The 135,000-nt window shown below is 45.6% G+C and overlaps 2 protein-coding genes across 2 annotated transcripts; one reads left to right on the top strand and one right to left on the bottom strand.

Annotated features, from left to right (window-relative positions):
• Positions 1 to 12,297: 12,297 nt before the first annotated feature.
• Positions 12,298 to 12,651, top strand: LOC138370471 (uncharacterized). Its single transcript, XM_069334839.1, has one exon. The coding sequence runs from the start codon at positions 12,298 to 12,300 to the stop codon at positions 12,649 to 12,651; it is 354 nt and encodes a 117-aa protein (XP_069190940.1).
• Positions 12,652 to 58,881: 46,230 nt separating this feature from the next.
• LOC138370470 (putative surface protein bspA-like) lies at positions 58,882 to 128,378 on the bottom strand. The gene is made up of 2 exons (XM_069334838.1): positions 128,266 to 128,378; positions 58,882 to 59,305 (listed from the first exon to the last, which is right to left on the bottom strand). The coding sequence occupies exons 1-2, from the start codon at positions 128,376 to 128,378 to the stop codon at positions 58,882 to 58,884; spliced, it is 537 nt and encodes a 178-aa protein (XP_069190939.1).
• Positions 128,379 to 135,000: the final 6,622 nt, after the last annotated feature.

Genomic DNA, 135,000 nt, shown 5'->3' with positions numbered 1-135,000 from the left:
TATATATATATATATATATATATATATATATATATATAATATATATATATATGTCGTACCTAGTAGCCAGAACTCACTTCTCAGCCTACTATGCAATTTGCCTAATAAGCCAAGTTTTCATGAATTATTTGTTTTTCGACTTCCTAACCTACCTAACCTAACCTAACCTAACTTTTTTGGCTACTTAACCTAACGTAACCTATAAAGATAGATTAGGTTAGGTTAGGTAGGGTTGGTTAGGTTCGGTCATATATCTATGTTAATTTTAACCCCAATAAAAAAAAAATTCAGGGGGTAGGGAAAGTATTCAAAAGAATTTAGCCTATAAAGATAGATTAGGTTAGGTTAGGTAGGGTTGGTTAGGTTCGGTCACATATCTATGTTAATTTTAACCCCAATAAAAAAAAATTCAGGGGGTAGGGAAAGTATTCAAAAGAATTTAGCCTAGCCAGCCGGCCCAACCGTTAGCACTCTTCTCTAAAACAATGTTCATTAATACATAGTTATACAATGATACAAGTATAATATAATATAATATAACACAACATGATCTATGAGTATATATCCTCACAATACAAAGTATCACAATATCAATCAACCAACAGCAGCCTAATTCACTTGACATCACACTAATAGAGATATTATAATACATATGATAGTAATACACAGTAATACACAAGACACATAGTACAGTAATACATAGAACCTATACATAATAGTTTATCAAAGATATAGCAAAATCAATTTATAATAGTGAACGAAAGTTATACTGTATTATATCATATTAAGGTAAAATCAGAGCGTATACCAGCGTATACTGGTGTATGATGGATCATTAAATGGTGGTGAAGGGCAAGGTGGTGCGGGGGGGGGGTGGTGGTGGGCCAAGTGGTGGGGATGTGTGGTGGTAGTGGGCCTGGTGGTGGGGATGTGTGATGGTGGTGGGGATGTGTGGTGGTGGTGGGCCAGGTGGTGGGGATGTGTGGTGGTGGTGGGCCTGGTGGTGGGGATGTGTGGTGGTGGTGGGGATATGTGGTGGTGGTGGGCCTGGTGGTGGGGATGTGTGGTGGTGGTGGGGATGTGTGGTGGTGGTGGGCCTGGTGGTGGGGATGTGTGGTGGTGGTGGGCCTGGTGGTGGGGATGTGTGGTGGTGGTGGGCCTGGTGGTGGGGATGTGTGGTGGTGGTGGCCCTGGTGGTGGGGATGTGTTGTGGTGGTGGGCCAGGTGGTAGGGATGTGTGGTGGTGGTGGTGGGCCTGGTGGTGGTGGTGGGGATGTGTGGTGGTGGTGGGCCTGGTGGTGGGGATGTGTGGTGGTGGTGGGCCTGGTGGTGGGGATGTGTGGTGGTGGTGGGCCTGGTGGTGGGGATGTGTGGTGGTGGTGGGCCTGGTGGTGGGGATGTGTGGTGGTGGTGGCCCTGGTGGTGGGGATGTGTGGTGGTGGTGGGCCAGGTGGTGGGGATGTGTGGTGGTGGTGGGCCTGGTGGTGGGGATGTGTGGTGGTGGTGGGCCTGGTGGTGGGCCTGGTGGTGGGGATGTGTGGTGGTGGTGGGCCTGGTGGTGAGGATGTGTGGTGGTGGTGGGCCTGGTGGTGGGGATGTGTGGTGGTGGTGGGCCTGGTGGTGGGGATGTGTGGTGGTGGTGGGGATGTGTGGTGGTGGTGGGCCTGGTGGTGGGGATGTGTGGTGGTGGTGGGCCTGGTGGTGGGGATGTGTGGTGGTGGTGGGCCTGGTGGTGGGGATGTGTGGTGGTGGTGGGCCTGGTGGTGAGGATGTGTGGTGGTGGTGGGCCTGGTGGTGGGGATGTGTGGTGGTGGTGGGCCTGGTGGTGGGGATGTGTGGTGGTGGTGGGGATGTGTGGTGGTGGTGGGGATGTGTGGTGGTGGTGGGCCTGGTGGTGGGGATGTGTGGTGGTGGTGGGGATGTGTGGTGGTGGTGGGCCTGGTGGTGGGGATGTGTGGTGGTGGTGGGCCTGGTGGTGGGGATGTGTGGTGGTGGTGGGCCTGGTGGTGGGGATGTGTGGTGGTGGTGGCCCTGGTGGTGGGGATGTGTGGTGGTGGTGGGCCAGGTGGTGGGGATGTGTGGTGGTGGTGGGCCTGGTGGTGGTGGTGGGCCTGGTGGTGGGGATGTGTGGTGGTGGTGGCCCTGGTGGTGGGGATGTGTGGTGGTGGTGGGCCAGGTGGTGGGGATGTGTGGTGGTGGTGGGCCTGGTGGTGGTGGTGGGCCTGGTGGTGGGGATGTGTGGTGGTGGTGGGGATGTGTGGTGGTGGTGGGCCTGGTGGTGGGGATGTGTGGTGGTGGTGGGCCTGGTGGTGGGGATGTGTGGTGGTGGTGGGCCTGGTGGTGGGGATGTGTGGTGGTGGTGGGCCTGGTGGTGGGGATGTGTGGTGGTGGTGGGCCTGGTGGTGGTGGAGGGCCTGGTGGTGGGGATGTGTGGTGGTGGTGGGCCTGGTGGTGGGGATGTGTGGTGGTGGTGGGCCTGGTTGTGGTGGTGGGCCTGGTGGTGGGGATGTGTGGTGGTGGTGGGCCTGGTGGTGGTGGTGGGCCTGGTGGTGAGGATGTGTGGTGGTGGGCCTGGTGGTGGGGATGTGTGGTGGTGGTGGGCCTGGTGGTGGGGATGTGTGGTGGTGGTGGGGATGTGTGGTAGTGGTGGGCCTGGTGGTGGGGATGTGTGGTGGTGGTGGGCCTGGTGGTGGTGGTGGGCCTGGTGGTGGGGATGTGTGGTGGTGGTGGGCCTGGTGGTGGGGATGTGTGGTGGTGGTGGGCCTGGTGGTGGGGATGTGTGGTGGTGGTGGGCCTGGTGGTGGGGATGTGTGGTAGTGGTGGGCCTGGTGGTGGGGATGTGTGGTGGTGGTGGGCCTGGTGGTGGGGATGTGTGGTGGTGGTGGGCCTGGTGGTGGGGATGTGTGGTGGTGGTGGGCCTGGTGGTGGGGATGTGTGGTGGTGGTGGGCCTGGTGGCCAGGTAGTGTACTCACCTAGTTGTGCTTGCGTGGGTTCAGCTTCGGCTCTTTGGTCCCCACTTCTCAACTGTCAATCAACAGGTGTACATATTCCTGAGCCTATTGGGCTCTAGAATATCTACATTGGAAACTGTGAATGAAGTCAGCCTCCACCACATCACTTTGTAATGTATTCCATTTAGTACTACTACTCTGATTCCTTAAAAAAAATCTTTCTAATGACTTTATGCTCATTTGTGCACTCAGTTTCCACCTGTGTCCTCTAGCCGTGTGCCCCTTGTGTTAAATAAACTGACTTTGTCTACCCTATCAATCCCTTTGAGAGTCTTTTATGGTGATCATGTCTCTCCTAACTATCCTGTCTTCCACCGACGGGAGGATTAATTCCTGTAGTCTCTCCTCATAGTTCATACCCCTCATTTCGGGCCCTAGTCTGGTGGCAAACCTCTGAACCTTCTCTAATTTAGTTTTATGCTTGACGAGATATTGGCCCAATGCTGGAGCTGCATACTCCAGGATTGGTCTGACATGCGTGGTATACAAGGTTCTGAATGATTCCTTACACAAGTTTCTAAAGACCATTCTTATGTTGACCAACCTGGCATTTGCCGCTGGTGTTATCCTCTTGATGTTATCCTCATTGTTATTCTATGTGTACTGTCCTCACCCATTTTAAGTTTCATCACCTGTTCTTTCACTGGTGTTTTCCTCCTGATGTGACTGTGGAGCAGTTTTGGTTTGGTCTTGGCTTCGTTTGCCATATTATGTTCACACTGTCTCTCTGCTTCTCTTCTCACACTGACATACTCATTCCTGGCTCTCTGTTATCTCTCTTGGCTTTCTGCTGTTCTGTAATTTCGGAAGTTCATCCACGCCCTTTTGTTCCTATCCTTTGCTTCCATGCATGCCTTACTAAACCATGGATTCCTCTTTCGCTTCTCATTTTTTTCTTTTGGGACGGGATAATCTTGTTTACTGCCTCCTGACACTTTGGGTGACATAGTCCATCATGTCTTGTACGATTTTAATTCTGAGATCTGTGTCCCCATGGTATTTCTCTTAGAAATTTTCTTATCTCCTCATAATTTCTCTTTCGATATGCCAGCCTCTTCTTTTCTAGTTCTTTTTTGGGGGAGATTATTGCTTTCTCTACCGGGTACGCATATATCAATACACTGTGATCGCTCATTCCCAATGGGGCTTCCAACTTAACTTCCATTATATCCGAGTCATTCAGTGTGAATATCAGTGTGAGGTTGATGTTGGGCGTGGTGGTGGGGATGTGGAGTGGTGGTGTGTTAGGAGGTGGGGGATGTGTGGTGCTGGTGATGGTGGTGGTGAAGGGTCTAGTGGTTGGGATGTGTAGGTGTGGTGAACAGCTAAGTTATGGGGATGTGTGGTGTGGTGAAGGGCCTTTTGATGGTGGTGTGAGGTGGTGGAGAGCCTAGTGGTGGAATTGTGTGGTGGTGGTTAAATGCCTGGTGGTTGGGTTGTGTACTCACCTAATTGTACTCACCTAATTGTGCTTGCGGGGGTTGAGCTTTGGCTCTTTGGTCCCGCCACTCAACTGTCAATCAACTGGTGTACAGATTCCTGAGCCTACTGGCCACTATCATATCTACATTTGAAACTGTGTATGGAGTCAGCCTCCAGTACATCACTGCCTAATGCATTCCACTTGTTAACTACTCTGACACTTAAAAAGTTCTTTCTAACGTTCCTGTGGCTCATTTGGGTACTCAGTTTCCACCTGTGTCCCCTTGTTTGCGTACAACCCGTGTTAAAAAGTGTTTCCTTATCTACCCTGTCATTTCCTCTGAGAATTTTGTAGGTAGTAATTATGTCTCCTCTTACTCTTATGTCTTCCAGTGTCGTGAGGTGCATTTCACGCAGCCTTTTCTCGTAACTCATGCCTCTTAGTTCTGGGACTAGCCTAGTGGTATACCTCTAAACTTTTTCCAGCTTCGTCTTGTGCTTGACAAGGTGCGGGCTCCATGCTGGGGCCGCCTCCTGTGTCCACCGCCTAGTTTCATGACCTAGCATTTACTCAGGTTGAATTTTAGTAGCCATTTGTTGGACCATTCATTCAGTCTGTCTAGGTCATCTTGTAGCCTCCTACTATCATCCTCTGTTTTAATCCTCCTCATAATTTTTGCATCATTAACAAACAATGAGAGGAACGCTTCTATACCCTCTGGGATATAATTTACATATATCAGAAACAGTATAGGTCCAAGCCCCTGCGGGACTCCTCTGGTGACGTCTCGCCAATGTGAGGCCTCACCCCTCACACTGACTCGCTGTCTTCTGTTGCTTAGTGTCTCCTTTATCCAATAGAATACCTTCCCTCTCACTCCTGCCTGCATTTCCAGCGTTTTCACTAGCCTCTTGTGTGGTACTGTGTCAAAGGCTTTCTGGCAATCCAAAAATATGCAGTCTGCCCACCTCACTCTTTCTTACCTGATTTTTGTTGCCTGGTCATAGAATTCAATTAATCTTGAGAGGCAGGACTTCCCATCCCTGAACCTATGTTGATGATGTGTTACAAAGTTCTTTCACTCCAGATGTTCCACAAGCTTTTTTCGCACAATCTTCTCCTTCAGCTTGCATGGTATGCAAGTTAGGGACACTGGCCTGTAGTTTAGTGCCTCTTGTCTATCCCCTTTGTATATCAGGATATAGTTGATTTTTGGAAGCAATTACCGCGTAACGTGGTGGAAGTGTGGTCCTTCGATTGTTTCAAGCGTGGATTGAATATGTATATGTGTGGGATTGGGTGGTTATAGATAGGAGCTGCCTCGTATGGGCCAATAGGCCTTCTGCAGTTGTATTTGTTCTTATGTTCATCCCATCCCACCCTAACCTCTATTACCTGAGGGGTAATAGAAAATGTGTTACTAATGTCGGAAAACCCGACACCATTTAATAATATTACATACAATATGCAGATAATAGTGCTGCTGTTGTATACACAAGTTACCCATAGAAAATGTAGCTTGTAGTGGAATTTTCTATTAATAGAAAACGGGATATCATTGCCACATCTTACTATAAATTCACCAGCTATTCTGTTGGGAATTATTCATAAATACATTAGTCTTTGGACTTTTAATATCATAAAAACATCTCATTTGAATTAACTTAATTATCAGTATCAAAATAAAGTAAATGTGACCCTTCTATCACTTATTGACATTGGACAAGGAGAGCCAAGGCGTCTGTGGTGGTGAAGTGGTCAGCCATTGTTTGTTAAGACCAGAGTTGCTGGAGCGAGTTCAGCTCCTATAATTTCTGTTGGACGAAGTGTTATGGAGATCAAAGTGTTCTACCATCATCAACATGCTGTCAACAACCACAAGGGAAGTGTCTTTCCGAAACTCGTTTATCTAATAATTTCTGGCCAGTTAATGTTAGGTAGATATTGGGTGTACCGGTTAGAACACAAACAATCGACTCAATCCAGGTAATTAAGCCTTGGTCCTTATCTTATCTAATATACAGTGTTTTCTCTGATATAGCTGTCATATATTAGGATTCCGGCTTTACAGCTAGCACCCTTTGACAGGATCAAGAAGAGGAAGCAAGACTTGGTACATCAGTTACTATGGGTTATGGAAGCTAGCCTCACATGAGAGGATAATTTAGTGTCTACATTCTAGTTATATCTGGTGGACTAAGCCTGCTGTACAATAAGATAAGGAACCTCCTCCAATTTATTTACTAATATATGTAGTTAATACTGTAGTTTGATTGGCTGCATATATATAAATTTAATATAAATCCCCCCTAATGAGTAAGGATCGATCTGTGAGAAATATTGCAGAAATACAGTCCACTTAACATCTTACCAATTGCTATCGAAGTATATAAATTAACGTAAATAAAAATTCTATAAATTCATATAAATTAAATAAATATAAATCTCACAGGTCGGTTCCCACAACTAATAGGTATTTTCTCTGCATCAGTTCAACGCAACCATCCTTAACTTAACCTTATACACCTAGATCTGAACTCCATTTTACAAATTTTTTTCAGAAAGGAATATGATTCACTATATCTAAACAATTATCATAACCCAATTTTTCCTATCCTAACCAATAACTAAGGGGTTTAGACCCCCTCTTACCTCTAAATTATACTACATATTTAAGGTAGGAATACATTTTCACATAATAATCTAACATATCCTTAATTAACCCTAATTTCCCCTATCATTTATAATTACTCCCTGTAGTATAATTTCGAGGTAAGGGGGGTCTAAACCCTTTAGTTATGGGTTAGGATAAGGAAAATTGGGTTATGGTAATTGCTTAGATATAGTGAACCCTTTCTGAAAAATATCATGCAAAATGGAGTTCTGATCCAGATATATAAGGTAAAGTTAAGGATGGCTGAGTTGAACTGATGCAGAGAAAATACCCATTAGTAACACGAATGGGTATTTTGTGTAATGTGTAATGCCATTAGTAATACATTTTCCATTAATCCCTAGGTAATAGAGGTTAGGGTGGGATGGGATGGTAGTACTGATGTGAAAACAAACAAAAAAAACAAACATTGCTAAGAATATGATGCAATATTGAACTAAGATCCAAGTATCAGAGGTTAAGTCCAGGGCAGTTGGGTTGATGCATAAACAATACTTTGCTTCCCCCAAAATATGATGCATTTGAAGTTAGGTAAAAGGTGGTTAGGTGCAGGGTGGCTGGGTTGATGTGTAAAACAATCACTTTCCTACCCAATACTCCCCAGTTTATCCATATGAATAGTATGTAGGTGGGGTATTTACTCATGTAATTACAATATTCGAAGTGTTTGAATATAATAGGGTATTTAATAATATTTTGGAGTTGCTTATATAATATGGTTACCTTGCTGATTGGTATGCATTAATATGAATTAACGGTACAAAAAATTAAGATTACTTGAGGTGAATGAACTGTGGGGTTGCTGATATCATGTTCTTAATACATTTTAGGGATTAATATTGTATAAATTACATCTGATTAATGGGGCAATGGTGGCAAAAACAGGCTATTCGCTATGCATGAATAGGTTATGGAGTATGTGTAAGTATATATGTATGTATTTGGGACTGTTGGTTTAGAAACAAATTAGCTGATTTGTGTAGCAAGTTTAAGATTTTTGAAGACTAGAAATTATTAATCTACGAATATAGTGGCTAGCATCCATATGAGTCGCCGGATGGATGAATTGCTGTGCAACACTTGAACAGCTATTTGATGAATGTGAGGACAATTGACTGACCTATGATCACAGGTACTAATCCGCTAAGCTGCCAGATGTGCGATAAGTGCCTTTGTAATATAGTGAACCATTTATCTGCAATGTTACATAAATGCCGCCACTGTGCAGGAGTTGCCCAGGTTTTAAAATGGTAGAGGAAACGCTGTACATATTCCCTGATATCTATAGATATTACCTATATCCCATGATATAGCTATCCCAATATAAATATCCCCTATATTCCCTGTAGATAATCCAGTACTGCGATTACAGAGATTGCCATCTGAAATATCGAGTTTTCCCACTGTATTTTTCGTTAAAACTAGAATGCAAACAAATATAAGAATAAAAATTATAAAATCTATAAATGTATATTATTAAACCCTTGATGAAGTTAGGTTAGGTTGGTCTAGCCATTTTGAATATTATTATTATTATTATTATTATTATTATTACTACTAGCTGTACCCGGCCACGCGTTGCTGTGGCTTAGCAATGCATGTGCGTTGCTGAGCCACAGCAACCGTCGCCTGTCTCCCAGTCCTCCCCACCATTTCCCTCTCCCCTGCCCCCCTCGTCCTCCCAATTATTCCTCACTACACCGTCCCTTTGCCCTTCCAACCATTCCCCACTCTCCCGTCCCCTCGTCATGCCTACCATTCCCTCCTCAGCTGTTCCCCACCATCCCCCACTCCCCTGTCCCCTTGTCCTCCCCACCATTCTCCATTCCCCTGTTCCCTTGTCCCCACCATCCCCAACTCCCTCGTTCCCTCGTCCACCCCACCATTAAGCCCTCCCCTGGAGGTCCGTAGCAATTCTGACGTGCAAATCGATCGTCAGAGCTGGGTATAGGGGCGAAAGACTAATCGAATTATGCTTGACTAGATATGGACTCCATGCTGGGGCTGCATACTCCAGGATTGGTCTGACATATGTGGTATATAATGTTCTGAATGATTCCTTACACAAGTTTCTGAATGCCGTTCTTATGTTGGGCAGCCTAGCATATGCCGCTGATGTTATCCTCTTGATATGAGCTGCAGGAGACAGGTCTGGCATGATATCAACCCCCAGGTCTTTCTCTCTCTCTGACTCCTGAAGTATATCGTGTGTGTGTGTGTGTGTGTGTGTGTGTGTGTGTGTGTGTGTGTGTGTGTGTGTGTGTGTGTGTGTGTGTGTGTGTGTGTGTGTGTGTAAATTATGAAAATTAACACGTGATGAAAAATGTGACGATGTGAATAATGTCCCCCTCGTCCTCCCCACTATCCTCCACTTCCGTCCCCTCGTCCTCCCCACTATCCTCCACTTCCGTCCCCTCGTCCTCCCCACTATCCTCCACTTCCGTCCCCTCGTCCTCCCCACTATCCTCCACTTCCGTCCCCTCGTCCTCCCAATATCCGCTACTTCTTGCCCCCTCGTCCTCCTCACCATTCCCCACTCCCTCGTTCAATGCATTCCCCAAATGATCTGATGTTCACATCAGAAAATTTGGAATATCAAATGATCTGATGTTCCATCACTGAAATATAAGGAAAACAGTAAAAATAAGAAATAAAAAAAAAAAATAAAAAAAAAATCAACTTTACTCACGAAATGAACAGAACAAAATGGTAAACAACACAGCTCAATTCCAACACAATGTTACACAAAATAATTAAATCAAAATGAAAATAATTCAAAATCAATGAAAATTCAATTTGTCAATGCAATCGGAAACATTGAAATGGAATTGCAACATATTTAGTATTGTGTGTATTGCTCTTACGTGCAACAGATGGCGTTGTTTCTCACAAAATGAATGTTTTTACCTGTCATAATGTGTAGCATGTATACTTATACTTACGAAATGAACAGTACGGTAAACAACACAGCTCAATTCCAATGCAAAGCCACAAAATAATTAAATCAAAATAAAAAAATGTAAATCTATGAAAATTCTATTTATTAATGCAATCGGAAACATTGAAATGGAATCAAAACATATTTACTATAGCATATGTTGCTCTTACATGCAACAGATTGCGCTGTTTAAAAAAAAAATTACCTGTCATAGGTGTGGCATATATATAGTAGATATATAAAAACACACGTATTCGAATGGAACGTTGTGTCAAAATTTCAAAGCAATCGGTGAAGAACTTTCGGAGATTACAGAGTGTGTTGCACTTACATCCACAGATTGCACTGTTTTTAAGAAACAGTGTTTTTTCCTATCACAGGTGAGGCATGTATATAGTAGGTATATAAAAACTCGCGCCTATTCGAATGCAACGTCGTGTCAAAATTTCAAAGCAATCGGTAAAGATGTTTCGAAGATTTCCCTCACATGAAAAAACTTGAAAAAAAAGTTTAAAAAATATACATGTTTTTTCCCGTCACATACGTGACATCTATCTTGTATGTATATAAAAACTCGCTCGGATGAGAATGGAACGTTGTGTCAAAATTTCCAAGCAATCGGTGAAAAACTTTCAGAGATTAGCGATTTTGAACGAACGAACATTTACATTTTTATTTATTTAGATTATTATTATTATTATTATCAACGGTTCCAATTGTTGGAACTATACGTCTTAAAGCTGGTGGCGTGGGTATTAGGAACATATGAACAAAAGAATGAAGGTAACTGCAGAAGGCCTATTTTACCCATACGAGGCAGCTCCTATTTATATCTACCCCAACCTCATTCATATATGTATGTATTCTGAATGAGTACTTTAATTGGGTATAGATTGGGTTATGCTACAGTGAGGTATTTTTGAGCGTTAATGAGGCATATGCGGGATTGGCAGTGTGGGAGTAATAAATAAAAATGTCTGAGTGCAGGTGTAGCTTGATTATTAAAAAATTATATAATAACACATATTTGCATGTCTTTGGAGAGTCCAACAGGAGGTTCAGTAGTGTTCCGATACACGGTGTCAAAATTATTCCCCGAAATTAGAAACCTGTCATATGAAGAAAGATTGACAAAGCTTAAATATCATTCTCTAGAAAGGTGAAGCATTAGGGATGGGGGGGTGACATGATCGAGATGTACAAGTGGAGGAATGGACATAACAAAGAAGATATTAATAGGATATTAAAAACATCAACACAAGACAGAAAACGAAAGAATTGGTATAAATTGGATAAGTTTAGATTTAGGAAAAGTCCTGGGTAAATACTGGCTCAGTAACAGGGTTGAATGCGGACGTAAGTGAACCTGTTTGTTCATGCTTTGTGTTGCCCCCCCCCCCTCTTGTTTCATACGAATGGGAGATAGTGGATTTCATCCATTTTTATGCTCGATAAACGATCCTTGGCTGGATACTATACATATAGAGCTTCCAGATAAATAAGGGCGACAAATAGATCCTTCTAAATATTAATGGAGTGTCATGATTGAAGTGTATAAATATAGATGAAGGCGGGTATTAATTTAATAGGGAATAGACCTACCGCAGTTCATCTAATAGTGGCAGATGATGTTTTGGTTAACAAAGATTGGAAGTAAATGGGAGATCCTGCAAAATGCCTTCTGCAATTTCATTTCTTATGTTCAATATGCAATCTTAGCTAGAAAGTGATCTTTGAAAATGGGAAACAGTATGGAAATACGTCATTAAGGAAAATGGCTTAATGTGGGAAGATGAATGCACCTCTGCTGATAGCTTAGGTAACGAAAACAGACCAGACGGGTGCCGGCCTTTTAATCCCATTGAATGAAATTTGAAGAGACTAGAAGGCCAGCAATCACTTGCTGGGGTATTGAAAATTGACCCACACGGAAAACGGATTTCTAGTCCCCCTTGAGCGAAATGACCGGACCTAGGAGGGAAACCTTTGCATTCCAATGGAAAAAATTTCCCGACACTAAGACCGTGCGTCGCTGTTTAACGGAAAAAACCACTGCACATAGACCGGCTGTCGCTGTTTCATGGAAGAAAATCACGACACATAGACCGGCTGACGCTGTTCCACAGACAAAAATCAAGACACATAGACCCCCCTCCCCCCCACACACACACACAACCCAACCACCAGGTTGTGTGGGTAGGTATTCCTTAGCTAACCTGGATGACATAATCATCTACTCTAGGTCGTTTGATGAGCACCTCCGGGACTTTGAAACTTTCATTGTTAGACAAGCCAGATTTAGAATTAAGTGTTCAGAAAGGCACCCCTGGCATTGAATTTCTGGGGTTCCAGAAGAGCACAGATAACATGCGACCTGACCTGGACTCATGCCGTGCCATAGCTGAGATGCCCAGGTCAGGTCAGCAAAGAATGTACGCAGGTTTCTTGGGGAAACCGGATACTTCCGCTGTCATATTGAGGATTTTGCCAGTACATCAAGCTCCCTTGACTTACCTTACAAAGAAGAATGCTAAATTTGTGTGGAACCTGGAACATAATGAAGCTTACACTAAACCTAAAAATAAATTATCACTCCGGTACTAGCTATGCTTAATCATCGTTGATAAGGATTGAGAGGTGTATACAGATGTTAGTGGAATCGTCACAGGCGGCTGCTTATTGCAGCGGTATTCTGAGAACCTTCCTCACCCTGTCGCGAATTTCAGTAGAAAATTAAAGGGACCAGAGGTTCGATACTCAGCAACAGACAAGGAAGTGCTTACCGTGGTTGAAAGCGTTTGTTATTTTGAGCCCCATCTATTCCAACGTCATTTTTGTTATTTTCACAGATCACAGAGCTCTCACACACATATTCAAAAAAGAAAACAAGGTGTCCCCGGATGTCACGCTGGTCTCATGAACTGTCGGCTCACTTATTTCAGATCTTTTATAAACCTGGTCCGTCTCACGTTGTGCCAGGCACGTTGAGTAGGAACGTCGCGTCAGTTAACTTAAATGTCAGCATTGAAACTACTGCGAGGGATAAAATAAAAGAATTAGAAATGAAAGAACAGTGATGGAAGGAAATAATTTAATATTTGGAAGGTGGTAAATACACTTCGAAGACAGGTAACTCTCCTATGAACGACTTTGAACTTAAAGATGTAGTCCTGTATTATGTTAGCAACATGAAAAATCGTGCAGTTTACCGGTTAGTCATCCCCGACGCATTAAGATAATCAGCCTTGTTACTTGCATATGCGTCTAAGATCGTTGGTCACTCTTGTGTTTATAAAACCTATATAAGAGCAAAGTCATTTTTTCCCCTAGTATATCTTACATCATCAGGAATGTTAAATCATGTCCCAACTGTCAAAGAAGGAAAGGTATCCCTAATGTACAGGAATTTCCTGAAACTTATGAGCCTTTAGATCGTGTGGAAGCCGATTTGATTTATGTATATAATAGTCATTCAGGTAATCGTCACGTTTCGGGCTATTCATGCCCGTGCCATCTTTTGGGTGGCTTAATCTTTATCAATCAATCAATCGCTACGTGTGGTTGGGTTGCTCCTGGGTTGCTCTTTCTCCAAAGGACTCGCAGACCTTTGCAGACGCTTTCTTAAGTAGTGTTGTCACTGTGTTTAGGCCACCTAAAATGTTAGTGTCTGACCGAGGTCAAGAACTCGTGGGTAACATTTTTGAAGAAGTTTGTACAATTTTAGAGGCCACCACAGCCCTTACGACAGCTTACCATCCGTAAGCAAACGGTATGACTGAAAGAACCAATCATACCATTAAGGACATGCTAGCAATTCTTGTAGAGAAAGACGCTGCCATCTGGGACGAACAACTTTCGTATGTACAACTAGCCTTGAATACTGTTAATAATAATTTAATACACAGCCATCGCTGCTTTTCACAGGGAACTCATGTAATTTCTCTTCAGGTCTGCTTTAAAGGTGCGAGGTTGTGTATGGTGAGGATTATCCTTCGGAAATCCTCTCCAAAAGGAGAAATGCTTGGAGGATTGCAGCTGAGGCGTCTAAGACAGCACTGAGCCTTTATGCACACTACTATGATAAGAAGGTTCAGCCATTGACACTTAAAGAGTGAAGTTTAGTAATGAGGTTAAATAAAAAGGCGCCTGCCAATCAAAGTAGGAAGTTAGCACCTCGATGGCATGGACTGTATAGAGTAATTAAGAAGCTTAGCTCAGTTATTTTTCTGATCAGAGGGAATCTTTGATGACCAGGGTCAAACAATTATTCATGTCAACAAATTGAAGAGTTATATTGCCAGGGAGGAACTCGAACTGCCTTCAGTAATTCCCATTCCAGATCCTACTGAAGGGAACGATACATCCGAGGTTGCCCAGCAGGGGAAAGGAAGATCTTCTGTCAACTTACATTAGTACTCAGAGTCAGCCTTGTCACCCCATATTAACGAGGTCAACGACGAGGCAGGGGAAGTTTCGGTAACTAGCTGTCTCGTTCCCTAGTAGTTTTCATTATTTTATAACTGGCAAATGGTTTGGAACTTTGAATGGATTGTATTCACAGAGTATGCCTTACCTGCCCTTGGGCTGTATTCTTTTACCAACGCCTAGGGAAGAGTCCATGCTTCCACCAGTCGGAGGGCATTTCTGTCTTCCCCAGGTCTGATTGTCCACACCGACCCGTCCACGGTCCCAGCTACTCGTGAACCAACATTGAGGCTAGTGGCATGATCCCAGTCACCTCTTCGGTATAATGGAGAGAGGGTTACGTTACATCCCACCCCTCCCCCAAATCCCTGTAACCCCACCAATTAGTTACCTGGGAGGGTTATAGTAACACCAATCACCCGACCGACATCTCCCCACAAACGAGGTCTGGACCAGAGTTCCCGCCAGCAAAGAACAGATGTTAACATATCAATCAGTATGGTGGGCTGCTGTCTTGCAGTCGTCATCAGATGCACCCACCCGCCTGCATCACAGACTATGGAGGAACACCGGAAGTGGAGGCAAGAGGTCAACGAAGCAGGTAAGCCGGCAGCAGTAACCTACCAGTTCCCCCTCGACTTTGTGGAGGCCACTTCACTGATTCCAACAAGATGAGCAACGAGGTGGTCACTTTTCAACGGCACATCACTACAGAGTGTGCTTCACTCGCCAATAGGGTGCACGTTTTGCACCATCGGCCAAAGGTCAAGCACATTAGGGCATGCGCGATAAGGCGTACCGGCTTGGTACTTCAAACAACGCCTGTTCAATGATGGGGCCCAGGAGCTGAAGTCGGGATCCACTTGGTCTGCCGCCACGCCTCAACACCTATACCTGCTTACTTCTTATGCAAGACATCGTTGACGTCACCCTCTCTGTCCTGCTGTCAAGACTCGTACTCTGTGGCAGCCGTCACTCATCGACCTCGGTTCTCAAGCACCTGGTTGTGAGATGTGCTTGCACGCACCTCCCCCAACACCGTTCACCTGTGGCCAAGTTCCTGACCGCTGTCACTCACCGATGCTCTCCCTACCACCTAATTCGAGCGGTTGGGCTGGTTGGCGAGAAGTCTCTGTCACCAACAGACTCACTCTGTCACCAGAAGTACACCGGAGCTGTTCCAAGAACATTCCAGGGGATATGTAGGTATTATCGACGGGCAGACGCTGGACCAGTCACCATCATAAGGTCACCACACAAGAGTACACAGGATACGTGATAGAAAATGCGTATATCAACATAAACAATTAGTGGAAAGGTTCATAAATGCTGCTTAAGAGAAAATACTTTATTTTAAGGTGTCTAATGAATATTTCTAATTGGTTGAGTCATTAAAACAACTATGGGGGACGTAAATAACTATATATATAGAAAAGTGGTTTCTAGACATTTAATAAGTAAATATCTTGAGCATTTTAGGGAGTATCTAGGACATAATGATTGTAAAAGTCTAGAAAAGTGCCTAGTAAACAATACAAGGGAAATTCCCTCGACCTGATCATAGCTAGTAGACTTGTGTCTACTAACAAAATTTATCTAGAATTTTATTATTATTTTGTTTCATTCATATTTTAATGTAGTAGATTTGTTCCTGGTGAGTGGGTCCAGAAGCTCCATTTTGTACCACTGTATGGGTACATCTATTTTTATTGTCTGTCTTTATGTATCAAGATATTAAGAAAGTTTAAGGAATTTTCCCTTATGTGACAGGTCTTACTGTCAGTATTTGCAGAGTGAATGGAGATGACCCAGGTATTATAATGTGGCATAGATGGAATGGCTCACAAGTATTGTTCGTGCTTACATTTTTAGTTTAAATGTTCTCTCTTATCAATTATTTTTTATATATTCTACCATGTTTATAATACTATGAATTATAGCACGAGTATGGGTCATGCAGTACCCGGCAGATGATTGAGTATGTCCCACTTCAATTTATACATTTTATTATTTTTAGTTAGTTGTACTTTACTGTTAAATTAGGACTATTATGTTTTTATATATCATGTTAGCTTTTAGATTTTTTTTCTATTTTTATTCTTCCAGCCTTCTGGGGAAGACTTGCTGGACTGCCTAATATGCAGTCGGAATGTAATTTTTACACATGGTGTACTTTGTTATCATGCCATGTTCCTCAGGGTAGTATCAATTATGATTGTATCATTACTTTGAATTTTTGCAAGCAGATCTTTTTAATGTTCTATTGTTACTTTCAATGTACTCTTGTCTATCTTTCATTTTGAAATGAACCTGTATGATATACTTTGGATTATACTAATTTAGTTAGATTAGTTCTTTTAATTAATGCACTGACATACTGTTTCATAAATACTGTATGGGGTTGTATTGTTGACAAGTTAGAATAAGACAAAACCAGGCATAACTGACATACACCCAGTTGTTGTCTGGCGGTCAACTGCCTCACCATTTGTTATGAGTCTAGTGTCTAAACATGTGAAGTAGTAGTCCGTCACCCCTTTTAGTTACGAGATCAGCCCTGATAAACACAAGTCAAACAAGTTTTAATGAAAACTCTTGGAAGGTGAGTGTTAGCAGACTACCCTAACAAACTATTCCCTTTGTAGTTGAACCAACAGAAAAACAACCAGCTGACATCAGTTGGTGTAGTTTTGGTGTATAAATACCACTTGTGGGGGGGGGGGGATAAAAATTCAGAGTGCTGGGTGTTAGGGGAACAGAGTGGACCGCAAGTCACCACGCGGCCATAGGCAGAGACAGTGAACCTCCCTGGGTCAGATGGCAGTATTCAGAAGGTAGTGTGTGTGATCTCTGATATTATTATTCCATGTCAAAATTAATTTAACATTTGCTAGTGTTAGTATAGGGACTTAGGGTTTTTATTAATATAATTTATCTTACCTAAATAAACTCTTGTTAAATTTGCAATCTGTATGTGTCACTCGCCTGTCTTCTTCTGTGTGGATTCGTCATCAGAGATATTAAGTCTACCAATCCTCTGGGTTCAGATTGTTAACATACGGAAAGTAGGTAATTACATCAATACGAGAACTCTCCCACTTCAGTAATGTTTCCTGTCTCATTGCTATATATGAATTATTCTCAGTAAGACAGGATGGCGGAAGCGTTAGTTAAGTTTTCCTCTGTTAGCATTTCCTTGGAAAGGTACTATTGGTTCAGGGTGTAAATCATCAGTGGTACTCAACATTTCAGCTCATATTACTTATAACATTTTAACAGTGCTATGATTGTTACCCGGTGTTACCTAGTGTTTCAATATATCAGGCTTATCAAGGGGTTACAGTTTAATCCAATGTTACAACTAGGCCCTTCACCACCAACCCACATCCTAACCAACAGGCCCTTCACCACCAACACAAAATCTCACCTGTTGATTGATGGTTGAGAGGCGGGACCAAAGAGCCAGAGCTCAACCCCCACAAGCACAATTAGGTGAGTACAATTAGGTGAGTACAATCCAAACACAAAGTCCTTCACCCCCATAACACAACACCCCCAATAGGTCCATCAACAGGCCCTAAACCTCCACTACACATACTTATCACCATGCACTTCACCACCACCACCACACAACCCTTCCAATAGGCCCTTTACCGCAACCACACATCCCAGCTACCAGGTACTTCACCACAAACACACATCACGACCACCAGGCCCTTCACCACAACCCCACATCCCCACCAATAGGCCCTTCATCACCACCACACATCTCCAACTCCAGGCCCTTCACCACCACCACATATTTTCCATCACCAGGCCCTTCACCACAACCACACATCCCCATCACCAGGCCCTTCACCACAACCATACATCCCCATCACCAGGCCCTTCACCACAACCACACATTCCATCACCAGGCCCTTCACCACAACCACACATCCACACCACCACAACACCGCCCCAACAGGCCCTTCACCTCCCCCCACATATCCCCACCACCTTGCCCTTCACCTAACTTCACAACCCCACTACTAGACCCCTTACCACCTCAACACCACCCCAATCACCAAGCCCTTCACCACCACCAGGCCCTTCAAGACCACCACACAACCCCCCCCTGCAACACCTGGCCCTTCACTACAACAACACAACACAACTCCACCAAAAGATCATGCACCACCACCACACATCCCCACCACCATTCAACCATACCACCATAAAACCCCATGACTACACAACCCCCACTGCTAGGCCCTCCACCACCACAGCACATCCCCACCACTAGGTCTTTTAATTACCACCACACATACCCACCACCAGCCATTCAACCCCACCACACAACCCCCTCCACAGCCAAACAGCCCCGCCAACAGGCCCTTCATCACCATAACACCTTCCCACAACGAGGCCCTTCACAACCACCACACATCTCCACTACCATTCTCTTCACCATTACCTTATTCCTACCACAACACAACCCCAACACCAGGTCCTTCACCACCACCACACAGCCCCACAACCAGGCCCTTCACCACCACCACACAACCCAACCACCAGGTCCATCACTACCATAACACATTCCTATCACCACACAACACCACCACCAGGCCTTTCACCATCACAAAACCTCCCCACCACCACATAACCCTACCACCAGGCCTTTCACCACCACAAAACATCCCCACCACGACAATGTTCTTCAACTCCACTACACAACCCCATCACCAGGCTCTTCACCATCACCACACATTCCCACTATGAAACAATGGTGAAGTAAAAGGTCTTTCACCACCACCACACAACCCCACGACCATACAACCCCACCACCACACCTTTCACCACTACAAAACATCCCCACCACCACACATCCCAACCACAAGGCCCTTCACCACCACCACACAACTCCACCACCAGTCGCTTCACCACCAAAACACAAACCCACCACCACATTTCCCTAAGCCCTCCCTTCTTCGTCACCCCCTTACCCTCCCCCTCTCCCCCACCCGCCAAGCCTTCTCTTCTCTTCCTCCAAGCCCTCCCTCCTCCACCACTCTACCCATACCAGATTCTCCCAGCCCTCTCACGCCACAGATCCTGCAGGTCCTCCTTCCTAGGCCCTCCCATCTCGGACCCTCCCTGTTTCCCTGCTTCAGGGGAATTGACATAAACTGAGGAAGGACAGAAGAGAGTCAGTTTCAAGGTTATGTACTCGAACATAGATGGGATTACAAGCAAGGCAAGTGAATTAAGGGAAATTACCCTGATGTAATTGGACTCACAGAAACAAAACTCTCAGGAATCATAATGAATGTGGTGTTTCCCCAGGACTACACTGCAATAAAGAAAGAGAAGAAAGGAAGGGGAGGATGCGGAGTGACCCTACTAATGAAAAAGGAATAGAGGGTTGCAAGGGATTCAGAGACTACATAACATGCACCATGATGGTGGGAGGACCAAGAGTAGTAGTAGCAGTGATATATAACCCTCCACCAAACGACATAAGACCGAGGCAAGAATATGACAACAAGAACAACATGGCAGTTAACACGATAATTGAGGGGGCAGCCGCTGCTGCCTGTAGAAACAGATCTCATCTGCTCATCATGGGAGACTTCAGTCACGGAAGGGTAGATTGGGTGAACAAGGAACCGCATGGAGGTGAGGATACATGGAAAGCTAGACTATTGGAGGTGGGGACAAAAAACGTTTTAAGGCAACATGTCAGGGACCGACATGAATGAGAGGAAACGTTGACCTAGAGAGACTGGACCGAGTCTTCACTGAATGACTCCGATATAAGGGAAATCGGTTTCAAGGCCCCAGTAGGAATGATCGACCACAGTGTACTGACGTTTGAGTATCTGGTCGAAGAAGGGTTAAGGAACTCGAGGAGGGGAACTGAAACAAAAGGCTGACATTACGAAAGGAGGAGGATTAGGAAATTCCTAACAGATATAGCATGGGAAACAGAGCTCAGAGGAAAGACGGCACAAAACATGATGGACTACATCACGCAGAAGTGTAAGGAGGCAGCAAACAAGTTTGTCCCGGTCCAAAAGGAAAACAACAAAATGCAGATGAGAAACCCATGGTTTAACCAGAGATGTAGGTTAGTTATACAGCAAAGTAAAAGAGCGTGGAGAGCCTATAGAAATAACAGGACATGCGTGAGCATAGAAAGATACCAGAATGCCAGGAATGAGTATGTCAGGTTGAGAAGAGAGGCAGAAGGGCAATACGAAAATGATATCACAAGCGAGGCAAAGACTCAACATAAATTGCTGCATAGTCACATCAGGAGAAAATAACAGTAAAGGAACAGGTAATGAAATTTAACATAGAGGCAGAGAGATTCACAACAAACAACAAGGAAGTGTGCGAGGAACTGAATAAGAAATTCCAGGAGGTCTTCACATTAAAACAAGGGGAAATTCCAGAAATAAGAGAGGGAATAGTTAATCAGGAACCACTAGAAGAGTTTAAAATTACCAGTGGGGATGTAAGGAAGCTCTTGCTAGAATTGGATGTGACAACGGCTAATGGCCCGGATGGAATCTCCCCCGTGGATACTAAAGGAAGGAGCAGAAGCACTGTGCTTGCCACTCTCCATAATGTATAACAAATCACTGGTAACAGGGGAATTGCCAAAAATTTGGAAGACTGCTAATGTAGTCCTGATATACAAAGGGAATAGACAAGAGGCACTAAACTACAGGCCAGTGTCCCTAACCTGCATACCATGCAAGCTGAAGGAGAAGATTGTGCGAAAAAAGCTTGTGGAACATCTGGAGTGAAAGAACTTTGTAACACATCATCAACATAGGTTCAGGGATGGGAAGTCCTGCCTCACAAGATTAATTGAATTCTATGACCAGGTAACAAAAATCAGGTAAGAAAGAGTGAGGTGGGCAGACTGTATATTTTTGGATTGCCAGAAAGCCTTTGTCACAGTACCACACAAGAGGCTAGTGAAAACGCTGGAAATGCAGGCAGGAGTGAGAGGGAAGGTATTCTATTGGATAAAGGAGACACTAAGCAACAGAAGACAGCGAGTCAGTGTGAGGGGTGAGGCCTCACATTGGCGAGACGTCACCAGAGGAGTCCCGCAGGGGCTTGGACCTATACTGTTTCTGATATATGTAAATTATATCCCAGAGGGTATAGAAGCGTTCCTCTCATTGTTTGTTAATGATGCAAAAATTATGAGGAGGATTAAAACAGAGGATGATAGTAGGAGGCTACAAGATGACCTAGACAGACTGAATGAATGGTCCAACAAATGGCTACTAAAATTCAACCTGAGTAAATGTCATGAAACTAGGCGGTGGACACAGGAGGCCAGACACAGGATACCGAATGGGAAATGAAGTACTTCATGAAACGGACAGAGAAAAAGATATCACATCACACCAAACCTGTCTCCTGAAGCCCACATAAACAGAATTACATGTGAGACATACGCGAGGCTGGCTAACATCAGAATAGCCTTCAGGAATCTGAGTAAGGAATTATTCAGAACCTTGTACACAGCATATGTAAGACCAATCCTGGAGTATGCGGCCCCAGCATGGAGCCCGCACCTTGTCAAGCACAAGACGAAGCTGGAAAAAGTTTAGAGGTATACCACTAGGCTAGTCCCAGAACTAAGAGGCATGAGTTACGAGAAAAGGCTGCGTAAAATGCACCTCACGACACTGGAAGACATAAGAGTAAGAGGAGACATAATCACTACCTACAAAATTCTCAGAGGAAATGACAGGGTAGATAAGGAAACACTTTTTAACACGGGTTGTACGCAAACAAGGGGACACAGGTGGAAACTGAGTACCCAAATGAGCCACAGGAACGTTAGAAAGAACTTTTTAAGTGTCAGAGTAGTTAACAAGTGGAATGCATTAGGCAGTGATGTACTGGAGGCTGACTCCATACACGGTTTCAAATGTAGATATGATAGTGGCCAGTAGGCTCAGGAATCTGTACATCAGTAGATTGACGGTTGAGAGGCGGGACCAAAGAGCCAGAGCTCATCCCCCGCAAGCAGAACTAGGTAAGTACAACTAGGTGAGTACATCCCCACCATCACACATCCCTACCCCCAGGCCCTTTACAACCACCACACATAGTGGTTGCTCGATGGAGCCCGGGGACACATGATCACAACATACAAAATTCTCAGGGTAATTGACAGGGTAGATAAGGGTGGATTATTTAATACGGGTGGTACACACATAAGGGGACAGAGGTGGAAGCTGAGTACCCAAATGAGCCACAGAGACTTTAGAAAGAACTTTATCAGAGTCAGAGTAGTTAGTGTGTGGAATGCACTAGGAAATGTTGTGGTGGAGGCTGACTCCATACACAGTTTGAAATGTATCTATGATGGAGCTGGAGAAGCTCAGGAATCTGTACATCAGTAGATTGACAGTTGAGAGGCGGGACAATAGAGCCTAAGCTCAACCCCCGCAAGCACAACTAGGTGAGAACAACTAGGTGAGTACATCACCGCCACCACCACCACACACCACCAACATACGTCCCCTCCACCAGGCTATTCACCACTAAAACACGTCGATCTCCACCACCACACATCCTAACCACCACAAAACCCCACCACTACCACACAACCCGACCAACAGGCCCTTCACCACCATACCCTTCATTATCACCACACATTCCCACCACAAGACCCCATCACCACCACCAAACAACCCCAACAACAGGCCATTCACCACAACCACACAACCCCACCACAAGGTCCTTCATCACCACCCATTCCCATCACTACTCCACCAGGACCTTCACTAACACTAAACATCCCCACCACCACACAACACCACGAAACATCCCCACCACCAGGCCCTTCACCACCACAACACATCCTTCAACTGGCCCTTCAACACCTCGCAATCGCTCTAGCAGGCACCACAACCACACATCCCTACCGTAAGGCCCTTCACCACCACCACCACCAGGCCCTTTACCACCTTCATACAACCCCACCAACAGGAACGTGACCACCACCACAAAATCCCACTAACAGGCCCTTCACCACCACCAGGCCCTTCACCACCACCACATAACCCACCCCCCAGGCTCTTAACCACCACCACACATCCCTACTACCAGGCCGGTAACAACAACCACACACACACCAAAACTAGACCCTTCACCAACATAACACATCCCCACCACTACACAACCTTCATCACTGTTATGAGTTCATATGCTTGATTCTAACATTTCTCATGATAAACTTGCATGCTCATTATTTCTTTCCTCAGTTATTTACAATTAACCGTACATTCATTTGTTATATATGTTTGAGTTATATGTAGCATGCTGTAGTGTGCCTGTCTGTAATGTTATGTTAATGCTATTGCATGTTCATTCCTGTGGGAGGAGACCGTGGAAGACCTTAGAAGTGACCTACACCTTAGAAGTGTTATATACTTTTATATAAGTTATATATTAGTGTAGTTATAATTATGTACTTAAGTATTACTCTCTGATAGCAGAGTATCTAGAGATTTATTTCATGTGGTTTTTAGCTGGTAACTTGTAGACACCATGCCGTAAGCAGGCGATGAGTCACAATAACGTGGCTGAAGTATGTTGACCAGACCACACACTAGAAGTTGAAGGGACGACGACGTTTCGGTCCGTCCTGGACCATTCTCAAGTCGATTGTGATGAGGACAGGTAGGGGCAGGCAATAAATAGGCAAGAGAGAGCTGAGGAGGAAAGTAAGGTGTAGGGGATAGTAGTAATAATGAGAACTGCAGCAGGCCTATTGGCCCATACGAGGCAGCTCCCATTATAACTACCGAAGGAGATAGTAATAGGAAAAAGAAGAGGATAGCAAGGGAGCGAGATTTATTGCCTGCCCCTACCTGTCCTCATCACAATCGACTTGAGAATGGTCCAGGACGGACCGAAACGTCGTCGTCCCTTCAACTTCTAGTGTGTGGTCTGGTCAACCATGCCGTAAGTTAGTCATGTGGGTGAAGCTGGCTGGGGTGGACATGTTATGCGATAAGTCTTTGGTACCTGGTTATTGTTTAGTAACATAGCTAATTGTCTGGTATGACCATTATTTGCATACCCATCTATTCATTTACGTTTTCAAATAGAGATCAGTACGTATATAATATTGTGTTATTTCCTTCTGGTGCAATAATATTTCTGGCTGCCTGTATTTTCATTTATATGTTTGTATGTTTCTTTGTTACCCTTACTTAAAGTATATTGCTTTGCGGATTAAGCAGTTGAATTTTTTACCCCTAGACATTTGTAGTAGACAAGGCTGCATATTTATATATTTTGATTACTGCCAAAGCAGAGGAACCATACCAAGAGGTCAAGGGTTGTCACAATCACCACCACACATCCCCACGACCAGGCTCCTAACCACCACAACACCTAGAGGGTAGGGCAACTCCACAACCCTCCTCTGCACAGAATTCCCTCTACCCCGGTCGGAGGGAGCCGGTCGGCCGAGTGGACAGCATGCTGGACTTGTGATCCTGTGGTCCTGGGTTCGATCCCAGGCGCCGGCGAGAAACAATGGGCAGAGTTTCTTTCACCCTATGCCCCTGTTACCTAGCAGTAAAATAGGTACCTTGGTGTTAGTCAGCTGTCACGGGCTGCTTCCTGGGGGTGGAGGCCTGGTCGAGGACCGGGCCGCGGGGACACTAAAAAGCCCCGAAATCATCTCAAGATAACCTCAAGATAATAACCCAAAACCCTCCCGGTCCCCACTCAAATGATCAGCCAACTCTTCCTCCCTCTTCATCCCATGCACTCCCTGTCCCCCTTCCACTTGACCCCCCACCCCACACCCTCTGAGACCCTGTTATCTACCTCACAAATCCTCACACCCATGGAACAGCTTCCCCCATCGGCAGAACGCTCACTATGAAAGAGATATGAGAAGGGACAAAAGAAAGTGAGTCTCAAGACAATGTACACTAACATAGATGGGATTACAAATAAAGTAAATGAACTTGGACAATGGGTACTAGAAGAAAACTCAGACATAAGCACTCACAGAAACAAAGCTAACGAAAACCATAACAAATGCAGTGTTCACACAGGACTACTTTGTTATGAGGAAAGAGAGAGAAGGAAGAGGAGGTGGTAGTGTAGCTCTTCTGGTAAGAAAAGGCTGGGGTTTTGAGGAGATGGTTATTCAGGGCTGTGAAGGTTTCAGTGACTACATAACAGGTACCATAGCAACAAAAGGACAAAAAATTATAGTCGTAGTCATATATAACCCACCACCAAATGACAGAAGACCCGTACAGGAATATGATAGAAACAACATGGCCACCATTAACATAATAGAGAGAGCAGCTTCTGTCGCTAGCAGGAATAGATCTGGACTACTAATCATGGGATATTTCAACCACGGGAAGATAGATTGGGAGAACAGAGACCCACATGGAGGACCCGATACATGGAGAGCTAAGCTGCTGGACGTGGCAACAAGAAACTTTCTAAGCCAGCACATCAAGGGACCAACAAGAATGAGAGGGGAAGATGAACCAGCCTTGCTTGATCTGGTATTTACCCTAAATGACTGGGATATAAGGGAAGTTAAGTTGGAAGCACCCTCGGGAATGAGTGATCACAGTGTATTAATTTTTGAGTACCTGGTAGAGCTAGGATTTATCACCTCCCGAAAAGAACTAGGAAACAAAAGGCTAACATACCGAAAGGAAAATTATGAGGAGATGAGAAGTTTCCTAAGGGATATACCATGGGACACAGACCTCAGAGCTAAATCTGTACAAGACATGATGGACTATGTCACCCAAAAGTGTCAGGAGGCAGTAAACAAGTTCATCCCGGCCCAAAAGGAAAAAAATTCGAGAAGCATAAGAAGAATCCATGGTTTAATAAGACATGTATGGAAGCAAAGGAACTGAACAAACGGGAGAAGAGAAACTTCCAAAAAAACAAAACACCAGAAAGCAAAGAGAGATTCCAGAGAACCAGGAATGAGTATGTTAGCGTGAGAAGAGAAGCAGAGAAAAATTATGAAAATTATATAGAAGCAAAGCAAAGACCGAACCAAAGCTACTCCACAGTCACATCAGGAGGAAAACAACAGTGAAAGAACAGGTAATGAAACTTAGAACAGGCGAGGATAGGTATACAGAGAATGACAAAGAGGTGTGTGAAAAATTCAACAAGAGGTTCCAGGAGGTCTTCACAATAGAATAAGGTGAGGTCACTGCGCTAGGAGAGGGGGCAGAAAACCAAGTGGCCTTGGAAGGGTTCGAAATTACAAGAGATGAGGTCAAGAGACACCTGTTGGACCTGGATGTGAGAAAAGCTGTTGGCTGGATCTCACCATGAGCATTGAAAGAGTGTGCAGAGGGACTTTGCATGCCACTCTCCATAGTGTATAGTAGGTTACTGGAGACGGGAGACCTACCAGAAATATTGAAGACAGCTAATGTACTCCTAATATACAAAAAAGGGTGACAGACAGGAGGCACTGAACTACAGGCCCGTGTCCTTGACTTGTATACTATGCAAGGTGATGGAGAAGATCGTGAGAAAAACCTAGTAACACATCTGGAGAGAAGGGAGTTCGTGACAAATCGCCAACATGGGTTCAGGGAAGGTAAATCTTGCTTTACAGGCTTAAGAGAATTCGACGACCAGGTGACATAGATTAAGCAAGAAAGAGAAGGCTAGGCAGAGTGCATTTTCTTGGACTGTTGGAAAGCCTTTGACACAGTACCCTATAAGAGGCTGGTTCATAACCTGGAGAAACAGGCAGGAGTGACTGGTAAGGTGCTCCAGTGGATAAATGAGTACCTAAGCAATAGGAAGCAGAGTGTTACAGTGGGAAGCGTGAAGTGAGACCTCAGATTGGCGTGAAGTCACCAGTGGAGTCCCACAGGGCTCAGTACTCGGATCTATCCTGTTTCTGATATACGTAAATGATCTCCTGGAGGGTGATTCCTCTAAATGTTTGCTGACGATGCCAAAATTATGAGAAGGATTAAAACAGAGGAGGACTGCTTGAGGCTTCAAGAAGACCTAGACAAACTGAAGGAATGGTTGAACAAATGGTTCTTAGAGTTTAACCCAAGCAAATGTAATGTAATGAAGATAGGTGTAGGGAGCTGGAGAAAAAATACAAGGTATCATTTGGGAGATGAAATTCTTAAAGAGTAGAGAGAGAGAGAGAAGGACTTGGGGTTGATATCACGCCAGATCTGTCCCCTGAAGTCCATATCAAGAGGATAACATCAGGGGCATACGCCAGCTTGGCCAACATAAGAACGGCATTTAGAAACTTGTATAAGGAATCATTCAGAACTTTTATATTTTCTTTAACTTTATTATTTTTCAGGGCATAGATACAATGGGAAAAAGTCAATTTTTTCTTCAATGTATCTAAGATCTCTTCGAGTTGTGAGTCCAGAATTCTTAGATGAAGAGTTTAAGAATATTGATTCGATTGGTCTCAAGCTTTGTTACCCACTGAATTTTTTGGAAGTTTGCCGTAGCAAAGCACGTCGTACATATTATAATAATCTATGCAGTGAAAAAATTCGCCCAAAGAATGTGTTATGTTTACCATATTTCTCTGGATTTGAGAATATTGTCAAGGCCTTGAAACGTTTTAATATACATCTATTGTTTATATTGTTGGTAAGCTATTAGTTAGAAACAGCCCTCGTAGTGGTAATTATGTCATTTATAAAATACCTTGAAAAGACTGTAATAAGTTCTATGTTGGGCAAACATCTAAAGATTTGAAATGTAGAATTTCGCAACATAAATAAGCAACGCATCTGATGTACAGGATCCCTTAACCACTCGACCAACACGACCGGAAAAAGAGGATGGTAGCGAGTTGCATACATTCCTGGAGTCCGTTCCTCACGTGTGCTTCAAAGAATGAGGTGATTTGATAAAATACCATGCCCAAGATTACCAACAGAGTGCCGGCAGGGGGATGGGAATTAGCCTCGGCTACCATCCTCTTTTTCCGGTCGTGTTGGTCGAGTGGTTAAGGGATCCTGTACATCAGCTGCATTGCTTCTGGCAGTATGGGTTCGAGTCAAATCTGGGGTGTGAGTTTTCAGTTATACACACACACATATATATATATATATATATATATATATATATATATATATATATATATATATATATATATATATATATATATATATATATATATATGTCGTACCTAGTAGCCAGAACGCACTTCTCAGCCTACTATGCAAGGCCCGATTTGCCTAATAAGCCAAGTTTTCCTGAATTAATATATTTTCTCGAATTTTTTTCTTATGAAATGATAAAGCTACCCATTTCATTATGTATGAGGTCAATTTTGTTTTATTGTAGTTAAAATTAACGTAGATATATGACCGAACCTAACCAACCCTACCTAACCTAACCTAACCTATCTCTATAGGTTAGGTTTGGTTAGGTAACCGAAAAAGGTAGGTTAGGTTAGGTTAGGTAGGTTAGGTCGTCGAAAAAACATTAATTCATGAAAACTTGGCTTATTAGGCAAATCGGGCCTTGAATAGTAGGCTGAGAAGTGAGTTCTGGCTACTAGGTACGACATATATATATATATATATATATATATATATATATATATATATATATATATATATATATATATATATATATATATATATATATATATATATTGTGACGGAGTTCCCCCCCTTATAATTCTCCCACGCCTGCAGTAAGAGTCATGTCTACTTTTCCCAAGCGTTCTCTACGTAGCAGGCTTCAATTTGATATATGGGAGAGAGTGGAGTGTTCTCGGAGAGCCGAGAAATTTGTGAAATAGCAATATTTTGGCCTGTGGAATAGGCCCTTTAGGGAGCCAAGATGGCGCTTGCCTCCCTGATTTCCTGCCAAAACCGTGTGACGTCAGTGGCACCGGATTGGTCACCGACAGCAATGTGGCACCGGGAGCCAATGAAAACTTCCCGTGGCGAAAGTGACGTCACGAAGGAAGGGGGTCCGGCCAGCGCGCCGAGCTGGCGCCAGCAGTCAGACACAACACGTCAAAGAGGTCGGACGTGCGACGATTGGTCCTGTCAGTTTGACAGTTGTTTCCCGCTCCCGTGGATTTACGCGTCACCTGAAGTCTGCCAGTACTCTGTGAGGTCTTCCCTAGTTCATGTGTTGAACCAGAGAGGGAATCGACGGTTATTTGAGCAACAAGTGCTCCAGTCAGGTACTGTGCAAGAAGCAGTGAAGCCGTGCAGTGACGTATGTGACGTCTGTGGCAGTTCACCAGTTCGTGACAGCGTAGTGGCTGACAGAGCCACTGGGTAGCTGAGGAAGGAGAGGACTATTTGGGGAATCCGGACGACTGTTGCTGAGACGTAGGCGGCAGCCGTTGCTGGGAGAAGACGACGGCCAGGAGACCGACTCCAGCCCTTCAAGAAGTCAAGAAGGAGGACGGACCTGCAGTGAAGAGGGCACGGAGACGACGCGCTAAACGGTGGGACGACGAGAGGCTCTGGTAGGACACGACGAAGTGTCGTGTGGGGGCGTTCCCGACACGAGGACCATCTCTACATCTCAACTCTCATCGGAGGACAGGTTGAAGTAGGTGTTTCTAGTTCCCTCTCCATTCCCCTTTAGTTAGCTATGTTATTCGGCTATATTATCTTGCCTGAGGATTTTATATGTCGTGAGCAAGTCTCACCAATGTCACAGTGAGGCACCAGTTTGCCGTGTAGTACTATCAAGAGTACATATAATACTTATGTTGATTATTGGTGTGTACAGGCACCAGGAACAAGTGATAAATTTACTGTGTTGTGTATATCTTTCTAGAGATTTTGATGTAAACATATAATGATAAATTATATAATATTATGCCAGTATTTGGAAGTTAGGCTATGTGCCCAGAAACTATTTATTTTACCAGTTACTGATGTCTGATCTATATGCATTATTATGTCTGTGTTCGTGCAGTGATTAATCATTTGTGAGTACAGTGAATTATTGCGTTTTCGCCCTCGAGAGAAAGTACTGAAAACTCAAGTGTTAATACTTCATAATATGTCATTGAATGAAGGGCAGTGAAAGCCATTACAGTGAGTCATTGTAGCATTGATTGTGGAAAAGACTGTTTGAGCCTGAGTACAGTGTAACTAAGTAGTACGTGCTATTTGTGCCAATATCGAGTGTGTGAGTTTCTAGTAATATTGGAGAATTTAAAGAAACAGCGCGCGTGAATCTGAAAACAAGCAATAAGCTTTCGCGCGGGGGCCAGGCGATCAGCTGTTCTTGACACTTGATGAGGAGGGGAGGTGTTGCCACTTAGTGAGTGCATACTATTCGTGGGAACTACCGGCCGCTGCCAGGATCAGTTGATTTATTTATTATTGTTTGGCCTTGTGACATCTTTCATGCATTTTAAGTAAAATACAAAACTATCTTTGTGTTTATATCATTCCCTCCATTGATCTTGTGGCTATATTATACTGAAAGCATAGAGTGATAACAGTAAGTACCTGCCTGATTCCTGATCTTGTGACTGTGACCTTGCCAAGGCTACCACTAATTCCACCAGTTCACTGAGGTGTTACTGGCCACCTGAAACACCAGTTGGCGACCTTGTGGTTTACCGTAGAGCCCGATTGTTGGGGAGGGCACACGACAGTCAAGTGAACGAGTCGTGTTCCCACTCTTTCTTAATCAGAGGCCGTTGAGATTGACTGGGAGACTCTCCTGGCGTGCAGTGGCGCCGTGAGGATCGAGTGAAGACTCGCAGGGCTACGGTGAGTGACCTTGAGCATAACTATTGCTCACCCCAGAGTAAGGATAGAGAAGTGAAACCCCAACAATATATATATATATATATATATATATATATATATATATATATATATATATATATATATATATATATATATATATATATATATATATATATATATATATTAGTATATTTTGGTAGCAGTCTTTCCTGTAGACATATATTATTAAATATGACCGAAAAAGTAAGATTAATTATTCTAACACGAATTTTCTCTGTCTTTTGTACATTTCTTTTCACTGTTGGTGGTAAATCAAAAATCAATTCTCCAAAATTCATTTTTATTTCTAGTCTGACGCGATACTTGAGAGCGTTTCGTAAAACTTATTACATTTTCAAAGACTTTAGCTTACACATACACAACTGAATAGAACTTACACATCTCCGATTTGTTTATATCTACATTTTGAGTGAGGTGGATGGGGTGAGGTGGCATTAATAGGGTATTAATTTCATCAACACAAAACAGAACACGAAACAATGGGTATTGAATAGAAGTGATTGTAGAAAGCCTATTGGTCCATATTTCTTGATGCTTCTATATTGGAGCGGAGTCTTGAGGTGGGTAGAATATAGTTGTGCATTAATTGGCTGTTGATGGCTGGTTTTAACTTTTTAATGTGTAGTGCCTCGCAAACGTCAAGCCGCCTGCTATCGCTGTATCTATCGATGATTTCTGTGTTGTTTACTAGGATGTCTCTGGCGATGGTTTGGTTGTGGGAAGAGATTATATGTTCCTTAATGGAGCCCTGTTGCTTATGCATCGTTAAACGCCTAGAAAAAGATGTTGTTGTCTTGCCTATATACTGGGTTTTTTGGAGCTTACAGTCCCCAAGAGGGCATTTGAAGGCATAGACGACGTTGGTCTCTTTTAAAGCGTTCTGCTTTGTGTCTGGAGAGTTTCTCATGAGTAGGCTGGCCGTTTTTCTGGTTTTATAGTAAATCGTCAGTTGTATCCTCTGATTTTTGTCTGTAGGGATAACGTTTCTATTAACAATATCTTTCAGGATCCTTTCCTCCGTTTTATGAGCTGTGGAAAAGAAGTTCCTGTAAAATAGTCTAATAGGGGGTATAGGTGTTGTGTTAGTTGTCTCTTCAGAGGTTGCATGGCGTTTCACTTTCCTTCTTATGATGTCTTCGACGAAAGACTAGAAAAGTCTTCAATGACTTCGGCGTCAGACTAGAAATAAAAATGAATTTTGGAGAATTGATTTTTGAATTACCACCAACAGTGAAAAGAAATGTACGAAAGATAGAGAAAATTCGTGTTAGAATTATTAATCTTACTTTTTCGGTCATATTTAATATATATATATATATATATATATATATATATATATATATATATATATATATATATATATATATATATATATATATATATATATATATATATATATATATATATATATATATATATATATATATATATATATATATATATATATATATATATATATATATAGACATATGTCGTACCTAGTAGCCAGAACGCACTTCTCTGCCTACTTTGCAAGGCCCGATTTGCCTAATAAGCCAAGTTTTCATGAATTAATTGTTTTTCGACTACCTAACCTACCTAACCTAACCTAACCTAACTTTTTCGGCTACCTAACCTAACCTAACCTATAAAGATAGGTTAGGTTAGGTTAGGTAGGGTTGGTTAGGTTCGGTCATATATCTTCGTTAATTTTAACTCCAATACAAAAAAAATTACCTCATACATTATGAAACGGGTAGCTTTAACATTTCGTAAGAAAAAAATTAGAGAAAATATAATAATTCAGGAAAACTTGGCTTATTAGGCAAATCGGGCCTTGCATAGTAGGCTGAGAAGTGCGTTCTGGCTACTAGGTACGACATATATATATATATATATATGCCTTAATCATCACGACCGGACAAAATGAGGTGATAGCCGAGGCTATTTGAACCACCCCACCGCCGGCACTCGGATAGTAATCTTGGGCATAGCATTTTACCAAATCACCTCATTCTTTGGGGCACACGTGAGGAACACAAATGCGAACAAGCCTGAATGGTCCCCAGGACAATATGTAACTGAAAACTCACACCCCAGAAGTGACTCGAACCCATACTCCCAGAAGCAACGCAACTGGTATGTACAAGACGCCTTAATCATATACCAATCATACATATATAATCAACTGGTACATACCAGTTGCGTTGCTTCTGGGAGTATGGGTTCGAGGGATATATATATATATATATATATATATATATATATATATATATATATATATATATATATATATATATATATATATATATATATATGTCGTACCTAATAGCCAGAACGCACTTCTCAGCCTACTATTCAAGGCCCGATTTGCCTAATAGGCCAAGTTTTCATGAATTAATGTTTTTTCGTCTACCTAACCTAACCTAGCTTTTTTTGGCTACCTAACCTTACCTTATCTATAAATATAGGTTAGGTTAGGTTAGGTAGGGTTGGTTAGGTTCGGTCATATATCTACGTTAATTTTAACTCCAATAAAAAAAAATTGACCTCATACATAGAGAAAAGGGTTGCTTTATCATTTCAAAATAAAAAAATTATAGTAAATATATTAATTCAGGAAAACTTGGCTTATTAGGCAAATCGGGCCTTGAATAGTAGGCTGAGAAGTGAGTTCTGGCTACTAGGTACGACATATATATATATATATATATATATATATATATATATATATATATATATATATATATATATATATATATATATATATATATATATATATATATATATATATATATATATATATATATATATATATATATATATATATATATATGAGTGTGGTTTGCTCAACAATAAATTATTGTGATATCCATATTTAATTATTGTTTAGCTTCAGAACAATTGCCAAAGTGATTGAGTAAAATATTCATAAAAATTATTATATTTTCTGAGCAGTAAAGTAGCGTAAATCTAATGAATTTCTGTTAATATCGTAACTTATTGAAATTCCTGTCAGTGTTAATGACATTTTTTCAGTGAGGTTTTCCATATTATATTCGATCATTTAGTTATTTGGTAAACGTATTTGTACGAGCAATTATTTTTTCTCTCCTCTACACCTCTGACAAATATTTGAACAAAATAGACCTGATTGTACACATTGCAAATACACTGTAGGAATGTTGTGGTCGGAGGCTATCAACTTGGATGAGTTACGACTGACGCCTGGCTTCTGTCTCCGGTGAATGTGCATCAACTAACGATAAGCCAGTCCCAGAGCTTAGCTGAGAGCTACACCGCCATACTGACGTCTCACTCAATTCAAGAGGACACAGCATGTTGCTGGCAAGCCAATAGGGGTAAATTGTCTCCCTTTGATCCGTTGGGTACCTGGAAGCTCCGTTTGTGTCCAGGTGTGAGTGTAAAGCCATCACTGGCGGGGTAACCTGTACCTCAATTTATTATATATGTTTGTTGGTGTTCGACTGCGGTCTACAGCTCTGCTGAAGACGGGAGTCTTCGTGTACGTACTGGGGTCGGAGTGCTGGGTAGCCAGGGGCGGGGACGAGACACGAGCAACAGACAGTCTGGACACACTACGCCTGAAACACACTTGATGTTCCTTCTGCATTTTATTAAAAAAGTTCAACGTAACTTATCAGGCAGCGAGGGTGCATTACTCAAGACGTTAGCATTGCTACGTGCTTCCTTTGGTCGGCAGCCAAAAGAGTGAGCAAAGCCTGAATATTTTGAGGGCGAGCATAACCTGAAGATGCTGAGGGCGAGCATAGCCTGAAGATGTTGAGGGCGAGCATAGCCTGAAGATGCCGAGGGCAATCATAGCCTGAAGATGATGAGGGAAAGTATAGCCTGATGATGCTGAGGGCGAGCATAGCCTGAAGATGCTATTAACGAGCATAGTCTGATGATGCTGAGGATGAGCATAGCTTATCTTCAGGCTATGCTCGCCCTCAGCATCCTCAGGCTATGCTCGCTCGTAATATTACTAACTCATAACGTAGGGATGCCAAAACCTTCCTACTATCCATGACCGCTGTTGTGTTAGCCGTCCCAGCTCCCATTAGAACAAACTCTTTATTCAAATTTAATTAAACCCAGCCTAACCTCTGCTTAATTTGCACGGTAATTTAGATTGAAAATTGATTTAATTCATTAAAATAAATTATACCTCCATCTTAAGGTGGAAATTTCCACAGGCGTGAAGTAGTGTAAAGTACGACTACGGCGACGCGCACCAGCTGCCCCAGGTGGCACTCTTGAGTGCCATCTGAGCAGGTGAGGCGCGACGTCGTAGTCGCAGCGCGTCGTAGTCGTCACACAGGGTTTTGGGGGATTTTCGGGGAAGTTTTGGCGTGTTTCGGACGCGTGTGAGCGTGTTGTGTTTGGGTAAGTGGTCATGAAAGAGAGTAAGTTATGTTGATGAGTGCCAGGTGGTGCGCGACGTCGTAGTCGCAGCGCGGGTGTCTAGTCACAGGGGCTATGGGAAGTTTGGCGCGTGTCGGTCTTGAGTGGCGTGTGAGCAGGTGCAGCCCCCCCTCCGCCGCGCGGGTCTAGTCCTCGGGGTTTATGGTAAGTGGTCAGGAAAGATGAGAGTAGTGTGAGAGTAAGTGGTAGAGTAAGTGATAGAGTAAGAAAATAGAAGGAAGAGGGAGGAAGGAGTAAAAGAATATGTATGTGTGTTTGTCATAGACTTAATCCTGTGTGATGATGATCGTGAGTAGAGGAAGAGAGGGGAACCATCATAGTGGTTATGTTGTTTGGGAAGGGGGTGAGGGAGAGGAGAACCCCCATACCTGAGAGGAAGGCCTAGACGTCCATTAGCTTCCTCCTACAGGAAGTCGTAAGTGCGAGAGGAGGGTATGAGAGAGCACCCTCCTGCGGAAGTGTCCCATTTCGTCTTAAAGGGTTTTCAATGTTCATCCCACGGCGGGTCCCCTTACACTGTGGATTCTGGTAAGGAGGGGGCGAGGTACTTACTCCTGCCGACAGACAGACCAACACCTGTCAGCCATCAATCAATCACTCCCACCCCCCATCCCCACCCGCTCCCTTACCATCAACCATTGTTCTGTGCAAAACCTTTTAGTATGTGTAAGCTATATCGCAACGTGATACATGGTGAGAGCAATAACGAGGGAAAAGTAAACACATTATATAAATTTATTCCGCGACGGGGTAAGCGTACTGGTCGCAGGTTGGAGCCCGACTGATCAACTTTCCAACTAGTCCGGGTATTTCTCCTCCGACACCGGAAGTGGTGGGGCACCCATTACCATTGCGTTTCGCCAGGGTCCGCGACTCTCTCTCTATCTGTCTCTGTCTCTCTGTCTCTCTCTGTCTCTCTATCTCTCTCTCTCTCTCTCTGTCTCCCTCTCTCGCTCTGTCTCCCTGTCTCTCTCTCTCTCTATCTGTCTCTGTCTCTGTCTCTCTGTCTCTCTCTCTCTGTCTCCCTGTCTCTCTATCTCTCTCTCTCTCTCTATCTCTCTCTCTCTCTCTCTCTCCCTGTCTCTCTCTCTCTCTATCTGTCTCTGTCTCTGTCTCTCTGTCTCTCTCTCTCTGTCTCCCTGTCTCTCTATCTCTCTCTCTCTCTGTCTCCATGTCTCTCTCTCTCTATCGGTCTATGTCTCTGTCTCCCTGTCTCTCTCTCTGTCTCTCTCTATCTCTCTGTCTGTCTCTCTCTCTCTCTCTCTCTGTCTCCATGTGTCTCTCTCTCTCTCTATCTGTCTATGTCTCTGTCTCTCTGTCTCTCTCTATCTCTCTCTCTCTCTCTCTCTGTCTCTCTCTCTCTCTCTCTCTCTCTCTGTCTCCATGTCTCTCTCTCTCTATCTGTCTATGTCTCTGTCTCTCTGTCTCTCTGTCTCTCTGTCTCTCTCTCTATCTCTCTCTCTCTCTCTCTCCTTCATATTGTTCATTCATTCATGGTTCCTTTCATTAAAACTATTTCAGTTTTACTTATATAAACAAAGCCAGGGACTAGTTTTTACTAATACATCTTCTCTAGTATCCAATGATTTTCTTCGAGATTTAAAACACAGCTATTTCAAACATATTAAAATACAATAATTTGGTATCGAGCTTCAGCTCCTATCCTGCCTTAGTCCCCTGCCCTATAATGAATACTAACAGTCCTATCCCTCTAAAATTAGAAAATAATCATATTTCAAACGTAGTTCAATACAGTAATTTAGTTACCGAGCTCCAGCTCCTGGCCCCCACCTTACTTCCCTCACACATCTTCGTTAATACTTATTCGAATTCCGGGAAATTTCTACCCTCTGTATTTCAGACTTAGTTTAGTAAATCCAAACAATTATCAAACTCCAGCTCTTGTCCCCGGCTAAGTTCATTTGTACAAGATCGTTAGTAATAGATCAATTTTCCGAAATTTAAAGCAGTCATACTTCAAAGTTAGTAAATAATATCAAGTCAGTTACTGAGCTCTAGCTCTCGTCCCCCAACTTAGTTCTCTCTCGTATATTTGTAAATAACCCATCAATTTCACTTAAATTTCTACCCTCTATATTTCAGACTTAGTTTAGTAAATCCAAACAATTATCAAACTCTAGCTCTTGTCCCCGGCTTAGTTCATTTGTACAAGATCGTTAGTAACAGATCAATTTTCCCGAAATTTAAAGCAGACATACTTCAAAGTTAGTAAATAATATCAAGTCAGTTACTGAGCTCTAGCCCTCGTCCCCCAAATTAGTTCTCTCTCGTATATTTGTAAATAACCCAGCAATTTCACTGAAATTTAAAGCAGTCATACTTCAAAGATAGTAAATAAGATCAAGACAGTTACTGAGCTCTAGCTCTCGTCCCCCAACTTAGTTCTCTCTCGTATATTTGTAAATAACCCAGCAATTTCACTGTAATTTCTACCCTCTGTATTTCATAGTAAATATGATGTAAACAATTATAAAACTCTAGCTCCTGTCCTCTGTCCAAGTCCACTCCTATAAATTTATTACTATCAGTCCAATTCTCCTGAGATTTGAACACCAACTACATTTTCAGTCATAGTAAATAAAACCGGTTCAGTTATCAAGTTTCAACTCTTGCCCCCCCTCAGCTTAGTTCATTTTTTTGTACAAGTTCTTTATTTTCCAACTAAATCACCTTGAGATTTAAGATCGCTTTATTTCTAACGTAGTAAAATTAATCTGGACATTAACCAAGCTCCATTTCCTCAGTCTTAGATCATCGAACATAATTATATCCGTTCAAGCCCCTCTCCAGCCTAATTACCCCTCTGTAACACAATGTAACGCAACGTAGCGTAACGCAAATCAACTTTTTGCAGTCCGAAATGTCATTTTGAAACGAAAAGTGCGGGCTAGCCCATCTCCATTACATCTCTTACCATATAAATAATTGATGTCTATCAGTTTTAGCCCTCTGTAACACAATGTACCGTGACGTAACGTAACGCAAATCAACTTTTGCAGCCCGAAATGACATTTTTAAATAAAAAGTATGACTTAGCCCATCTCCATTACATCTCCTTCCATATGAATATTACGGTCTACCAGTTTTAGCCCTCTGTAACACAATGTAACGTAACGGGGAAAATCAACTTTCTCGGATGAGCAAATAACATTATTGAAAATGACATCAATGTTTTGCCTTTACATCCAAACACAAGAAAAATATTACCGCTTTTCTTGAGAAACTTATATGTGGAGATCATATCTCCAGAGTCCACACAATAAGCCACACATCACACATCTTCTGTTTTCATTTCGCAGCTCGCATCTAATTTAATGTTATTTTTTTTTGCAGAAACTATGTTTTTGAGATTATGCTCAATGTCGGCAATTACTATTCGTATCATCAAACTCCTTCAGTCAACAAATTCACATTTCATATCGTGTGTGTAGATTAGAGAAAGAAGGCAAACTTAGCGTGCAGCTAGTCAAAACTTATCATAACAGATATGATTTCACAGAGTTTTCAACCTTTGCCAGTTTTTTCAATGTTATCTCTTCACTCGTGCTAAGTGAGTCAGACAAAAATGTGACATTTCATTTCATTATTAGCCATGCAATATGCTATTAGCTAGGTAGTCAAAACATATAACAAGCATTATTTCACAGGAATTTTTTCTAGCAAATATGCTTCCTTTAAGCAGTTCAACACATCAAACACCAGCAGTCCGTGAAATTCCCTTTAGTCAATAATCATCCTTTACAGTATTTCTTGACTAGAATAGCACTCCAAAACATAAGTGGTCATTTTTATTCTCACTGTCACACTATAGTCAATAAGTTGTTTCGCAGAGTGACAAGTTATGCATATTGACGAGATTTCACGGTGTGCATAGTTTAAGAGAGTTCACACTGTATTAATTACGGCCATGGATATCTTATGTTATGTTTATGAAGATCATCACTTCTTATTTTTATCATTTTCTAGCCCCACAGCTTTACAGTCTTCTCTTATTCTTTTTCAAATAAAGTTTGCTTACTGTTTTCCATTGTTATATGATTTACTTCGTCGGAATCTCCGAGGTGGGTTCACCAGTGTAACGAGACAGTACACGAATGTGGAGAACAGGCACACAGGCTTAGATCTCATGTTTCATTGTCATTTCATAACTAAAATCATCCATCAATCAACAGAAAAAGTCATATTCATCATCATTGTTCCTAACTAAAATTATATGTCGTTAAGTAAGAAATATAGTCAAAGACACTCTTCGAGACATCAAGGACTTACTCAAAGACATCAAAGTTGATCTGCAAGATATCTTCGAGACATCAAAGTTACTCTTCATTACATCAAAGTCTCATTCAAATACTACTCATGTTCTCAGAAGTCATTCTCAAAGTCCTCACTGATTTTCTCAGAGTTAGCAAAGTTATTCTCGGAGTCACCTTCGTTCTTCAGAGAAACTTTCCAAAACATCTTTGTTCATCAAAGTTATTCTCGTAGTCATCAAAGGTATTCTCTAACTCACTTTTGGTCATTAAAGTTAATTTCTATGTTATAAAAGTTTGTCTCAGAGACATCTAAGTTCATCTTAGAGTCATCAAATGTAATCTCTAACTCACTTTTGTTCATCAAAGTTGATGTCAGAGTTAACAAAGGTAATCTCTAACTCACTCTCGTTCATCAAAGTTGTTTCAAAGACATCAAAGTTAATCTCAGAGTTATCCAAAGATATTCTCATGTCCACAAAGTTATTCCAAGAGACGTCAAAGTTGATCAAAGTTATTCTCAGAATCATCAAAGAGATCTCTAATTCACCTTCGTTCACCAAAAAGTTGTTCTCTAAGACACATTCGTTCATCAAAGAAACTCTCCGTCCATCATGTTATTCTTTAAGTCATCTTCAGTCATAAAATTTCTCTCCAAAATGTAACTAGTTCAGCTTTTCATACAATACCGACGCTTCTGTTAAAATATATTTTCTTAGTCACTTTACCCTAAAACTGTTCTCAGAACTACACTGTCCCAATCCTACGTATCCTATCCTCTCCACCCAATGTTGCTTAGTTAGCGTAACGTTCCTAAACCTGACTTTACCTATCCTAACTTAACTTACCATACCTTTACCTATCGTACATAACTTAACCAGCATAACATAACTTTACCTATCCTAACAGGACTTACCTTACATTACCTATCTTACTTAACTTAACCTGCACAACCTAACTTACATAACTTATCTTACCTATCCTAAAGTAACCTAACTTGCTTTACCTAACTTAATCTACATTCCCAAACTGCTGTATCCTAACTTATCTAGTCCAAACCAGCTATGATCTAACTTACATAATTATTCCTGCTTGTCTTTGTGTTTCGTCAATCATTGTCTCATATTCATTTACTCATTTCAAGGGTTAATTTCTCAAATGGGCATTTTGCATTTCAAGTGTTATTTGTTTAAGATTGGGAGTTTAACCATTTCAAAGGATTTTTGTTATATATATATGGGAATTTACTCGTTTCAAGGGCAAATTTCTCAAATGGACATTTTTGCAGATCAAGGGTTATTTGTTAAAGTTCATCAAGTTGCTCATAAGTTGTATTTATTATGTTTGTTATTATTTATTTATTCGTATTCCCCAACCCCATAACCTAACCTTCCAGATGTAGTTTATTGTGTTTTTGACGGATTTGTTGAATATATTATCCTTTTCCTAACCTTTCAGATGTAGTTTATTGTGTTTTTTGACGTATTTGTTGAATATATTATCCTTTACCTAACCTTTCAGATGTAGTTTTGTTTCTCCTTTGTATATTTTTACCCAAACCCATCACCCCACTTAACCTTCTTTCCTTCTTTTACTTTGTTTTCACATATAAGTTCATTCTTTATCTTAGTAATAATAAAAATTACAATAGTAAAGAATCAGATCTACTAAGAAAAAACAAGAGAGCAAGTGAGTGAGAGCATGAAACGAGGAGAAAAGAGTAAGAGAGAGGGGGGAGGAAGAGCATGGGAGCACGAGACTTGAATTTGAGAAAGAAGAGAGCATTTGAGCAAATGAGTGAGAGAGCGGGGGAGGAAGAGAGAGAGAATAAGGGAGATAGATAGGTCCCATGCTCTTCCTCCCCCCTCTCTCTTACTCTTTTCTCCTCGTTTCATGCTCTCACTCACTTGCTCTCTTGTTTTTTCTTAGTAGATCTGATTCTTTACTATTGTAATTTTTTACTATTGTAATGAACTATTTTTACTATTGTAATTACTATTGTAATGAACTTATGTGTGAAAACAAAGTAAAAGAAGGAAAGAAGGTTAAGTGGGGTGATGGGTTTGGGTAAAAATATACAAAGGAGAAACAAAACTACATCTGAAAGGTTAGGAAAAGGATAATATATTCAACAAATACGTCAAAAAACACAATAAACTACATCTGAAAGGTTAGGAAAAGGATAATATATTCAACAAATCCGTCAAAAACACAATAAACTACATCTGGAAGGTTAGGTTATGGGGTTGGGGAATACGAATAAATAAATAATAACAAACATAATAAATACAACTTATGAGCAACTTGATGAACTTTAACAAATAACCCTTGATCTGCAAAAATGTCCATTTGAGAAATTTGCCCTTGAAACGAGTAAATTCCCATATATATATAACAAAAATCCTTTGAAATGGTTAAACTCCCAATCTTAAACAAATAACACTTGAAATGCAAAATGCCCATTTGAGAAATTAACCCTTGAAATGAGTAAATGAATATGAGACAATGATTGACGAAACACAAAGACAAGCAGGAATAATTATGTAAGTTAGATCATGGCTGGTTTGGACTAGATAAGTTAGGATACAGCAGTTTGGGAATGTAGATTAAGTTAGGTAAAGCAAGTTAGGTTACTTTAGGATAGGTAAGATAAGTTATGTAAGTTAGGTTGTGCAGGTTAAGTTAAGTAAGATAGGTAATGTAAGGTAAGTCCTGTTAGGATAGGTAAAGTTATGTTATGCAGGTTAAGTTATGTATGATAGGTAAAGGTATGGTAAGTTAAGTTAGGATAGGTAAAGTCAGGTTCAGGAACGTTACGCTAACTAAGCAACATTGGGTGGAGAGGATAGGATACGTAGGATTGGGACAGTGTAGTTCTGAGAACAGTTTTAGGGTAAAGTGACTAAGAAAATATATTTTAACAGAAGCGTCGGTATTGTATGAAAAGCTGAACTAGTTACATTTTGGAGAGAAATTTTATGACTGAAGATGACTTAAAGAATAAAATGATGGACGGAGAGTTTCTTTGATGAACGAATTTGTCTTAGAGAACAACTTTTTGGTGAACGAAGGTGAATTAGAGATCTCTTTGATGATTCTGAGAATAACTTTGATCAACTTTGACGTCTCTTGGAATAACTTTGTGGACATGAGAATATCTTTGGATAACTCTGAGATTAACTTTGATATCTTTGAAACAACTTTGATGAACGAGAGTGAGTTAGAGATTACCTTTGTTAACTCTGACATCAACTTTGATGAACAAAAGTGAGTTAGAGATTACATTTGATGACTCTAAGATGAACTTAGATGTCTCTGAGACAAACTTTTATAACATAGAAATTAACTTTAATGACCAAAAGTGAGTTAGAGAATACCTTTGATGACTCCGAGAATAACTTTGATGAACAAAGATGTTTTGGAAAGTTTCTCTGAAGAACGAAGGTGACTCCGAGAATAACTTTGCTGACTCTGAGAAAATCAGTGAGGACTTTGAGAATGACTTCTGAGAACATGAGTAGTATTTGAATGAGACTTTGATGTAATGAAGAGTAACTTTGATGTCTCGAAGATATCTTGCAGATCAACTTTGATGTCTTTGAGTAAGTCCTTGATGTCTCGAAGAGTGTCTTTGACTATATTTCTTACTTAACGACATATAATTTTAGTTAGGAACAATGATGATGAATATGACTTTTTCTGTTGATTGATGGATGATTTTAGTTATGAAATGACAATGAAACATGAGATCTAAGCCTGTGTGCCTGTTCTCCACATTCGTGTACTGTCTCGTTACACTGGTGAACCCACCTCGGAGATTCCGACGAAGTAAATCATATAACAATGGAAAACAGTAAGCAAACTTTATTTGAAAAAGAATAAGAGAAGACTGTAAAGCTGTGGGGCTAGAAAATGATAAAAATAAGAAGTGATGATCTTCATAAACATAACATAAGATATCCATGGCCGTAATTAATACAGTGTGAACTCTCTTAAACTATGCACACCATGAAATCTCGTCAATATGCATAACTTGTCACTCTGCGAAACAACTTATTGACTATAGTGTGACAGTGAGAATAAAAATGACCACTTATGTTTTGGAGTGCTATTTTAGTCAAGAAATACTGTAAAGGATGATTATTGACTAAAGGGAATTTCACGGACTGCTGGTGTTTGATGTGTTGAACTGCTTAAAGGAAGCATATTTGCTAGAAAAAATTCCTGTGAAATAATGCTTGTTATATGTTTTGACTACCTAGCTAATAGCATATTGCATGGCTAATAATGAAATGAAATGTCACATTTTTGTCTGACTCACTTAGCACGAGTGAAGAGATAACATTGAAAAAACTGGCAAAGGTTGAAAACTCTGTGAAATCATATCTGTTATGATAAGTTTTGACTAGCTGCACGCTAAGTTTGCCTTCTTTCTCTAATCTACACACACGATATGAAATGTGAATTTGTTGACTGAAGGAGTTTGATGATACGAATAGTAATTGCCGACATTGAGCATAATCTCAAAAACATAGTTTCTGCAAAAAAAAATAACATTAAATTAGATGCGAGCTGCGAAATGAAAACAGAAGATGTGTGATGTGTGGCTTATTGTGTGGACTCTGGAGATATGATCTCCACATATAAGTTTCTCAAGAAAAGCGGTAATATTTTTCTTGTGTTTGGATGTAAAGGCAAAACATTGATGTCATTTTCAATAATGTTATTTGCTCATCCGAGAAAGTTGATTTTCCCCGTTACGTTACATTGTGTTACAGAGGGCTAAAACTGGTAGACCGTAATATTCATATGGAAGGAGATGTAATGGAGATGGGCTAAGTCATACTTTTTATTTAAAAATGTCATTTCGGACTGCAAAAGTTGATTTGCGTTACGTTACGTCACGGTACATTGTGTTACAGAGGGCTAAAACTGATAGACATCAATTATTTATATGGTAAGAGATGTAATGGAGATGGGCTAGCCCGCACTTTTCGTTTCAAAATGACATTTCGGACTGCAAAAAGTTGATTTGCGTTACGCTACGTTGCGTTACATTGTGTTACAGAGGGGTAATTAGGCTGGAGAGGGGCTTGAACGGATATAATTATGTTCGATGATCTAAGACTGAGGAAATGGAGCTTGGTTAATGTCCAGATTAATTTTACTACGTTAGAAATAAAGCGATCTTAAATCTCAAGGTGATTTAGTTGGAAAATAAAGAACTTGTAAAAAAAAATGAACTAAGCTGAGGGGGGGCAAGAGTTGAAACTTGATAACTGAACCGGTTTTATTTACTATGACTGAAAATGTAGTTGGTGTTCAAATCTCAGGAGAATTGGACTGATAGTAATAAATATATAGGAGTGGACTTGGACAGAGGACAGGAGCTAGAGTTTTATAATTGTTTACATCATATTTACTATGAAATACAGAGGGTAGAAATTACAGTGAAATTGCTGGGTTATTTACAAATATACGAGAGAGAACTAAGTTGGGGGACGAGAGCTAGAGCTCAGTAACTGTCTTGATCTTATTTACTATCTTTGAAGTATGACTGCTTTAGGAGCTGAAGCTCGATACCAAATTATTGTATTTTAATATGTTTGAAATAGCTGTGTTTTAAATCTCGAAGAAAATCATTGGATACTAGAGAAGATGTATTAGTAAAAACTAGTCCCTGGCTTTGTTTATATAAGTAAAACTGAAATAGTTTTAATGAAAGGAACTATGAATGAATGAACAATATGAAGGAGAGAGAGAGAGAGAGAGATAGAGAGAGAGACAGAGAGACAGAGAGACAGAGACATAGACAGATAGAGAGAGAGAGAGAGAGAGAGAGAGAGAGAGAGAGAGAGAGAGAGACAGAGAGAGAGAGAGACAGAGAGAGAGATAGAGAGAGACAGAGAGAGACAGAGAGACAGAGACATAGACAGATAGAGAGAGAGAGAGACATGGAGACAGAGAGAGAGAGAGAGAGACAGACAGAGAGATAGTGAGAGACAGAGAGAGAGACAGGGAGACAGAGAGACAGAGAGACAGAGAGACAGAGACATAGACCGATAGAGAGAGAGAGACATGGAGACAGAGAGAGAGAGAGAGATAGAGAGACAGGGAGACAGAGAGAGAGAGACAGAGAGACAGAGAGACAGAGACAGAGACAGATAGAGAGAGAGAGAGACAGGGAGACAGAGATAGAGAGAGAGAGAGAGATAGAGAGACAGGGAGACAGAGAGAGAGAGACAGAGAGACAGAGAGACTGAGACAGATAGAGAGAGAGAGAGACAGGGAGACAGAGCGAGAGAGAGACAGAGAGAGAGAGAGAGAGAGAGAGAGAGAGAGAGAGAGAGAGAGAGAGAGAGAGAGAGACAGGGAGACAGAGCGAGAGAGAGAGAGAGACAGAGAGAGAGAGAGATAGAGAGACAGAGAGAGACAGAGAGACAGAGACAGGGAGACAGAGCGAGAGAGAGAGAGAGACAGAGAGAGAGAGAGAGAGAGATAGAGAGACAGAGAGAGAAAGAGAGACATAGACAGATAGAGAGAGAGTCGCGGACCCTGGCGAAACGCAATGGTAATGGGTGCCCCACCACTTCCGGTGTCGGAGGAGAAATACCCGGACTAGTTGGAAAGTTGATCAGTCGGGCTCCAACCTGCGACCAGTACGCTTACCCCGTCGCGGACATTGAAAAACGCTTAAGGTAATGGTACACACCCCTCCTGCAGGAGACTTTGCCCCCATCCTCACACACTTAGCACTTCCTGTAGGGACGTTAATGATTTGTCTAACCACATAATGGCCCGCTGCCATTATGTGGTCTCACAACGAGAGTGACTTAACTCTTTCTTGACCCGAACACAGAAAAAGCCAGGTGCAGTCCCGTGTCTTTTCCATGCATTTCTTACAACACCACTTAGCACTTCCTGTAGGGGAGTCAATGGGTTTGTCTAACCACATAATGGCCCAGAGCACTCTCTCCCGACGAGGGGAAGCTCCATCCAGCCCCCACCCAAAACAACTTTTACTCCTACCTCTCTCTTCCTTCTATTTTCTTACTCTATCACTTACTCTACCACTTACTCTCACACTACTCTCATCTTTCCTGACCACTTACCATAAACCCCGAGGACTAGACCCGCGCGGCGGAGGGGGGGGCTGCACCTGCTCACACGCCACTCAAGACCGACACGCGCCAAACTTCCCATACCCCCTGTGACTAGACACCCGCGCTGCGACTACGACGTCGCGCACCACCTGGCACTCATCAACATAACTTACTCTCTTTCATGACCACTTACCCAAACACAACACGCTCACACGCGTCCGAAACACGCCAAAACTTCCCCGAAAATCCCCCAAAACCCTGTGTGACGACGACGACGCGCTGCGACTACGACGTCGCGCCTCACCTGCTCAGATGGCACTCAAGAGTGCCACCTGGGGCAGCTGGTGTGCGTCGCCGTAGTCGTACTTTACACTGGTTGGATATAAGTCATGACATGCTTAGTATTAACGTATATGTGGTTTTATCTACTGACACTTCGGTTCAATAATATAAACAGCGGAAAATTGTCTGCTGAGATCTGAAGTGTAATACTAAGGCGTAAAACGACGTCGGTAATGTCTTGTTAGATAATAGGACAAAGTAGAATATCGTGACTTATATTCCGAGGTCCATGTGCTGAGAGGTGAGGTTGAGGGCGTGAAACACTCTCAGAGAACCATAATGACAACATCCCCTTGAAGTCAGGAAATTAGCATCGCGTTAATTTGGGAACATCCGTCCAATTACGAGCCCCAGGCGCTGCTGCTTGCTACATCCAACACTCAGGATACCATGTCCGGTCAGTAAAGTGATTAGCTATTGTTTTTATAGCCATATTAACAAATTAGATAGCCCGGCCGTTATGACGTAGGACCACCAAAATAACCCGTGTAAGTATATTAAGCAAGTTATATTAAGTATAATAAGCAGTCCCTGTGGTGTAGCGGCTAAGACGCTCGCCTAGCGTTTCGCAAACGCTTTGTCCTGGGTTCGTATCCTGGCCGGGGAGTATTTACTAGGAGCAAATCCTTAACTGTAGCCTATGTTTAACTCAATAGTAAAATGGATACCTGGTAGTTAAACCAGGTTTAACAACTTGGGGTCGTATTCCAGGGAACATCGGATTAAGGACTTACTCGAAACGCTACGCGTACTATTGGCGGTACAAGAATGTATGAATTCTTGTATATATAAATAAATAAATAAAAATAAGAAATAAATAAAAAAGTTTAATTGCTTAAAACGGTTAATCCCTTTAATGGAGATTAGCTGAAATTATTATAACTCTATAGAAGTTACACTGTATATTCTCCACAGCATGGAGGGATACCATCTGGAGCTTGTCCTCTCAACTTGAGCATCACGTGGAAATGACTGATTTCGGGAGACTGTCAGACTCACTTTTAATTACCTGGTCGACAGCCTAGCTTTATAACATTTACTTATGATACTGTAGTCAGTTTACTAACTCCATAACAAGTATTTGCTTATAAAATTTTACCATTGAATCATTCAAACATATTTAATTTACAAGGTGGATTTAACATTATTAATTCTACCCCCCAAAATTTTGTGGAAGTGGAAACATCCAACTAATTATTAAATCTCATACAGTTCAATCATATAATTTATTCATACATTCCATTTAATTATCTATATAAATAAAAATTTAAATGTTCGTTAGTTCAAAATCGCTAATCTTTGAAAGTTCTTCACTGATTGCTTTGAGTTTTTCACACAAAGTTCTATTTGCATCTGAGCGGGTTTTTATACATTCTATATAGATGTCATATCTGTGATGGGAAAAAAACATGTTGTTTTGAAAAGCTGTGTTTTTCATCAGTTTTTCATGGGAGAGAAATCTTAGAAACCTCTTTACCAATTGCTTTGATAATTTGACACAACGTTGCAATTGATAGGCGCGTGTTTTTATATACCTACTATATACATGCCTCACCTGTCGGAGGAAAAAACATGTTTTTTTTTTTAAAACGGTACCAACTGTTGGACGTAAGAGCAACACAAGCTGTAATCTCCGAAAATTCTTCACCGATTGCTTTTAAATTTTTACACAACGTTCCAATTGAATACACAAGTGTTTTTATATGCGTACTATATTGATGCCATACCTGTGACAGGTAAAAACATGTTTATTGTTTTAAAGAGCGCTATCTGTTTAAGTAAGAACAACACTCGTTATACTAAATATGTTGCGATTCCATTTCAATGTTTCCGATTTCATTGAAAAATTTAATTTTCATAGATTTTGATTTATTTTCATTTTGATTTAATTATTTTCTGTCACATTGCGTTGGAATTGAGTTGTATTGTTCACCCTACCGTTCTATTCATGCATAGTTTATTTTTTTTTATTTTTTTTTCGTTTTTAATTCAGTTTCGTTTTTTAACAGTTTTTCTTATATTTCAGTGATGGGAACATCAGATCATTTGATGTTCCCAAATTTCTGATGGGAACATTAGATCATTTGGGAATGCATCAGACGAGGTAGTGGGGAATGGTGGGGAGGACGAAGGGATGGGGGGTATTGGGGATGGTGGGGATGAGGAGACAGGGGAATGGAGAATGGTGAGGAGGACGAGGGGACGGGGGAGGGGGGAATGGTAGGGAGGACTAGGGGATGGGGGAGTGGGAGATAGTGGATAGCACGAGGGGACAGTGGAGAGGAGAATGATTAGGAGGACGAGGGGACGCTGGAGTGAAGGATGGTGGCGAGGACAAAGGTACGGGGAAGAGAGGTGGAATGGTGGGGAAGACGAGGGGACGGGGGCGGGGGGGAATGGTGGGGAGGTCTGGGAGACAGGGGAAGGTTACTGTGGCTCAGCAAACTTCATGTGTTGCTGAGCCACAAAAGCGCGTGGCCGGGTACGGCTAGTTTTATTATAAAAAAAAACAATTGTTGGAAAAGCTTCCCAAATATAGCCTCAAGATGCAGAGGGCAAGCATAGCCTCAGCATGCTGAGGGCAAGCATAGCCTCAGCATGCTGAGGGCAAGCATAGCCTCAGCATGCTGAGGGCGAGCATAACCTCAGGATGCTTAGGGCAAGCATAGCCTCAGGATGCTGATGGTGAGAATAGCCCCAGGATGCTGAAGGCGAGCATAGCCTCAGGATGCTGAGTGCTAGCATACCCTTAGGACGCTGAGGGCAGAATAGCCTCCGGATGCTGAGGGCGAACGTAGCCTCAGGATGATGAGTATGAGCATTGCCTCAGGATGCTGAGAGCGAACATAGCCTTAGGATGCTAAGGGCGAGCATAGCCTCAAGGGTGCTGAGGGCGAGCATACCTTCAGGATGCTTAGGGCAAGCATAGCCTCCGAATGCTGAGGGCGAGCGTAGCCTCAGGATGATGAGTGTGAGCATTGGCTCAGGATGCTGAGAGCGAACATAGCTTCAGGATGCTGAGAGCGAACATAGCTTCAGGATGCTGAGAGCGAACATAGCCTCAGGATGTTCAGAGCGAGCATAGCCTTAGTATGCTGAGGGCAAGCTTAACCTCAGGATGTTGAGGACGAGCATAGTCTGAGGATGCTGAGAGCGAGCATAGCCTGAGAATGCTCAGGCCGATCATAGCCTTAGGATGCTGAGGGCGAGCATAGCCTCAGAATAAAGAGGGGCGAGCATAGCCTGAGGATGCTGAGGGCGAGCATAGCCTCAAGATGTTGAAGGCGAACATTGCCTCAGGATGCTGAAGGCGAGCATAGCCTCAGGATGCTAAGGGTGATCATAACCTCAGAATAATGAGGGTGAGCATAGCCTGAGAAAGTTAAGGGCAAGCATATGTTGAGAATGCTGAGGGCGAGCATAGAATAAGGATGCTAAGGGTGAGCATATCCTGAGAATGCTGAGGGCGAGCATAGCCTGAGGATGCTGAAGGCGAGCATAGCCTTAAGATGCTGAGGGCGAGCATAGCTGAAGGATGTTGAAGGTGATCATAGCCTAAGGATGCTGAGGGCGAGCATAGCCTAAAGATGCTGAGGGTAAGCATAGCCTCATGATGCTGAGGGCGAGTATAGACTGAGGTTGCTCAGGGCGAGCATAACCTGAGGATGCTGAGGGCGAGCATAGCCTGACGATGCTGAGGGCGAGCATAACCTGACGATGCTGAGGGCGAGCATAGCCTGATGATGCTGAGGGCGAGCATAACCATAGGATGCCGAGGTGAGCATATCCTGTGGATGCTGAGGACGATCATTGCCCCAGCATGCTGAGGGCAAGCATAGCCTCAGAATGCTGAGGGCAAGCATAGACTCAGGACGCTGAGGGCAGCATAGCCTCCGGATGCTTGAGGCGAACGTAGCCTCAGGATGATGAGTATGAGCATTGCCTCAGGATGCTGAGAGCGAACATAGCCTTAGGATGCTAAGGGCGAGCATAGCCTCAAGGGTGCTGAGGGCGAGCATACCTTCAGGATGCTTAGGGCAAGCATAGCCTCCGGATGCTGAGGGCGAGCGTAGCCTCAGGATGATGAGTGTGAGCATTGCCTCAGGATGCTGAGAGCGAACACAGCTTCAGGATGCTGAGGGCGAGCATAGCCTGATGAGGCTGAGGTTGAATCTTGCCTGAGGATGCTGACGGCGAGCATAGACTGAGGATGCTGAGGGCAAGCATATCCTCATTATGGTGAGGAAGAGCATGGCCACAGGATGCTGAGAGCGAGCATAGCCCCAGTATGCTGAGGGCGAGTTTAGCCCCAGGATGCTGATGGCGAGCATAGCCAAAGGATGCTGAGGGCGAGCATAGCCAAAGGATGCTGAGGGCGAGCAAAGCCTGTTGAAGCTGTGGGCGAGTGAAGCCTGACAATGCTGTGGGCGAGTATAGCCTGATGATGTTGAGGGCGAGCATAGCCTGATGATGCTGAGGGCGAGCATAGCCTGTTTATGCTGAGAGCGAGCATAGCCTGATGATGCTGAGGGCTAGCATAGCCTGATGATGATGAGGGCGAGCATAGCCTGATGATGATGAGGGCGAGCATAGCCTGATGATGCTGAGGGCGAGCATAGTCCCAGAATGCTGGTTATGAGCATAACCTCAAGATGCTGAATGCGAGCATAGCCCCAGGATGCTGAGGGTGAGCATAGCCTAAGGATGCTGAGGGCGAGCATAGCCTGAGGATGTTGTGAGCGAACATAGTCTGAGGATGCTGAGGGCGAGCATAACCTCAAGATGCTAAAGGCGAGCATAGTATGAAGATGCTAAGGGCGAGCACAGAATCAGGATGCTGATGGCGAGCATAGTCTATGATGCTGAGGACGAACATAGACTGTCGATGCTGAGGGCGAGCATAACCTCAGCATGCTGAGGACGAGCATAGCCTCAGGATGCTGTGGGCGATCATAGCCTGAGGATGCTGAGGGCGAGCATAGCCTGAGGATGCTGAGGGCGAGCATAACCTCAAGATGCTGAAGGCGAGCATAGGCTCAGGATGCTGAGGGCGAGCATAGCCTGAGGATGCTGAGGGCGAGCATTGCTTGAGGATGCTGACGGCGAGCATAGCCCCAGGATGCTGAGGGAGAGCATAGCCTCAGCATACTGAGGACGAGCATAGCCAAAGGATGCTGAATTCGAGCATAGCCTGAGGATGCTGAGGGCGAGCATAGCCTATGAATCCTGAGTGCGAGCATAGTCTGAGGATGCTGAGGGCGAGCATAGCCACAAGGTGCTGAGGGCGAGCATAGCCACAAGGTGCTGAGGGCGAGCATAGCCTGAGGACGCTGAGGCCGAGCTTAGGCTCAGGATGCTGAGGGCGAGCATAGCCTGAGGATGCTGAGGGCAAGCATAGCCCCAGGATGCTGAGGGCGATCATAACCCCAGGATGCCTAGGACGTGCATAGCCCCAGGATGCCTAGGACGAGCATAGCCTCAGCATGCTTTGGGCGAGCATAGCCTAAAGATGCTGAGGGCGAGCATAACCTGAGGAGGCTGAGGTTGAATCTTGCCTGAGGATGCTGACGGCGAGCATAGACTGAGGATGCTGAGGGCAAGCATATCCTCAGAATGGTGAGAGCGAGCAGAGCCTCAGTATGCTGAGGCTGAGATTAGCCCCAGGATGGTGATGGCGAGTATAGCCTGAGGATGCTGAGGGCTAGCATAGGAAAAGGATGCCGAGGGCGAGCATAGCCTGATGATGATGAGTTCAAACATAGCCTGATGATGCTGAGAGCGAGCATAACCTGTTGATGTTGAGAGCGAGCATAGCCTGATGATGCTGAGAGCGAGCATAGCCTGATGATGCTGAGAGCGAGCATAGCCTGTTGATGCTGAGGGCGAATGTAGTCTGATGATGCTGAGGGCGAGCATGGACTGTTGATACTTAGGGCAAGCATAGCCTTATGATGCGAAAGGCGAGCATTGCCTGATGATGCTGAGAGCGAGCATAGCCTGATGATGCTGAGTCCGAGCATAGCGTGATGATGCTGAGAGCGAGCATAGCCAGATGATGCAGAAGGCCAGCATAGCCTGTTGATGCTGAGGGCAAATGTAGCCTTATGATGCTGAGGCCGAGCATGGCCTGTTGATGCTGAAGGCAAGCATAGCCTGATGATGCTAAGGGCGAGCATAGCCTGATGATGCTGAGGGTGAGCATAGCCTGGTGATGCTGAGGGCGAGCATAGCCTGATGATGCTGAGGGTGAGCATAGTCTGATGATGCTGAGAACAATAATAGCCTGATGATGCTGAGAGCAAGTATAGCAAGATGATGCAGAGGTCGAGCATAGCCTGATGATGCTGAGAGCAATAATAGCCTGATGACGCTGAGAGCAAGTATAGCCTGATGATGCTGAGGGCGAGCATAGCCTGATGATGCTGAGAACAATAATAGCCTGATGATGCTGAGAGCAAGTATAGCCAGATGATGCTGAGGGCGAGCATAGCCTGATGATGCTGAAGGCAAGCATAGCCAGATGATGCTGAGGTCGAGCATAGCCTGATGATTCTGAGAGCAAGTATAGCCTGATGATGCTGAGGTCGAGCATAGCCTGATGATTCTGAGAGCAAGTATAGCCTGATGATGCTGAGGGCGAGCATAGCCTGATGATGCTGAGGGCGAGCATAGCCTGATGATGCTGTGGTCGAGCATAACCTGATGATGCTGAGGGCGAGCATAGCCTGATGATGCTGAGGGCGACTATAGCCAGATGATGCTGAGGGCGAGCATAGCCTGATGATGCTGAAGGCGAGCATAGCCTGATGATGCTGAGGGTGAGCATAGCCTGATGATTCTGAGAGCAAGTATAGCCTGATGATGCTGAAGGCGAGCATAGCCTGATGATGCTGAGGGTGAGCATAGTCTGATGATGCTGAGAACAATAATAGCCTGATGATGCTGAGAGCAAGTATAGCCAGATGATGCTGAGGTCGAGCATAGCCTGATGATGCTGAGAGCAATTATAGCCTGATGATGCTGAGAGCAAGTATAGCCTGATGATGATGAGGGCGAGCATAGCCTGATGATGCTGAGAACAATAATAGCCTGATGATGCTGAGAGCAAGTATAGCCAGATGATGCTGAGGGCGAGCATAGCCTGATGATGCTGAAGGCGAGCATAGCCTGATGATGCTGAGGTCGAGCATAGCCTGATGATTCTGAGAGCAAGTATAGCCTGATGATGCTGAGGTCGAGCATAGCCTGAAGATTCTGAGAGCAAGTATAGCCTGATGATGCTGAGGGCGAGCATAGCCTGATGATGCTGAGGGCGAGCATAGCCTGATGATGCTGTGGTCGAGCATAACCTGATGATGCTGAGGGCGAGCATGGCCTGATGATGCTGAGGGCGAGCATAGCCAGATGATGCTGAGGGCGAGCATAGCCTGAGATGCTGAAGGCGAGCATAGCCTGATGATGCTGAGGTCGAGCATAGCCTGATGATTCTGAGAGCAAGTATAGCCTGATGATGCTGAGGTCGAGCATAGCCTGATGATTCTGAGAGCAAGTATAGCCTGATGATGCTGAGAGCAAGTATAGCCTGATGATGCTGAGGGCGAGCATAGCCTGATGATGCTGAGGTCGAGCATAGCCTGATGATTCTGAGAGCAAGTATAGCCTGATGATGCTGAGGGCGAGCATAGCCTGATGATGCTGAGGGCGAGCATAGCCTGATGATGCTGAGGTCGAGCATAGCCTGATGATTCTGAGAGCAAGTATAGCCTGATGATGCTGAGGGCGAGCATAGCCTGATGATAGACAATAACACCCTACTCGTCCAAGCGGCGGCCAATACCAAAGGCACTTGCACCGGTTTTTCTGTATTGAGTAATCATAGACAGTAATTATTTATATAAATTATTATATATTATAATTTTATTTTAGGTAGGCCAAGATTAGGTTAGGTGTTTTGGTTCTGTAGGTAATTATTTGTATTTTCAGTACATGGAGAGTGGGTGAAATCATTTTGAAAGGCGCTAAAGAGCTTTTTAATCCAGACCTTCCTCATAAACAATGAGGTCCTCATTAACGCTGTTAATCCAGCCGCCAAACGCAGCTAAAATGAAAATGGTTAGCACACAACCCATCCTCAGGCAATATCGTCCATCCGGCGTTCAACCCTACAGACGTATTCATTAATTTTAACGCAATGTGCCTTTAAAATATAAATTAATAATATTGTATTTTAGCATATTGTGTATATTTAAGCGTAGGATAATATAGGCTGGGAGTTTAGGTTCTGTTGTCGATTATTGATATTTTACTTGATATGTGGGTGCGAATCCCAAGATTTACAGTGCTGGAATTCAAACAGAGGTGGTCAGTGAAGCACTGTTCGAGCAACGTTCGAACGACTTTATTTAAAGGTTTCTACACAGACTAGTCTCTTCAATGTAGGCTACAATACCACCTGGACCACGCCATGTAGAGTGTATTTGTTTTGAACACCTTGTAAATCCTCTAAGGTTCCCGCTGTTAACTCCTCGCTTGTTACTCTCCCAAATGCTTCCATTGTTGACATTTTTGCTCACGTGAACACGTTTGTTTAAGATCTCCGTCACCCGAAGATTTATTCTTTATATTGAATCTCTGTATTTGTTCAGATATTTCTTCCACACTTAGTACGGCAGCGGTCTCTTGGCGGTGTGGGCGTCTGGCCAGTGTTGGTGGGCGTCTGGCCAGTGTTGGTGGGCGTCTGGCCAGTGTTGCTGGGCGTCTGGCCAGTGTTGGTGGGCGTCTGGCCAGTGTTGGTGGCCGTCTGGCCAGTGATGGTGGGCGTCTGGCCAGTGTTGGTGGGCGTCTGGCCAGTGTTGGTGGGGGTCTGGCCAGTGTTGGTGGGCGTTTGGCCAGTGTTGGTAGGGGTCTGGCCAGTGTTGGTGGCCGTCTGGCCAGTGTTGGTGGGCGTCTGGCCAGTGCTGGTGGGCGTCTGGCCAGTGTTGGTGGGGTCTGGCCAGTGTTGGTGGGCGTCTGGCAGTGTTGGTGGGGGTCTGGCCAGTGTTGGTGGGCGTCTGGCCAGTGTTGGTGGGGGTCTGACCAGTGTTGGTGGGCGTCTGGCCAGTGTTGGTGGGCGTCTGGCCAGTGCTGGTGGGCGTCTGGCCAGTGTTGGTGCCGGTCTGGCCAGTGTAGGTGCCGGTCTGGCCAGTGTTGGTGGGGGTCTGGCCAGTGTCGGTGGGCGTCTGGCCAGTGCTGGTGGGCGTCTGGCCAGTGTTGGTGGGGTCTGGCCAGTGTTGGTGGGCGTATGGCCAGTGTTGGTGGGCGTCTGGCCAGTGTTGGTGGGCGTCTGGCCAGTGTTGGTGGGCGTCTGGCCAGTGCTGGTAAGCGTCTGGCCAGTGTTGGTGGGGTCTGGCCAGTGTTGGTGGGCGTCTGGCCAGTGTTGGTGGGCGTCTGGCCAGTGTTGGTGGGTGTCTGGCCAGTGTTGGTGGGGGTCTGGCCAGTGTTGGTGGGCGTCTGGCCAGTGTTGGTGGGGGTCTGGCCAGTGTTGGTGGGCGTCTGGCCAGTGTTGGTGGACGTCTGGCCAGTGCTGGTGGGCGTCTGGCCAGTGTTGGTGGGGTCTGGCCAGTGTTGGTGGGCGTATGGCCAGTGTTGGTGGGCGTCTTGCCAGTGTTGGTGGGCGTCTGGCCAGTGTTGGTGGGGGTCTGGCCAGTGTTGGTGTGGGTCTGGCTAGTGTTGGAGCCGGTATGGCCAGTGTTGGTGCCGGTCTTGCCAGTGTTGGTGCCGGTCTGGCCAGTGTTGGTGCCGGTCTGGCCAGTGTTGGTGGGGGTCTGGTCATTGTTGGTGGGGGTCTGGCCAGTGATGATGGGGGTCTGGCTAGTGTTGGTGGGGGTCTGGTCATTGTTGGTGGGGGTCTAGCCAGTGTAGGTAGGGGTCTGGCCAGTGTTGGTGGGGGTCTGGCCAGTGTTGGTGGGGGTCTGACCAGTGTTGGTGGGGGTCTGGCCAGTTTTGGCGGTGGTCTGTCCAGTGTTGGTGGGGGTCTGCCCAGTGTTGGTAGGGGGTCTGGCCCGTGTTGTTGGGGGTCTGGCCAGTGTTTGCGGGTGTCTGGCCCGTGTTGGCGGGAGTCTGGCCGGTGTTGGTGGGGGTCTGGCCAGTGTTGTTGGGGTCTGGCCAGTGTGGGCGGGGGTCTGGCCATTGGTGATGAAGGTCTGGCCAGTGTTGATGGGGGTTTGGCCAGTGTAGGTGGGGTCTGGCTAGTGTTGGTGGGGGTCTGACCAGCGTTGGTGGGGGTCTGGCCAGTGTTGGTAGGGGTCTGACCAGTGTTGGTGGGGGTCTGGCCAGTGTTGGAGGGGGTCTAGCCAGTGTTGGTAAGGGTCTTGCCATTGTTGGTGGGGGTCTAGCCAGTGTTGGTGGGGGTCAGGCTAGTGTGGGTGGGGGTCTGGCCAGAGTTGGTGGGGGTCTGGCCAATGTTGGTGGGGGTCTTGCCAGTGTTGGTGGGGGTCTGGCCAGTGTTGGTGGGCGTCTGGCCAGTGTTGGTGGGCGTCTGGCCAGTGTTGGTGGGGGTCTGGCCAGTGTTGGTGGGCGTCTGGCCAGTGTTGGTGGGGGTCTGGCCAGTGTTGGTGGGCGTCTGGCCAGTGTTGGTGGACGTCTGGCCAGTGCTGGTGGGCGTCTGGCCAGTGTTGGTGGGGTCTGGCCAGTGTTGGTGGGCGTATGGCCAGTGTTGGTGGGCGTCTTGCCAGTGTTGGTGGGCGTCTGGCCAGTGTTGGTGGGGGTCTGGCCAGTGTTGGTGTGGGTCTGGCTAGTGTTGGAGCCGGTATGGCCAGTGTTGGTGCCGGTCTTGCCAGTGTTGGTGCCGGTCTGGCCAGTGTTGGTGCCGGTCTGGCCAGTGTTGGTGGGGGTCTGGTCATTGTTGGTGGGGGTCTGGCCAGTGATGATGGGGGTCTGGCTAGTGTTGGTGGGGGTCTGGTCATTGTTGGTGGGGGTCTAGCCAGTGTAGGTAGGGGTCTGGCCAGTGTTGGTGGGGGTCTGGCCAGTGTTGGTGGGGGTCTGACCAGTGTTGGTGGGGGTCTGGCCAGTTTTGGCGGTGGTCTGTCCAGTGTTGGTGGGGGTCTGCCCAGTGTTGGTAGGGGGTCTGGTCCGTGTTGTTGGGGGTCTGGCCAGTGTTTGCGGGTGTCTGGCCCGTGTTGGCGGGAGTCTGGCCGGTGTTGGTGGGGGTCTGGCCAGTGTTGTTGGGGTCTGGCCAGTGTGGGCGGGGGTCTGGCCATTGGTGATGAAGGTCTGGCCAGTGTTGATGGGGGTTTGGCCAGTGTAGGTGGGGGTCTGGCTAGTGTTGGTGGGGGTCTGACCAGCGTTGGTGGGGGTCTGGCCAGTGTTGGTAGGGGTCTGACCAGTGTTGGTGGGGGTCTGGCCAGTGTTGGAGGGGGTCTAGCCAGTGTTGGTAAGGGTCTTGCCATTGTTGGTGGGGGTCTAGCCAGTGTTGGTGGGGGTCAGGCTAGTGTGGGTGGGGGTCTGGCCAGAGTTGGTGGGGGTCTGGCCAATGTTGGTGGGGGTCTTGCCAGTGTTGGTGGGGGTCTGGCCAGTGTTGGTGGGGGTATGGCTATTGTTGGTGGGGTTCTGGCCAGTGTTGGTGTGGGTCTGGCCAGTGTTGTTGGGGGTCTGCCCAGTGTCGGTGGGCGTGTGGCCAGTGTTGGTGGAGGTCTGGCCAGTGTTGGTGGGGGTGAGACCAGTGTTGGTGGGGGTGTGGCCAGTGTTGGTAGGGTTGTGGCCAGTGTTGGTGGGGGTATGGCCAGTGTTGGTGAGGGGCTGGCCAGTGTTGGTAGGGGTGTGGCTAGAGTTGGTGGGAGTGTGGCCAGTGTTGGTGGGGGTGTTTACGCACTTGGCCGCCAGGAAACTGTAATAATTAGCATCTATTGTACACAATCTTGTGTAAAGGAATTGTATAGAACATTGTCTAACAAGATTGTATATTTAAACAAATTATAATTGTCTTGTCAGTCTCTCGGTGTATTATGAGCCTGTTGTATTATGAGAATGTTGTATTATGAGAATGTTGTATTATGAGAATGTTGTATTATGAACCTGTTGTATTATGAGAATGTTGTATTATGACTGTTGTATTATGAGCCTGTTGTATTATGAGCCTGTTGTATTATGAGACCATTGTATTATGAGACTGTTGTATTATGAGACTGTTGTATTATGAACCTGTTGTATTATGAGACTGTTGTATTATGAGACCATTGTATTATGAGACTGTTGTATTATGAGACTGTTGTATTATGAGCCAGTTGTATTATGAATGTTGTATTATGAGCCTGTTGTATTAAGAGACTGTTGTATTATGACTGTTGTATTATGAGACTGTAGTATTATGAGACCATTGTATTATGAGACTGTTGTATTATGAGCCTGTTGTATTATGAGACCATTGTATTAAGAGACTGTTGTATTATGACTGTTGTATTAAGAGACTGTTGTATTATGAGCCTGTTGTATTATGAGACCGTTGTATTATGAGACTTAGATTATGAGCCTGTTGTATTAAGAGACTTTTGTATTATGAGACTGTTGTATTATGAGACCGTTGTATTATGAGACCGTTGTATTATGAGACTGTTGTATTATGAGCCTGTTGTATTATGAGACTGTTGTATTTTGAGACTATTGTATTATGAGACTTGTATTAAGAGACTGTTGTATTATGAGACTGTTGCATTATGAGCCTGTTGCATTATGAGACTATTGTATTATGAGACTTGTATTAAGAGACTGTTGTATTATGAGCCTGTTGCATTATGAGCCTGTTGCATTATGAGACTATTGTATTATGAGACTGTTGTATTATGAGACTGTTGTATTATGAGACTTGTATTAAGAGACTGTTGTATTATGAGACTGTTGTATTATGAGACTGTTGTATTATGAGACTTGTATTAAGAGACTGTTGTATTATGAGACTGTTGCATTATGAGCCTGTTGTATTATGAGACTGTTGTATTATGAGCATGTTGTATTATGAGATGGTTGTATTATGAGACTGTTGTATTATAAGCCTGTTGGATTATGAGACTGTTGTATTATGAGACCGTTGTATTATAAGACCGTTGTATTATGAGACCGTTGTATTATGAGCTTGTTTTATTATGAGCCTGGGTGTATTATGAGCCGGGTGTATTATAAGCCTGTTGAATTATGAACCTGGGTGTATAATGAGCCTGGGTGTATTATGGGCCAGGGTGTATTATGAGCCAGGGTGTATTATTAGCCAGGGTGTATTATGAGCCTGAGTGTATAATGAGCCTAGGTGTATTATGAGCCTGGGTGTATTATGATCCTGGGTGTATTATGAGTCAGGGTATATTATGAGCCTGGTTGTATTATGATCCTGGGGTGTATTATGAGCCTGTTGTATTATGAGCCTGGGTGTATTATGAGCCTGGGTGTATTATGAGGCTGTTGTATTATGAGACCATTGTATTATGAGCCTGTTGTATTATGAACCTGGGTATATTATGAGCCTGTTGTATTATGAGACCATTGTATTATGAGCCTGTTGTATTATGAGCCTGGGTGTATTGTGAGCCAGGGTGTATTATGAGCCTGGGTGTATTAAAAGCCTGGGTGTATTATGAGCCTGGGTGTATTATGAGCCTGTTGTATTATGAGCCTGTTGTATTATGAGCCTGGGTGTATTATGAGCCTGGGTGTATTATGAGCCTGGGTGTATTATGAGCCTGTTGTATTATGAGCCTGGGTTTATTATGAGCCCGGGTGTATTATGAGCCTGGGTTTATTATGAGCCCGGGTGTATTATGAGCCTGGGTGTATTATGAGCCTGTTGTATTATGAGCCTGGGTGTATTATGAGCCTGTTGTGTTATGAGCCTGGGTGTATTATGAGCCTGGGTGTATTATGAGCCTGGGTGCATTATGAATCTGGGTGTATTATGAGCCTGTTGTATTATGAGCCTGGGTGTATTATGAGCCTGGTTGTATTATGAGCCTGGGTGTATTATGAGCCTGGGTGTATTATGAACCCGGGTGTATTAAAAGCCTGTTGTGTTATGAGGCTGGGTGTATTATGAGCCTGGGTGTATTATGAGCCTGGGTGTATTATGAGCCTGGGTGTATTATGAGCCTGTTGTATTAAGAGCCTGGGTGTATTATGAGCCAGGGTGTATTATGAGCCTGGATGCATTATGAGCCTGGGTGTATGATGAGACTTGGTGTATTATGAGCCTGTTGTATTATGAGCCTGGGTGTATTAAGAGACTGTTGTATTATGAGCCGGGTGTATTATGAGCCTGTTGTATTAAGAGCCTGGGTGTATTATGAGCCTGGTGTATTATGAGCCTGTTGTATTATGAGCCTGGGTGTATTATGAGACTTGGTGTATTATGAGCCTGTTGTATTATGAGCCTGGGTGTATTAAGAGACTGTTATATTATGAGCCGGGTGTATTATGAGACTGTTGTATTATGAGCCTGGGTGTATTATGAGCCTGTTGTATTATGAGCCTGGGTGTATTAAGAGACTGTTGTATTATGAGCTTGGGAGTATTATGAGTCCGGGTGTATTATGAGCCTGGGTGTATTATGAGCCTGAGTGTATTATGATCCTGGGTGTATTATGAGTCTGGGTGTATTATGAGACTGTTGTATTATGAGCATGGGTGTATTATGAGCCTGGGTGTATTATGAGACTGTTGTATTATGAGCCTGGGTGTATTTTGAGCCTGGGTGTATAAAGAGACTGTTGTATTATGAGCCTGGGTGTATTATGTGCCTGGGTGTATTATGAGCCTGTTGTATTATGTGCCTGGGTGTATAAAGAGACTGTTGTATCATGAGCCTGGGTGTATTATAACACAGGTCCGCCATCACGCTGGGAGTGATGTCCTTGTCTCCCTTCTTTACAGTCTCCGTGGTGTAGTTGTAAGACACTCGCCTGGCGTTCCGCGAGCGCTATGTCATGGGTTCGTATCCTGGCCGGGGAGGATTTACTGGGCGCAATTCCTTAACTGTGGCCTCTGTTTAACGCAACAGTAAAATGTGTACTTGGATGAAAAAACGATTCTTCGCGGCAGGGGATCGTATTCCAGGGACCTGCCCGAAACGCTACGCGTACTAGTGGCTGTACAAAAATGTAACAACTCTTGTATATATCTCAAAAAAAAAAAAAAAAATCAACATGCGTGCTAAAACGCAGTTCGACGCATTTACAGAAAACGGATTCTTCCCACCTGTGTGAGAATGGGATTATTCCCAGACTAAAGTAGAAGATGATGAGCCATATAAGCCGGCGGAGCTGGGAGGAGGAGGCCGTCGGCAGGCTGTTGACGGGGGAGCTGTTGCTGCCTCTCAGGGTTATGGGGGTGATAATGAGGCCCACCACACTGTTCACCACCTGTTAATGGTGGCAGGGTACGTGGCCCACCACACTGTTCACCACCTGTTAATGGTGGCAGAGTACACGGCCCTCACTTACTGTTGCACCCGCCCTCACTTACTGTTGCCCCAGCCCTCACTTACTGTTGCACCAGCCCTCACTGTTGCACCAGCCCTCACTTACTGTTGCACCACCCCTCACAAACTGTTGCACCAACCCCCACTTACTGTTGCCCCAGCCCTCACTTACTGTTGCACCAGCCCTCACTTACTGTTGCACCAGCCCTCACAAACTGTTGTACCAGCTCTCACTTACTGTTGCACCAGCCCTCACTTACTGATGCCCCAGCCCTCACTTACTGTTGCACCAGCCCTCACTTACTGTTGCACCAGCCCTCACAAACTGTTGTACCAGCTCACACTTACTGTTGCACCAGCCCTCACTTACTGATGCCCCAGCCCTCACTTACTGTTGCACCAGCCCTCACTGTTGCACCAGTCCTCACTTACTGTTGCACCAGCCCTCACTTACTGTTGCCCCAGCCCTCACTGTTGCTCCAGCCCTCACTTACTGTTGCACCAGCCCTCACTTACTGTTACACCAGCCCTCACTTACTGTTGCACCAGCCCTCACTTACTGTTGCACCAGCCCTCACTGTTGCACCAGCCCTCACTTACTGTTGCACCAGCCCTCACTTACTGTTGCCCCAGCCCTCACTGTTGCACCAGCCCTCACTTACTGTTGCACCAGCCCTCACTTACTGTTACACCAGCCCTCACTTACTGTTGCACCAGCCCTCACTTACTGTTGCACCAGCCCTCACTTACTGTTGCCGCAGCCCTCACTGTTGCTCCAGCCCTCACTTACTGTTGCCCTAACCCTCACTTACTGTTGCACCATCCGTCACTTACTGTTGCACCAGCCCTCACTTACTGTTGCACCAGCCCTCACTTACTGTTGCACCAGCCCTCACTTACTGTTGCTCCAGCCCTCACTTACTGTTGCACCAGCCCTCACTTACTGTTGCACCAGCCCTCACTTACTGTTGCCCAAGCCCTCACTGTTGCACCAGCCCTCACTGTTGCACCAGCCCTTACTTACTGTTGCCCCAGCCCTCACTCACTGTTGCCTCAGCTCTCACTGTTGCACCAGCCCTCACTGTTGCACCAGCCCTCACTTACTGTTGCCCCAGCCCTTACTTACTGTTGCCCCAGCCCTCACTCACTATTGCCTCAGCCCTCACTGTTGCACCAGCCCTCACTGTTGCCCCAGCCCTCACTGTTGCACCAGCCCTCACTTACTGTTGCACCAGCCCTCACTGTTGCACCAGCCCTCACTGTTGCACCAGCCCTCACTTTTGCCCCAGCCCTCACTTACTGTTGCACCAGCCCTCACTTACTGTTGCACCAGCCCTCACCTACTGTTGCACCAGCCATCACTGTTGCCCCAGACCTCACTTACTGTTGCACCAGCCCTCACTTACTGTTGCCCCAGCCCTCACTTACTGTTGCACCAGCCCTCACTTACTGTTGCACCAGCCCTCACGTACTGTTGCACCAGCCCTCACTTACTGTTGCCTCAGCCCTCACTTACTGTTGCACCAGCCCTCACTTACTGTTGCACCAGCCCTCACTGTTGCACCAGCCCTAACTTACTGTTGCCCCAGCCCTCACTCACTTTTGCACCAGCCCTCACTTACTGTTGCACCAGCCCTCACTTACTGTTGCACCAGCACTCACTGTTGCCCCAGCCCTAACTTACTGTTGCCCCAGCCCTCACTTACTGTTGCACCAGCCCTCACTTACTGTTGCACCAGCCCTCACTTACTGTTGCCCCAGCCCTCACTCACTTTTGCACCAGCCCTCACTTACTGTTGCACCAGCCCTCACTTACTGTTGCACCAGCACTCACTGTTGCCCCAGCCCTAACTTACTGTTGCCCCAGCCCTCACTTACTGTTTCACCACCCCTCACTTACTGTTGTCCCAGCCCTCACTTACTGTTGCACCAGCCCTCACTTACTGTTGCACCAGCCCTCACTTACTGTTGCACCAGCCCTCACTTACTGTTACACCAGCCCTCACTGTTGCCCCAGCCCTCACTTACTGTTGCCCCAGCCCTCACTTACTGTTGCACCAGCCCTCACTTACTGTTGCACCAGCCCTCACTTACTGTTGCACCAGCCCTCACTGTTGCACCAGCCCTCACTTACTGTTGCACCGGCCCTCACTGTTGCCCCAGCCCTCACTTACTGTTGCACCAGCCCTCACCCACTGTTGCACCAGCCCTCACTGTTGCCCCAGCCCTCACTTACTGTTGCACCAGCCCTCACTTACTGTTGCACCAGCCCTCACTTACTGTTGCCCAAGCCCTCACTGTTGCACCAGCCCTCACTTACTGTTGCACCAGCCCTCACTGTTGCACCAGCCCTCACTTACTGTTGCACCAGCCCTCACTTACTGTTGCACCAGCCCTCACTGTTGTACCAGCCCTCACTTACTGTTGCACCAGCCCTCACTTACTGTTGCACCAGCCCTCACTTACTGTTGCCCAGCCCTCACTTACTGTTGCACCAGCCCTTGTAACGGGGGGTGGGGGAAATAGCTCTATCTTGTCCATTATTCCACCCCCCAGTTAACTAACGAGGCCGGGGGAAACAGCTCTCTCTAGTCCGTTATCCCGTCCTCAGTTAGCTAACTATTCTAGAGCACTCCCAGAGTTCCTAAGGCAACCTCTCTCGTTCAACACCTTGTAACCTAGGTATTTGACTACCTAGGTGCTAAGACTACAAGGCGCCGTAACTGGATCAGCTACCCGGAACTCTAGAGAGAACTCTAGAATACAGAATCATTGCCACAAACGTATAAGAGGAAACGAAAGGAAAGAAATGAATAGTGAAGTAATTAGTGAGGGTTTGGGGTGAGAGGGAGAGAGGTGGGAGGAGCGAGGAGGGTCATTAGTTGAAAGTGAGAGTTTAGAGAGGGGTGGAGGGAGAGGTGTAGATAGGTAGAAGGAGAAGAGTAGATAGTAGAAGTAGAAGAGTAGATAGTAGAAGACGAACTGCTGCCACCATCCATTCATGATCATTACATACAAGACAAGGAATGGAACGTGTCTGTATCACAATATTCACCAAAGATGTCATCAAGAGATCATTATTAGTATGGTCCCATCTTTATCATGTACTCATTCTAAACCATGAAACCAGTAACCACAGAGGCTTTCTCACCTAAACTCAAAATCTCTAGGGAACAAAATAAAGTCCATTTAAATAATAAATTCAACAATTATATTTTCCATGATAAGTATCATAACTTAAGCACTCCAATTAACATGTTAAAGATTAATATTCAAAGTGAGTCATCCTCCAAGAATCTGAGAACCCTACAACTGACTGCCCCTGATCATCACACAACACCTGTAAAACACGACCAAGTCACCTTAATGCTCAACTCACCAAGTGTGTGCCTATAGCTGGATAGAGAGGGAGGGGGGGGTCTGTAGTTGACGGAGACTCCCGCCCTGCCGGCCGAAAGCCTCCCTGCTAGGGCTGTCTTCTCTGCTCTGCTGACTGCCGTTCTTCTCTGTCTGTTAATGCTCTCGAATCGATATTTCTCCGAGTATTTATTGGGGAACCTAGTAGCTAACTCCGCCCACAAGTAGATAGCCTCCAGCACTCTACCAAGCCACTCCTTAAACGTCGGCCTGTTTGAAGGCTACCAGGCTACAATTATCAGATTATCAGAAGCAAGGTGAAATTCGCATGAGCTGACCTTAGGTCACTTGGGGTCATTAACGCTTAGAGGTGTGAGTTCTCCGGCAGACAACTGGCGCCTTCCCAAATCCCTGTCTCTGACTCATATTCTATATATATTTTAAATAAACTAAACCAAACACCTTACAGTGTTACACCCTCACTTACTGTTGCCCCAGCCCTCACTTACTGTTGCCCCAGCCCTCACTTACTGTTGCACCAGCCCTCACTTACTGTTGCCTCAACCCTCACTTACTGTTGCCCCAGCCCTCACTGTTGCACCACCCCTCACTTACTGTTGCACCAACCCTCACTTACTGTTGCACCAGCCCTCACTTACAGTTGCCCCAGTCCTCACTTACTGTTGCCCCAGCCCTCACTTACTGTTGCCCCAGCCCTCACTTACTGTTGCCCCAGCCCTCACTTACTGTTGCACCATCCCTCACTTACTGTTGCACCAGCCCTCACTTACTGTTGCTCTAGCCCTCACTTACTGTTGCACCAGCCCTCACTTACTGTTGCACCAGCCCTCACATACTGTTGCACCAGCCCTCACTTACTGTTGCACCAGCCCTCACTTACTGTTGCCCCAGCCCTCACTTACTGTTGCACCAGCCCTCACTTACTGTTGCACCAGCCCTCACTTACTGTTCCACCAGCACTCACTTACTGTTGCCCCAGCCCTCACTGTTGCACCAGCCCTCAGTGTTGCACCAGCCCTCACTTACTGTTGCTCCAGCCCTCACTTACTGTTGCACCAGCCCTCACTGTGGCTCCAGCCCTCACTTACTGTTGCACCAGTCCTCACTTACTGTTGCACCAGAACTCACTTACTGTTGCCCTAGCCCTTACTTACTGTTGCACCAGCCCTCAGTTACTGTTGCACCAGCCCTCACCGTTGCCCCAGCCCTCACTTACTGTTGCCCCAACCCTCACTTACTGTTGCCCCAGCCCTCACTGTTGCTCCAGACCTCACTTACTGTTGCCCCAGCCCTCACTTACTGTTGCACCAGCCCTCACTTACTGTTGCACCAGCCCTCACTTACTGTTGCACCAGCCCTCACTTACTGTTGCCCAGCCCTCACTTACTGTTGCACCAGCCCTCACTTACTGTTGCACCAGCCCTCACTTACTGTTGCACCAGCCCTCACTTACTGTTGCACCAGCCCTCACTTACTGTTGCACCACCCCTCACTTACTGTTGCCCCAGCCCTCACTGTTGCCCCAGCTCTCACTGTTGCCCCAGCCCTCACTTACTGTTGCTCCAGCCCTCACTTACTGTTGCACCAGCCGTCACTTACTGTTGCACCAGCCCTCACCTTCTGTTGCACCAGCCCTCACTTACTGTTGCACCAGCCCTCTCTTACTGTTGCACCAGCCCTCATTTACTGTTGCACCAGCCCTCACTTACTGTTGCACCAGCCCTCACTTACAGTGGCACCAGTCCTCACTTACTGTTGCCCCAGCCCTCACTGTTGCCCCAGCCCTCACTGTTGCCCCAGCTCTCACTGTTGCCCCAGCCCTCACTCACTGTTGCTTCAGCCCTCACTTACTGTTGCACCAGCCCTCACTTACTGTTGCCCCAGCCCTCACTGTTGCTCCAGCCCTCACTTGCTGTTGCACCAGCCCTCACTAACTGTTGCACCAGCCCTCACTTACTGTTGCCGCAGCCCTCACTGTTGCTCCAGCCCTCACTTACTGTTGCCCCAACCCTCACTTACTGTTGCACCATCCGTCACTTACTGTTGCACCAGCCCTCACTTACTGTTGCACCAGCCCTCACTTACTGTTGCCCCAGCCCTCACTTACTGTTGCTCCAGCCCTCACTTACTGTTGCACCAGCCCTCACTTACTGTTGCACCAGCCCTCACTTACTGTTGCCCAAGCCCTCACTGTTGCACCAGCCCTCACTTACTGTTGCCCCAGCCCTTACTTACTGTTGCCCCAGCCCTCACTCACTATTGCCTCAGCCCTCACTGTTGCACCAGCCCTCACTGTTGCCCCAGCCCTCACTGTTGCACCAGCCCTCACTTACTGTTGCACCAGCCCTCACTGTTGCACCAGCCCTCACTGTTGCACCAGCCCTCACTTTTGCCCCAGCCCTCACTTACTGTTGCACCAGCCCTCACTTACTGTTGCACCAGCCCTCACCTACTGTTGCACCAGCCATCACTGTTGCCCCAGACCTCACTTACTGTTGCACCAGCCCTCACTTACTGTTGCCCCAGCCCTCACTTACTGTTGCACCAGCCCTCACTTACTGTTGCACCAGCCCTCACTTACTGTTGCACCAGCCCTCACTTACTGTTGCCTCAGCCCTCACTTACTGTTGCACCAGCCCTCACTTACTGTTGCACCAGCCCTCACTGTTGCACCAGCCCTAACTTACTGTTGCCCCAGCCCTCACTCACTTTTGCACCAGCCCTCACTTACTGTTGCACCAGCCCTCACTTACTGTTGCACCAGCACTCACTGTTGCCCCAGCCCTAACTTACTGTTGCCCCAGCCCTCACTTACTGTTGCACCAGCCCTCACTTACTGTTGCACCAGCCCTCACTTACTGTTGCCCCAGCCCTCACTCACTTTTGCACCAGCCCTCACTTACTGTTGCACCAGCCCTCACTTACAGTTGCACCAGCACTCACTGTTGCCCCAGCCCTAACTTACTGTTGCCCCAGCCCTCACTTACTGTTTCACCACCCCTCACTTACTGTTGTCCCAGCCCTCACTTACTGTTGCACCAGCCCTCACTTACTGTTGCACCAGCCCTCACTTACTGTTGCACCAGCCCTCACTTACTGTTGCACCAGCCCTCACTGTTGCCCCAGCCCTCACTTACTGTTGCCCCAGCCCTCACTTACTGTTGCACCAGCCCTCACTTACTGTTGCACCAGCCCTCACTTACTGTTGCACCAGCCCTCACTGTTGCACCAGCCCTCACTTACTGTTGCACCGGCCCTCACTGTTGCCCCAGCCCTCACCCACTATTGCACCAGCCCTCACCCACTGTTGCACCAGCCCTCACTGTTGCCCCAGCCCTCACTGTTGCCCCAGCCCTCACTTACTGTTGCACCAGCCCTCACTTACTGTTGCACCAGCCCTCACTTACTGTTGCCCAAGCCCTCACTGTTGCACCAGCCCTCACTTACTGTTGCACCAGCCCTCACTTACTGTTGCACCAGCCCTCACTGTTGTACCAGCCCTCACTTACTGTTGCACCAGCCCTCACTTACTGTTGCACCAGCCCTCACTTACTGTTGCCCAGCCCTCACTTACTGTTGCACCAGCCCTTGTAACGGGGGGTGGGGGAAATAGCTCTATCTTGTCCATTATTCCACCCCCCAGTTAACTAACGAGGCCGGGAGAAACAGCTCTCTCTAGTCCGTTATCCCGTCCTCAGTTAGCTAACTATTCTAGAGCACTCCCAGAGTTCCTAAGGCAACCTCTCTCGTTCAACACCTTGTAACCTAGGTATTTGACTACCTAGGTGCTAAGACTACAAGGCGCCGTAACTGGATCAGCTACCCGGAACTCTAGAGAGAACTCTAGAATACAGAATCATTGCCACAAACGTATAAGAGGAAACGAAAGGAAAGAAATGAATAGTGAAGTAATTAGTGAGGGTTTGGGGTGAGAGGGAGAGAGGTGGGAGGAGCGAGGAGGGTCATTAGTTGAAAGTGAGAGTTTAGAGAGGGGTGGAGGGAGAGGTGTAGATAGGTAGAAGGAGAAGAGTAGATAGTAGAAGTAGAAGAGTAGATAGTAGAAGACGAAATGCTGCCACCATCCATTCATGATCATTACATACAAGACAAGGAATGGAACGTGTCTGTATCACAATATTCACCAAAGATGTCATCAAGAGATCATTATTAGTATGGTCCCATCTTTATCATGTACTCATTCTAAACCATGAAACCAGTAACCACAGAGGCTTTCTCACCTAAACTCAAAATCTCTAGGGAACAAAATAAAGTCCATTTAAATAATAAATTCAACAATTATATTTTCCATGATAAGTATCATAACTTAAGCACTCCAATTAACATGTTAAAGATTAATATTCAAAGTGAGTCATCCTCCAAGAATCTGAGAACCCTACAACTGACTGCCCCTGATCATCACACAACACCTGTAAAACACGACCAAGTCACCTTAATGCTCAACTCACCAAGTGTGTGCCTATAGCTGGATAGAAAGGGGGGGGGGGGTCTGTAGTTGACGGAGACTCCCGCCCTGCCGGCCGAAAGCCTCCCTGCTAGGGCTGTCTTCTCTGCTCTGCTGACTGCCGTTCTTCTCTGTCTGTTAATGCTCTCGAATCGATATTTCTCCGAGTATTTATTGGGGAACCTAGTAGCTAACTCCGCCCACAAGTAGATAGCCTCCAGCACTCTACCAAGCCACTCCTTAAACGTCGGCCTGTTTGAAGGCTACCAGGCTACAATTATCAGATTATCAGAAGCAAGGTGAAATTCGCATGAGCTGACCTTAGGTCACTTGGGGTCATTAACGCTTAGAGGTGTGAGTTCTCCGGCAGACAACTGGCGCCTTCCCAAATCCCTGTCTCTGACTCATATTCTATATATATTTTAAATAAACTAAACCAAACACCTTACAGTGTTACACCCTCACTTACTGTTGCCCCAGCCCTCACTTACTGTTGCCCCAGCCCTCACTTACTGTTGCACCAGCCCTCACTTACTGTTGCCTCAACCCTCACTTACTGTTGCCCCAGCCCTCACTGTTGCACCACCCCTCACTTACTGTTGCACCAACCCTCACTTACTGTTGCACCAGCCCTCACTTACAGTTGCCCCAGTCCTCACTTACTGTTGCCCCAGCCCTCACTTACTGTTGCCCCAGCCCTCACTTACTGTTGCCCCAGCCCTCACTTACTGTTGCACCAGCCCTCACTTACTGTTGCCTCAACCCTCACTTACTGTTGCACCAGCCCTCATTTACTGTTGCACCAGCCCTCACTTACTGTTGCACTATCCCTCACTGTTGCCCCAGCCCTCACTTACTGTTGCACCAGCCCTCACTGTTGCACCAGCCCTCACTGTTGCACCAGCCCTCACTGTTGCACCAGCCCTCACAAACTGTTGTACCAGCTCTCACTTACTGTTGCCCCAGCCCTCACTGTTGCCCCAGTCCTCACGGTTGCACCAGCCCTCACTTACTGTTGCACCAGCCCTCACTTACTGTTGCCCCAGCCCTCACTTACGGTTGCACCAGCCCTCACTTACTGTTGCACCAGCCCTCACTTACTGTTGCACCAGCCCTCACTTACTGTTGCACCAGCCCTCACTTACTGTTGCACCAACCCTCACTTACTGTTGCACCAGCCCTCACTAACTGTTGCACCAGCCTTCACTTACTGTTGCACCAGCCCTTACTTACTGTTGCCCCAGCCCTCACTTACTGTTGCACCAGCCCTCACTTACTGTTGCACCAGCCCTCACTTACTGTTGCACTAGTCCTCACTATTGCCCCAGCCCTCACTTACTGCTGCACCAGCCCTCACTTACTGTTGCACCAGCCCTCACTGTTGCACCAGCCCTCACTGTTGCACCAGCCCTCACAAATTGTTGTACCAGCCCTCACTTACTGTTGCACCAGCCCTCACTGTTGCACCAGCCCTCACTTACTGTTGCACCAACCCTCACTTACTGTTGCACCAGCCCTCACTTACTGTTGCACCAGCCCTCACTTACTGTTGCACCAGCCCTCACTAACTGTTGCACCAGCCCTCACTTACGGTTGCACCAGCCCTCACTTACTGTTGCACCAGCCCTCACTTACTGTTGCACCAGCCCTCACTTACTGATGCCCCAGCCCTCACTTACTGTTGCACCAGCCATCACTTACTGTTGCACCAGCCCTCACTTACTGTTGCACCAGCCCTCACTTACTGTTGCCCCAGCCCTCACTTACTGTTGCACCAGCCCTCACTTACTGTTACACCAGCCCTCACTTACTGTTGCACCAGCCCTCACTTACTGTTGCACCAGCCCTCACTTACTGTTGCCGCAGCCCTCACTTGCTGTTGCTCCAGCCCTCACTTACTGTTGCACCAGCCCTCACTGTTGCTCCAGCCCTCACTTACTGTTGCTCTAGCCCTCACTTACTGTTGCACCAGCCCTCACTTACTGTTCCACCAGCCCTCACTTACTGTTGCCCCAACCCTCACTTACTGTTGCACCATCCCTCACTTACTGTTGCACCAGCCCTCACTTACTGTTGCTCTAGCCCTCACTTACTGTTGCACCAGCCCTCACTTACTGTTGCACCAGCCCTCACATACTGTTGCACCAGCCCTCACTTACTGTTGCACCAGCCCTCACTTACTGTTGCCCCAGCCCTCACTTACTGTTGCACCAGCCCTCACTTACTCTTGCACCAGCACTCACTTACTGTTCCACCAGCACTCACTTACTGTTGCCCCAGCCCTCACTGTTGCACCAGCCCTCAGTGTTGCACCAGCCCTCACTTACTGTTGCTCCAGCCCTCACTTACTGTTGCACCAGCCCTCACTGTGGCTCCAGCCCTCACTTACTGTTGCACCAGTCCTCACTTACTGTTGCACCAGAACTCACTTACTGTTGCCCTAGCCCTTACTTACTGTTGCACCAGCCCTCAGTTACTGTTGCACCAGCCCTCACCGTTGCCCCAGCCCTCGCTTACTGTTGCCCCAACCCTCACTTACTGTTGCCCCAGCCCTCACTGTTGCTCCAGACCTCACTTACTGTTGCCCCAGCCCTCACTTACTGTTGCACCAGCCTTCACTTACTGTTGCACCAGCCCTCACTTACTGTTGCACCAGCCCTCACTTACTGTTGCCCCAGCCCTCACTGTTGCCCCAGCCCTCACTGTTGACCCAGCCCTCACTGTTGCCCCAGCCCTCACTGTTGCTCCAGCCCTCACTTACTGTTGCACCAGCCCTCACTTACTGTTGCACCAGCCCTCACTTACTGTTGCCCAGCCCTCACTTACTGTTGCACCAGCCCTCACTTACTGTTGCACCAGCCCTCACTTACTGTTGCACCAGCCCTCACTTACTGTTGCACCAGCCCTCACTTACTGTTGCACCAGCCCTCACTTACTGTTGCCCCAGCCCTCACTGTTGCCCCAGCTCTCACTGTTGCCCCAGCCCTCACTTACTGTTGCTCCAGCCCTCACTTACTGTTGCACCAGCCGTCACTTACTGTTGCACCAGCCCTCACCTTCTGTTGCACCAGCCCTCACTTACTGTTGCACCAGCCCTCTCTTACTGTTGCACCAGCCCTCATTTACTGTTGCACCAGCCCTCACTTACTGTTGCACCAGCCCTCACTTACAGTTGCACCAGTCCTCACTTACTGTTGCCCCAGCCCTCACTGTTGCCCCAGCCCTCACTGTTGCCCCAGCTCTCACTGTTGCCCCAGCCCTCACTCACTGTTGCTCCAGCCCTCACTTACTGTTGCACCAGCCCTCACTTACTGTTGCCCCAGCCCTCACTGTTGCTCCAGCCCTCACTTGCTATTGCACCAGCCCTCACTAACTGTTGCACCAGCTCTCACTTACTGTTGCCCCAGCCCTCACTTACTGTTTCCCCAGCCCTCACTTACTGTTGCCCCAGCCCTCACTTACTGTTGCACCAGCCCTCACTGTTGTACCAGCCCTTACTTACTGTTGCACCAGCCTTCACTTTTGCCCCAGCCCTCACTTACTGTTGCCCCAGCCCTCACTTACTGTTGCACCAGCCCTCACTTACTGTTGCACCAGCCCTCACTTACTGTTGCACCAGCCCTCACTTACTGTTGCCCCAGCCCTCACTTGCTGCTGCACCAACCCTCACTTACTGTTGCCCCAGCCCTCACTGTTGCACCAGCCCTCACTTACTGTTGCATCAGCCCTCACTGTTGCACCAGCCCTCACTTACTGTTGCACCAGCCCTCACTTACTGTTGCACCAGCCCTCACTGTTGCACCAACCCTCACTTACTATTGTACCAGCCCTCACTGTTGCACCAGCCCTCACCTACTGTTGCACCAGCCCTCACTTACTGTAGCCCCAGCCCTCACTGTTGCACCAGCCCTCACTTACTGTTGTACCAGCCCTCACTGTTGCACCAGCCCTCACCTACTGTTGCCCCAGCCCTCACTTACTGTTGCACCAGCCCTCACCTACTGTTGCACCAGCCCTCACTTACTGTTGCACCAGCCCTCACTTAATGTTGCACCAGCCCTCACTTATTGTTGCCCCAGCCCTCACTTACTGTTGCACCAGCCCTCACTTACTGTTGCCCCAGCCCTCACTGTTGCACCAGCCCTCACTTACTGTTGCACCAGCCCTCACTGTTGCACCAGCCCTCACTTACTGTTGCACCAGCCCTCACTGTTGCACCAGCCCTCACTTACTGTTGCACCAGCCCTCACTTACTGTTGCCCCAGCCCTCACTTACTGTTGCACCAGCCCTCACTTACTGTTGCCCCAGCCCTCACTTACTGTTGCACCAGTCCTCACTTACTGTTGTACTAGCCCTCACTGTTGCCCCAGCCCTCACTTACTGTTGCACCAGCCCTCACTTACTGTTGCACCAGCCCTCACTTACTGTTGCACTAGCCCTCACTGTTGCACCAGCCCTCATTTACTGTTGCACCAGCCCTCACTTACTGTTGCCCCAGCCCTCACTTACTGTTGCACCAGCCCTCACTTACTGATGCCCCAGCCCTCACTTACTGTTGCACCTGCCATCACTTACTGTTGCACCAGCCCTCACTTACTGTTGCACCAGCCCTCACTTACTGTTGCCCCAGCCCTACCTTACTGTTGCACCAGCCCTCACTTACTGTTACACCAGCCCTCACTTACTGTTGCACCAGCCCTCACTTACTGTTGCACCAGCCCTCACTTACTGTTGCCGCAGCCCTCACTTGCTGTTGCTCCAGCCCTCACTTACTGTTGCACCAGCCCTCACTGTTGCTCCAGCCCTCACTTACTGTTGCTCTAGCCCTCACTTACTGTTGCACCAGCCCTCACTTACTGTTGCACCAGCCCTCACTGTTGTACCAGCCCTTACTAACTGTTGCACCAGCCTTCACTGTTGCCCCAGCCCTCACTTACTGTTGCCCCAGCACTCACTTACTGTTGCACCAGCCCTCACTTACTGTTGCACCAGCCCTCACTTACTGTTGCACCAGCCCTCATTTACTGTTGCCCCAGCCCTCACTTGCTGCTGCACCAGCCCTCACTTACTGTTGCCCCAGCCCTCACTGTTGCACCAGCCCTCACTTACTGTTGCATCAGCCCTCACTCTTTCACCAGCCCTCACTTACTGTTGCACCAGCCCTCACTGTTGCACCAGCCCTCACTGTTGCACCAGCCCTCACTTACTGTTGTACCAGCCCTCACTGTTGCACCAGCCCTCACCTACTGTTGCCCCAGCCCTCACTGTTGCCCCAGCCCTCACTGTTGCTCCAGCCCTCACTTACTGTTGCACCAGCCCTCACTTACTGTTGCACCAGCCCTCACTTACTGTTGCCCAGCCCTCACTTACTGTTGCACCAGCCCTCACTTACTGTTTCACCAGCCCTCACTTACTGTTGCACCAGCCCTCACTTACTGTTGCACCAGCCCTCACTTACTGTTGCACCACCCCTCACTTATTGTTGCCCCAGCCCTCACTGTTGCCCCAGCTCTCACTGTTGCCCCATCCCTCATTACTGTTGCTCCAGCCCTCACTTACTGTTGCACCAGCCGTCACTTACTGTTGCACCAGCCCTCACCTTCTGTTGCACCAGCCCTCACTTACTGTTGCACCAGCCCTCTCTTACTGTTGCACCAGCCCTCATTTACTGTTGCACCAGCCCTCACTTACTGTTGCACCAGCCCTCACTTACAGTTGCACCAGTCCTCACTTACTGTTGCCCCAGCCCTCACTGTTGCCCCAGCCCTCACTGTTGCCCCAGCTCTCACTGTTGCCCCAGCCCTCACTCACTGTTGCTCCAGCCCTCACTTACTGTTGCACCAGCCCTCACTTACTGTTGCCCCAGCCCTCACTGTTGCTCCAGCCCTCACTTGCTGTTGCACCAGCCCTCACTAACTGTTGCACCAGCTCTCACTTACTGTTGCCCCAGCTCTCACTTACTGTTTCCCCAGCCCTCACTTACTGTTGCCCCAGCCCTCACTTACTGTTGCACCAGCCCTCACTGTTGTACCAGCCCTTACTTACTGTTGCACCAGCCTTCACTTTTGCCCCAGCCCTTACTTACTGTTGCCCCAGCCCTCACTTACTGTTGCACCAGCCCTCACTTACTGTTGCACCAGCCCTCACTTACTGTTGCACCACCCCTCACTTACTGTTGCACCAGCCCTCACTTACTGTTGCACCAGCCCTCACTTACTGTTGCCCCAGCCCTCACTAACTGTTGCACCAGCCTTCACTTACTGTTGCACCAGCCCTCACTTACTGATGCCCCAGCCCTCACTTACTGTTGCACCAGCCATCACTTACTGTTGCACCAGCCCTCACTTACTGTTGCACCAGCCCTCACCTACTGTTGCCCCAGCCCTACCTTACTGTTGCACCAGCCCTCACTTACTGTTACACCAGCCCTCACTTACTGTTGCACCAGCCCTCACTTAATGTTGCACCAGCCCTCACTTACTGTTGCCGCAGCCCTCACTTGCTGTTGCTCCAGCCCTCACTTACTGTTGCACCAGCCCTCACTGTTGCTCCAGCCCTCACTTACTGTTGCTCTAGCCCTCACTTACTGTTGCACCAGCCCTCACTTACTGTTGCACCAGCCCTCACTGTTGTACCAGCCCTTACTAACTGTTGCACCAGCCTTCACTGTTGCCCCAGCCCTCACTTACTGTTGCCCCAGCCCTCACTTACTGTTGCACCAGCCCTCACTTACTGTTGCACCAGCCCTCACTTACTGTTGCACCAGCCCTCACTTACTGTTGCCCCAGCCCTCACTTGCTGCTGCACCAGCCCTCACTTACTGTTGCCCCAGCCCTCACTGTTGCACCAGCCCTCACTTACTGTTGCATCAGCCCTCACTGTTTCACCAGCCCTCACTTACTGTTGCACCAGCCCTCACTGTTGCACCAGCCCTCACTTACTGTTGCACCAGCCCTCACTTACTGTTGCCCCAGCCCTCACCTACTGTTGCCCCAGCCCTCACTGTTGCCCCAGCCCTCACTGTTGCTCCAGCCCTCACTTACTGTTGCACCAGCCCTCACTTACTGTTGCACCAGCCCTCACTTACTGTTGCCCAGCCCTCACTTACTGTTACACCAGCCCTCACTTACTGTTGCACCAGCCCTCACTTACTGTTGCACCAGCCCTCACTTACTGTTGCACCAGCCCTCACTTACTGTTGCACCACCCCTCACTTACTGTTGCCCCAGCCCTCACTGTTGCCCCAGCTCTCACTGTTGCCCCAGCCCTCACTTACTGTTGCTCCAGCCCTCACTTACTGTTGCACCAGCCGTCACTTACTGTTGCACCAGCCCTCACCTTCTGTTGCACCAGCCCTCACTTACTGTTGCACCAGCCCTCTCTTACTGTTGCACCAGCCCTCATTTACTGTTGCACCAGCCCTCACTTACTGTTGCACCAGCCCTCACTTACAGTTGCACCAGTCCTCACTTACTGTTGCCCCAGCCCTCACTGTTGCCCCAGCCCTCACTGTTGCCCCAGCTTTCACTGTTGCCCCAGCCCTCACTCACTGTTGCTCCAGCCCTCACTTACTGTTGCACCAGCCCTCACTTACTGTTGCCCCAGCCCTCACTGTTGCTCCAGCCCTCACTTGCTGTTGCACCAGCCCTCACTAACTGTTGCACCAGCTCTCACTTACTGTTGCCCCAGCCCTCACTTACTGTTTCCCCAGCCCTCACTTACTGTTGCACCAGCCCTCACTTACTGTTGCACCAACCCTCACTTACTGTTGCACCAGCCCTCACTGTTGCACCAGCCCTCACTAACTGTTGCACCAGCCCTCACTTACTGTTGCACCAGCCCTCACTGTTGCCCCAGCCCTCACTGTTGCTCCAGCCCTCACTTACTGTTGCACCAGCCCTCACTTACTGTTGCACCAGCCCTCACTGTTGCACCACCCCTCACTTACTGTTGCACCAACCCTCACTTACTGTTGCACCAGCCCTCACTTACAGTTGCCCCAGTCCTCACTTACTGTTGCCCCAGCCCTCACTTACTGTTGCCCCAGCCCTCACTTACTGTTGCCCCAGCCCTCACTTACTGTTGCACCAGCCCTCACTTACTGTTGCCTCAACCCTCACTTACTGTTGCACCAGCCCTCATTTACTGTTGCACCAGCCCTCACTTACTGTTGCACTATCCCTCACTGTTGCCCCAGCCCTCACTTACTGTTGCACCAGCCCTCACTGTTGCACCAGCCCTCACTGTTGCACCAGCCCTCACAAACTGTTGTACCAGCTCTCACTTACTGTTGCCCCAGCCCTCACTGTTGCCCCAGTCCTCACGGTTGCACCAGCCCTCACTTACTGTTGCACCAGCCCTCACTTACTGTTGCCCCAGCCCTCACTTACGGTTGCACCAGCCCTCACTTACTGTTGCACCAGCCCTCACTTACTGTTGCACCAGCCCTCACTTACTGTTGCACCAGCCCTCACTTACTGTTGCACCAACCCTCACTTACTGTTGCACCAGCCCTCACTAACTGTTGCACCAGCCTTCACTTACTGTTGCACCAGCCCTTACTTACTGTTGCCCCAGCCCTCACTTACTGTTGCACCAGCCCTCACTTACTGTTGCACCAGCCCTCACTTACTGTTGCACTAGTCCTCACTATTGCCCCAGCCCTCACTTACTGCTGCACCAGCCCTCACTTACTGTTGCACCAGCCCTCACTGTTGCACCAGCCCTCACTGTTGCACCAGCCCTCACAAATTGTTGTACCAGCCCTCACTTACTGTTGCACCAGCCCTCACTGTTGCACCAGCCCTCACTTACTGTTGCACCAACCCTCACTTACTGTTGCACCAGCCCTCACTTACTGTTGCACAGCCCTCACTTACTGTTGCACCAGCCCTCACTAACTGTTGCACCAGCCCTCACTTACGGTTGCACCAGCCCTCACTTACTGTTGCACCAGCCCTCACTTACTGTTGCACCAGCCCTCACTTACTGATGCCCCAGCCCTCACTTACTGTTGCACCAGCCATCACTTACTGTTGCACCAGCCCTCACTTACTGTTGCACCAGCCCTCACTTACTGTTGCCCCAGCCCTCACTTACTGTTGCACCAGCCCTCACTTACTGTTACACCAGCCCTCACTTACTGTTGCACCAGCCCTCACTTACTGTTGCACCAGCCCTCACTTACTGTTGCCGCAGCCCTCACTTGCTGTTGCTCCAGCCCTCACTTACTGTTGCACCAGCCCTCACTGTTGCTCCAGCCCTCACTTACTGTTGCTCTAGCCCTCACTTACTGTTGCACCAGCCCTCACTTACTGTTCCACCAGCCCTCACTTACTGTTGCCCCAACCCTCACTTACTGTTGCACCATCCCTCACTTACTGTTGCACCAGCCCTCACTTACTGTTGCTCTAGCCCTCACTTACTGTTGCACCAGCCCTCACTTACTGTTGCACCAGCCCTCACATACTGTTGCACCAGCCCTCACTTACTGTTGCACCAGCCCTCACTTACTGTTGCCCCAGCCCTCACTTACTGTTGCACCAGCCCTCACTTACTCTTGCACCAGCACTCACTTACTGTTCCACCAGCACTCACTTACTGTTGCCCCAGCCCTCACTGTTGCACCAGCCCTCAGTGTTGCACCAGCCCTCACTTACTGTTGCTCCAGCCCTCACTTACTGTTGCACCAGCCCTCACTGTGGCTCCAGCCCTCACTTACTGTTGCACCAGTCCTCACTTACTGTTGCACCAGAACTCACTTACTGTTGCCCTAGCCCTTACTTACTGTTGCACCAGCCCTCAGTTACTGTTGCACCAGCCCTCACCGTTGCCCCAGCCCTCGCTTACTGTTGCCCCAACCCTCACTTACTGTTGCCCCAGCCCTCACTGTTGCTCCAGACCTCACTTACTGTTGCCCCAGCCCTCACTTACTGTTGCACCAGCCTTCACTTACTGTTGCACCAGCCCTCACTTACTGTTGCACCAGCCCTCACTTACTGTTGCCCCAGCCCTCACTGTTGCCCCAGCCCTCACTGTTGACCCAGCCCTCACTGTTGCCCCAGCCCTCACTGTTGCTCCAGCCCTCACTTACTGTTGCACCAGCCCTCACTTACTGTTGCACCAGCCCTCACTTACTGTTGCCCAGCCCTCACTTACTGTTGCACCAGCCCTCACTTACTGTTGCACCAGCCCTCACTTACTGTTGCACCAGCCCTCACTTACTGTTGCACCAGCCCTCACTTACTGTTGCACCAGCCCTCACTTACTGTTGCCCCAGCCCTCACTGTTGCCCCAGCTCTCACTGTTGCCCCAGCCCTCACTTACTGTTGCTCCAGCCCTCACTTACTGTTGCACCAGCCGTCACTTACTGTTGCACCAGCCCTCACCTTCTGTTGCACCAGCCCTCACTTACTGTTGCACCAGCCCTCTCTTACTGTTGCACCAGCCCTCATTTACTGTTGCACCAGCCCTCACTTACTGTTGCACCAGCCCTCACTTACAGTTGCACCAGTCCTCACTTACTGTTGCCCCAGCCCTCACTGTTGCCCCAGCCCTCACTGTTGCCCCAGCTCTCACTGTTGCCCCAGCCCTCACTCACTGTTGCTCCTGCCCTCACTTACTGTTGCACCAGCCCTCACTTACTGTTGCCCCAGCCCTCACTGTTGCTCCAGCCCTCACTTGCTATTGCACCAGCCCTCACTAACTGTTGCACCAGCTCTCACTTACTGTTGCCCCAGCCCTCACTTACTGTTTCCCCAGCCCTCACTTACTGTTGCCCCAGCCCTCACTTACTGTTGCACCAGCCCTCACTGTTGTACCAGCCCTTACTTACTGTTGCACCAGCCTTCACTTTTGCCCCAGCCCTCACTTACTGTTGCCCCAGCCCTCACTTACTGTTGCACCAGCCCTCACTTACTGTTGCACCAGCCCTCACTTACTGTTGCACCAGCCCTCACTTACTGTTGCCCCAGCCCTCACTTGCTGCTGCACCAACCCTCACTTACTGTTGCCCCAGCCCTCACTGTTGCACCAGCCCTCACTTACTGTTGCATCAGCCCTCACTGTTGCACCAGCCCTCACTTACTGTTGCACCAGCCCTCACTTACTGTTGCACCAGCCCTCACTGTTGCACCAACCCTCACTTACTATTGTACCAGCCCTCACTGTTGCACCAGCCCTCACCTACTGTTGCACCAGCCCTCACTTACTGTAGCCCCAGCCCTCACTGTTGCACCAGCCCTCACTTACTGTTGTACCAGCCCTCACTGTTGCACCAGCCCTCACCTACTGTTGCCCCAGCCCTCACTTACTGTTGCACCAGCCCTCACCTACTGTTGCACCAGCCCTCACTTACTGTTGCACCAGCCCTCACTTAATGTTGCACCAGCCCTCACTTATTGTTGCCCCAGCCCTCACTTACTGTTGCACCAGCCCTCACTTACTGTTGCCCCAGCCCTCACTGTTGCACCAGCCCTCACTTACTGTTGCACCAGCCCTCACTGTTGCACCAGCCCTCACTTACTGTTGCACCAGCCCTCACTGTTGCACCAGCCTTCACTTACTGTTGCACCAGCCCTCACTTACTGTTGCCCCAGCCCTCACTTACTGTTGCACCAGCCCTCACTTACTGTTGCCCCAGCCCTCACTTACTGTTGCACCAGTCCTCACTTACTGTTGTACTAGCCCTCACTGTTGCCCCAGCCCTCACTTACTGTTGCACCAGCCCTCACTTACTGTTGCACCAGCCCTCACTTACTGTTGCACTAGCCCTCACTGTTGCACCAGCCCTCATTTACTGTTGCACCAGCCCTCACTTACTGTTGCCCCAGCCCTCACTTACTGTTGCACCAGCCCTCACTTACTGATGCCCCAGCCCTCACTTACTGTTGCACCTGCCATCACTTACTGTTGCACCAGCCCTCACTTACTGTTGCACCAGCCCTCACTTACTGTTGCCCCAGCCCTACCTTACTGTTGCACCAGCCCTCACTTACTGTTACACCAGCCCTCACTTACTGTTGCACCAGCCCTCACTTACTGTTGCACCAGCCCTCACTTACTGTTGCCGCAGCCCTCACTTGCTGTTGCTCCAGCCCTCACTTACTGTTGCACCAGCCCTCACTGTTGCTCCAGCCCTCACTTACTGTTGCTCTAGCCCTCACTTACTGTTGCACCAGCCCTCACTTACTGTTGCACCAGCCCTCACTGTTGTACCAGCCCTTACTAACTGTTGCACCAGCCTTCACTGTTGCCCCAGCCCTCACTTACTGTTGCCCCAGCACTCACTTACTGTTGCACCAGCCCTCACTTACTGTTGCACCAGCCCTCACTTACTGTTGCACCAGCCCTCATTTACTGTTGCCCCAGCCCTCACTTGCTGCTGCACCAGCCCTCACTTACTGTTGCCCCAGCCCTCACTGTTGCACCAGCCCTCACTTACTGTTGCATCAGCCCTCACTCTTTCACCAGCCCTCACTTACTGTTGCACCAGCCCTCACTGTTGCACCAGCCCTCACTGTTGCACCAGCCCTCACTTACTGTTGTACCAGCCCTCACTGTTGCACCAGCCCTCACCTACTGTTGCCCCAGCCCTCACTGTTGCCCCAGCCCTCACTGTTGCTCCAGCCCTCACTTACTGTTGCACCAGCCCTCACTTACTGTTGCACCAGCCCTCACTTACTGTTGCCCAGCCCTCACTTACTGTTGCACCAGCCCTCACTTACTGTTTCACCAGCCCTCACTTACTGTTGCACCAGCCCTCACTTACTGTTGCACCAGCCCTCACTTACTGTTGCACCACCCCTCACTTATTGTTGCCCCAGCCCTCACTGGTGCCCCAGCTCTCACTGTTGCCCCATCCCTCATTACTGTTGCTCCAGCCCTCACTTACTGTTGCACCAGCCGTCACTTACTGTTGCACCAGCCCTCACCTTCTGTTGCACCAGCCCTCACTTACTGTTGCACCAGCCCTCTCTTACTGTTGCACCAGCCCTCATTTACTGTTGCACCAGCCCTCACTTACTGTTGCACCAGCCCTCACTTACAGTTGCACCAGTCCTCACTTACTGTTGCCCCAGCCCTCACTGTTGCCCCAGCCCTCACTGTTGCCCCAGCTCTCACTGTTGCCCCAGCCCTCACTCACTGTTGCTCCAGCCCTCACTTACTGTTGCACCAGCCCTCACTTACTGTTGCCCCAGCCCTCACTGTTGCTCCAGCCCTCACTTGCTGTTGCACCAGCCCTCACTAACTGTTGCACCAGCTCTCACTTACTGTTGCCCCAGCTCTCACTTACTGTTTCCCCAGCCCTCACTTACTGTTGCCCCAGCCCTCACTTACTGTTGCACCAGCCCTCACTGTTGTACCAGCCCTTACTTACTGTTGCACCAGCCTTCACTTTTGCCCCAGCCCTTACTTACTGTTGCCCCAGCCCTCACTTACTGTTGCACCAGCCCTCACTTACTGTTGCACCAGCCCTCACTTACTGTTGCACCACCCCTCACTTACTGTTGCACCAGCCCTCACTTACTGTTGCACCAGCCCTCACTTACTGTTGCCCCAGCCCTCACTAACTGTTGCACCAGCCTTCACTTACTGTTGCACCAGCCCTCACTTACTGATGCCCCAGCCCTCACTTACTGTTGCACCAGCCATCACTTACTGTTGCACCAGCCCTCACTTACTGTTGCACCAGCCCTCACCTACTGTTGCCCCAGCCCTACCTTACTGTTGCACCAGCCCTCACTTACTGTTACACCAGCCCTCACTTACTGTTGCACCAGCCCTCACTTAATGTTGCACCAGCCCTCACTTACTGTTGCCGCAGCCCTCACTTGCTGTTGCTCCAGCCCTCACTTACTGTTGCACCAGCCCTCACTGTTGCTCCAGCCCTCACTTACTGTTGCTCTAGCCCTCACTTACTGTTGCACCAGCCCTCACTTACTGTTGCACCAGCCCTCACTGTTGTACCAGCCCTTACTAACTGTTGCACCAGCCTTCACTCTTGCCCCAGCCCTCACTTACTGTTGCCCCAGCCCTCACTTACTGTTGCACCAGCCCTCACTTACTGTTGCACCAGCCCTCACTTACTGTTGCACCAGCCCTCACTTACTGTTGCCCCAGCCCTCACTTGCTGCTGCACCAGCCCTCACTTACTGTTGCCCCAGCCCTCACTGTTGCACCAGCCCTCACTTACTGTTGCATCAGCCCTCACTGTTTCACCAGCCCTCACTTACTGTTGCACCAGCCCTCACTGTTGCACCAGCCCTCACTTACTGTTGCACCAGCCCTCACTTACTGTTGCCCCAGCCCTCACCTACTGTTGCCCCAGCCCTCACTGTTGCCCCAGCCCTCACTGTTGCTCCAGCCCTCACTTACTGTTGCACCAGCCCTCACTTACTGTTGCACCAGCCCTCACTTACTGTTGCCCAGCCCTCACTTACTGTTACACCAGCCCTCACTTACTGTTGCACCAGCCCTCACTTACTGTTGCACCAGCCCTCACTTACTGTTGCACCAGCCCTCACTTACTGTTGCACCACCCCTCACTTACTGTTGCCCCAGCCCTCACTGTTGCCCCAGCTCTCACTGTTGCCCCAGCCCTCACTTACTGTTGCTCCAGCCCTCACTTACTGTTGCACCAGCCGTCACTTACTGTTGCACCAGCCCTCACCTTCTGTTGCACCAGCCCTCACTTACTGTTGCACCAGCCCTCTCTTACTGTTGCACCAGCCCTCATTTACTGTTGCACCAGCCCTCACTTACTGTTGCACCAGCCCTCACTTACAGTTGCACCAGTCCTCACTTACTGTTGCCCCAGCCCTCACTGTTGCCCCAGCCCTCACTGTTGCCCCAGCTTTCACTGTTGCCCCAGCCCTCACTCACTGTTGCTCCAGCCCTCACTTACTGTTGCACCAGCCCTCACTTACTGTTGCCCCAGCCCTCACTGTTGCTCCAGCCCTCACTTGCTGTTGCACCAGCCCTCACTAACTGTTGCACCAGCTCTCACTTACTGTTGCCCCAGCCCTCACTTACTGTTTCCCCAGCCCTCACTTACTGTTGCACCAGCCCTCACTTACTGTTGCACCAACCCTCACTTACTGTTGCACCAGCCCTCACTGTTGCACCAGCCCTCACTAACTGTTGCACCAGCCCTCACTTACTGTTGCACCAGCCCTCACTGTTGCCCCAGCCCTCACTGTTGCTCCAGCCCTCACTTACTGTTGCACCAGCCCTCACTTACTGTTGCACCAGCCCTCACTTACTGTTGCCCAGCCCTCACTTACTGTTACACCAGCTCTCACTTACTGTTGCCCCAGCCCTCACTTACTGTTGCACCAGCCCTCACTTACTGTTGCACCAGCCCTCACTTACTGTTGCTCCAGCCCTCACTTACTGTTGCACCAGCCCTCACTTACTGTTGCACCAGCCCTCACTTACTGTTCCACCAGCCCTCACTTACTGTTCCACCAACCCTCACTTACTGTTGCACCAGCCCTCACTTACTGTTGCTCCAGCCTTCACTTACTGTTGCACCAGCCTTCACTTACTGTTGCCCCAGCCCTCACTTACTGTTGCACCAGCCCTCACTTACTGTTGCACCAGCCCTCACTTACTGTTGCACCAGCCCTCACTTACTGTTGCACCAGCCTTCACTTACTGTTGCCCCAGCCCTCACTTACTGTTGCACCAGCCCTCACTTACTGTTGCACCAGCCCTCACTGTTGCACCAGCCCTCACTGTTGCACCAGCCCTCACTTACTGTTGCCCCAGCCCTCACTGTTGCACCAGCCCTCACTTACTGTTGCCCCAGCCCTCACTTACTGTTGCACCAGCCCTCACTTACTGTTGCACCAACCCTCACTTACTGTTGCACCAGCCCTCACTGTTGCACCAGCCCTCACTAACTGTTGCACCAGCCCTCACTTACTGTTGCATCAGCCCTCACTGTTGCCCCAGCCCTCACTGTTGCACCAGCCCTCACTTACTGTTTCTCCAGCCTTCACTTACTGTTGCTCCAGCCCTCACTTACTGTTGCACCAGCCCTCACTTACTGTTGCACCAGCCCTCACTGTTGTCCCAGCCCTCACTTACTGTTGCACCAGCCTTCACTTACTGTTGCCCCAGCCCTCACTTACTGTTGCACCAGCCCTCACTTACTGTTGCCCCAGCCCTCACTGTTGCACCAGCCCTCACTTACTGTTGCCCCAACCCTCACTTACTGTTGCACCAGCCCTCACTTACTGTTGCACCAACCCTCACTTACTGTTGCACCAGCCCTCACTGTTGCACCAGCACTCACTAACTGTTGCACCAGCCCTCACTTACTGTTGCACCAGCCCTCACTGTTTCCCCAGCCCTCACTGTTGCACCAGCCCTCACTTACTGTTGCACCATCCCTCACTTACTGTTGCACCAGCCCTCACTTACTGTTGCTCCAGCCTTCACTTACTGTTGCACCAGCCCTCACTTACTGTTGCACCAGTCCTCACTTACTGTTGCACCAGCCCTCACTTACTGTTGCACCAGCCCTCACTTACTGTTGCACCAGCCCTCACTGTTGCCCCAGCCCTCACTGTTGCACCAGCCCTCACTTACTGTTGCACCAACCCTCACTTACTGTTGCACCAGCCTTCACTTACTGTTGCTCCAGCCTTCACTTACTGTTGCACCAGCCCTCACTTACTGTTGCACCAGCCCTCACTTACTGTTGCACCAGTCCTCACCTACTGTTGCACCAGCCCTCACTTACTGTTGCACCTGTCCTCACTTACTGTTGCACCAGTCCTCACTTACTGTTGCCCCAGCCCTCACTTACTGTTGCACCAGCCCTCACTTTCTGTTGCCTCAGCCCTCACTTAATGTTGCACCAGCCCTCACTTACTGTTGCACCAGCCCTCACTTACTGTTGCACCAACCCTCACTTACTGTTGCACCAACCCTCACTTACTGTTGCACTAACCCTCACTTACTGTTGCCTCAGCCCTCACTTACTGTTGCACCAGCCCTCACTTACTGTTGCACCAGCCCTCACTTACTGTTGCACCAACCCTCACTTACTGTTGCACCAACCCTCACTTACTGTTGCACTAACCCTCACTTACTGTTGCACCAGCCCTCACTTACTGTTGCCCGAGCCCTCACATACTGTTGCACCAGCCCTCACTTACTGTTGCACCAGCCCTCACAAACTGTTGTACCAGCTCTCAGTTACTGTTGCCCTTGCCCTCACTTACTGTTGCCCCAGCCCTCACTGTTGCTCCAGCCCTCACTTACTGTTGCACCACCCCTCACTTACTGTTGCCCCAGCCCTCACTTACTGTTGCACCAGCCCTCACTTACTGTTGCCCCAGCCCTCACTTACTGTTGCACCAGCCCTCACTTACTGTTGCTCCAGCCCTCACTTACTGTTGCACCAGCCCTCACTTACTGTTGCTCCAGCCCTCACTTACTGTTGATCCAGCCTTCACTTACTGTTGCAACAGCCCTCACTTACTGTTCCACCAACCCTCACTTACTGTTGCTCCAGCCCTCACTTACTGTTGCTCCAGCCTTCCCTTACTGTTGCACCAGCCTTCACTTACTGTTGCCCCAGCCCTCACTTACTGTTGCACCAGCCCTCACTTACTGTTGCACCAGCCCTCACTTACTGTTGCACTAGCCCTCACTTACTGTTGCACCAGCCTTCACTTACTGTTGCCCCAGCCCTCACTTACTGTTGCACCAACCCTCACTTACTGTTGCACCAACCCTCACTTACTGTTGCACTAACCCTCACTTACTGTTGCCTCAGCCCTCACTTACTGTTGCACCAGCCCTCACTTACTGTTGCACCAGCCCTCACTTACTGTTGCACCAGCCCTCACTTACTGTTGCACCAGCCCTCACTTACTGTTGCACCAGCCTTGACTTACTGTTGCCCCAGCCCTCACTTACTGTTGCACTAGCCCTCACTGTTTCCCCAGCCCTCACTTACTGTTGCACCAGCCCTCACTTACTGTTGCACTAGCCCTCACTTACTGTTGCACCAGCCCTCACTTACTGTTGCTCCAGCCCTCACTTACTGTTGCACCAGTCCTCTCTTACTGTTGCACCAGTACTCACTTACTGTTGCCCCAGCCCTCACTTACTGTTGCACCAGCCCGCACTTTCTGTTGCCTCAGCCCTCACTTAATGTTGCACCAGCCCTCACTTACTTTTGCACCAACCCTCACTTACTGTTGCACCAACCCTCACTTACTGTTGCACTAACCCTCACTTACTGTTGCACCAGCCCTCACTTACTGTTGCCCGAGCCCATCACATACTGTTGCACCAGCCCTCACTTACTGTGGCACCAGCCCTCACAAACTGTTGTACCAGCTCTCAGTTACTGTTGCCCTTGCCCTCACTTACTGTTGCCCCAGCCCTCACTGTTGCTCCAGCCCTCACTTACTGTTGCACCACCCCTCACTTACTGTTGCCCCAGCCCTCACTTACTGTTGCACCAGCCCTCACTTACTGTTGCCCCAGCCCTCACTTACTGTTGCACCAGCCCTCACTTACTGTTGCTCCAGCCCTCACTTACTGTTGCACCAGCCCTCACTTACTGTTGCTCCAGCCCTCACTTATTCTTGATCCAGCCGTCACTTACTGTTGCACCAGCCCTCACTTACTGTTGCACCAGCCCTCACTTACTGTTGCTCCAGCCCTCACTTACTGTTGCACCAGCCCTCACTTACTGTTGCACCAGCCCTCACTTACTGTTCCACCAGCCCTCACTTACTGTTCCACCAACCATCACTTACTGTTGCACCAGCCCTCACTTACTGTTGCTCCAGCCTTCACTTACTGTTGCACCAGCCTTCACTTACTGTTGCCCCAGCCCTCACTTACTGTTGCACCAGCCCTCACTTACTGTTGCACCAGCCCTCACTTACTGTTGCACCAGCCCTCACTTACTGTTGCACCAGCCTTCACTTACTGTTGCCCCAGCCCTCACTTACTGTTGCACCAGCCCTCACTTACTGTTGCACCAGTCCTCACTTACTGTTGCACTAGCCCTCACTGTTGCCTCAGCCCTCACTTACTGTTGCACTAGCCCTCACTGTTGCACCAGCCCTCACTTACTGTTGCACCAGCCCTCACTAACTGTTGCACCAGCCCACAGTTACTGTCGCCCAAGGCCTCACTGTTGCACCAGCCCTCACTTCCTGTTGCACCAACCCTCACTTACTGTTGCACCAGCCCTCACTTACTGTTGCACCAGCCCTCACTGTTGCACCAGCCCTCACTTACTGTTGCACCAGCCCTCACTAACTGTTGCACCAGCCCACACTTACTGTCGCCCAAGGCCTCACTTTTGCACCAGCCCTCACTTACTGTTGCACCAACCCTCACTTACTGTTGCACCAGCCCTCACTGTTGCACCAGCCCTCACTAACTGTTGCACCAGCCCTCACTTACTGTTGCACCAACCCTCACTGTTGCACCAGCCCTCACTGTTGCACCAGCCCTCACTTACTGTTGCACCAGCCCTCACTTACTGTTGCACCAGCCCTCACTGTTGCACCAGCCCTCACTGTTGCACCAGCCCTCACTTACTGTTGCACCAGCCCTCACTAACTGTTGCACCAGCCCTCACTTACTGTTGCACCAGCCCTCACTGTTGCCCCAGCCCTCACTGTTGCACCAGCCCTCACTTACTGTTGCTCCAGCCTTCACTTACTGTTGCTCCAGCCCTCACTTACTGTTGCACCAGCCCTCACTTACTGTTGCACCAGCCCTCACTGTTGTCCCAGCCGTCACTTACTGTTGCACCAGCCTTCACTTACTGTTGCCCCAGCCCTCACTTACTGTTGCACCAGCCATCACTTACTGTTGCCCCAGCCCTCACTGTTGCACCAGCCCTCACTTACTGTTGCCCCAACCCTCACTTACTGTTGCACCAGCCCTCCCTTACTGTTGCACCAACCCTCACTTACTGTTGCACCAGCCCTCACTGTTGCACCAGCCCTCACTAACTGTTGCACCAGCCCTCACTTACTGTTGCACCAGCCCTCACTGTTGCCCCAGCCCTCACTGTTGCACCAGCCCTCACTTACTGTTGCACCAACCCTCACTTACTGTTGCACCAGCCCTCACTTACTGTTGCTCCAGCCTTCACTTACTGTTGCACCAGCCCTCACTTACTGTTGTACCAGTCCTCACTTACTGTTGCACCAGCCCTCACTTACTGTTGCACCAGCCCTCACTTACTGTTGCACCAGCCCTCACTGTTGCCCCAGCCCTCACTGTTGCACCAGCCCTCACTTACTGTTGCACCAACCCTCACTTACTGTTGCACCAGCCCTCACTTACTGTTGCTCCAGCCTTCACTTACTGTTGCACCAGCCCTCACTTACTGTTGCACCAGCCCTCACTTACTGTTGCACCAGTCCTCACTTACTGTTGCACCATCCCTCACTTACTGTTGCACCAATCGTCACTTACTGTTGCACCAGTCCTCACTTACTGTTGCCCCAGCCCTCACTTACTGTTGCACCAGCCCTCACTTTCTGTTGCCTCAGCCCTCACTTAATGTTGCACCAGCCCTCACTTACTGTTGCACCAGCCCTCACTTACTGTTGCACCAACCCTCACTTACTGTTGCACCAACCCTCACTTACTGTTGCACTAACCCTCACTTACTGTTGCCTCAGCCCTCACTTACTGTTGCACCAGCCCTCACTTACTGTTGCACCAGCCCTCACTTACTGTTGCACCAACCCTCACTTACTGTTGCACCAACCCTCACTTACTGTTGCACTAACCCTCACTTACTGTTGCACCAGCCCTCACTTACTGTTGCCCGAGCCCTCACATACTGTTGCACCAGCCCTCACTTACTGTTGCACCAGCCCTCACAAACTGTTGTACCAGCTCTCAGTTACTGTTGCCCTTGCCTTCACTTACTGTTGCCCCAGCCCTCACTGTTGCTCCAGCCCTCACTTAATGTTGCACCACCCCTCACTTACTGTTGCCCCAGCCCTCACTTACTGTTGCACCAGCCCTCACTTACTGTTGCCCCAGCCCTCACTTACTGTTGCACCAGCCCTCACTTACTGTTGCTCCAGCCCTCACTTACTGTTGATCCAGCCCTCACTTACTGTTGCTCCAGCCCTCACTTACTGTTGATCCAGCCCTCACTTACTGTTGCACCAGCCCTCACTTACTGTTGCTCCAGCCCTCACTTACTGTTGCACCAGCCCTCACTTACTGTTGCACCAGCCCTCACTTACTGTTCCACCAGCCCTCACTTACTGTTCCACCAACCCTCACTTACTGTTGCACCAGCCCTCACTTACTGTTGCTCCAGCCTTCACTTACTGTTGCACCAGCCTTCACTTACTGTTGCCCCAGCCCTCACTTACTGTTGCACCAGCCCTCACTTACTGTTGCACCAGCCCTCACTTACTGTTGCACCAGCCCTCACTTACTGTTGCACCAGCCCTCACTGTTGCACCAGCCCTCACTTACTGTTGCACCAGCCCTCACTGTTGCACCAGCCCTCACTTATTGTTGCACCAGCCGTCACTAACTGTTGCACCAGCCCTCACTTACTGTCACCCCAGCCCTCACTGTTGCACCAGCCCTCACTTACTGTTGCACCAACCCTCACTTTCTGTTGCACCAGCCCTCACTTACTGTTGCACCAGCCCTCACTTACTGTTGCACCAGCCCTCACTGTTGCACCAGCCCTCACTAACTGTTGCACCAGCCCTCACTTACTGTTGCACCTACCCTCACTGTTGCACCAGCCCTCACTGTTGCACCAGCCCTCACTTAATGTTGCACCAGCCCTCACTTACTGTTGTACCAGCCCTCACTGTTGCACCAGCCTTCACTGTTGCACCAGCCCTCACTTACTGTTGCCCCTGCGCTCACTGTTGCACCAGCCCTCACTTACTGTTGCACCAACCCTCACTTACTGTTGCACCAGCCCTCACTGTTGCACCAGCCCTCACTAACTGTTGCACCAGCCCTCACTTACTGTTGCACCAGCCCTCACTGTTGCTCCAGCCCTCACTGTTGCACCAGCCCTCACTTACTGTTGCTCCAGCCTTCACTTACTGTTGCTCCAGCCCTCACTTACTGTTGCACCAGCCCTCACTTACTGTTGCACCAGCCCTCACTGTTGTCCCAGCCCTCACTTACTGTTGCACCAGCCTTCACTTACTGTTGCCCCAGCCCTCACTTACTGTTGCACCAGCCCTCACTTACTGTTGTACCAGCCCTCACTGTTGCACCAGCCTTCACTGTTGCACCAGCCCTCACTTACTGTTGCCCCAGCGCTCACTGTTGCACCAGCCCTCACTTACTGTTGCACCAACCCTCACTTACTGTTGCACCAGCCCTCACTGTTGCACCAGCCCTCACTAACTGTTGCACCAGTCCTCACTTACTGTTGCACCAGCCCTCACTGTTGCTCCAGCCCTCACTGTTGCACCAGCCCTCACTTACTGTTGCTCCAGCCTTCACTTACTGTTGCTCCAGCCCCCACTTACTGTTGCACCAGCCCTCACTTACTGTTGCACCAGCCCTCACTGTTGTCCCAGCCCTCACTTACTGTTGCACCAGCCTTCACTTACTGTTGCCCCAGCCCTCACTTACTGTTGCACCAGCCCTCACTTACTGTTGCCCCAGCCCTCACTGTTGCACCAGCCCTCACTTACTGTTGCCCCAACCCTCACTTACTGTTGCACCAGCCCTCACTTACTGTTGCACCAACCCTCACTTACTGTTGCACCAGCCCTCACTGTTGCACCAGCCCTCACTAACTGTTGCACCAGCCCTCACTTACTGTTGCACCAGCCCTCACTGTTGCCCCAGCCCTCACTGTTGCACCAGCCCTCACTTACTGTTGCACCAACCCTCACTTACTGTTGCACCAGCCCTCACTTACTGTTGCTCCAGCCTTCACTTACTGTTGCACCAGCCCTCACTTACTGTTGCACTAGCCCTCACTTACTGTTGCACCAGTCCTCACTTACTGTTGCACCAGCCCTCACTTACTGTTGCACCAGCCCTCACTTACTGTTGCACCAGCCCTCACTGTTGCCACAGCCCTCACTGTTGCACCAGCCCTCACTTACTGTTGCACCAGCCCTCACTTACTGTTGCACCAGCCCTCACTGTTGCTCCAGCCCTCACTGTTGCACCAGCCCTCACTTACTGTTGCTCCAGCCTTCACTTACTGTTGCACCAGCCCTCACTTACTGTTGCACCAGCCCTCACTTACTGTTGCACCAGCCCTCACTTACTGTTGCACCAGCCCTCACTTACTGTTGCACCAGCCCTCACTTACTGTTGCCCCAGCCCTCACTTACTGTTGCACCAGCCCTCACTTACTGTTGCACCAGCCCTCACTTACTGTTGCCCCAGCCCTCACTTACTGTTGCCCCAGCCCTCACTTACTGTTGCCCCAGCCTTCACTTACTGTTGCACCAGCCCTCACTTACTGTTGCACCAGCCCTCTGTAAATACTGTTGTATTTATTTATTTTTTTTGTTTTTTTGTATTATTTATTTAATTATTTGTATTTATTATATGCAAAGGCATTCCACAAATGTGACCATGGAGTGATAGCACACAAAATGAGGTCAATGGGTATAACTGGAAAAGTAGGACGCTGGATACTCAATTTCCTGTCGAACAGAACACAAAGAGTAACAGTCAATCAAGTAAAATCGAGTCCGAGCGCAGTTAAAAGCTCTGTACCTCAAGGTACAGTCCTAGCACCGCTATTTATTTATTTATTATTTATTTATATATATACAAGAAGGTACATTGGGTTTGTGAGAATACATTGGATAGTACAGTATTTACATTCTTGTAAAGCCACTAGTACGCGCAGCGTTTCGGGCAGGTCCTTAATCTAGCAGATAATTTTAAGTAGGTAATTTCAATCAGAATTGATAAATGATAAAGATACATTACAAGAGAAAAATGAGATGAGAAAAATGAGCTACTGTTACTGTTCCTTATTCTCATATCTGATATAGACAAAAACACAAGTCACAGCTTCGTGTCATCCTTTGCAGATGATACAAAAATCAGCATGAAAATTACCTTTGCTGAAGACATTGATAAACTATAAACAGATATTAACAAAGTTTTCGATTGGGCAGCAGAAAATAACATGATGTTTAACGGTGATAAATTCCAGGTACTCAGATACGGCAAAAATGAGGATCTGAAACATAATACAGGGTACAAAACACAATCGAATCTGCCCCTAGTAGGAAAACAGCATGTCAAGGATTTGGGAATAATGATGTCCGACGACCTAACGTTTAGGGAGCATAACCAAGCAAGTATTGCGTCAGCTAGAAAAATGATAGGATGGATTACGAGAACCTTCAAGTCCAGAGATCCCATCACAATGGTTGTACTCTTCAAATCACTTGTGTTATCCCGCCTTGAGTACTGCTCAGTACTCACTTCCCCCTTCAGAGCAGGAGAGATTGCTGAAATTGAGGGAATACAGAGAACATATACGCCACGCATAGACGAGATAAAGCACCTAAATTATTGGGATCGTTTCAAAGCTCTCCAAATGTACTCACTAGAAAGGAGACGAGAGAGATACCAAATAACATACACATGGAAAATACTGGAGGGACAGGTCCCAAATCTGCACAGTAAAATAACAACGTACTGGAGTGAACGATATGGAAGAAAACGCAGAATAGAACCAGTGAAGAGCAGAGGTGCCATGGGCACAATCAGAGAACACTTTATGAACATCAGAGGTTCACGGTGGTTCAACGTCCTACCAGTGAGCATCAGAAATATTACAGGAACAACCGTGGACATCTTTAAGAGGAAACTAGATTGTTTCCTTCAAGGAGTGCCGGACCAACCGGACTGTGGTGGGTATGTGGGCCTGCGGACTGGAGTAAATGAAGGTCGTGTCGTCAGAAAATAGAATTGGTTTGAGATGTTGGGAGGCATTTGGAAGGTCATTAATGTAGATGAGGAGGAGACGGCCAAGTATGCTGCCCTGGGGAACACCAATGTTGATGGGTAGGGTGGGAGAAATTGAATTATTCACAGAAACATACTGGAGCCAGTAAGTAAGGTAAGACTTAAGGTATTGCCGGGAGTGACCACTGGCTCCATAATGTTGTAATTTAAGAAGAAGGTTTTGGTGGTTGACAGTGTCAAAAGCCTTACGCAGGTCCACAAATAACCCAACAGGGAACTCATTTTTATCAAGAGCTGCATGTATCAAGTTAATCATACTAATAAGTGCATCGTTAGTGCTTTTTGGGGGTCTGAAGCCATATTGACAAGAGCTAAGTATATTGAGTTTGGCTAGATAGGAGTAAAGCTGCTTGTAGATTAGTTTTTCAAATATTTTTGACAAGTTTGGCAGAATTGATATAGGTCTGAAGTTGTTGACATCAGTGAGATCACAACATTTGTGGACAGGCGTTACTCTCGCCTTTTTTTTAATATCTGGAAAGGTTTGGAGTTTAAGTGACTTGTTGAAGAGCAATGCAATGGCAGAAGCTAAAGATCTGGAGTTTTATTTGTAAATAACAGTTGGTATCTCCTCAAGGGCACTAGACTTGGTTTTAAGGGAAAGGATTATGTCAGTAACATCAGTAGAATTAGTAGGCATTAGGTACAGAGACTGGATGGTTACCTGTAAGATAGTCCTGAATATTACTACTGGAAGATGGAAAATCATTTGCAAGGGATGACCCAATGGAAGAGAAGAACCTACTGAACTCAAAAGCAGTGCCAGAGGCTGAAAACAGACCATCGATTTTTCACAGGATTATTGGTTTGTTATTTAAAATCTTCTTTGATCCCAATATATGTGAAATTGTACTTCATGTTTTCTTAATGTTGCCCTTTGTGTGGGTAAATTTATCTTCGTAGTATTTAATTTTGGCTCTTCTAATTATTTTAGATAGAAATGATGAGTAATTCTTTGAAAATTCTTGAAAAAGAAAATATTACTTATTTTCACTTAGTATTAAATCGTACTGTCAAATATATTGTAAATATTTGAGTTTACCTAAAAAGCTGAATAGAAAACCACGACCTTACTTAACCATCTTAGTGTTTGAAGATAAGCATTTTATTGCTTCTTAATTACAATTAGTACTTAACCTATAGCTATAATGATATTACAGTTTTATAAAACAAATAAAACAAAACTAAAATATATTATTAAATTGTAAAGTAACTCAGGATATTTTCAAATTTTGTATAAAATCTCAATTGTTTATTAAAACTGAAAAAGAAATTCCAGATATTTAAAACTTGTGTACAGCAAGTTTAATTTGAAAATTTCTTTCAAAAATTCTGAGTCTTAACATAAAACGCGGAGAATAAATGGGGAGGTAAGTGTTACAGCCCCATAAGTGCAATTATGTACTATGTATGACAGTAAGGAAATGTACTTATTACAATTAGTATTAAATCGTAATGTCAATTCGGAGGATAGGTTGCACAAATACCATAATTGAGATAAGGATAGACGAGAGAGTAATAGAGCATCACCAGGGCAGGGCGAGGTACATAATATCTGATCTTAGAAAGAATGCCAACAGTTTTAGGAACTTTTTTTGCTATATTTAGAATGTGTCCCTGGAAATTCAGCTTGTTATCGATAAAGATACCAAGGAATTTATCATCCACTTTGCTACTAATATGGATTTTGTTTATTCTTAAATTAATTTGATTTGAGGATTTATTACCAAACAAAATATAGAAAATTTTGTCAATGTTTTGTCAATTGTCAAGGTTGAGTTTCTCAGCAGTTACCCAAAGATGGACTTTATTTAATTCAGTACTTTTTTCAAATCCACTGATGTTAATTCTAATTTAAATTTGTCTGATTCGACTGATGTTAATGAGATAATCCTTTCCCTTAAAACTAAGTCAAGTGCCCTTGATGAGATACCATCTCTAATTTACAAAACAGCCTTCAGATTTCTAGTTCCTTCCATTGCATTGCTCATCAACAAATCACTTGAACTCCAAACCTTTCTGGATATTCTATAAAAAAGCGAGAGTAACCCCAGTCAATAAATGTGGTGATCTCACTGATGTCAACAATTACAGACCTATATAAATTCTGCCAACCTTGTCAAAAATATTTGAAAAGCTAATCTACAAGCAGCTTTACTCCTATCTAACCATATCCAATATACTTAGCTCTTGCCAATATGGCTTCAGACCCAAAAAAAGCACTAACGATGCACTGATTAGTATGATTAACTTGATACATGTAGCTCTTAATAAAAATGAGTTCCCTGTTGGGTTATTTGTGGACTTACGTAAGGCTTTTGACACTGTCAACCACCAAAATCTTCTTCTTAAATTGCATCATTATGGAGTCAGAGGTCACTCCCTGCAATACCTTCAGTCTTACCTTACTGACAGGCTCCAGTATGTTTCTGTGAATAATTCCATTTCTCCCACCCTACCCATCAACACTGGTGTTCCTCAGGGCAGCATACTTGGTCCTCTCCTCTTTCTCATCTACATTAATGACCTTCTAAATACCTCTCAGCACCTCGACACCTGTACCAGTATGGGTGGGGTTAAAAGTAACAGAGGTATCCACTGAATCAACGGGGTGTTTATGGAGGAGAAATCATCAGGCCGTGTAGAATCCAGATGGTTGAGATCAAAGTATTTAGTCCACGTTGCAGAACCAAACAAGGTGTGGAACATATTAGCACTGGAAGGAATCGTGCGAGTGTGGTTGTGAGTGGGGGGGGGGGTTGGCACCAAGCACCCCAAGTAAGAGGGGGGTAAGAGGCCCAGTTGTCACAATGAGAGAGGGAGCCACTCCAGGTGATGAGGTGGTCATCACTGGGGTCTTGGGGCTCAACCCTCTCACTGAGGTGGGAGGTTACCAGAGGGAGGGGGAGGGGGTTAGTCAGGAGGGTCAAAGGAGTAGCTTGGTCTGGGCCCAATGTAGCAAGGACTACAGAGCCCAATCTTCCAACACAGTCCGATTCAGGGGCTTGGACGCCCACCCCACGAGCCTGGGAAGTTATAAAAGGATCATTCAGCGACAGAAATGAGCAGGTAATAATTTTATTCATGAATAAGCGCCCATACCCACCATGGAGCCACAATTAGAGGATATGATACCCGACAAGATGGGACCCCCCCCCCCCAGGGGTGCATCATGAGTATACTCCCCGCAATTATCACCTTAAGAACCGTCAGTCCATCGAGATCGGGTTTAGCAACAAAGGCGAGGATTGACATCAAAAACCGTCCCCTCCCTCACAACGTCGGGTGCCACAGTTCTTTGAGTGAGAGTGTGCCTCCCCAAACATCCGGGTGTCAAAACAGTAGATGTTCGAAATAATAATCAAGAATGGCAAAAGGTCAAAAGGAGATGAGGGGAGAAGGCAAATCAAAACCTGAGGAAGAGGAAACATCATCCAGCTGTTTCATCCTCCTTCAGCTGCTGCAGACATCTGCCATCAGGTACCTGCATAAAGATGTCGTCAACATACCTGCAGTATATGGCCGGTTTCAAGCCCATGTCAACTAAGACCCTCTGCTCGATGGTGCCCATGTAGAAGTTCGCAAACAGGACACCTAGGGGAGAACCCATGGCGACCCCATCTACTTGCTTATACATGTGCCCATCTGGGCTCAAGAAGGGTGCCTCTTAGTTGACATGGGCTTGAAACCCGCCATATACAGCAGGTATGTTGATGACATTTTTACGCAGGTACCTGATGCCAGACATCTGCAGCAGCTGAAGGAGGCATTTGAGCAGAATTCTGTGTTGAGCTTCACTTACGAGATAGAGAATAATGGGAAGCTGCCCTTTATGGATGTAACAGTCACGGAAAATAGTGGAGGCTTCCACACTGCAGTCTACACAACGGAAACCAACATAGGAATGTGCCTTAATGCCAAGAGTGACTGCACAGACAGGTACAAGAGGAGTGTGGTCAATGCTTATGTCAACCGTGCTCTCAGCCACAGCTCAGGATGGAAGCAAGTCGATGAAAAACAATGTAGGGTAAGGCAGGTCCTAGTCAACAACAGCTTCTCTAACGGTTTCGTTGAAGACATCATAAATAGAAAGGTGAAACACCATGCAACCTCTGAAGAGTCACCCAACACAATAATTGTACCCCCTATTAGACTATTTTACAGGAACTTCTTTTCGACGGCTCATAAAACATAGGAAAGGGTCCTGAAAGATATTGTTAATAGGAATGTTATCCCTACAGACAAAAATCAGAAATTACAATTGACAATTTATTATAAACCCAAAAAACGGCCAATCTACTCATGAAAAACTCTCCAGATACCAAGCAGAACGCCTTAAAGGAGACCAACATCGTCTATGCCTTTAAATGCCCACTTGGGGACTGTAAGCTCCAAAGAACTCAGTATATAGGCAAGACAACAACGACTCTTTCCAGGCGATTAACAATGCATAAGCAACAGGTCTTCATCAAGGAACATATAATCTCTTCTCACAACCAGACCATCACCAGAGAAATCTTAACAAACAACACAGAAAACATTGATAGATACACTGATAGCAGGCGGCTCGACATCAGTGAGGCAATATACATCAAAAAGTCAACACCACCAATCAACAGCCAATTAATGCACAACTATATTCTACCCACTTCAAGACCCCGAACCAATATGGAAGCAACAAGAGGAAGTATAGGCCAATAGGCCTTCTGCAGTTCTCATTACCAATGTATACCCATTGTTCCGTGTTCTGTCATGTGTTTGTCATAAGTTTGCTCACCTCACCCAAAAGTTTGTACCATATCACCTCACCCAAAATGAGTATACGTTCGATGAATCTGTGTGTAAATTAAGTCTTTGAAAATGTAATAAGCATTACGAAACACGTACAGGCGTCAGACAATTAAAAAATGAATTTTGGAGAATTGATAAGTTTATTACCACCGACAGTGAAGAAAAACATAAGAAATATTGAGAAAATTCATGTTAGAATTATTAATCTTACCTGCAGGCGATGAGTCACAATAACGTGGCTGAAGTATGTAGACCAGACCACACACTAGAAGTTGAAGGGACGACGACGTTTCGGTCCGTTCTGGACCATTCTCAAGTCGATACATCGACTTGAGAATGTCGATTATCGATATTATTGTTAAGTCGATTATCGACTTGAGAATGGTCCAGGACGGACCGAAACGTCGTCGTCCCTTCAACTTCTAGTGTGTGGTCTGGTCAACATTAATCTTACCTTTTCGGTCATATTCAACAACATATGTTTACAAGAAAGACTGCTACATACATACATACATATTATATATATATATATATATATATATATATATATATATATATATATATATATATATATATATATATATATATATATATATATATATATATATATATATATATATATATATATATATATATATATATATATATAAGTTTGTGAGGGTACCACCTCTGGTGCCAATGTGGGGACCCATAGCCTCGGAGAAGAAAATAAAAAGTATTCAGAGGAGACCTTGTGGTTTCTCACTGAACACTAATATTATCTTCTACCACCCCCATTCTTTTGTATGTACACATATATATTTGCTATATTTGAACTTTGTTACAAAAAAGGAGCTACATATAAATAAATAAATAAATGTTTATTTAGGTAAGGTACATATATAAAGAGATTTTACAAAGTTTGTTGGATTAATAGATAGAGCTAGTACATACAATGCCTAAAGCCACTATTACGCAAAGCGTTTCGGGCAGGAAAACATTAATGACTAAAGCTTAAAACTAATGGGTAAAAAGAATAAAATGTGTTGAGAACAAATAAAAATAGAGGTAAAAGAGGGGGGAACATGGCTGAAAAAGCAGCACAAATACAATTACAAATTATTACAGAAAATTACATTCAAACAGCGTTGTTTTGAAAAAAAAAAAAACATACATGGGTTGACAACAGAGGGGTAAGGTATGTTACAGGGAATTTATTAGGTAGTGCTTCGTTTTTATCTTAAACTGGTTGAGAGAGGTACAAAGATATAGGTTATAAAGATGGTTATCATAGGTTGTCGAGTTCTTCCAGCTCCTTAGATGGCGGGCAGGAACCCTGGATGCAGTGCGCATTTCCCCTCTGTATTGCCACGCTAAGGTGCTGGAAAAGAAAGCTGGCAGCTCTAGGGTCCCTTGTTGTTTCAATGAGCCTAGAACCCAGTTCCTTCAAAAAACTGGTAGCACTTTTACCCCAGGCGCCGAGTGTCTCTGAAGCAATGGGGACAAAATTGTAGTGGTGATCCAGTTCTCTATACTTACGGGATTTAGCTGCTTCCCTGTGGGTGGCAGCGCCACCTGGTTGTGCAACACTGAGGTCAATGTAGGTGTTAGCCAGGGTTGATACGCACGTGTAGTCCCATACTAACTGCTTGCCATTCTTCCAGGGGTTCACTGTGATACCATCCGGGCAACCAATAAGAGCATCAGAGTTATGGGGCGTTAGGTAACGGGGCTCTCTTTCAGCTGGGCATCCAGCTGTGGTGAGGCTCCTCTTGATGATGTCGTTAACTTCACTGTGCCTCGAGTGCCATCCCCCTGTGCTTTGGCAGAGTAGGCCATGGTGGCCGTACCTGTCAGCCACTACCTCGCCACAAATACACCTCTGGTGTGGATTGGGGCAGCAAGGCGGAGGGCCACAGCAATTCGGAGGGCGTGTGGTGTGAGACGCGTGCCAGTTGCCGACATTGGGGTTGCTAACAGGAAATCCCCTGCTTGTGGGGCTGCTACTGCTGTGAGGCGAGCAATGTCGTGTTGTGTTGTTGCAGCACCCAGGCACTCTGCAGCAACTTGGTCTACAATGGGGCCATCCCAGCTGGATTGCTTGTGGGCTTTTGGGGATGGTGGTTGAGGTGATGGGCCTGCACGAGAGGCCCACTCTGTGGCACAGCGTGTAAAATTGGGATCACCTGCCAGCTGATGTAAGTGGGCAGGTAGAATTTCCTTCACAAGGTTGTCGGATGCTGATAAGGAGGACAGGAAGGCTGGAACAGCGATTTGCGTTGCTGTTCGAACTCCGAGGCCCCCAAGTCTTACGGGAAGAGAGGCTTGTTTCCACTGTAGGTCATCAAGAGAGAGGTTAAGGGCTTTTTCTAGCATTGATTTCAGTAACCGGTCATACTCACTTAGTTTTTGGCTACTGTAAGATGGTGAACACCTCAGAAAGTAGGTTAACCTGAGGAGGGACGGACATCTGGTGATGAGGTAGAGTGCATCATGAGCATCAATATCCTCAATCCTCCCATCCATCCTCTTAAGGTCGGCGATTTTCTTATCAAGGACCTCATCGATGGCTTTCAACCCCAGGGGAGCTCCTAGGAGTGTGCTGTCTTCAGGTTTAGTTTTATGGATATTTGGCAGAAGACCCTCTATTCTCTCTACGATGCCCTGGTTGGAACATATTATTTCACATTTAGAAGGGTTCAGGGTGAGGCCTAAAACTGCACCTTGCTCCTGGATTTTTCTGATGTCCTCCAGGAGGGAGTCTTGGGAACCAGCTAGGGTACCATCATCCAAGAACCAGATGTTAAGCTCGCTGGACAGGACCTCTGTGACTTGTTTGATGACTAAGCAGAAAAGGAGAGGAGCAAGGGGGTCGCCCTGTTGGACGCCTTCTCGCGAGTCAATTTCATGTTCGCCAAAAATTAGCTTATATATAAAAGTATATATATATATATATATATATATATATATATATATATATATATATATATATATATATATATATATATATATATATATATATATATATATATATATATATATATATATATATATATATATATATATATATATGCGAACAAGCCTGAATGGTCCCCAGGACTATATGCGAATGAAATGGGTAGCTTTATCATTTCATAAGAAAAAAATCAGAGAAAATATATATATATATAGGTTAATCTTTATAAGTTAGGTTAGGTAGCCGAAAAAGTTAGGTTAGGTAGTCGAAAAATAATTAATTCATGAAAACTTGGCTTATTAGGCAAATCGGGCCTTGCATAGTAGGCAGAGAAGTGCGTTCTGGCTACTAGGTATGACATTATATATATATATATATATATATATATATATATATATGTCGTACCTAGTAGCCAGAACTCACTTCTGAGCCAACTATGCAAGGCCCAATTTGCCTAATAAGCCAAGTTTTCATGAATTAATTGCTTTTCGACTACCTAACCTACCTAACCTAACCTAACCTAACTTTTTCGGCTACCTAACCTAACCTAACCTATAAAGATAGGTTAGGTTAGGTTAGGTAGGGTTGGTTAGGTTCGGTCATATATCTACGTTAATTTTAACTCCAATAAAAGAAAATTGACCTCTTACATAATGAAATGGGTTGCTTTATCATTTCATAAGAAAAAATTTAGAGAAAATATATTAATTCATGAAAACTTGGCTTATTAGGCAAATCGGGCCTTGCATTGTAGGCTGAAAAGTGAGTTCTGGCTACTAGGTACGACATATATATATATATATATATATATATATATATATATATATATATATATATATATATATATATATATATATATATATGTCGTACCTAGTAGCCAGAACGCACTTCTCGGCCTACTATTCAAGGCCCGATTTGCCTAATAAGCCAAGTTTTCCTGAATTAATATATTTTCTCTGATTTTTTTCTTATGAAATGATAAAGCTACCCATTTCATTATGTATTAGGTCAATTTTTTTTTATTGGAGTTAAAATTAACGTAGATATATGACCGAACCTAACCAACCCTACCTAACCTAACCTAACCTATCTTTATAGGTTAGTTTGGGTTAGGTAGCCGAAAAAGTTAGGTTAGGTTAGGTTAGGTTAGGTAGGTTAGATAGTCGAAAAACAATTAATTCATGAAAACTTAGCTTATTAGGCAAATCGGGCCTTGCATAGTAGGCTGAGAAGTGAGTTCTGGCTACTATGTACGACATATAAATATATATATATATATATATATATATATATATATATATATATATATATATATATATATATATATATATATATATATATATATATATATATATATATATATATATATATATGTCGTACCTAGTAGCCAGAACTCACTTCTCAGCCTACTATTCAAGGCCCGATTTGCCTAATAAGCCAAGTTTTCCTGAATTAATATATTTACTATAATTTTTTTCTTATGAAATGATAAAGCTACCCCTTTTCACTATGTATGAGGTCAATTTTTTTTATTGGAGTTAAAATTAACGTAGATATATGACCGAACCTAACCAACCCTACCTAACCTAACCTAACCTATATATCTAGGTAAGGTTAGGTTAGGTAGCCAAAAAAAGCTAGGTTATGTTAGGTTAGGTAGGTTAGGTAGACGAAAAAACATTAATTCATGAAAACTTGGCTTATTAGGCAAATCGGGCCTTGCATAGTAGGCTGAGAAGTGAGTTCTGGCTACTAGGTACGACATATATATATATATATATATATATATATATATATATATATATATATATATATATATATATATATATATATATATATGTCGTACCTAGTAGCCAGAACGCACTTCTCAGCCTACTTTGCAAGGCCCGATTTGCCTAATAAGCCAAGTTTTCCTGATTTAATATATTTTCTCTAATTTTTTTCTTATGAAATGATAAAGCTGCCCATTTCATTATGTACGAGGTCAAATTTTTGTAATTGGAGTTAAAATTAACGTAGATATATGACCGAACCTAACCAACACTACCTAACCTAACGTACCCTATCTTTATAGGTTAGGTTAGGTTAGGTAGCCGAAAAAGGTAGGTTAGGTTAGGTTAGGTTGGTTAGGTAGTCGAAAAACAATTAATTCATGAAAACTTGGCTTATTAGGCAAATTGGGCCTTACATAGTAGGCTGAGAAGTGCGTTCTGGCTACTAGGTACCTAGTAGCCAGAACGCACTTCTCAGCCTACTATGCAAGGCCTGATTTGCCTAATAAGCCAAATTTTCCTGAATTAATATATTTTCTCAATTTTTTTTCTTATGAAATGATAAAGCTACCCATTTCATTATGTATGAGGTCAATTTTTTTTTATTTTAGTTAAAATTAACGTAGATATATGACCGAACCTAACCAACCCTACCTAACCTAACCTAACCTATCTTTATAGGTTAGGTTAAGTTAGGTAGCCAAAAAAGTTAGGTTAGGTTAGGTTAGGTAGGTTAGGTAGTCGAAAAATAAATAATTCATGAAAACTTGGCTTATTAGGCAAATCGGGCCTTGCATAGTAGGCTGAGAAGTGCATTCTGGCTACTAGGTACGACATATATATGTTAAGGGGAAGTAACCTACAGCATCAATGGAAAACACAGCCTGGCCAAATATCAATAAGTGTCTAGGGGAGTGAAAGGCTAACAAAAAATATTAGTTTACTGAGCATTAACATAACATAAAAAAAGAATACAATCTATAAACTCACACAATGATTTATCCAGCTTCTCAAAGCTGGGCATGATCATCAACAGGTCTCAAAACTGCATACAATCAGCACTAGCTGACGCCAGGCTCTATCGTGGCGCAGTGGGACACTAGCACCTATTATGCTGCTAATACCAATACAGGGTGGTGGTGGTGTCACAACCATTAACAAATGAGGTATGAGGAATTGTACTAGACCATTGGATGCAAATGTGTGACATTGGTAATAAACTAAGAAATGTTCCTGGACTTATAACATAGTGTAATAGATAATATGTATATAGATAATATATATTAAGTGAACTAATAATATAATGCTGACTTTAAATGCACAATTAACTAAGTTATCTATCCTTAGCTGGAACATTGCATCCCTCAATAAAAGGTTCTCAGATTTACATCACAAAGTAACAACTGAACACATCGATATTGTATGTCTCCAGGAGTGCAGAGTTCCCGCAAGATCCTCGCCCCCGAAATTGCCCTCATTTGTTTCTTACAACCTCAGATCCAGTAACTCTTGCATTGTATACATCAAACAATCCCTACCCCATCAACTTCTGCCAGAAAAACAAACTGCCGGTCAACAGTATCATGGAGTGAGGATCTATGTGGGCAACTCTGTTCTCAATGTATTTAATCTATTTGTTCCAGCAGGAAAGTTAAATTATATTGATCTTCCGGCCTGCGCTCAAGCAGAGCCAACCATCATTCTTGGTGACTACAATGCTAGACACAAGGACATTGGTGGCTCTCGCTTCAGTAACGGTAACTGGAATCAACTGCTGTCGCTACTAAATAGTCACCAAGATGTGCAGATTGTGGGTGACCTTGAACCCACGCATATTTGTGGAGGCATTCTAGACCTCTGTGTTGGTTTCAACGTCTCTCACGTCTGGTGCACATCATCTATTGTAACAGATTTGTTGTCAGATCATCACCCTAGATTGACTACTCTATGTATAGAAAATACCATCCTGCCCGGTGGGACTTTCAAACGCAAACGGCTCAGTGTTCCTCCTGCTCGACGTGAAGACTTTGTTGCTCATGTGTCAGAGTGGTACAACACTTATGATCCCTCCACAGTCCAGACATTTAACGACGGTCTAGTACAGAGCATTCAGATGTTTGCTGACCCTTTAGGTCGGCCCCCTGCACCATCCAATAGTCGGAACGATATGAAAGGTAATAAACGCCATGCCTATTACAATGACCCCAAACTGCGTACTTTGAAACGCACTGCCAGACGAGTTGGGCTTGCATATAGGGAAACACGTACGCCAGCAATGCTCAAGCTCTTTCAGAAAGCCCTAGCCAAGGCGAGGGAGCGCATGACAGAGCTCAGGCAAGATAACTGGGAAACTTTTGTTAACAGTCTCAACTCTCACACCCCCCTCAGCCAGGCATGGAAGGATATTAAAAGAATTAAAGGCGATAAGCTCGGCCAAGTAGCACACCCTCACCCTCTACACAGAGCAAACGAGTTAGTCGATGCTTGGGCAACCACCTCTAGCTTCAATAATCTTCCCCCAGACATACAGTTCAGATTAAATGCTGGTTACGGAGATCGAGAAAGGCTCATTGACTTCATGCTCCACAAGGAAGATGAATGCAACGTGCCATTTACTGAGTTTGAGTTACTCACGGCCCTAAACAAAGGCAAAGCCACATCCCCCGGTGAAAATGGTATCACTTATGACATATTGCGTCTGCTCCCTTTAGTACCAGGGAATCCCCTGCTTGAGCTGTATAATATGAGCTATGTTACTGGGGAACTTCCTATCTCTTGGACCAACAGTATAATCATTCCAATTCCCAAGCCAAATCAAGAGAATGCTTTCCGCCCAATTTCCCTTACTAGCTGCATTTGCAAAACATTCGAGAGAATGGTCCTAAACCGTCTCCTCCATAGAATAAGAACCATGCTATCCCCCCAGATATATGGCTTCATGCATGGAAGGAGTGTGCATCATTGCATCACTACCTTTCTTACCCTGCACACTGAAAAGTCATATACCACCTTCCTAGATCTTAAGTCTGCCTTTGATATTGCAAATAGACATGTTATCTTGAGTGAGCTTGCAAGAATGAATATTGGTGGTCGGCTTCTTTGTTGGATCAGGGGTTACTTATCCAACAGGAAGTCATCTGTATTTTTCCAGGGGCATAGAAGTGTAACAAGAGACTTTGAACTAGGCACCCCGCAGGGTGGTGTCCTCAGTCCTACCTTATTTAATATCTTAATAAACACGCTGTTAAACTCTATACCGAGCAAACCCAACGTCCACATCATTAGCTATGCTGATGATATAATGATACACACCGCTGGGTATGCTAACACGCAGAACACTCTTAACTCTGTATTAGACTCATGTCAGGACCTAGGTTTAATTATCTCAGCAGAGAAAACAAAGATACTAAATCGGCGCCCACCCAGGCAGGGAGGAGCTGTTCGCAAGATGCAACTGTCTGATGGCTCCCAGCTTGACTATGTAAACAGATTCAAATACCTTGGCCTTGAGGTGCCACTGTATGGTCCTGTTGTATTCAGACTCTGTCGTCAGTTTAAAGAGAGGCTCCGAGCTCTCAAGGCTGTTGCAGGTTATCACTCAGGCTATGGTGCCAATGTCAGAATTGTCAAAATGATGTACTTTGCATACATCAGATCTTTAGTGGATTATGCTGCACCTCTGCTTGTTTTGATGCCTGAAAGAAAGCTTGGAGGGCTTGAAAAATTGCAGAACGAAGCCTTGAGGATAATCCTTGGGTGCCCTCGTACCACAAAGATACTTAATATGAGAAAGGAACTTAATATTCTGAGCGTTGTTGATCGTGTTACTGAAATTAACTGTCAAATTGGTATAAAAATGCTTAGGCTAACTCATCCTAATCCTTGCACAGAAGCCCTCCAGAATTTCTTTATTGAAGATCAGCATTGTTCCAAATGGATAACAAAAACTGGAACTCAACTCAGAATGTATGGGGTTCATGATTTGTACCAAGAGAAACAACAACGGCACTTTCCTGCACCGTGGGAGGTTACACCCTTTCCAGTTGTAATCCCTCCCTTTCCACCCAAGAAGCAAATTAGAGATCAGCCCAAGCTTCGTCTTGAGGCAAAGCTCAACGCCTTAAGCCATATTGATGCTCTGTCCACAGAGCATTCTCTCTCTCAAATTATATACACTGATGGTTCCCTACACCGCACCACGGGTGCAGCTGGAAGTGCAGTTGTCCTGACAATGGGCGATGGCCTATACTTTGAGTGGGGAGTCCGTATAAACAACTGGGCCTCTACCCTTCAGACTGAACTATTTGCCTTGATCCTTGCACTGAAATGTGTACAAGTCTCAAAACTTGATACATTAATTGTAAGTGACTCCTTATCATCCTTAAATGCTCTCAACTCTTTAAGACATAACTGTAACATGCTCGTGTCCGAAGCTAGACACAAATACAACAAAATTATTAAGGATGGTAACAGAGTCCATTTCATGTGGTCTCCATCCCATGTTGGCCTCCGAATGCATGATAGAGCTGATAAGTTAGCCAAAGAATCTGCCTTTAAAGGAGCCGTTGAGTGTAACCTTGGATTGTCAATGAGCAATCTGAGAGCAGCAGTACACCGAGAACTTCAACAAGATCTTGTAGATCTGAGGCAAAGTGAAATTGACACCAGTAATTCCATCTATCATCATACTATCATGCAAGAGGAGCCACACATCTATGGATCATCCAATAAAATCAGCAGACTTCTAGATGTTACTACTGCTCGGCTTAGACTCGGTTACAAGTATCTCTGGGAATTCTCATTATCTGCTGATGTAGACCTGACCAAATGTAAACTGTGTCAACAAAATTATTCGCACACCCTCCGTCACTATGTGATGGAGTGCGAAAAGATACGTGAATTTAGAGACAATTCTATAACCAATGTTCCAGCGATGTGTCAATATTTCATTCAAAATGATCTGCTACCAGAAATTTTAGCCAAATATCCCCAGTTTGCTAACTGTAGGTAGTAACTAAGTGATTGTAACCTATCCACCGCTGCCCACTGGATGGGGGGCGGTGTGCAGGACAAACATATAAATTTTGACACTAGCTCTCCACATATGTCAGTTGCTTAATTTAGAACCTGTACTTGAGGTCGATCTCGAACCCATTGTTGATGTGATGACTTATATTGAATTTTGTAACTAGCTCATCAAGATTATAACTTGCTTAGCTAAATGAATTGTTGGGTTCAGTCCCTGAGCCCATTATGTGCCTCTGTAACCCTTTCCACTACCGCCCACAATGTCGGAAAATCCGACACCATTTAATATATCATACAGACAGATAATAATTGCTGCTGTATTACCAACAAGTAACCTATAGAAAACGTAACTTGTAGTGGAATTACCGTCTAAAGAAAACGGGATATCATCACCACATACTATTATAATTCACCAGCTATTCTGCTGGGAATTATTCTTAAATACATTAGTCTTTGGACTTTACCATCATAAAACATCTCATATAAATTAACTTAATTATCAATATTAAAGTAGAGTAAATGTGACCCTTCTATCACTTTCTGAAATCTGGACAATGTAAGCCAGGCGCAGAGGAGGAAGGAGGGCAGCCATTGTTGATACTAGACCAGAGGCTCACAGGGAGCAAATTCGGCTCCTGTTAAATTTACTTGGACGTAGTGTTATGGAAACCAAAGGTGTACCATTTTCAACACGCTGTCATCAAATCAAGTTAAGTGTTCTTTCCGAAACCCATTATCTATCATTAGTGGCCATTAATGTCATTGGGTAGGGTTTCCGGTTAGAGCACGATATAGCCTCAAACTAAAGGTAATTAAGCCAGGTCTTCATTGTTCCATGTACAGTTTTCTCTGAAATACCTGTCATATACTAGGTTTCTGGCTTCACAGTTAGCGCCCTTTTGACAGGTCAAGACGAGGAAGCAAGGCTTTGTGCATCAGTTACTGGTTGATGGAAGCTACCTCAAAGAGGATAATTTGGTGTCTACACCCTAGTTATACCTGGTGGACTAACCTGCTGTACTATAAGATAAGGAACCTCTTCAATGTATGTAGTCTATTACTGTAGTTTGATTGGCTGCATATATATTCAATTAATATAACCCCCCCCCCCCCTAATGTGTAGAGGATCGATTTGTGAGATTATGAGATTATTGCAGAAATACAGTCCACTTATCATTATACAAATTGCTATCGAAGTATATAAATTAACGTAAATATAAATTCATATAAATTAAATAAATATAAATCTCACAGGTCGGTTCCCACACACAAGATGGGTATGGGGTGCATAATAAATGAACTAAACTAACACGTATCTGCACCACCATGTGGGTCCCCATTCTCCCAGTCTATCTTTCCATGGTTGAAATCGCCCATGATTAAGAGTCTTGAGCCATTCCTGCAGGCAACTGAAGCTGCTCTCTCTATTATATTAATGGTTGCCATGTTGTTCCTATCAAACTCCTGTCTAGGTCTACTGTCATTTAGGGGAGGGTTGTAAATGACTGCCACTATTATCTTTGGTCCACCCATTGTTATTATAGTTCCTGTTATGTAGTCTCTGAACCCGTCACAGCCAGGAATTTCCATGTATGTATGAGAGTGTGTACATGTGTATACAACATTAATAATTTTGCAATGTCAAAATAATTTTGCTAGCGTCAAAATTGTTATTTGCTTAGCTAAACGAACTAGAGAGTTCAGTTCCTGAACCAATTATGTGCCTCTGTAATTCTTCACACCACCGCCCACGGGATGGGTATGGGGTGCATAATAAAGAAAGAAATTGAATTGTACACTGGCTTTGTATATGTGTATATATATATATATATATATATATATATATATATATATATATATATATATATATATATATATATATATATATATATATATATATATATATATATATATATATATATATATATATATATATATGCTATTAGGACAATATCCAATTCTGGCCCCAGACATCACTCGGTACCCCTACTCAAATCTCTGAATATGTTAGACATTAAGTCACTGCACATTCTCTCATGTGTATTATACATATATAAAACGCTAAACTATAATGTCAATCCTGATCTCAAAAGCTTCATAGAAGGTTGTAACAGAACCCATGAGCACCACACCAGAAATAAATACAGTTTTGATATTCCTAGAGTATACGACTTAATCAAACCAGAAATGCTCTACAAATCAAGGGGCCCAGAATGTGGAATGACCTTCCCAACCATGTTAAAGACTGTACCTCTCTCAACCAGTTTAAGTTAAAAACGAAGCTATACCTAATAAATTCCCTGTAACCTACCTTACCCCTCTATTGTCAACCCATGTATGTTTTTTGTTTTTTTTTGTTTTTCAAATCAACGCTGTTTGAATGTAATTTTCTGTAATAATTTGTAATTGTATTTGTGCTGCTTTTTCAACAATGTTCCCCCCTCTTTTACCTCTATTTTTATTTGTACTCAACGCATTTTTTTCTTTTTACCCATTAGTTTTAAGCTTTAGTCATTAGTGTTTTTTCCTGCCCGAAGCGCTTTGCGTAATTAGTGGCTTTAGGCATTGTATGTACTAGCTCTATCTATAAAGCCAACAAACTTTGTAAAATCTCTTTATGTATGTACCTTTACCTAAATAAATATTATTATTATTATTATATATATATATATATATATATATATATATATATATATATATATATATATATATATATATATATATATATATATAAGGCACAACTCTCCTAAACACGAGAGTGAAGTATACAACTTTAGAACACTTTCCCACCAGGAGACTCGAACCCTAGCCAGCACAGAAGCCTTCCAGCAACTGGCATAACAGGTACACCTTAACCCGCTCCACCACCTGCTCAGACCCTTAAAAGAGATGGTAATTTCGGAGTATTTAAATACACCAAAGATCACCACCTCCCAAGAGCACTAGAGCAAGTGAGGGGTCATTTATACGTTTATTTCATCAAGTCCCTGTTAATATGGGAAGACACAGTGTCTATGCTTAAGGCACAACTCTCCTAAACACGAGAGTAAAGTATACAACTTAAGAACACTTTCCCACCAGGAGACTCGAACCCTAGCCAGCACAGAAGCCTTCCAGCAACTGGCATAACAGGTACGCCTTAACCCGCTCCACCACCTGCTCAGACCCTTAAAAGAGATGGTAATTTCGGAGTATTTAAATACACCAAAGATCACCACCTCCCAAGAGCACTAGAGCAAGTGAGGGGTCATTTATACGTTTATTTCATCAAGTCCCTGTTAATATGGGAAGACACAGTGTCTATTGGGAGCTCTTGGGCTAGTGCCCAAGAGCTAGTGCTCTTGGGAGGTGGTGATCTTTGGTGTATTTAAATACTCCGAAATTACCATCTCTTTTAAGGGTCTGAGCAGGTGGTGGAGCGGGTTAAGGCGTACCTGTTATGCCAGTTGCTGGAAGGCTTCTGTGCTGGCTAGGGTTCGAGTCTCCTGGTGGGAAAGTGTTCTAAAGTTGTAAGTGTTCTATATATATATTGAAAGTGTTCTATATATATATATATATATATATATATATATATATATATATATATATATATATGGGGTACCACCTCTGGTGCAAGTGTAGGAACCCATAGCCTCGGAGAAGAAAATAAAGAGTACTCAGAGAAGACCTAGCTTGTGGATCCTCACTGAACATTTTGATATTTTCTTCTCCTACCACCCCTATTTTGGTATATATATATATATATATATATATATATATATATATATATATATATATATATATATATATATATATATATATATATATATATAAATATATATATATATATATATATATATATATATATATATATATATATATATATATATATATATATATATATATATATATATGTCGTACCTAGTAGCCAGAACGCACTTCTCAGCCTACTTTGCAAGGCCCGATTTGCCTAATAAGCCAAGTTTTCCTGAATTAATATATTTTCTCTATTTTTTTTCTTATGAAATGATAAAGCTACCCATTTCATTATATATGAGATCATTTTTTTTATTGGAGTTAAAATTAACGTAGATATATGACCAAACCTAACCAACCCTACCTAACCTAACCTATCTTTATAGGTTAGGTTAGGTTAGGTAGCAGAAAAAGTTAGGTTAGGTTAGGTTAGGTAGGTTAGGTAGTCGAAAAACAATTCATGAATATTTATATATATATATATATATATATATATATATATATATATATATATATATATATATATATATATATAGGTATATATATATATATATATATATATATACATATATATATATATATATATATATATATATATATATATATATATATATATATATATATATATATATATATATATATGTCGTACCTAGTAGCCAGAACTCACTTCTCAGCCTACTATTCAAGGCCCGATTTGCCTAATAAGCCAAGTTTTCCTGAATTAATATATTTACTATAATTTTTTTCTTATGAAATGATAAAGCAACCCTTTTCTCTATGTATGAGGTCAATTTTTTTTTATTGGAGTTAAAATTAACGTAGATATATGACCGAACCTAACCAACCCTACCTAACCTAACCTAACCTATATTTATAGGTAAGGTTAGGTTAGGTAGCCAAAAAAAGCTAGGTTAGGTTAGGTTAGGTAGGTTAGGTAGACGAAAAAACATTAATTCATGAAAACTTGGATTATTAGGCAAATCGTGCCTTGAATAGTAGGCTGAGAAGTGCGTTCTGGCTATTAGGTACGACATATATATATATATATATATATATATATATATATATATATATATATATATATATATATATATATATATATATATATATATATATATATATATATATATATATATATATATATATATATATATGTCCTACCTAGTAGCCTGGGGCCGGATTCAGGAAGGTACTTACGAAGGTTTTTCCTCTTAGCTAAGAACGAATTCCTTCTTAGCGCCTTCGTGGCGGCTACGTCCGTATTCAAAGAGCTACCCTAAGTGGAAAAATCTTCGTAAGTTCATTCCGGGATTTAAGTGTGGTTTCGACCACTCGTAGCTTTACGTAAACTGGATATAAGTCATTTTTTCTCTACTACATAACACTGGGATCGATTTATGATATTGGAACATGACCAAAATATTATTGCTGATGAATCTAGTGGAGAGGAGTCCTTCGTGTTAGTTATATATGCATTCTCTGCTTGAAACTTGAAGTAAATATGTGTTTGATGATAGTATAATTAGTTTTATAATAGCAAGATATTATACCAGTAGTTATTAAGTAAATAAACACTGGTGAACATGAAATATGAGAGAAGGTGATGAGTTCTGCCTGATGGGATCATTTACTATCACCAAATGCCCCTGTTCACCTAGTAGTAAGGGTGTACCTTAGCTATACATACCCATTTCTAATTTATTTAGTTTGGTTTTATTTTGAAATTAAATCTGGGTGAGACATAAAATAAAAATATGCTGCACAAATGATGTTAGGTAAGGAGAAGGGTAAAAATGTCACAAACTTTATTCATTGAATACTTAAAGCTATAATTATGACTATATACTGTAGATTATTAAAAAAGAGAGAGGGAAGTAGGGGTCCAAAACCTCTTCCTGTTATACAATTTGGGTGTGGAACAAGTAATTATCAAAAGAAGGCACCATGCCGGGAAGGCTATGTAGCAGTAAGGCAGCTACTTATTTGAGAAATGCTTATTTTATTTACCTTATAAGCTGAGGCAACTTATTTTATTTGAGGAATACTCAGCTGATTCCTCTACATTTAGCATGGAACAAATTTGTGTCCAAGACCTCTTCCTGTTACTCAATTTGGCTGTGTATAACCAAACTAGAAGTGCTCTACAAATCAAGGGACCCAGAATGTGGAATGACCTCCCGAATCATGTCAAAGGCTGTACCTCTCTCAACCAGTTTAAGAGTTAAACCAAGTACTGCCTAATTAACTCCATGTAACCTAACTTACCTTCTAAATGTCAACCCATGTCTTGCTATTTTTTAAACAACGCTGTTCACCAACATGTGCAATTGCTGAGTTATGCTATGCTAACCCCCCTTTTTGTATTTTTTATTCCTTCTTTCAACACAATTTATACCTAATCCCGATTACTAAGTTTTAGTCTGTGTTTTTTCCCCCACACCTTGCCCGAAATGCTATGAGTATTAGTGGCTTTAGGTATTGTATGTACTAGCTCTGTCTATAAATCCAACATTATGTTTGTAAATCAACTGTATATACTTTTCCTGAATAAAATGTATTTATTATTTATTTTTTAATCAGTAAGTATTAAAAGAAGGCACCAAGCTGGGAAGGCTATGTAGCACCATTGTGTGTAACAATAAACCAAATTTTTTTTAACAAATAATGCACCTGTATGGTAAAACAAATCCTGTCAGCTGTAAAAATATTGATGCAGTTATTTAAATGAAAAATATAATGAAAGAAATATTACTGGTTTATTTTTATCCTATCTTTTTGTACTGTACAGTATATCCAAGGAAGTGAAAAATTGAGACATAATGCACAATTTAATGAATGATTAGCATGGATTAGCAGTTCAAAAGAAATATGACTTGTATTACATATCAACATGAGATCTTAATGATCCATGGTCAACATGATTTAATAAGGATAATACAGTACTGTATTTGAAATAATACAAACTATAATTTAAAATCTTTATTACTGATTTTTTTTATTAAGAAGATTAGGTATACACAGCAATGTGCTGCTACCCTATTCTATATGGAATATTACACAGTGTAGATAAAAAAACTAGCTATAAGTTTATCTAATACTCCCATCTCACAGGATGGTTAGACATACTGTACATGGAATCAATTTAGAAAATACCAGCCTCAATACAAAAAACAAATCAACTCTGACTAAACAACTCTAAGCAATTTTCACAAGAGGTAAGCACTGAATCATGGAAACATTATATTATAATTACTCTTACCAGTTTCTACAAAACTCCTCTCAAACAAAGTATTTTTAAACATGTTTAGGTATACTGTACACAGCAATGTGCTGCTTTCCTATTCTGTATAAAGGACCACACAGTGTAGATCAAAAACCAGCTACCAGCTCACCCAACATCCTCACCTCACAGGATGGCCAGTCATACATGGAATTAGGAGAGAACAAAATACTTAATGCTGATCTATTAGCCTCCACTGGCAAAATCTGGGTGCAGCACAAGAATATCTTCCAATATTCCTGAGTGTATGAAGTAATTACAGAGCTCAAAATACCTCATACCATTTGGTATGAAGTCACTGATAACAGGACAATCACAGATATAGTGTTGGAGAGTATGTTCTCTCAAGTAGGACTGAAAACAGATGTTTTTTTTTCCACCAAGAGGGCTATAAACCCATGGAACCGCCTACCCGCTGAAGCCGTAAATGCCAAATTCCAGCTAAAAAATATCATTAAGACAATTGGCGGGCCCTTTAACAAGCCGCCGGCTTTCTGTCCTCTTCGAGGCCACTAGATAGTTAGTGGCCCTTGGGTAAATTCAGTAAATATATACAATAATTGTCAGCGCATGTTCCGAGCAACAAGGACAGCTACACAGTATCTCTTAGAATTACGTAGGTAAACAACAAATGTAACATATTTGTTTACTACAATGTCGGTGCTGGCTGTATTAGTTGAAAAAACATTGTTTTACTTCGAAATATACTAATTTTATAAGAAAATTCGACGTAAATAGGCGGCAGTAGAGCTCCGATAAGCCAGCGCTAAATCTTCAATATGAAGAATGTTGCTGCTCTCTGATTGGCCAAACGAAACACAGTAGTGACCTCTATCGGCACGCAGGTGAACCATCAATTTTCTTCCTAAGTATACCTTATTGAATCGCACCTAAGCATCTTCTTAGGGCGCACTTAGGAACCTTCGTAGCAAACCCACTTACGAAGAAATACACAGAGCTTCCTGAATCTAGGTCCAGAACGCACTTCTCAGCCTACTATGCAAGGCCCGATTTGCCTAATAAGCCAAGTTTTCCTGAATTAATATATTTTCTCTATTTTTTTCTTATGAAATGATAAAGCTACCCATTTCATTATATATGAGATCATTTTTTTTATTGGAGTTAAAATTAACGTAGATATATGACCAAACCTAACCAACCCTACCTAACCTAACCTATCTTTATAGGTTAGGTTAGGTTAGGTAGCAGAAAAAGTTAGGTTAGGTTAGGTTAGGTAGGTTAGGTAGTCGAAAAACAATTCATGAAAACTTGGCTTATTAGGCAAATCGGGCCTTGCATAGTAGGCTGAGAAGTGTGTTCTGGCTACTAGGTACGACATATATATATATATATATATATATATATATATATATATATATATATATATATATATATATATATATATATATTTGTGTGTGTGTGTATATAAATCCCTTTTTTTCATTGATAAGCTTAGGTATACGCAGCATTGTGCTGCTACCCTATTCTATATAATGCTACGATATTCTGTATGAAGAATTACAAAGAGTAAATAAAAAAACTGGCTATAAGTTTATCTTTTATCCGCACCTCACAGGCTTCATGAAAAAATTAACGCGTAATGAATAGTATGACAATGTAGAGTTGAAGACAATGTATAACCACGAAGGAAAATTATGAAAGGAAAAAACTTAAGCATTTCCATGTTGATGAACATATCAGCCAAAGTATATTATGACGTGTTGATTATTGGTCTCCGAATGCATGATAGAACCGATGAGCTAGCCAAGACTTTTGCTCGTAAAGAGGGAATTGATTACCAACTTGGACTGCCTTTGAGCAGCCTGAGGGCAGCAATATCCCAGGAACATCAACTAAATTTCGGAGACTTGAGGCAAAGTGAAATTCACACCAGTTACTCCATCTATCATCATTCTATTATGCAGGAAGAACCGCACGTCTATGGGTCATCCAATAATGTTAGCAGACTTCTAGATGTTACCACTGCTTGGCTTAGGCTCGGCTACAAGTACCTCTGGGAGTTTGTAACATCTGCTGATGTAGATTTGACTAAATGTAAACTCTGTCAACAGAACTATTCGCATACTTTGCGTCATTATATAATGGAATGTGAAAAAATTGCGGAATTTAGAGATAACACCATTAATAGTGTCCAAGAAATGTGTAAGTACTTCATTCATAATGATGTGCTGCCCGAAATTTTAGCGAAGTATGCAAAATTTGCTTACTGTAGGTAATGCATGCACATGACTGTAAAGCTGCCGCCCAGTTGGGTGGGTGTGCGGCAAGACTAGTAACTGTGTGACTCACTATAGATGTAAAGTGCCTTGTATAGTGACTGTTGTGAGCCTCTTGTAATGTCACTTGTGACACCTCTTTGTGTCACTTGTGACACAAAGATTATTGATGTGTGTATTTGTGTGGGTGATTAGAAATGTATGTGTATGTATATATGAGTATACGTATATATATATATATGTACATGTATATATGAGGGTGTGTACATGTGTATGCAACATTGTTAATTTTGTAACTAGCGTCAAACATTGTTATTTGCTTAGCTAAACGAACTAGAGGGTTCAGTTCCTGAACCGATTATGTGCCTCTGTAATCCTTTACACCACCGCACACGGGATGGGTATGGGGTGCATAATAAAGAAAGAAATTGAATTGATTATCACGTAAGTGCTAAGTAATTTTCTGTTTGATTTTTCATTCATGGTTATACATTGTTATATGTATATATTTTCAGATTATAATTCGTATTATGCAAATATATCCGAGTGAAATAGTGTACATCCGTATTTTTAATTTTTAATACAACATACATAATACATTTTTTAAGTATTTATTTATAATAAATAATTTAATTATTTAATTTATAATAATTTAATTATTAATAACATTATATAGTCGATTTAATATTGAACACGTACACATAAGCGAAACGTCCAAAACTGGTGTCCGAAATGGCAAAAAAATTAGTGTTGTTAATGTAAGGAGTATCTTGTATCCCAGTGAGAGAGCTGTTTCCTTCAAAAAGTGTAATCGTGTGGCCTTATGTTTAAAGAAACAATTCCAAGTACATTCTTTGATTCAAAAACATGAGAATAAATACAAGTGTTAATTTTAAATGACTAGCTATAAACAAAAATAAGAGGTTGGAAAAATGATATGTGGAACCAGACCAAAACATTGGAACGCTTAGGTGATGAGAGGGTAAACAACCGCCGCCATTTTAGTAGCGCCCCAGCCGGTGAGGTCCAGCACGAGCATTAAGGGAAAACCTTGACACAAACTGCTCCTATCATAAAGAAGAAGCACCAGCATTGACCGCCAAGTGCTCACATCAAGTCTAACTCTAAGAAACAAGACTCAAGGCTTGACGCTTCTCCCAACATCCGGAGGAGAAAACCTTCACACAAACTGCACCTGTCATAAAGAAGATGAAGACTCACCAGTGTCCACAGTGTCAGAAGGTATTCACCGGTGCTTCACATGTGAAGCGCCACATGTTAGTGCATTCAGGTGACAAACCTCATGAATGTCCAGAGTGTGGGAAGAGATTCCGTACGCGTGGACATGTGAAGACTCACATGTTAGTGCATTCAAGGGACAAGCCTCACCAGTGTCCAGAGTGTGGTAAGAGATTCAGTCTGCATGGACATATGAAGACTCACAGGATGGTGCATGCGGATCAGAGACCTTTTCAATGTGCCGAGTGTGGCAAAAAATTTAGAGAACGTGGAACTATAATAAGGCACATGTTGGTGCATTCAGGTGAGAAACCTCATGCGTGTCCAGAGTGTGGGAAGAGATTCAGGCAGCGTGGAAATATGAAGACTCACAGGATGGTGCATGCGGATCAGAAACCTTTTCAATGTGCCGAGTGTGGCAAAAAATTTAGAGAACGTGGAACTATAATAAAGCACATGTTAGTGCATTCAGGTGACAAACCTCACGAGTGTCCAGAGTGTGGGAAGAGATTCAGTCAGCTTGGACATATGAAGAAGCATAAGATGATACATGCAGATAATAGGCTAAACACTTTGAGTGTGAAAGATAATTAAGAGAATGTTGAAGGATAATGAGGCACATAATGGTATATTAACTCACCTTTAATCTAACAGTGTGCTATCACAATGTCAGTTGGATGTTCTTCAGAGGTAATTATATTTTGCTTGAGAAATACACTTCACAATAAAAAGGTAAAGATATGAAGATATTTTATTATATTGTTCTTTTATGAAAGTTAGATGACCAAGCAAGAACTGGAGAAGCTGTCACTAGGAAAACTCAAAATTGCTTATAAGTACTGTACAGAAATATCTCTTTAATTTAGCAAAGGTAAAACAAAGCTTTAAATGTTTTTCTTCATATTTATGTAAATAATGTGCTTCCTTTTTTTGCTTCCTGTGGAAATTTATTTAAAATGTAATATACTCTGTAGCTAAGTTATGGACATTTTTGTTGTAATATTATTTAGCATTAGAGTTGGTGAAGAAGACAATCTGAGACGTACTTAAGGTGACACTATTTGATTGGTAAGGAAATGTATATTAATCGAGGAATCTTCTCAGGAGATTCATATGCAAACTGATGTCCATTTTTTATTTTTTGTTTAGGCCTATTTATGAGTTCTATTCTTGATTATAAATATTTCACCGAAGAGCATATTGAAGGCTGATTGGCATTTATAGCTGTCAGTCAAGTTAATATGAAATTTAAATTTATATTACTCTAAAAATTTATCACTCTAAATTTACCAGAAATTTATTACTCTAGCCTAACTTTATCAGTTATGCTGTAATTGTCTGGGAATAATATTTTACCCGATTTACCTGAAGGCCACTAACCCGAGTGGCCTCGGTGAGAACAGGAAGTCGTCGGCTTGTTAAAGGTTCCCTTCCCCCTCCCAGTTTGCCTTCATGATTTTTTCCAGGTATATTTTGAAATTCAGCACAGTTTTGGCAGTTATGGGTTTTGTGGGTCGGCAGTTCCATTGATCAATAACCCTGTGGGTGAAAAAGCCTGATTCAAAGTTATATTAGTCTGATTGGCAATTATATTATCCTGACTGTCAATTTATATAAAAAAATTATATCAAAGAGATATTTATGTTGTGGTGCTTGTGGGTTCTATTACGTCTATCAATGGAGAGTTTCAGATCAGGGTTAGCATTTAGGAACAAGGTTTTGTACTTGTAAATAGCACAAGAGAATGTGTAGAGCGAGTGTATATGTAGCATGTTCAGGGATTTTAAACAGAGAGGTTGGGTGTTGTTTGAAGACAGTTTTATTGTTATGATAGCACATTTTTGTTGGGTGATGATGGGTTTGAGGTAGTTTGCAGTGGATGAATGAACCTCATGCATAGATACTGTATGTTGAGATACCACCCCTAATTTACAAAAAAAAGCCTCTAGATTTTTAGCTCCAGCCATTGCATTGCTCTACAACAAATTATTTGAACTCTAAACCTTTCCTGATATTTTGAGAAAAAAAGCAAGAGTAACCTTAGTCCATAAAAGCAGCAATCTCACTGAAGTCAACAATTAAAGACCAATATCAATTCTGCCGATTTTGTCTAAATTATTTTAAAGTTAATTTACACGCAGCCTTACTCCTATTTATACTTAGTTCTTCCCATAATGGCTTCAGGCCCAAAAAAGGACCAATCATGCCCAGTTAGTATGATTAATTTCATTTATGCAGCCCTTGGAAAACTTATTCATTTATTTGTTGACCTACATAAGACGTTTTGACACTGTAAATACATTAACTTTCTTAAATTGCAACATTACGGAGTAAGAGGTCACTCCCTCCAATACCTACAATCTTACCTCATGCAGTGACAGGTTCCAGTATGACTCTGTGAATGATTCCAATTTTCCCACTCTACCCATAAACACTGGTGTCTCACCGGGCAGTATTCTTCACCCTCTCGTCTTTTTTATCTCTTCCTCCCTTTCCAGCTCGTTGCCATCGTGAGGGGGCTTGGTTGGCGGATGCTAGAGTGTGATGCTCCATGGGACAGTGTCCTCTGTCCTTTTGAAGCCTTATGCTCCTGCTGCCTTCTTCACTAATTGTGCTGAATGCTTTTTCCTACTAAGTTTAATTTTTCCTTCCCAATTCTCCTTTTTAATTGCTATTTCCTGGCGACTTTTTGCTATTCTTGATCATTCTTTTAGATGTCATCTTCTGTTTTGACACTGGGTGTTAGGTGAGGCACAGTCTCTCGCCCGTAAAACTGTGGTACCCGAAATTGTTGAGCAAAGGGACACTTTTATTGTCACTCTTTTTCTTTGTTGCTGAGCCCAATCTTGATGGACTGTTGGTTCTTAAAGTGGTGATTGCAGGGCATATATCCACGATGCACCCCTGGGGGGGGGGGCACGTCTTATCGGGTGTCTTATCCTCTAATTGTGGCGCCATGGTGGGTATGAGGACTTGTTTGTTGATGAAATAATTACCTGTTCATTTACATGCTGATATCTGACACTTATTTTTAACTTCTCAAATGTGGGGTGGGAAACCAGGGCCCCGAGTCGGACTGTGATGGAAAGCCGGGCTCTGTAGCCCCCGCTACATTGGGCCCAGACTGGACTACTCCCCTGCTCCCCTTCCTCTTCTGTGGTTGGGTCGAGCCCCAAGCCCCCTGTGGTGACTACCTCGTCCCCTAGTATGACTCCATCTCTCATTGTGACTACTGCACCTTATGACCCCCCTCTCTCTCTCTCTTGGGGGTTCTCGCCACCGTCCCCGCCATGGCCGCTCTTGCATGCTTCCTTCCCATACCAATTCGTACCATGCCTTGTTTGATCTTGCTACGTGGACTAAGTCAAAATCAAATCAAATCAAATGTTTATTTAGGTAAGATACATACAAGAGATTTTACAAAGAGTGATGGATTTATAGATAGGGCTAATACATACAATGCCTAAAGCCACTATTACGCAAAGCGTTTCGGGCATGAAAAACTTAAATGACTAAAGCTTAATACTAATTGAGCATAAAGAATAAAATGAGTTGAGAACAAATAAAAAAAAGAAGAGATAAAAAGGGGGGAACATGGCTGAAAAAGCAGCACAAATACAATTCGGTCGACAAACAGCGTCATTTAAAAAAAACACATTGGTTGACAATAGAGGGGTAAGGTAGGTTACAGGGAATTTATTAGGTATAGCTTCGTTTTTATCTTAAACTGGTTGAGAGAGGTAAAGTCTTTAACATAGTTGGGAAGGTCATTCCACATTCTAGGTCCCTTGATACTTTGAGTTACTCCCTTGAAGTACTTTGACCTCCATCATTTAAATTCTACTGCTGACAATTTCTCCCTCCATAGGCACCTTGTTGGTTCAGTAGATACCTCTGTTACTTTTAACCCCACCCATCTCGGTACGCATGTTGTTGCTGCTTCTTCTCAGGATGCAGCTGTCCACTTGGCGACTTTGTCCTGCATTGAGGTGACCCCCCTGTTCGGGTCTCCAAGAATGCTCAGTTAAGTGCCAGTGTTGGCACTGTTCTCCTTCCACACCATGTTGCAACCGGTATTAGGAACCTCAAGGACTGCCACGAGGATATTAACCCTCAAACCGCGCATATCATATATAAATGATATCAGTGACAAAACCAAAACCGCGCACATCATTTATATATAATTTCGTGTCTAGCGCTATAATTTAAACTCCCCGCCTGGGATAGGGGCAGCTATAGTACAGCCACGACCGATAGTTGCCAGATGCCACCTAGAAAAAAAATCCAGGCCAACATTCTTGGGTGTTACAGCATCAGTATTGAGCAAGCCACCAAGGCTGGCGCACGCAGCACGAGCTCACAGCACCCCTGTTCAGCTTGTGACCACAGCATCGCCTACAAATACCATAATATATATGATACTGCTATTATTTAGCAGTGATAGTATTACTGAAGCCCCCTGACTGTGATAAAACTGACCAGGATTCTGATAATAGCAGGATTGTGGTGATATTTAGCGCTGTGCTCCATGGAGGGAGGCGTAAGGCTGTGCAAGGGAGGGTTGTGGCGTCGTCTTCTGACTGTGTGTGGCCACCATTTATTGACTGCACTCACCATACCAGCTTAGTGGTTCGATATGGTGAACACAAATGTAGATACTTATATATAACGTGTGTATATAGGGTATAAACAGCAAGAGGAGTAGGTTGGGAGCCGCCATTTTGGTGAGGGCAGTGGCGTCGTCTGCACGACTTATCATGTTGTTTACTGGTGACCACAATAGTCTTCGGGCACCATGCCAGCTTATTTGTTTAGGTATGGTGAATAAAACAGGTAGATACTTATATATATTATGTGTATATAGCGTAATAACACTACAAACAGTATTGTTGAAGGACAAATATTAGTGCGTCTGGCCTTGAGGGCGGCCGCCGATCAGCTGACTGTGTGAGTAGCTACGTCTTTGTGGCCTTTACTCACCATATAAGCTTAGATGTACAGTTATGGTGAACAAAACATGTAAATACGTATATATAACGTCTGTGTATAGTGAATAAATACAGAAAGAGTATTGTAGGAGGTGAATGAGGGTGAGTGAGGTGGTGTTGAGGGAGGGAGTGGCAGTGAGTGGCTCGCTGGTGTTTGGCGGTCACTCCTCGTTGCTTTTTGACTCACAAGACCAACTTAGTAGTTCGTTATGGTGTACAAAACATGCAAATTCTTATATATAACCTGTGTATATAGTGTAACAACAGCAAAACTATTTGTTTTTTGTTTTATGAACATAATAATTGAATCGCTAATATGCACACCATAATTTTGAGTACAGCGATGGTTCACACATTTTATAATATAAATATGCCACAATTTACTGTGTGGAATAATATTACTGCAAAAAACTAAGAAAAAATCAATCAGAGACATTGAAATAATTAGGTAATAATATATTTGTGGCAACTGCCGTCTGACAGCTCGGGCGGAGTAGACCTCATCTGGCGAAGGCTCTGCCAATGCCCCTTTTTTTGCCACACTTCCCTACCCTATTGGGGCTAAAATATGCCACCTACGATTTTTTTGTTATTTTTTCCGTGATCAGGGAACAAAAATGAACACTTATATAAGACGAAAGAATTTTTTGGAATTTTTTTTTTGTTGCGCCTGTGGGTGTGAATTCCATTTGGGCCCCTAGCGGTTTGAGGGTTGAACATGTCCTCGAGGCCCAAGGCCATTCTGTTCTCCAGGTTTACACGTTCATGACCCCCTCGTGTCTGTCGCCATCTGTCCCTTCGGCTTGTGAAAATTACCTTTGATGGTTGGACACTTCCGCCCTCTGTTATTCTTGCTGGTGCCAGATGCTCCATTCAGGAGTACATACCCTCTTCTCGGCTTTGTAATAAGTGCTGGAAGTTCGGACATGGTGCCCTCAAATGCTCCAGTATTCTCTCTCTCTCTCTCTGCCCTATGTGTGGGAACGAAGGTCACTTTAAGTCGGAGTGCACTTCTCCCCAGGCTCGCGGCCTCAATTGCGGTGATGCCCACCCTACCTTCTCTCGCGCGTGTATCCATTACAAACTTGAGGCAGCCGTCCTCAACATGAAGCACTGGGAACGTTTGTTATTTCCTGAGGTGAGGCGCCAAGTTCAACATCCCCCTCCTTCCCCTTTCGCTGGGGTTTCTTATGCTCACGTGTTGCGCTCTTCCTCTCCTCGTCCTTCCCACCTTCCTCAGTCTCAACAGTTTCCAGGCCTTAGACCCAAATACGCCCACCGCCTGCTCCCCTGTTCCTTTACATTCTGACCCGAAGGGTCCCCCCTCCTGGTTCTCTGTCTGGGGTTCCCCTTCTTTCTACCCAGTTTGCCATGTCTCTTGTGTCTTCTTTCTCATCTCCCTTTGATCCTCCTTCCCATCCTTCTCCTCTGTCTCTTAGCTCTCCACGCCGCCTGTCTGTGCGAGCTGATATCCATCCTTCTCCTAGCGATCATTGTGTTGTTCGCTTTCGTTCTTCTTCTGTTTAGACGTTTGAGTCTGTTGCCCAGTACGTTGCTGCTGGAACACCTGCCTCTCTGAGTCAGAAGCAAAAGCCTGGCTTATCTTCTTCCTCCTCCCCGACTGGTAAGAAAGCTTCACTTTCATCCTCGCCTTCCCCCCTACCTCTGACTCTATCGCTCCACCCCTCCCATTTCGGTGGTCGAACCCCCCTGTTCCTGCTTTGGAGGTTTCTTTGGCCCCCGCTACCCTCTCGGTTGCTGCCCTTGCTGAGGTGTGCTTCCTGGTTTCTGCCCCTCCTGCTGTCCTTGAAAGTCCCTCTCGGTTGCCTCCTCCTCTGGTCCCTGCTCATCTGCCTCTGGTCTGTCCTCCCACTCCCTTCCCTCCATCCTTACTTAGTTTACCCATGCCCCCTATCCCTGACTTCGCTGACCCTGATCCTGTTCCTGTCCTTCTTTGACATGCTGTGTTCCTTTTTAACCTTTGTTTCTTCATTGTTCTCTGTTCCTGTCCTTTCTCTTTTTGTCGATGTCTATTCTTCAATGGAATATTCGTGAATATTACGCCAATTTCCATGAATTCCAACTTTTGATTTCACAGTTTTCGCTCCTTTGTGTCCGTCTCCAGGATCCGATGCTTGGTGCTCATCCTGGTCGCTTCCGTGATTATTCCTTTCTCTCCCCCTGACCCCCCCCCCCTTCAGATTTTGCTGGGGCCAATAACTTTTCTGCTTCTGATTCGTTCTGATGTTCCCTTCATCCCATTACTTTTTCCATCACCTCTCCAATGTTCTGTTGCCCGTGTCTTTGTGCGTAAATGGTACACAGTTTGTTCCATTTATCTCCCCCCAAATGTGCCCCTTTCTCTTTCCGATCTTAAACACCTAGTGGACTCCTTGCCAGAGTCTGTGCTCCTGCTGGGTGATTTCAGTTGTCGACATACCCTCTGGGGTAATGTTCTGACAAGCATCCGGGGTCGCCTTCTTGAACCGCTCATCCTCTCTTCTTCCCTGTCTCTAAGGAATTCTGATGAGCCCACTCATTTGGACTCTTGGACTGCACCCTTTCCTGTCTTGATTTTTTCTTTGCTTGTTGTCTCTGTACTTGAATTTCACATGGCAGGTTCTTGATGACTTCCATGGCAGTGACCATTTCCCCATCCTTGTTACCTTTTTCTTTTCACCCTGCCCTCTCCTTCCCTAGGTGGCAGTTTGCCGAGGCTGACTGGCATCAATTTACCCTCTGTGCTACTCTCCGACCTCTCCATTTTGCTTCTCCCTCGCGCCCTCCTCCTTTTTCATGACTCCGTCTTCAATGCTGCCCTCCACTCTTTTCCTCGCTCTACCTCTCAGGAAACATGGAAGTGCGTTCCCTGGTGGAATGTGGACTGTGCTTGGGCTGTCTGCTATAAGCGTGCAGCCTGGAAGAGACACCGCCGCCGGCAGATGGCTGATTTTTGTCTTTTGTTTTGGAAGGCGAGTTCAGTGGTCCGTAGGACCATCTGTACAGGTAAACGTGAGTGTTGGAGGTCTTATGTTTCCACCATTACGTCCGAAAATACTCTGCCGCAGATCTGGAGGGGTATCCGCAAGATAGTGGGTAAGTTTGCTTCTGAGGTCTCGCCGGTCCTCCACCTCCGTGGTACTCTTGTGGTGGACCCGTTGCACGTTGCGACCAAACTGGGTTCCCACTTTTCGTCTGTTAGCTCTGGTTCTCATCTTCCTTAATCTTTCCTTTTTCGTAAGCCTGTTCTTGAATCTCGTCCTTTAGATTTCTGCACTCATCTCAGCCTTCCCTATAACGATCCCTTCTCTCTGAACTTAAGTCTGCCTGGTCCCTCTGTGGTTCTATGGCAGTGGGTTCCGATGGCATTCATTATGAGATGCTTCACCATCTCCATCTGTGCATGTCTCGGTATTTACTGAGTCTGTATAATCGGGTCTAAGAGTTGTCTTCAGTAACTGAGGACTGGCTTGATGCCGTTGTCCTCCCCGTCCTCCCTGTTATGTTTCCACGGTCTCTCGGGACATTCCCTAAGGACTTCCACCCTATTGCCCTCATGAGTTGTCTGCAAACTCTTTTGAACGTATGCTTAACGTTTGTCTGATGTGGTTTTTAGAACACTCACCACCTCTCCCCTTCTTAATTTGGTTTTCACAAGTGCCGCAGCACAACATATCCTGGCAAACTTAGAGGTCTATATTTGTACTGCTTTTGCTGCGAAGACCTCTGTTGTTGCCGTCTTCTTTGACCTGGAAAAGGCTTACGACACCACCTGGAGATATCATATTCTGTCACAACTTCATTCATCTTGCCTTCGTGGTAATCTTCCTCTCTTCCTCCAAAGCTTTATCTCTCGTTTCTTTCGAGTTAGGCTTAGTGCCACTCTCTCTGCCCCTTTTAGGCAATATGAGGGTGTACCCCAAGGTAGTGTTCTGATCACTACTCTTTTTCTAGTTGCCCTCAATGGTCTTTTTTCCTCCCTTCTGGCGTTTTCTTCGCTCTCTATGTCGACGATCTTGCCCTTTGCTGTCGGGATGATGATTCGCCTCTCCTTCAACGGTGGCTTCAACTTGTGATTGATGCCATGTCATCTTGGGCAACTGATCATGGCTTCAAGTTCTCTATGTCTAAGACTTGTGTTATGACTTTTACTCAGAAGCATGTCATTCTTTGTCCCTCTTTTGCTTTATGGTCATCCCCTTGTGTTCAGGGAGTCCACTAAGCTTTTGGGGTTAATCTTTGACACTCGTTTGTCTTGGTCGCCTCATATCTCTTACCTCCAAGTTGAATGCTCCAAGACCCTTATCATCCTTAAGGTTTTGTCCCATACTTCTTGGGGAGCTGATAGCCGCACACTCCTCTCTTTACATTCGTCTCTCGTCCTGTCTAAACTCGATTATGGTTGCCCTGCTTACTCGTCTCCTACTCTTCGTCGTCGTGATGCTTTGCACCGTACTGGGTTGCGCCTCAGCTCTGGTGCCTTTCGTTCGACTCCCACCCTCAACTTATATGTTGATATTGCCTTCCTATCTTTCCAGGATCGCCGTGATCGCTACTGTCTTTGATATCTTGCGCGGTCCTTGCAACATCCTTCCTCTCGCCTCTTGTCATGCTTTGACTTTTACCCCTCCTGTAGTTCCTCTTCTTCATCACCACCTCTCTCTTTTTCATCTTCTCTTTATTTAGATTTCACGTGGTGGATTCTTCGTGACCTCCATAACAGTGACCATTTCCCCATCCTTGTCACCTTTTTCTCTTTTCACCCTTCTCTCTCCTTCCCTAGGTGGCAGTTTGTCAAGGCTGACTGGAATCTATTCACTCTACATGCTACTCTTTCTGACCTCTTCTATCTGCCTCATCGTCGAGCCCTACTCCTTTTTTCATCACACCATATTAGACGCTGCCCTCCACTCTATTCCTTGCTCTACCTTCAGGGGCATGCGGAAGTGCGTTCCCAGGTGGAATGCTGGGTGTTTCGACTGTCCTCTGTAAGAGTGCAGCCTGGAAGAAAGACAGATGCAGACAGACGGCTGTTTTCTTTTGTTTTATAAGGTGACTGCGGTCCGTACGGTTAAACGTGAGAGTTGGAAATCTTTTGTCTCCACCATTACGTCTGATATTCTTCTGCCCCAGATCTGGAAGAAAACCCGTAAGATTGCGGGTAAGTTTGTTCCAGATGTCTCACCAGTCCTTCATTTCCATGGTTCTATTGTGGCGGATCCTGTGTTAGTCGCCATCGCCACCGAACTGTGTTCCTCTCTTTCAACTGGTGGCTCCAGTTCTAGTCTTCCTCCATCTTTCCTTATTCGTAAGCACCTTCATGAATCTTGTCCTTTAGATTTTCACATGCATCTCCAGCTTCTCTATAATGATCTCTCTCTCCGAACACCAGTCTGCCCTGACTCTCTGCGGTTCTATGGCAGCGGGCTCAGAAAGCGAAACATCTCCTAATGAATTTCACCTCTCTCAATGCATGGTTTCAGTATATACTGAATCTGTTTAACCATATCTGGCAGTCATCATCTGTCCCTGAGGACTGGCTTCAGGTGGTGGTTTTTCCTATTCAGAAACCAGGGTCTCCAGGGACAGCTGCTAAGGACATCTGCCCCATTGCCCTCACGAGTTGCGTCTGCAAACTCTTTGAACGTATGTTCAATGTCCTTATGATGTTGTACTTGGAACACTATTGCCACCACTTACCTTCTCAATTTGGCTTTTGCATGTGTCATGCAAAATGCTCCATGTTTTGGTGAACATGGTCTATATATGTACTGCTTTTGCTGCAAAGACCTCTGTTGTTGCTGTCCTTTTCTGGGGGGAGCCCCGTCGGCTCCCCGGAGCTATCCCAGGCTGATATGCTAATGTCAGACTTTGGCATCAGTCATGTGTATGGAGTTCTTAGGCCTACCGGGGACCACGGCCAGAACCGGGCCCCCTCAGAGAGGCAAGGGGAGCAATGGCCTATAGAAGCCCCCGTGTAGTTGGAAGCATTCTATGTCTGCCATCGACCGGAACAGGCACCCAGAAAGGTAAGCGCCCCAAAACAAACCCCTATTCTGGTTAAAATTGCTACCTAAAACCGAACTAGTGGATAGAACTCCCCAACCGAAAACAAGCAAACTAGTGTGACGTCACACACTGCCGCGCCGCTGTCTGCGCAGCTCCCCCCTCCCCGGGAGGGGGAAGGGGGAGCCCCAGACCCCCCGCGCCGGCTACCCACACCTCAGTTCTTGAGGCTGATGCTATAGGCGATGGTCGTGTGCTCTGGCTCCGGTGTCGCTACTGCACTGTGCTTTGCGTGTGGTGTTAGTTTTGTGGGTGCGAGAGCCAGGAGTTATCTTCAGTACTCGGGCTGCATGCGCCTAGGGCTGCCTTCCCTAGGTGCCCTGTAAGTACTGCCCTTGGGGCTTGGGGCTACCTTCCACAGGCTCCTCGGGGTCTGCCTCTGCTGGTCCGTTTTACCTTTCGGTTTTTCGGCCGCCTGTTGGGCTCTTGGGTGTTCTGTTCTCCCTTGTTACCGGCAGGTAAGAGGCAGTTTGCACTGGTAGGGGCGCAGGGTGCTGCTCAGCTTGTATTTCCCGACATCGCGGCCGGCTCTGTTCCTTGGGGTTCGCTGTCCTCTTGCGGGGTTTTGTTTTTCTTTTTGTTTTTGCCTGGTGGGGGGTTCTGTCATTTTATTCAGTTTGTTTTTGCCCTTCCACTGTTCTCCTCGGTGGCGCCCCCTGCTAGGTCCCCGTGAGTGTACACGTCCCTGGGGTTCAGCTTTAGAAGTTTGCTTGGTAGTTTTGGGTGCCGGTTTGCAGCACCCTGCCTGGGACTACCTGAGCGCGAGTCCTCTTAAAGTAAACGCTCAGGACCCTGGGAATCCCCTAGGGGGCGCGTGGGTCCGATGGATGTGACCCCGGAGTCCCCACTCGCTGTGTGCGAGTTTGAGGGTTGCTCGGTCCCCTTGTCTCAGGGAGACCCTCATTGTTTTTGCCTCTGCCACGCTGCCTGTTGGGTCGGTGATACTTTCGACCCTGAGTCCTGTGAGTGTTGCTGCTTGCTTGTGACTCAATTTACCCAATCTTCTGATGATTCTATTCGGGTACAGGCGGCACGTGCGTTGCAGTCTAGGTTTCGTCTGTTGCAACGCGCTCGGTTGGTTGCTTCCCCGGATGCCCCGGGGCTGCCCCGCTTTACTTTTCGAGACCCGGACTTGGGGGTGGGGGTCGCTTCGATCCTGGTTCAGTCCGCACCTCCTCGTCCTTCCCCTTCTGTTCGTTCTGGTCCCCCGCCCCTTCTTCCGGCCCCGAAGCGTCTGAGGGTTTCGGGGTCGGAGCAGGGGTTACTTGATCTCGAGACTCGGGCAGCTTCGGGGGTTGCCCCTTCCGGGGGGGCGGCAGAGGCATTCGAGTCTTGTCTCCCAGCCGAAGCTCCAGGGTCTGACCAGTGGGCCCCTCTTCCTCCGGCTTTTCCGGCTGCTCCGTCCTTGTCTTGTGGGGTAGGGGCTTGGGGAGAGGACTCGGCCTCGGGTCCTGTGGTGACGGACCTCGAGGCTGGGGAGGGGCTGACTTGGGGGCCTTGGGCCCCGCTGGACCCCGCCTGGGTTTTTCTTCCCACTGAGCGGGGCTTATTGTTACAAGGAGTTGGGTTTTCTTTCCCCCCCCTCTGCGTACGAGTTGGATTTGGTGTCGGCCCCTCCCCGGGTACGGTTCCGGGTTCCCCCGGGTACGTCGGTTCCGTCCTTCCGGAGGTTTTCGGCTTCTCGCATCCAACCTGGTGTGGTGCGAGCGGCCTTTGCAGCTTACCTCCTGCGTGACCCGGATTATGCCTCGGAAATGGATCCGTCCACATTCAGGTTTGGGACTTCGTTCCCTTTCTGGCTTCGTTACGAGGTTCCGGAGTCGTCCTGGCTAGCAGACTGCCCCTTGTTTGGTCTGGATTCCGGATTCCTGGCATTCCTTCTGTCGTTCCCGCACGCTGGAGTGGCGGGAAGCTTCCACGGTGCTTCAGGTTTTCCTGGGGGGTGAACTTGAGTACCTGAATGAGTGCTTGTTTGCCCCTGCCCTTCCCCGCGATGTGGGCGTTATTCAGCTCCATGTGCAGGTTCCCTCCCTTTCGGCGGCGCTTGTGGCGGAGGACTTGTGCGCTCGGGGCCTTTTGTGTTCGGCCTTGCGGTTCTTTTCCCTCCTGGAGCTGTCTTCGGATTGGCTCGTGGAGGATGTGGGGACGCTTGGGTCCGTCCCGGGGTCCGGCACCTTGTCCTCGGCTGCGCGTTCGTCGGCTGCCTTGTTGAAGCTGTTCACGCCGATTTTGCGGGATGCGGTTTCCCTGTTCTATGCTTCCCGTCTCGCGTGTCGGCAGGCGGTGCTGGGTTCCTCCGTGGTATCTGCTTGGGCTCTGGCTCTTAGGCGTTCTTCACCTTTTTGTCCTCTCCTGTTTGGGGAGTCGGCCGTGGCGCAGTTTATTCAGGCTGCGTCGGCGGCTTGTCGTCCGATGTCGGACTTGTTGGTTTTCCGGGGGTCCCGTGGTGGGTCTTCCTGGAAAGGTCGTGCCAGGGCTCGGGGTTCCTCTCGTCGTGGTAGGCCTCTGGTGTCAGGTTTGGGGTTGGCTCCTCCTGCGGACCCTCCCTCGTCTGGTCGGCGTGGTGTTCGCGCTGTGTGGGGTTCTGGGTCTCGTAAGGGTCGCCGGCCCTTTCGCGGTTTGCCCCTTTGACGGGGCGATGGGGGGGCGGCTTGCGCTATTCGCCCGCGCCTGGTCCCACGATTCGTGGGCCTTTCGGGTCGTGTCTCGCGGCCTGCGGTGGCGTTGGGTGGCCCCTCCCCCCTTTGGGGGGTCGGGGCTGGCAGGGCAGGCTTCTTCCCCTGCGCTCTGTCGAGTCGTCTTGGAGTGGGTACGCTTGGGCGTCGTCGAAACGACGTCGTCCCTCAGATGGGTTTCCCGTCTGTTTCCGGTTCCGAAACGGGACTGTGCGGACCTGCGGTTCATTCTGGACTTGTCCCGTCTGAACCCCTGGGTTCATTATCCCTCCTTTCGGATGACTACGCTGTCTCAGGTTCGGCTCCTCTTGGAGCCAGGAGCTTGGATGGTGTCCCTGGACCTCCGGGACGCTTATTGGCATGTCCCGATTCATCCGCGGTTCAGGGACTGGCTCGGTTTTGTAGTGGGGCGTCTGAGTTACCGCTTTCGTTGTCTCCCGTTCGGGTTGAACCTGGCACCTCGCGTGTTCACACGCCTTACACGGGTTGTGGTGGCTCGTTTGCGTCTCCTAGGTGTTCGGGTGTTGGCC

This window comes from Procambarus clarkii, chromosome 32 (genome assembly GCF_040958095.1).
Source record: "Procambarus clarkii isolate CNS0578487 chromosome 32, FALCON_Pclarkii_2.0, whole genome shotgun sequence".
NCBI lineage: Eukaryota > Metazoa > Arthropoda > Malacostraca > Decapoda > Cambaridae > Procambarus > Procambarus clarkii.
Note: the sequence above shows the minus strand (reverse complement) of the source record. Positions and strands in the feature narration are given on the sequence as shown.

Coding starts and splice junctions, on each gene's coding strand:
- LOC138370471 (XM_069334839.1), top strand. CDS start 12,298: ATGAGCACCTCCGGGACTTTGAAACTTTCATTGTTAGACAAGCCAGAT.
- LOC138370470 (XM_069334838.1), bottom strand. CDS start 128,378: ATGGTCACTGCCATGGAAGTCATCAAGAACCTGCCATGTGAAATTCAA. Junction 59,306..128,265: donor CAGTCCAAGAGTCCAAATGA/GTGGGCTCATCA, acceptor TAATTATTACAG/TTTCCTGGCGGCCAAGTGCG.